We start from the raw sequence: 144179 nt of genomic DNA on the forward strand, positions 1-144179 counted from the left end.
TAAATAGCAAGGGGCAAGGCAGGAAGGGATGGGTGCCAACAGGTGTGTTGGTCCTTCCCTCCCCCTCAAGCAGGGCCCGGGCTGGAGACCCCCTCATACCCCACACAAGCAGTCTGCAGGGCAGGGAGCCCTGCCTTGTCCAGGCCGGCTGCTGTGCTGGCTTTGACCCCTGGCTCCAGGTTAGTTCTGCTGTGAACAGCAAGTTCTTCAGGTTGGCCCAAGGGATAAGAGATGGGCTCTTTCCCCTCCTCCTGAGCCTCACCCAAGACACTACCCCTTAAGCCAAGGAATGACCTTCTTCACTCTCTCAAACAGCAGCCATTCACTGGGGTGCCAAGGTCTTTGCGAAGCACCCTCCCACTGTCTTATTTAATCCTCCCAGTTACCCTGTGGGGTAGGAACGGGTTTATCCCAAGATAGGTGATGTGCACAACGCCTTGTAGCTATTTGACTCAGTCTGTGCCTTTCCCACCCTGACACTGAACCATGACTGAACTAACAGCATGAGGCCAGGGGCCTCTGGGACCAAAGCTAAGAAAGAAGCCTCAGGAGGGGAATTCAGATGACAGAGCAAGGCAATTGAGTCGATTTACGATCCTTTGAAGGTTAGCAAGGTCAAGGCTGCTCTTGTCCCTCTACCAGCTCCCCTCACCACACCAGTAATGGATGTACCTCTGTGCCAACCAGCAGAGACACTGCATGGCCCTGGAGGGAACTCGCAGGTCGTTATGAACTGGGTTCACTGGCCTGAGCAGAGGGTGCCAGGCAGACTTGACTCAGCAGGTAGCACCAAATCTGTCTACAGGATAGCTGGGCTGTAACAGAGAGGCATTTAGGAAAAGTCTGAATCAAATGGCACCAGTCCATCTGTCTGGACCTCAAAAGAACAATGCGTCCTGGGAGAGAAATGCACTCTGAGCTTGGTACTTCATTCAATAAACCTAAATGGAGTTCCCACTGTGGCTCAGCAGTAACAAATCCAACTAGTATCCATGAGACATGGGTTTGATTCCTGGCCTCGCTCAGTGGGTTAAGAATCCGGCGTTGCTGTGAGCTGTGGTGCAGGTTGAAGATGTAGTTCGGATCTTGTGTTGCTGTGGCTGTGGTGCAAACCGGCAGCTACAGCTCCAATTCAGCCCCTAGCCAGGGAACTTCCATATGCAGCCCTGAATAGCAAAAAAATAAAGCCAAACGAGCACTGTGCTAGACCTAGTGGGACTGTAAGACACACTCTTTGACTTTAATGAAGAAAACTAGTGGGTTTCAAACAAAAAGTAACTGAACAGTGGTGGGGACTGCAGTCAACTGGAGAACTGTGCTCAAAGCTGCTTCACTGCTACTTTGTTCCAGCTGGCTGCCCCTCAGTAAGAAAAAAATCTATTCATTTTTCAAGAAAGGTCCCAAATCATGTGAACTTCCCCTTTTTTTTTTTTTGTCTTTTGTTGTTGTTGTTGTTGCTATTTCTTGGGCCGCTCCCGCGGCATATGGAGGTTCCCGGGCTAGGGGTTGAATCGGAGCTGTAGCCACCGGCCTATGCCAGAGCCACAGCAACGAGGGATCCGAGCCGCGTCTGCAACCTACACCACAGCTCACGGCAACGCTGGATCCTTAACCCACTGAGCAAGGGCAGGGACCGAACCCGCAACCTCATGGTTCCTAGTTGGATTCGTTAACCACTGCGCCACGACGGGAACTCCACTTTCCCACTTTTAAAACAAAATGTTGGCCAGTACCCGTGGTCACTAGCTTGCTCTGCTCCCCAATGACCAAGCCTTTTCTTTCTGTACTTTCAGCACCTAAAAATACTTGGCAGAAAGGAAGCAATCAATATATGTCTGGCACGATGACCCAGTGAGGCTCGTCCAGAATGAATGGACCTGAAACTACCATATATAGAACAGCTGATGCAACTGGGGAGGAGTTTTAGCCTTGGAAATGAATAGTGAGAGACAAAATTGTTGCAAATATCAAGCTAGGGCACGCGGTCTGCGCAACTATTTAGGGCTGCTTTTAGGTAAAATACACATTTGGCAATTGACCTTGGTCCCCACTAATCCTGTTCATCCCTCTACCTTCCATTTCTTTACTTGCCCAGCCCCTAAAGGCATTTAGCTTTCATTTTTGTAAGAGAAATTTGGGCTTTGCCCAAATGGAAGTCCCAAATGTCAGCTTATTAGTTAAGAATATTAGCCAACTCAGGGTTTTTCCAGGGATTAAAATGAAACAGAATATGTCATGAAAGTGCTTGCCAAAACATCTGGCAATGGGTTCAAGAAAGACACCATTATCATGGAGGTTTCGATGCTTTCTATAAAGCACTAGAATATTACTTCACATTGTGACCCTAAATTTTATACTCACTATATTCCCTAAAGAATACCTTAATAAATATTTTACGACCAGGAAAAAAATGCAGTTACAAGGAGTCTGATTTTGGCCTAATAAACCATACTTCTATAACATTCCTAACAGGAATGAGATTATAAACCTGAATGTTCAAATAAAACATTCCTCAGGGGACATCCAAGAGGCTTTATGGTCTCTGCTCTTCAGACTCTACAACTGCACACACATGGAAAACTACACGTGTGATGTACATTAGAATGTGGCCATCTCCATGGATATGGAAAGATACACTAAATAGAGTAAGTGAGAAAAAATTGTACAAATATACAATGGGAGTTTTTTTCCTTTTTAGGGCCACTCCTATAGCATATGAAAGTTCCCAGGCTAGGGGTCAAATTGGAGCTGGATCTGCAGCTGCCAGCCTATGCCACAGTCACAGCAATGCCAGATCAAAGCTGCCTCTTCGACCTATACCACAGCTCATGGCAATGCCAGGTTCTTAACCCCCTGAGAAAGGCCAAGGATGGAACCCGCATCTTCATGGATCCTAGTTGGGTTCATTTCCGCTGAGCCACAATGGGAACTCCTGAGTTTTTTCCTTTTTTGAAAAAGGATATAGATACGTGCTTAGAACATTTCCAGAAGGGCATATACAACCTTGGGACTGAGCTATTTACAACGCCCACCCCCCTTATTTTGGCCACATGCATGGCATGTGGAAGTTCCTGGGCCAGGGATCAAACCCGTGACAGCAATGACCCAAGCCACAGAAGTGATAACAGATCTTTTAAGCTGCTGAGCCACCCCCACATACCATTCTATTTTGATTTTTCCCCCTTACTAGCAGCGTTATTACCCTTAAAAAAAGGACCGAATAATTTGGTTTGGCCAAAACCTTCTGGTCTGAGCTTTGCTTTGCAAACACCGCCCAAGATAAAGCTTTATATATTTCCTCATAACTTCAACATCAAGGTCCAAGAACTTTAATTAGACTACTCAACTTTCCAGCCTACCTTCCCATCACCAAACGCACCTAAACGTGGTAGCTGTTTCAAGTCACCGTCTCCTTGTCCCTCATTTCCTGAGCCCTAGCCTGTTTTTCTCCATTTGTACTCACTCCATGGGCAATCTCATCCAGCCCCGTGGCTCTTATTACCCCAACACTGACTCCCAAATTTCTAATAGCCTAGACCCCCTTCCTGAACTCCAAACTGTACACTGCAATTGCCTACTCAACATCTCCACTTGCACGTCAAGTAGACATCTAAATTTAACACATCCAAAGCTCAACTAATCTTCCTCCATAAACTTGTTTTACCTATAGCCCTCCAAATCTCAGATGGCCCTTCCAGACTTCCAGTCATCCAAGTCCATAACTTTAGATTAAAAGAATGAATGAGGAGTTTCCGTTGTGGTTCAGCGGTTAGCAAACCTGACTAGCATACATGACAACGCAGGTTCCCGATCCCTGGCCTTGCTCAGTAGGTTAAGGATCTGGCGTTGCCACGAACTGTGATGTGGGTTGTGATTCCGAGTTGCTGTGGCCCTGGCGTAGGCTGGCAGCTATAGCTCTGATTACCTCTAGTCTGGAACCTCCATATATCATGAGTGCAGCCCCAAAAAGACAAAAAAAAAAAACCCCACACCCCTCCCCAAATGAATGAAAAGCATTCTAACATACAATGCCAGTCGTCAAAAAATGAGGAGGGAGTCCTAGGTACTGGGGGGATCAGTGATATAATATAATCATTAACATGTTTTCTGAAGTATGTTAAAAGTCTAGGATTTAGATTTCGACATTTTAATTTCTTCTGAATATTAGTCACTTTTTGCAAGCTAGGAAACCAATCAAACTAAGGCAGTCTAATCCTCTAGAGATCCAGGCCAATGCTTACAATCTTCAGCACAATGTCATCATAACACAAGATGCTAACGTCAGGTTATAAACTCTAAATAATAACCACTTATCTATATTTTCCCTTAGGAAACAGCCAAAAATCCAGTCCTTAAAGGTATGATATACAGAACATCTTTATCTACAAAGGACAGAATGATCCGAACTATACACTGGCCAAGCTATCAGTGAACCACATCAGAGATGGGGCCAAGGATTGGTGAACAAAGTGTTTACATTTTGAAACTTTGGTCTGAGGTTTTAAAAATTCCTAGTTGCTGTTAATAAGAAAGCAAGTAAAGTGATAAATTCATTGAGTTAAAAAAAAAATGCATTGAGTTAAAAAAAAAAATCAAGTAAAAAAATTACAGATGCACCCACACTGATATTTGATTTGACATGATGAGTATGGGGATAAGACACTTAGATCTATTTTCAAAAGAAATTACTTAGTAACAAGAAATCTGACATACTGCATTCTTCCATTTGCCACAAGAACATACTGACATTGAGGACTAGTTGAAAGAAATGCTTAACTCTAAAAATGATGGTGGCAGCAAAAGCTGAAGAATAACCTCCCGCTTTCTCATGCAATTAACACTGCTACTCTTCGTGATACATATGCATATGGAAAAATTTGTCTCAGGGCCAGGAGATGAAAATTAGAGACTATCCTAATGAGCTAGTTGTAAATTCAATTAACATCTTTAGGACAGACCCATTAAAATCTGGCCACTGTTTTGTTAAACATCTGCCAGTTGCAGAAATCCTTAGTTCCTAGACATAGTTTCTGCTCAATGTCATAAAGTCAGGCTCAGTCTCATCTGTGACTCTTCTCCTCAGGGCTGAGGTGGATGTCAGTCATCAAAGTCTGGAATGTCATCATAAGAGTAACCCCGGTAGCCTTTGGATGCATAGTAGGCAATGCGCAGGTGGTAGAATCCTGGCAGGAACACCAGGATGCCAATGATCAGGACAGGAACAGCCCGGTCTGCCCCCTGGTGGCAGAAGGAGGCAAACACATTAGTACCATGCAAGTTATAAAGGCAAAAATAAAGCTATAGGCTCAATCCACAGACCAGTGATCTTATACCTTTCAGAGCACTTTCTTTGGGTAGTACACTACCAAGGGAAAAGGTTTACATCTTTTTTTCCTCCTTATAAACTTCAGAAAAACTGCGAAGTACTAAAAATTATAAAGAAATTATCCATGTTCATCCATAGTTACTTTGGCTTATTTCCCTCTACTCTTCCTTAAAGTTTTTAGTTGTAAATACATACTCTGCACCTTGTTTTTCTCTCTTATTATAACAAAGAATTGCCAAAATATTATTAACAGCTCTTAACTGGGAGAATGGGAGGTAGGTGAAATGGCTGGTCAAAAGGTCCAAACTTCCAGTTATAAAATAAGTTCTAGGGACAATGTACAGAGTGGTGACATAGTAATTCTGTACTGCATATTTGAAAGTTGCTGAGAGAGTAGATCTTAAACGTTTCATCACCAGAAAAAAAAATTATAGCTATTTGTAGTGATGGAGGACAACTAGACTTATTGTGGTGATCATTTCCCAATGCACAGAAATATCAAGTCATTAGGTGTACACCTATAATAGTATACATGTCAGCTAATGATGTGTAACATTCCACTATAATGGATATACCACAATTTTACATATCCAGCCCCCAGAAAGCTGGATACTTTGGTTGTGTCTCACTTTTTATAACTGTACAGAATACCACAATAAAGTTCAGGGTTCTGCTTGGCCTTCCAGATTATTTCCTTAGTATATATTCCCAAGAGCACAATTCACAGGTCAAAGAGGGAGGAAAGGTGTTTAGTCTCTTTATCAGTAGGGCTTCAACTTTGGAGGGAGTTCTACAAGGGCAAGGACTTTGTTCATCCTTGTTATCCCCAGCTGTGTCCAACATACAATAGAGGCTCAATAAGTGCTCTTAATGAATAGATCCACCTTCATGAAATTGCTTTGTCAGTCTTGCTTTTTTGGAGTGTAGTTTTTTTTGGGTTTTTTTGCTTTTTAAGGCCACACCTGCAGAAGTTCCCACAACTAGGGGTCGAAATGGAGCTGCAGTTGTTGGCCTACACCACAACCACAGCAATGCCAGATCCCCAACCCACTGAGCAAGGCCAGGGATCGAACCCGTGTCCTCGTGGATATTAGCCGGGCTCATTACGTTGAGCCACGAAGGGAACTCCCTTTTTGGGTGCAGTTTTAAATGTTTATAGTTAAATTTACCCTTCTTTTCCTTCTGATTTTTCCCATTGTTTTAAGCTAAGGAAGATTTCCCTAAAGACTTACACCCAATCTAAAAATCTTCTAGCAGGACTATCTGCACAATGTATAGGCTATCTAATCAATGTAATTTTGGCTGCTTCATTCACAAACAGAAATAGGATTACTGGGAGTTCTCTTGTAGTGCAGTGGGTTAAGGATCTGACATGGTCACTGTAGCTGCCTGGGTCCTGCTTAAGGCACAGGTTCAATCTCTAGCTCTGGAAGTTCTATATGCTGTGGGTACAGGCAAAAAAAACCAAAAAAAAAAACAAAAAACAAAAAAAAATTATTTACCTCATATGGTTACAGTGAAAACTAAATGAGGTGAGACATGTAAAGCAAGCAGCCCCAGATAGCACACAATGACTCCAGAAACACAAGCTTAAAGCCAAGGAAGAGAACTTGGCCTATTTGAACATTAAAAAGAATAAAGTCTAAAACTTTAAGAATTGACATATTTGGTGCTATTTCTTTTCTTTTTTCTTTTTAAAGCCCCATCCACAGCATACAGAAGTTCCGAGGCCAGGGAGCAAATCTGAGCCGCAGCTGCAATGTAAGCTATGGCAATGCCGGATCCTTAACCCACTGTGTGTGTATTTCTTTTTTTTTTTTTTTTTTTTTTTGTCTTTTTGCCATTTCTTGGGCCGCTCCTGCAGCTTACGGAGGTTCCCAGGCTAGGGGTCTAACTGGAGCTGTAGCTGCCAGCCTACGCCAGAGCCACAGCAACGTGGGATCCGAGCCACCTCTGCAACCTACACCACAGCTCATGGCAATGCCAGATCGTTAACCCACTGAGCAAGGCCAGGGATCAAACCCGCAACCTCATGGTTCCTAGTCAGATTCATTAACCACTGCGCCACGATGGGAACTCCTGTATTTCTATTATATTATTTTGCTTTTGTTGGGGGGAGGTGGTGCCTACAGAATGTATAAGTTTTTTGATCAAACCCACGCCACAGAAGCAACCCAAGCCACTGCAGTGACAACACTGGATTCTAAATCGGTTGCACCATAAAAGAATTTCTTACATTTTCTACTTTTCTGCTTCTTTTACTTTTTGCAGGATTTCAATGTATACCCCTAATGGGATACATGATAAGGATTAAAACAACTGCAAAGAAAACTTACAGTGCATCCAGCCTTCTTTTACCTAACATTAATACTGTTATTTTGAAACTACTATATGTATAATGTTATAACATAGAATAAGGCATATAAGTAATTACGTCAATATCATTAGGATAGATATACACAGAGTTCCCGTCGTGGCGCAATGGTTAACGAATCCGACTAGGAACCATGAGGTTGCGGGTTCGGTCCCTGCCCTTGCTCAAGTGGGTTAACGATTCGGCGTTGCTGTGAGCTGTGGTGTAGGTTGCAGACACGGCTCGGATCCCGCATTGCTGTGGCTCTGGCATAGGCCGGTGGCTACAGCTCCGATTCGACCCCTAGCCTGGGAACCTCCATATGCCGCAGGAGTGGCCCAAGAAATAGCTAAAAAAAAAAGACAAAAAAAAAAAAAAAAGGATAGATATACACACCTAAAAATCAAAGAAATTAAGTTCAAACTCTAATCTTAAATCTGCCTTGGAAATATCTATATATTCAACTATCTTCCCTTGTTTTCTAAAAGATACTTATGTTCCTAAATCTGTCTCTGAAAAAGTCTAGAAACAGTGAAAACCAATGGCAGTGATCACCATTAATGCCCAGTTTGTGATCTCTAAATCTCCTTTTCATAAAGAAACCAGGGCTCCTTAGAGAAGTGGCCATTTACAAGTTGGGGAGCAGGAAATGTATAGATGGGCCTGGGATAACTTGGTAAGTCAGAAAGTGAGAAAGCTATCAAAGGCTACTTGGGTCAGCTTTAAAAAATACAGGAGTGGAGTTCTTGTTGTGGCACAGCAGAAATGAATCACACTAGTATCCATGAGGATGCAGGTTTGATTCCTGGCCTTGCTCAGTGAGTCAGGGATCCGGTGTTGCTGTGAGCTGTGGTGTAGGTCGCAGATGAGGTTCAGATCCCATGTTGCTGTGCCTGTGGCATAAGCTAACAGCTATAACTCCAATTCGAGCCCTAGCCTGGGAACCACCATATGCTGTGGATATGGCCCTAAAAAGCAAAAAAACAAAAACAAGCGAAAAAACTCCAATCTATTAAATGATTTTCTTAATACCTTCATTCTTAAAGTAGTCTTTCATAAACTACACAAGATGAAGTAATATGTGTTGCACGTGATTCTCACATCCACTCAATCTGTGTAACATTAATAGACTCCTATTCAGAATGGATAAGCAATGAGTTCCTACTGCATAGCACAGGGAGCTACATCCAGCCTTTTGGGATAGACCATGGTGGAAAATAATAATAAAGTATAACTGGGTCACTTCACTGTACAGCAGAAACTGACACAACATTGTAAATCAAGTATAAGAAAAAATGTTTTTTAAAAATAGACTCCTGTACAACTATAAATGTAATTAATTTAAAAAAATAGACTCCTGATTATATCCCTGAGATTAACAATGCTACAGTGAAAGTTAACTGAAAGCATAGTCCTAAAGTTAGATGTTCAAACTTAAGACTACAACAAGTAAGCCTTTGGTAGTCACATAATAGTTTTAAATAGCAAATCAGATACACTTCTCAAAAGCCATGCAGCCGTTTATTGTCTCAATGCTACTATTCCCAATTCTAAGGATAATGCCACAGTTTTAGCTCTTGGCTGTATTCCTTCTGCAGAGCAATATGACCACTGTCCTCCGGCCTGGTGCATCTTGAAGAACGGATGCAAACTACAATCAATATTAGTTCAGAACAACTTAGATGCTATGTATAAGCATCTGTATACAATCCCCCCAACTTTAGGTTTCTACGGTATCATATTGAAGCTCAGCAGGAACTCCAATCAAATGCAATTTAAGATCTATTCCATGAGCCAAAAGTCCTGCTTTGGTCAGTGGCCCCAAACCTATACAAGCCTCATTGCTTCTCTCCCAAACACTACAGCAGCATGTCAGTGGCACTGCAAAGTTACAATAATAGCATTCTATCCCAGTTATAGCCTTTACCAGTCAGGAATTCTGAACGCCAGGCTCGGCTTTGCTGTTCCAAATTGATGGTGGGAAAACTTCCTAACATCTCAGAGGGAAAATCTGTCTACCTGTCACACCCACCTCAAAAACTGCATTAATTCATAAACTGCAGAAGTTTGTTGTGGCTCAAAGGAAGAAACGTCTTATCAGAAAACAAAATCTAAAAGAAAACTCTTTTCTGTTAGAATCTGCTATACTAGATGTGAATATAAAACAAGAGAGTCCTGGCTCACATTTTAAACATCTCATGGCATTCACACAAACCCTTCAGCTTACCCCTTTGCTGATATAGCCTGCCAGCAGGAGGGAGCCTATGATAATGAGAAAGGCGCCAATCAAAAACAGCACTGTAGCAAGCGCAATGGCCTTATATGGGATCTTAGGAGGGCTTTTCTTAAACTGGAAGAGAAACAAAAAGACAAAGAAGAGTATTATGAATATACCAAGGCTGGGAGGATAAGAAGAACCAATGTAGATGCTTGGTGTGTCCTGAAGTAAGTTCTACCACAAGTCCCCCAGTGCAGCTCTGGGAAAGGAAGGAAATAGATAGGCAAGAGATGAGGCTCTAATTATTGCTCTAACAGTAAATGAAGGGAGGGAAGCCCAGCAATATGTTATACTTTCTAGCTCTGGTCTCATTCCACAGACCATTCGCTGTACCATAAAAAATTATTTTCTTGGAGTTCCTGCTATGCCACAGTGGGTTAAGGATCTAGCATTGTCTCTGTAGCAGTGTGGGTCTGATCCCCAGCCCAGTGCAGTGGGTTAAGGATCCTGAGTTGCCCCAACTGTTGCATAGGTTGCAGCTTCAGTGAGGATTCAATCCCTGGCCCAGCAACTTCCATATGCAGTGGGTGCAGCCAAAAAGGAAAAAAAATTATTTTCTTACAAAAAGAAAAGACACTTTATCGTCATTCATTGATTAGACATATCTATTAAGTGCTTGGCACATGAAAGGCTGTGCTAATCTATAAGGATTAACAGTGAATATCATGCTCTGGAAAAGTAGGAAAGAAAATAAATGATTTCTGGTATTCAAAATTAAGTCAACATATGGTCAAAGGTTTTAGAAACAACTTTTTCTAAGGCATTAGTTGCTTTCCCCACAGGCAAGAAATCTGCCTTATTAACAAGTTCAATTCAAGGTTAAGATTCAAAGACAAACTTCTAAGGTTTGGCTCATGGCTGTCTGGCCTAGCCAGCTAGAAGCTTCCCAGACATACTTAAAAAAAACTCTCGGAGTTCCGTCGTGGGCGTGGTAAAATCGATAGGACATGAGGTGCGGGTTGATCCTGCCTGCTCAGTGGGTTACGATCGGCGTGCGGAGCTGGGGAGGCGCAGATGCGGCTCGGATCCGCGGCTGTGGCTCTGCATAGGCTGGTGTACAGCTTATCCCCACTGGAACTCATATGCAGAGGAAAAATGAAAAAAAAAACAAAAAACAAAAACAAAAAAAACTCTCCTGGAGTTCCCGTCGTGGCGCAGTGGTTAACAAATCCGACTAGGAACCATGAGGTTGCGGGTTCATTCCCTGGCCTTGCTCAGTGGGTTCAGGATCCGGTGTTGCCATGAGCTATGGTGTAGGTTGTAGACGCAGCTCGGATCTGGCATTGCTGGCTGTGGTGTAGGCCAGCAGCTGAACTCTGATTAGACCCCTAGCCTGGGATATGCCACGGGGTGCAGCCCTGAAAAGACCAAAAAAAAATTTAAAAATTAAAAAAAATAAATATAAGGATGGGTTCTTACTACTTCCTCCTTGGTCCCGGTTCCAAAATAGAATATTCTATTCTAAGGAGAAGTGGGCAGACTATGCTACATTATTAAGTATTTTATAAACAGTGATCAGGGTAAAACATAAACTTAATAAATACTATTTGTTTTACTTACTGTTTGCCACAAAGAATACCTTTAATAAATTGGATCTCATGACATCAGGAAAGAAGGAAGAGTCCCACAATCTGCTGGCTTTAGCAGTTAGTTTCTCCCTTAAAAGATGAACTGGTTTTGACTAAAGTGTAAATAAACTAATGACATAATCCTTAAAAAAATTCTACTTAACAACAATCAATCTGATTACTTCCAGACAAACTAAGTAAAATTTGTCCCTCCTGGTCTCTGGCGTTACAACTAAAATTTCTTAGAATAGACAATATTTATATTGGTTGGAAACTGCTCTGCTATGGTCCCTCCTTCTGCAGGATATGGCTGAAAGAGTCTCAGAGCTGAGTTCCTTTCTTGCTAGGAATGCTTAGCAAAAGCTCCACCTGGAAGGTCTTTCTGCTAATTCAGCAGAAAAAGAGCAAGCCAATCTCATCAGCTCCCTTCTGCATTTACCTGAAGGTCAATGTAGCCATCGTCTGTACTGGAGAGCCTTGAGTATTTCACTTTACTACTGGGGATTCCAGTAGTCAGGTTGGTACGAGACGGCATCATAACACGTTGACACAGCTACACTCTGAAAACAAAGAAAAGCATTACTATCTGCAGGTGATAACAATGTTTGCTATGTGTACTGCAGTTTGGGCTGCAGTGTCATACTAACAACTGGCTATTTAGGCTTCATTGCTCTTAGAACCTGATATTCCTCTGACAAAGTGAAAAGATACTCTTACACATCTACTCTGCTGTGTCCTAGTAGAGAAAGAGTCAAGACATATGCCAAGGACCGGACCTCATGTTTACTTTGCCACCAATGTTTTTCTGCCTCCTAAATTTTTCAAAGTCACACAGAGAATAGGTGAAAGAGTGGTGACTTAAGTCCAAGTCCATCTGACATCAAAGGCCACATTTTCAACCATTCTGCTATAGTAGAGTATTGCCTGTCCCTGTCCCTGCTTCTAGAAAAAGCAAGGGGAGCATATACTTAAGGGATCCTCTTATTCGTCAAGGAGAGAGGGGAGAGGGTGGGGAATAGAATACATTCACATCAACATTTTGCCTGTTCCCTCTGATAGATAATACCCTATTAACGCAAAAGATTGGTAAGGATTCTTGTTGTAAATTGGGATAAGCTATTGACTACCAGTATGCTACCAGTGCCCTCTGATTTGCCTGCCTCTCTGTTCTATCCCAAGCACTGAAAATCATTTTCACTTTCCAGGTTACTTCTACAGCTTCATTAAAAAAAAATAAACAAACCAAAAAACAAACAAACAAAAAACCCTGAATAAATATCTGGATTTTGTTCAAAGCTGACCATAGTAATGAAATCATGATTACTATGTCACCAGTTTAAAAAATAAGACTAGGGAGTTCCCGTTGGGGCTCAGCAGATTATGAACCTGACTGGTATCCATGAAGGCAGGGTTCAATCCCTGACCTCTCTCAGTAGGTTAAGGATCTGGCATTGCTGTGAGCTGTGGTATAGGCCAGCAGGAGTAGCTCCAATTTGACCCCTAGCCTGGAAACTTCCATAGGTTACAGGTACAGCCCTGAAAAGCAAATAAAAAAAAATAAAAGACTAAAAAACACTGACATTTACCTTGAAAAACATTTGGGAGTTCTCTTGTAGTGCAGTGGGTTGTCACTGCAGTGGCTTGGGTCGATGCTGTGGCCCAGGAACTTCCAAATGCTGAAGGAGAGTCCAAAAAAAGAAAAAAAAGAAAAAAGGTAGTTTCCATTGTAGCTCAGTGGGATAAGAACCCAACACAGTGTCTGTGAGGATGCAGGTTCGATCCCTGGCCTCAATCAATGGGTTAAGGATCTGGCATTGCCACAGGCTTCGGCATAGGTTGCAGATACGGCTCTAATCCCTTGTAGGCCGGCAGCTGCAACTCCAATTCGATCCTTAGCCTGGGAACTTCCATATGCTGCAGGTGTGGCCCTAAAAAGAAAAACACATTTGTGTACTTTTCCTCTACAAAAATCACAATGTTAATGAAACAAGTAAATCTACTTTGATCATGAAGCTATTTGATTTCTAAAAGTGAAACATATCTTTAAAAAAGAAAACTATTTCAAAAAGGGCAACACTTAAAAAAAAAAAAAAAACCCATAAAACATAAAAGACCACCCTTCCTTTGGTATGACATATTGCAAACAATCGTCATTATAATAGCAGCTAACAACTACCTGGTGTTAGCTTGACAGGTGCTTTTTTAAGTGCCTTATATATACTTAATACCGGATATTAATGAGCTGGGATTTTTTTATTTTATGTTTTTTAATGAGCTGTTTTAAGTGACCTGCAGTCAACCTAAACTAGCATTATAAAGGAATTGGTGCTAAATGCTCACGTTCCTTTTTAATAATTACATGCTGTCGAAGAAATCAAGTATTGAAAAAGAAAGTATGCTAACCTATTGGCTTTTCTAAAACGGCTGGATCAAACTGCGTCAATCACTAGGTTTTTAAATGTTGAGAACCCAATTACAAGATGATCTAAATTTAATTCCATAAAACTTAAAAGTCCAGACTACCAGTATGTGGGGGTTTTGAGGGCATTTATCACGTTTGATTTGTATTAGTGTTTAAAAAAAGAAATTCACATACACTTCCATTAACTATTCATACACCTCATCAAAACATAAAGAAATGCAGGACGTGAAGGACAGGGGAGACGAATTCTCATTGGTGGCAAAGAAGCGAAAGGCAAACGTAAATAAATCAACGTTTTCCAAGTACTAGGTCAAGTTCCCAGCAAGCTTTTTTTACCAGTCCCACCGCAAGCCCAACACTTCCTCAGCACTTGAATGTAGTAGCAAGAAATGTTAAGAGCAACAGCAAAGCACTCAACACAGTGCCTGCTCGCCTCCACACACGCTACTTCCCTGCCCGCCCAGACCGAGCCAGCAAGAGACAGAACCGAGGCGAATTTAGACGGAAAACAAAAACCGGTTTTTGGAAAGAAGCCAGCCCTGCCTCAGGCGGGCGAACGCTCCACAGCAAGGACTCAGGGCTGGATGTCAGCGGGGAGCGCAGTCTCCACCACGCCGCGAGCCTCAAGCGGGCACTTCCGCTCCCTGCCAGCCGTACGCACGCCTTACCGCAGGCCTTACCGGAGCCCCGCGCCAAAAGCTCGCTCACGGTTGGCAGAAAGCGCGCCCGAAGCCTCATGGCACACTTCCCCCAACTGCCGCCCCGCCTCCGACAAGCGGGGCGCCGGAAACGGCATACGGGAAGTTGGCGTGCCAGGCGTGGCGTCACCAGGAGCGACGCCGTCTCGTTCCGGCTTCCGGCCTACGGTCGAGTGATTGGCCCGCAGAAAGCAACGAGTTGCGGAGGTGGAGCGCGCCACGTTGGGTTTCAGGAGGCGCCGCAACCTGAGCTGGCTGCTGACTACCTCCACCCGGTGGGAACCTAGGCAGTCGGGCCGCCTGGGTCACAGTCAGGCCCAGGGCTAGCCGACTACGTGTTTCTTTCGCGCCCCTCTGGCGCCGTCAGTGTCGCCCTCGGGAGGCGGAAGCCTAGCCGGCAAAGGTGCCAAAAGCCCGGAACTGTCAGCACACCGTTAAGCCCAGGGCTGGCCGCCTTCCCCCTGGGGCCGTTTCTGCCCTTCTATACCGCACCCCACTTCTTGTGTTTCTCTCTCCTCCAGGCCTTACTTGGGTAAGAGGCCAGCCCATGGGGGACATTGGCAACACATCGTTTTTTAAAATGTCAAGGTTTATTAAAGTATAACTTACATATAATAAAGTACAATTGGATTAGTTTTGACAAATGCATATAGTTTTGGAACTATCACCATAGTGCAGATAAAAATATTTCCATCACTCCAAAAACATTTATCTGGGCCCTTTGCAGCCAATCTCCTTCCCTATGCCCCAGACAAACTGCAGAGGGCACAGGAAGTTTGAGGATCCAGAAACTAGAACTCAGCGCAGATATAACAAAAACCAGTCATATAATACGCCAAACCACAAAATACACTAGAAAAAGAACAATAAAGCAATTCTCATTATGCAGCATGCCAATTTGTGACCTTGTAGCACAATTACTGCCAGGCCTTCTCACTTTCTTGGTTGAATTCAACACCTATGGAATTTAAGCCATCTTCATCCTTTAAAAGGAGTTAAGTCCTCCAAAAGGAGGCTTACACTAGAGAAATTATTTTTGCACAAACACACTCCTTGGGCCCTATCACACATCTACAAAAACTTCCAATACTCCTGTACAAGGCGCCCTAGGCTAAAGAAACACACTGCTCTATAACAATGCTAGTCTTACAAAGCCCATAGAACTTTTTAGGTACATTAAGCTTCTGTAAAGTGTTAGTAACAAAAATGACAACAAAATATATAAGATTTGTTCTACTCTCCCCTTTGCACTTCTTGAGCTCAAGTCAAAATACCAAAATAAGATTGGCAAGTGTTTTGTCACCTACTGTATTTTAAATACTTTCTATTGCTATATCTAATTCATAACAAGCTGACTGGAAAAAAAAAAAAAAAAAACACATTTACATGAAAAAGTTGCTTGAATTGTGACTTCCCTAGGATACTTGCAACCATTGTGGTCCAAATGAAGGCACTGTCCTGGGATGCTTGAAATTCAAATGACTTTTATTTAAAGTGAAAACAATACTTAAAACTGTATTTAGAGTCAAAACCCTTTTGTTTATAAAAATCATTAATGAGTATTTCTAGGCTAACAAGACCAGATTTGACTTTGGACTTAAATTGTAGAGAATGGAGGAAAAAAAAAAAACAGGTTATTTACAGAAAACAGTATCTACATATGTACTCAGAGGTACAAAGAAGAGACTTAATTAAGTATGTGCTGGCATCACCGAAGCAGTTCTCAAAGAGCTTAGTTTAATTTTCTTGGAATTTGAGAATGTCTAAGACCCTTCTTCATCTTCGATCTTGGGAGCCAAATAGTACTTTAAATGTCCCATATCAGCAATTTTATACTCTACAACTGAAAGAAAATAGGAACATAGTTAATTACTGAGAAGTACCACATACACTACCTACAAAACAAGACTCAACAAATACATTATCTTACCAAGGGGTACATCTGCAGACATACTGAGTGTGACTGTAGGAGAGAGTGGAGTGGCTTTTGTAAAGAAGTTCAGGTACCTCAGTGCAAAAGTTAGCTGAACTGGTTCATTCATCTCTATGGTAACCTAAGGGAGAAAACAAACTTCATCAAATTGAAAAATATCAAGAAAGCTGCAACCCATCCATTTATAATTACATTTTAAAACAAAATAGGAGTTCCCTTGTGGCTCAGCGGGCGAGCACCTGTGTTTGTCACTGTGTGGCTCCAGTCACTGCTGTGGCGTGGGTCCAAGCCCTGGGCCTAGGAACTTCCACATGCCTCAGTCATGGCCAAAAAGTAAATAAAAACAACCACCCTTCCTTATTGGCTACTTTAGAGGGTGCTATGAAACTAATTTTGAAGACTGGTAAATAAAGCAAAAGAAAGTGTTTAGCCTTCCTTTCCTATTTACACTGTAGCTCAGGTAGCCAAATTATCTGATAAGAGAAAGCTTCTCTTTATGGAAATATTTCTAATACATAAACCAGCTAAAACATAAGAAGATATCTAGGAATCTCCTGACTCCTGCCAGAGATACACACTACCATCTATAAATATTCTTGCTCTCCCACCCCCAACAGATAATGCCTTGAATATCATCAAGCATCCAGAGCTGTTACCTACCAGAAAATATGGGGTAGGGAAACATTGACATAAGGGATGCATAGGCAAAATTCATGCTTTGAATTGTAATATACAGCCCTATTAAAATCTTGATTCAAACAAATTGAAGTAACCAAGGAAATAGGAACACTGAAAAGTCCCTTAAATCATAATTTTTAAGATGTTATAAAATGTTTATACTACAAAATAATACCAAAATAGTTACAGGTGAACTAATGTCTGCAAGAACAAAAATGAAGATTGGCAAGACTGAAATGTAATTTAGAAGAAAAAGAATTAGCCTCTGCATTTTTATTACTATACTTTTTTATATTATTTTATTACTATTTATGAGTATATTTTAAAGTCCTTACTTGGTAAAAATAGCAAATACAGATTTTTTGTTTTGGGTTTTTTTTTGGTCTTTTTAGGGCTGCACCTGTGGCACATGGAAGTTCCCAGGCTAGGGGTCGAATCAGAGCTACAGCTGCCAGCCTATGCCACAGCAACTGGGGATCAAAGTTGTGTCTGTGACCTACACCACAGCTCATGGCAACGTTGAATCCTTAACCCACTGAGCAAGGCCAGGGATCGAACTTGCATCCTCATGAATACTAGTTGGGTTCATTAACCACTGAACCACAATGGAAACTCCCCAGTTTGTTTGTTTTAAATCAAATTTTCCACAATATTCGGATATATATAGCTTCCCAATCCTATTCTATGTTTGGGTTTGATACACAAACCCATTGTTCTATAGTTTATAAAGGTTGCACTGAATTTGCATTGCCTTCTCACAATTTAGATGGCATTTATAAACCACCTTAAGACATCAAGTCTTTCAAGTTCTCACAAATTAGTTACTTGGAAATGCAAATTTTGACTATTTTTCTTTAGAGTTTTCTTTAATTTTAGCAATTACCTTGCCACAGACGGTCATGTCCCATCCCATCCCCCCTTCCCCTGCCAAATTCACATTAAAACCAAATCCCCAATGTAATGAATGTAATGCTGTTTGAGGTGGGGCCTTTGGGAGATACTTAGGGTTAAGCAGGCAGAGCCTTCGTGAATATCCTTACAAATGACCACAAAGCTCTCTCTTGCCCCTTTTCACAGAAGGCTGCTATCTGTGAACCAAGAAGCGGTTCAGAAACCAAAATCTGCCAGTTTCCTAGTCTCCATAACTGTAAGAAATAAATTTTTGTTGTTTATAAGCCACTTAGTCTATGGAATCTTGTTACAGCAGCATAAAGTTACTTTTCAAAGTACTGTGTTTACTTAGAAATTACTTACTGCTTCCTCCTCTTTATCAACATTACTCGTTTGTGACAACTTAATATTTCCATTTCCGAGTTCTCCACTTGCAGAAAATTTCACTCCATCTTTTGCACAGGAAATTACAACAGCATCTCCAATGTGACTGAGATCTCGGCATATACGTGCAAATTCACCAGAAGGCATCTTTACTACACAGCTGTACTCTTGTTCCTATGAAACAAGGAAACTTAAGTTCAATGAATGGAAATGAAAGATTTGGCACCCTTACTGTCTGAAGACTCAGCATTTAAACAAGAGAATTTAAGGTTTTCTAATTATTTTGAAATATCACTTTGTGTAATTTCTTAACATACTCTAACCACTCAAAACGTAAACACAGTTATAGAACAAGAATGTTATAAAATAATCAAAGGAAACAAATAAGAACTTGAACTTTTATAGTAAATGCACTGTCCAGGGAACAAGAGCCTCCCCTTAAATGATCTACAGGGTTAAATCAAGAGAACATTAGGGTATAGCACACACACAATGACGGTGCTAACAGGCCGTCATTTTTTTGAAAAACAAAACAAGAAAATACAATTACTAGGCATATTAAACATCCAAACCCTCTTCTCTCATTTAATGTTGATAAACCAAAGCATAATGAATTTCTGCTAAAGTAGCTTTAAAATGTACTCAATAAAAAATTAAGCATTGTAGGAATAAAAAGAAGAGAGTCAATTAGGTTAATGCAAATATGCATGTGGCAGCAATCAATTCAAAACAATGAGCCATTGCAGAATACCATCATTTATATCAGTCTAAATACTCGGATTTGGAACATACATGAGCAGATATACAGAAAAAGCTCTTTTAGGAAGTAGGCTTTATTATATTAATATATTTTATGTAACTATCATGACTGTATGTAGTATGCTCAATCAGAAACTTTGATACTCACTGGAATTCCAAGTTGCTCAACATCTAAATCCATTAACTTCATTTCATAGTCTGAAACCTTTTCCTGATCTACCAAAAGAAAGCAAACGATGAAGAAAAACATGTAGGTTTATAATTGTGATAAATTTTACAATTACCACAAACTATCTTAAATTTCTCTCAGCTTTGGGAAATAAAGACACTGCATTCTAATCTCCTCTAGCATTAACTCAGAAGGGTGTAACTTACTTGGAGCTTCAAACACTAGTGCCAAGGTGTCTGCATTATCTTCTGCCCTTAGCGTAATGATGTCTTCATTGCCAGCACATTTTAGTATTTTGGACATGCTGGAACACAGGAGACAAGAGTTTAAAATCGACACCATCTTCTCAAGATCGTTAGCTTTCTAACTCAATTAAAACCATGAGTTACCACTTTTAACCACTGGACCACGTGTCGAATTGGCGAGTTTGGGAAACGTACTGCAGGAAGATGTAAGAGAGTCCAGCCGTTTTGGAATGCAATCTGCCAGTATTTATACTTATACGAAAAAGCCCACACCCCACAATGTGCAATTTCGCTTCGGGATATTAAAAAAAAGACCAGTATTTTAGAAAGTACAAATCCCTTTGGTGGGTGAAGTAAATTATTGGGCCGCGACGATCTTAGATTTTAATGTACCCACTGAAGCACCAGTCTATTATATTGAGTGTAGCACGGGTAAACACTTTTCACAAGCTTTAAAACTTAAACATGTGTATGTACTAGGAAAGGTAGTGATCAAAAAGTTTAAAACCACTGTCCTTCCTGGAGAAATTTTTCCTCAAATCCAGGATCTTAGGATGTTCACTGCAACTTTGCGGTAAAAAAGTAAGCTATTGTCCATATCACGGCGACAGAAGTAGGGCAAATTATAAAGCGGCTCATCTAAAGGCGCCTGCAATTAATAACCAAGGGCTCCGCAACAATCTTTTCCTGGCACCGCGAAGAAGCCCGTCGTTTTCCCGCCACCACTTGCTTTGTGACTTTGGCGCGGAAACAGCCGGTTCGCGCTGCAGTCAGCGCGGGCTTTCCGAACCGCGCGCTCTGCTACTGGTCCCGCCCCCCCGCCCCGCGCCACAGGCCAATAAGAAAGGTGCAGATATCCCACGCCAGCCAATAAGGGCCCGCCTTATGGGCGCTCCCGCCAAGAGCGGAGGTAGGGGTGTCCGCGGGCCCGACAGTCTGCGGCTTCGGGACTCACCTGGTGAGGTTCACGCCCATGGCCAAATTGCGGTCGCAGCGGTACGTGTCGAAGCCCTCGGAGCGCAGGGTGAGCTGCACCAAAGAGACATGAGACGAGTCCATGCTCTGCAGGTTCACGCCGCTGGAGCTGATGTCCCAGCAGGCCTCGTTGATGAGGTCTTTAAGCGCTTCCAGCACCTTCTTCAGGATAGAGCCCTGGACCAGGCGCGCCTCGAACATGGTGGTGGAATCACAACGACGCGGCTACAGGTGGAAGAAAGAAGGAAGGAGTAGCCGGCTTAGGCTTCAGAAGTTGAGAGAGAGCAGGAAAACACCACAACAGAGCCTGAACCGGAGGACGCACACTGCCAGCCGGCCGCGCCTGCAGCGGTTTAATACAGCCGCGTCTGCGAGCGCGCGCTACGCCCCCACGCCCTTCATGGCTACGTCACCACGCTGCCCCGCCCACTGCCTGGGCGGAGAGGCTGCGGAGCCAATCGTGTCCCTGCTCCACATGAAGCCCGTCCCACCCCGAACATCCATTGGAGAGTGTGGGCGTAGGGGCGGGGCAGGAATCTTGCGCCTAACGAGGGCCTGCTGATAGGCATCCTGCGGGGCTCCCCGCCTTTTTGTCGTGTTCCGGCGCCCGGACGTTAGACAAGTCGGGGCAAGTGTGAAGGTCAGGCCTAGGCTTGGGGGGGGGTCGTTGAGGTGGCTTTGTGGTGCCTCATCAATTTCCCGCTTGAGGGATGGGACATTTACAGCCTTGAAAGTGAAGGTGAAACGGAAATCCAGCCTTCTAGGAGGAAGAGCCACCATGCGCCTAAAGAGTATAGCTACTTTAAATATGCACTTTTTTCCCCCTGCTATTATAGAGTAGCAATTATAGAAGCGTTCCTAAAAGTGAACAATAAAGAGATGTACAGTTATGATTAAAAGAAAACAGTTATCGTGGCTCCCCACTGCCATCGCCTCCCCCACCACACACACACCAAACTATCGTTTACTGCATACAACTTTCTAAGCTTTTTTTTTTGTACAAATGTACTTTTAAAAACAAAATTCAGGAGTTCCCGTCGTGGCGCAGTGGTTAACGAATCCGACTAGGAACCATGAGGTTGCGGGTTCGAACCCTGGCCTTGCTCAGCGGGTTAAGGATCCGGCGTTGCTGTGAGCTGTGGTATAGGTTGCAGATGCGGCTGAGATTCTGAGTTGCTGTGGCTCTGGAGTAGTAGGCTGGTGGCTACAGCTCCGATTGGACCCCTAGCCTGGGAACCTCCATGTGCCGCGGGAGCTGCCCTAGAAAAGACAAAAATAAATAAATAATTAAATAAAAACAAAATTCAGGGAGTTCCCCTAGTAGCGCAGTGGAAACAATCCGATTAGGAACCCTGAGGTTGCGGCTCGATCCCTGGCCTTGCTCAGTGAGTTAAGGATCAGGCGTTGCCGTGAGCTGTGGTGTAGGTCACAGACGCGGCTTGGATCTGGAGTTGCTGTGGCATAGGCCAGCAGCTGTAGCTCGTATTCTACCCGCAGCCTGGGAACTTCCCTATGCCTCGGGCGCGGCCCTGAAAACAAAAAACAAAAAAACGGTTTATACTGTAAACACTTATGCAAAATACTTAACAAAGTATGTTTAATTTTATGCCACGTACTTCTTTTCTACATCATCATCTCTTTAAAAAAAGATTTACCAATTTCTTGTAATTCGGGCAAGTCTTTGAGGTAGTATTGCTGGATCAAAGAGCATATACATGAAAATTTTGATGAATGTGTTACTAAACTGACTTCTAAAAGATTTCAATTTATGTTATAGCCAGGACAATGAGCCTGCTCATCTCCCCTAATTTTTCTGTGGGTATTAGCAACCTCATTTTTAAAGAAATTGTGCTCATTTGTGTGAAAAAGTCAATATTTAATATGCAATTTGCACATTAAATGATTGGTACAGGTTAGATAGCTTTCATATATTTCTTTTTTTCTTTTTAGGGCCACACCTGTGGCATATGGAAGTTTCCATACTAGGGATTGAATAGGAGCTACAGCTGCTGACCTACACCACAGCCACAGCCATGCCAGATCTGAGATGCACCTGCAACCTATGCCACAGCTTGCACCAATGCAGGATCTTAACCCACTGAGACCAAGGACTGAACCCACATCCTCATGGATACTAGTCGGGTTCTTAACCCGCTGAAGCACAGTGGGAGCTCCTGTCACATATTTGACCATTACATGCTTATATTTTTCTATTAAACTGTCTTTTTCTTATTGATTAAAAGGAACACATCATGTATTAATCATTTCCCTATTGTAAATATCCCCCTTTGTTTCTTTTTTGCTCTTGTTTACAGCATTTCTCTTTAGTTGCTTCTAAAATTTTACATTGGTCTATAGAATTCTTTAGTTTTTCTACCATATATCTAGGTATGGATTTAGTTTTATTTATCCTGTTCAGGGAATTTTGTGTTCCTCAGTCAGAAGATTCATGCATATCATCATGTCTAGAATATTTTTAACCATTATGACTTTGAAAATTGCCTTTTTCTATTATCTCCCTCTAGCATTTCTATTAAATGGATCTATTTCATTGAACTTAAGATACCTTCAGTTTTAAGATACCCCATTATTTTATGTAGCACAAGAAAGAAAATAAAATGTCAAACTGTCATATGATTTATCATATAGAATTTCTATTTTGTAATTATTGGAAGAATTTTTGACTTAAAAAAATTTTTTTTTGCTTTTTTAGGGCCACACCTGTGGCATATGGCGGTTCCCAGGCTAGAAGTCGAATCGGAGCTATAGCTCCTGGCCCACACCACAGCCATAGCAATGTGGGATCCAAGCCACATCTTCGACGTACACCACAGCTTATGGCAATACAAGATCCTTAACCCACTGAGTGAGGCCAGGGATCAAACCTGCATCCTCATGGATTGCAGTCAGATTTGTTTCCGCTGCCAGGATGGGAACTCCAAGAATTTTTTACTTTTAGAAACATTTATATCATGGATTTCCTGTAGTGGCTCATCAGTAACGAATCTGACTAGTATCCATGACTTGGGTTCGATCCCTAGCCTTGCTCAGTGGGTTAAAGATCTGGCGTTGCCATGAGCTAAGGTGTAGGTCACAGACGTGGCATGTATCTGGCATTGCTGTGGCTGTGGTGTAGGCCAGCAGCTACAGCTCTCATTTAGCTCCTAGCCTGGGAACTTCCATATGCTTCAGGTGCAGCCCTAACCTAAAAAGACCCCCCCCTAAAATTGTATCATATATCATTCTTGCCCATAATATACATGTTATGTATCTATTTGTTAAAGCATTCCTAATTTTTCTTCACATTCAGTTTCCCACTCAATTGCAGATACTCCTGTTTTTCCATACATCATCTTTGCTGTCAAAGGTGGAGATGATGCAGCATTCCTAAGGGTGCTATGTTGTCTCTGGAATTTAGTCCAAGTCCCTACCACTCATTTATGTGTGATCAACTATCCTTTTGCAAACATTTTAATAGAAGAGTTGTATCCATTTGTGGGCACTTTTCTTTCTAGGTCCCTTTAGTGTCTCAGTTCCTTTGCTAAAATTGTGGAATATATTCATTCCTCCAGTGAGGAACATTTGCTTCACTAATAACAAATGTATACTCTGCTACTCTCTTTCTGTGCTTTGTGCTTGCATACTAACATTTTGGTTTAATGCCAAATCAAAGTGTTCTCCATTTAAAGGCGTTTTAAATGGCAATTAAACTTCACCCATGTGGTACCAACAATACACTTGATCAGGTGAAATGACCTAAGAGTGGCTCTGATCTGTGGTCAGAGAAGGCCTTTTCGAGAAGGTAGAAACTTTCTGTTTGAAGGGCGGAAGAAAGAGTATTCTAGGCTGAAAGTATAACATGTAAAAAGGACAGCATTCTTAGATGGTGTTCAGATAGCAGTTTCTTTTATAATTCAAAATTTTGTTGGAGTTTTACATTTTTTAATTTATTTTTTATTTTATTAACTTTTTTGCCATGCCCATGGCATGCAGAAATTCCTAAGCCAGGAAGCAAGTCAGCACCACACCAGTGACCTGAGCAGCAGCAGTGCCAATACCAGATCCTTAATCCACTGCACCACAAAGGAACTCCTCAAAGTTTTTTTATAAATATTTTCCCCAATTTTATCGATGTAATAGAACTCAAAGATTGATGAATCTGAAACACACTAAACGATGGAAAGAGTGGTATAAGTTGAAGTTGCAAAGAGAGACAAGAATGAAATCTTAAAGCACTTTACAAACCCTCCATAAGTGAAAGGAAAGTTATCAAAATAAGGCATTTGACATGAGACAATTTCTATTTTAAGAGGATCAATTTAGCATCTGGTAAAGCATTTGCTATTTTGATCAGTGAGAAAAAGAATGAAGGCATTCCCATTGTGGCTCAGTGGTTAACAAACCCGACTAGTAACCATAAGGTTTTGGGTTCAATCCTTGGCCTAGCTCAGTGAGTCAGGGATTCCGCATTGCTATGAGCTGTGGTGTAGGTCACAGACACAGCTCATCTCCCGAATTGCTGTGGCTGTGGCATAGGCCAGCAGCTACAGCTCCTATTTGACCCCTAGCCTGGGAACCTCCATGTGCTGTGGGTGTGGCCCTAAAAGACAGAAAAAAAAAAAAGAATAAATTAAATTATGATGAAACAATTGGTTAACCTTCTAGAAAGGAATAAACTCTTCCTAATAACTATTCACCAAAATAGATTCAAGATAGATTCAATAATTAAAATTCAAATAAATGTAAATCCAATAAGATATTGAATAGTATTTTGCTAAATATTTAAGAGATCTTGCTGTGGGTTTCTTAACACAAAAGTAAAATAAATAAATAAAACCTAAGGGAGTTCCTTTTGTGGCTCAGCAGGTTAAGAACATGACACTGTCTCTCTGAGGATGTGTTTGATCCCTGGTCTTGCTCAGTGGGATAAGGATCTGGCATTGCTGCAAGCTACAGTGTAGGCTGCAGATGTACCTCAGATCTGGTGTTGCTGTGCTGCAGGTCTCAGCTGCAGCTCAGATTCAACCCCTAGTCCGGGAACTTCCAGCCATAAAAAGAAAACAAAAAACAAACAAAAAACCCGTAAGGATCAACTACAATAATAATAATAAAAAAAAAATCTTAAAAAAAACCAAAACCATGAGGAATGACTACAAAAGTTTTTAAGACTTTGGTGTGCCTCAAAACTTGGGTTAGGGAGTTCCTGTCTTGGCTCAGTGGTTAACGAATCCGACTAGGAACTGTGAGGTTGCGGGTTCCCTCCCTGGTCTTGCTCAGTGGGTTAAGGATCCAGCGTTGCCGTGAGCTGTGGTGTAGGTTGCAGACCCGCGTTGCTGTGGCTCTGGCGTAGGCTGGTGGCTACAGCTCCGATTGGACCCCTAGCCTGGGAACCTCCATATGCTGCAGGAGCAACTCAAGAAAAGGCAAAAACACAAAAAACAAACAAACAAACTTGTGTTAGTATACTTTGTCTCCATGACAGAGAACTCATTTCAAACTGATTAAAAGGGAACTCTGTGCATCTAAACAGAAAGCCAGAGGTCTCTGGCTTCCAGTGCTGAAGGTCCAGTCTTAGTAAATGTATGAAAAATGGTTAGGAATATTAATAAGCAAAGGAATATAAAGGGAGATAGAATTTTAACCTACTAAATAAATTAAAATGGTATTAACACCTACTTCTTAGGAAGGATGTAAGCAGTAGGCACTTTCATGAACTGAAGATTCATGAACTAATTTTTCATGAACTAATTTTTTTGGTGGGAATTTGGAAATGTGTATGCAAAGCCTAGAATTTTATTCTTTGACAAAAAAATTCAACACATTTTTTTTTTTTTTGTCTTTTTAGGGCTGCACCCACTGCATATGGAGGTTCCCAGGCTGGGGGTCAAATAGGAGCTGTAGCTGCTGGCCCATGCCACAGTCACAGCTACGTGGGATCTGAGCCGCGTCTACAACCTACACCACAGCTCAAGGCAACACTGGATCCTTAACCCACCTAGCAAGGCCAGGTGTGAATCCGTGTTTTCATGGGTACTAGTTGGATTCGTTTCCAGTGAGCCACTATGGGAACTCTGGATTTTTTTCCTAGAGAAATAATCAGAGGTATTTACCAAGATAAGTCTTGTTTAAGAATGTTTCTTATAGAATTATTAACAATTCCTCTGAAATTGGAAATAATCTTGAGGTCTAGCAATACGGTCTTTGTTAGGTAAATTGTGGTAAAAAATCTATAAGACGAAATGTTATACAGCCTTTCAAGTACCATTCTCAAAGGGCATTTAATGTTAAAAAGTTGGGTTATGAAGTAGTATAAACAAGAATCCCAATTTTCTAAAATTATTATATCTGAGTGTATGGTACACATAAAATAGAATAAAAGGCAATGATATACATATTAACAGTATATTCTGCATTTCCAACACTTTCTTTATCAAGCATATATTGTTGATCAGAAAATGTTGGAGTTCCCGTCGTGGCGCAGTGGTTAACAAATCCGACTAGGAACCATGAGGTTGCGGGTTCGATCCCTGCCCTTGCTCAGTGGGTTAACGATCCGGCGTTGCCGTGAGCTGTGGTGTAGGTTGCAGACGCGGCTCGGATCCCGCGTTGCTGTGGCTGTGGCGTAGGCTAGTGGCTACAGCTCCAATTCGACCCCTAGCCTGGGAACCTCCATATGCCGCGGGAGCGGCCCAAGAAATAGCAAAAAGACAAAAAAAAAAAAAAAAAAAAAGAAAATGTTACTGCGTGTTGGGAAACATAAATGCTATAAACTCTTTAATATATTTTTTGGAAAATTTCTTTGCAAGGAGATATATTAAAGTGAGTCTCAATCCTAGCTGCACATGACTATCCTGGGGAGCTTAAACCAAAACAAAAAAACCTGTTTCCTCTAATGGCCATCTTTAGAGGTTCTTATTTAGTTGGTCTAGGATGGGTCCTCCATTGGAAGTTTTAGAAGCTTCCCAGTGAATTCTAATAAATAGTCAGGACAGAAAAGCACTGTTTTGGCATGTGTGATCAATTGATGAATATTTTTTCTTAAAGCCACCTGCGCCTCCATGTAGATTATTAGTTTGAAAAAGTAAGCCCTGTGGTTTGCCAGAGAAAAGACTGAAATTTTAGTTTAGATGGTCTGTGTGTATAACAGGTCTACAAGTGTGTGGGAGTGCAGGTTTTGCAATTTATTTTTTCTTTTTTGGTCACACCTGCAGCATGTGAAATTTCTTGTGTTAGGGATTGAATCTGAGCAGTACCTGTAACCCACGCAGCTGTGGCAACTCGAGATCAGGCTGGAGATAGAACTCGCTGTTGCAGAGACAACACTGGATCCTTAACACCACTGCATCACTGTGGGAACTCCTACATTTTTTAAACTTTAAGAAATGAGACAATTCTGCATAGCCCATTCTCAATTCCATTTTGCATGTCATCTCATTAAACTGAATTAGAAGTTTTAGCTATCTGAGAACACTTAGACTAAGCACTAGAAAGGCAATATGTAGGATGAGAAAAAGCAGATCAAGAAAATTTTAAAAAGAATGTATTGTTCCAAGAATTCTTCCCCTCTAAGAGAGGAAAAACACTATTCAGGGAACCAAAGAAATTTCTGGTCACTTGTACCAATGCAGTTTTCAAATAAAGAAGAAGGTGGGAGGTTTTTAAATTATTATTATAGAATGATAATAATTACGGCAATATTTGCCCACATGCTGAGCTTGCAGTCAGCCTGCACGCTCCAGGGACTAAAATTCTTATGTCTATTACCTGCACTAATTTAAAAATAGTGGAAGGAATGCAAGGAAAGCACCATATACAAGACATGTCACAAGCCTGGGAGAAATGACCCTAGAGGGAAGAGCTATTATGAGGAATAGAAGACAAAAATCAGGGGTAGAGGAGGAGGTGTAAGATAATGTAAAAGAACAAAATCCTCTTTCTGGCTGGAGGCATGTGTGGGGGATATTTTACTTTTAATTTCTGTCTGTATTTGAGGGAGAGGCTCTAAAGCTTTTACTTCCAGAAGTCTGAACACCTGATCCCTGTTTACTACAGTAGTGACTTCAGAATTGTACCTGGCCTGAGCTCCATTAGCTCGTGAGGGCTGAGTGCAATGGATAAAAGGTTTGGGCCAAACTGTAGGGAGTTATAAACCCTGGTAGTTAAACTGTGCTTTCTGAATATACTTTCATAGAAGACAAGAAAATACAATGCCCTTGTCAGAATTCTCACTAATTTCCCAAACCCCACGGCGCACGTCAAAATTGTCAATACAAAATTGCAGCTCCCGTGTGTGCATATTTCTCTCTTCAACAACAATATGCTTAAGGGAAGAGACCCCATTTTAAAGTTGTTTTATATCATTTACAAGGCAGTAAACAGAAACCGCTGAAGGCAATGCTTGAGTAACAGATATTAACAATGAATTTAGGAAGGGCAGGAATCAGTACAGTGGTTAGAGTAGGCGCAAACAAATCTGTGTTCTGATTCTCAGTGGACACTTTTTAGCCATGAGACCTTGGCTAAATCATTTTCCTTTAGGAGAAACTTTAAATCTATTGAACAGGTATGTCAGGTACATAGGGGATCAGGATGTGAACAAAGTAGTCAGTATTCCTGTCCAAAAAAGGTCTTTCAATAGTACAGATGACAGAAAAGAAATCTGAATAATTGTGAAGTCTTATCTATAAAATGGAAATCATATCCACTTCCAAGTGTTGTGCAGATTAAATGGGATAAATTAAAAAGATCACATAGTATAATGCCCAGCATATAATTAACGCTCAGTAAGTGGTAGAAGATAATTTGGCAAGGCGAGGCAGGTTAAAGTTTGGCTTGAGCTCCTTCTCTAACACAGGTGGATTTCCCAGGCTTTTCCCCTCAGGTCCTAACTACTTAACTGTGCAAGGGAAGAGCCCCGGCTACAGAGGACAGGGAGCCGAGGTGAGCAAGCACAAGACAGGCTGGAGCCTGGGAGCTGCCACCCACGGCCCCTAGCTATCTGTTACCTCTAGGACCTAGGGTACCAGCTCTTGAGCTCCCATTGGCTAGTCTCTCTCGGACGCGCACGCCTTTCCACGCCCCGTCATGTTGCTATCCAGGGCACGCCCCCTCCATCCCGCTCTGCTTGCCCCGCCCCCAGCGCCCCTCCTCTCTGACGGGTTCGCGCCATTGGTGGATCTCTGTGGCCATGATGGCGGCGGTGCGCCTGCGCGCTGGTTCCGGGGCCCTCCCGAGAGAAGGAGCTAGCGGGCCAGGGCTGAGGAGGCTGATTGCGCTCAGCCCGGGTGAAAGGGCGGCTGCAGCACCGGGCGGGGCCGAGTTCCAGGACTGCAGGCCGGGCTGCCGTGGGGCCTGGGAGCCGCTGCGGAGCCGCGCGCTGCTCAGCCGAGGCGGGGCTGGAGCGCTGAGCTGCCGGCCCCAGCGGCTGCGGTACTCGCTCGCGGCGACCTAGCACCGGTGTCTCCAGCATGACGGAACTAAGGCAGAGGGTGGTCCACGACCCGGACGCACCGCCCGAGGACAAGGTAGCGGCAGCTTGGGCATCGGGTGGGCGCGGCTGGGCAGCGGCGTCCCCCGGAGGTCCGTGAGGGGAGCGCGCAGAGGGGTCATCTCTCCATCTGACTCTTTGGAGCGGCCGCCGGCGCCCCCTGGCCTGGTCGGCGCGGAGGGTCCTCGGTTGCGGAGCCCCGCTGTGCGCGCGCCAGGGTTCAGCAGGTCGGGGTCCCGGGGACCTGGCTCTGGAGTCCGGTTGGGGGTAGTATCTCTGGGGCGCGGGAAGGAGCGCGCGAGGGGTTGCGCACGTCCACCTGCCTCCCAGGGCTGGTGAGGGTACCCCACCAGCCCTCCACCTCCCCAAGGCCTTCCTGGGTGTGAAGACGTGGAGACCCCGCAAAGACTCCTCTGAGCGTGACCTCTGCTCTCCATTAAAATGTTTCTTGGATGTGGGGGGGGGTGTATCAAGACAAGGCCATGGGATTTGCTTGTTCGGAAGTTTGGATCCCTTCTGTTAGCTTTAGGTTAAATCTCTTGATTTTAAGCAGAGACGTTTCTTTAACTCGTGTGTATTTTCCCAATAGAAGGCTTGTATCTTGCTTCAAATGTGGGCGTTGATGGGGTAGAAGAGGAGGGTAGAAAAGAGGCCATCTTGGCAGGGACATAGCTGGGTGAGGGATGAGGGGCTAGACTCCTTTGATTGAAGTAAAAGGTAGGGGACTTGAGAAAGGTGAGTGGTTGTTACTTTGGACGTTGAATGACAGTATAAACTTCGTGGTAGTATTTCCAGCCTGGAGTTAGCAGTGATCAGGAGCAGTGCTTTTGGTAAATTGATCTGACAGTGATGTGTAGAGTGGACTGAGGGAGCGTGGACCAGAATGAGAGAGACTGGTTAACTCACAGGTTGCCAACTGGTGACCTACAGATGTTTTCTTTGGTCCCTATGTTGCATTAAACACCAGAGCGTTTCTCCCAACAATCCGAATTTATTCCTTGTCTTGGATAATTGGAAGATCTGCCATCACATTTCCACCTGAATTATTTGGCTGGGACAGCTGTTCCCACCCATCCTTGTTGCCCTACACCCGGCGTATAGTACCATTCCTGAGCTTTTTGTTTTTGATAACTGGAGGAAAGGAACACTAGGGAGATGGCAGGAAGGAAGAAAAGCACAAGATTTAGTGTCGGGGTGTCAAGAGAGCAATTACACTGGAAGGACTGTTTTGGGTGAAAGAAAAGGGATTTTAAACAGTTTTGTTTAAAACTCTCCATAATGATTTTTAGAATATGTTTTGGAGAAAATTTAGGGCTTGGGTGCAAGTTTAGGAGTCACTTAACGAATCCGACTAGGAACCATGAGGTTGCGGGTTCGGTCCCTGCCCTTCCTCAGTGGGTTAACGATCCGGCGTTGCCGTGAGCTGTGGTGTAGGTTGCAGACGCGGCTCGGATCCTGTGTTGCTGTGGCTCTGGCGTAGGCCGGTGGCTACAGCTCCGATTCGACCCCTAGCCTGGGAACCTCCATATGCCGCGGGAGCGGCCCAAGAAATAGCAAAAAGACCAAAAAAAAAAAAAAAAAAAAAGGAGTCACTTACAGAGACAATGTACTTGAAAGTCTCTAATATTCCTATTAAATGTCCTTGTTTGGCCTGGAAGAGCTCTGTCCCTAGCCTGTATATGCCTGTTGGGGGGTTTCCAGATATTCTGGAGACTGTGTAGCCCTGTTTAAGAGCTTACATGAATAACTGAATCACTTTGCTGTAGAGCAGAAATTATCACAACATTGTAAATCAACTGTACTTCAATAAAACTTTAAAAAGTGAAAAAGCAAGAACTTTTCAGAGAGATCAGACTTGATGTTGACTGAGACTTCATGGTTTTTAGAAGGTATGAGAAGAGGGAGAAAAAAGAAAGCATGGTTAACTAGTGGGCCATATTTTTGAAAAGCTATTTGTAAAAATTAGACATACTTCATGGTAAAAACAAGCAAACCTACACACCCAAAACTCATGAGGTTATGAGGTGAAACATAAATTTTCTACCCTCCCCACCCAACTACTTGGATCCATCTCCCGAAGACAAAACTGCCAATTCATCCTTAAATACTTCCCTGTTCCTTGTTTTAGGTAGGGAGGGTAAGAGGAGCTATCCAACTAAAGGTACCTTATTATTTATTTATTTATTTACAACTGTGCTTACACTGTTTATGTGATGACAGAATGCCTGGGGCTCTGAGGTGCACTAAGTGCTTGTTGTTCCCTAAACACAGTAGCTACTGCATTCTGTTAAAAGCCTGATGTAGTCCATTAGCCCAGAACAAGGCAGTTGGCCTCTCACTGACTATTTCTGAATTATCACGCATGGGATTTTTAATAATAAAGATACATTTTAAGAACTGCAGAATGTTTTATTTGTCTTTGATGAATGTGTTTAAAGTTTTAAAATTAGGCTTTTCTACAGTATGAAAAACTTCCTGTCAGAAATCTTTGCTGGTATTCTTGGGTTACGATTTAAGAAAATTAGAAATAATAAAATGGATATCTTTTAGGGAAATACATGGTGAAATGGGAACTTTCTTATTTCATAATAGAAGAATTCAGAAAACAATGTCAGATCAATTCATTAAAAGAACTGGAACAAATTTGAAAGATTTAAAAAAAAAGTTACAGTTGCTTAACTTGTTGCAAAATGTCCTGTAAATAAACAGACAATGGTTAGTTTCAAAGTAATCTGGGGAATGTGTTTATTGTAAAAGTCAGAAGGTATTTTGTTATATTTAGCATCCTAGAATGGAATTGTCAAAGCCAATTGCTAATAAAGGAAATGTTTTCCTCTGGGAACCATGCTTATAATTTTTTTTTTTAATTTTCCCACTGTACATGTTTATAATTTTAAAGTCCCAAAGCACAATATTGTTGCCAAACAAGAAACTTGGAATTTAAGCTTCCCACCCATCCATGTTTTCCTAATGGAGTTTAGGAAAGAAAAGAATGGAATGTGGGCCAAAAGATCAAGATCTTAAAATTTATGTTTGGGTTGGCACTTCATGAGACTTCGTTTTGGAGGTTAGAATGAAGGATTTTTCTGGTCTACCTAGATGCTGGAGTGTTATTTAAACTAGAGCTTTACTCATTTCAAGGCTTCCTTTCTAGATTGATGACACCAGTATGGAGAGGAAATAGTGACATCATTTAGAAAGGGGAGTTTAAAGTTGAACTGAAGACTATGGTTTTAAGAGTAGATCTGTTTTGAGCCTGGACTCTGCCAAGGAGAAGCTATGTACCTTTGAGCAGCAAATCGCTTAACTTGTGTAAAACCCTCTGTCCATCTCTAAAACAGCTGCGGTGATTAAAAAATAGCATGTGCTCAGAGGATATTCATGTGGATTAAATGAGTATGCATGTTACAAATGTAGGGCAGGCATTGTCACATTGTAACAATATGTTAGCTAGTGTTGTTTCTGGTTGAAATATAGTTTCATAGAAAAAAAGACTTTAATATTCACCTTCCACTCTTGGAAGATGAGTAAATATTGAAGTTAATAAGTTTGGAGTAGGCTTTTCCTATTTATTACCTTTTAAGGAAAGTTTTATAGACAGGGCTTAACCTTCTATGACCTATCTTTTCAGTTCATTTTGTTGCTGAATTTTTCAGTGCTTGGAATAACAGTCAAATGTTAACTGTAGAAGGAATGTTGCTACATGCAGTTATCTTCTCTTTATACACTAGCTGTATTTTAGAACAATGGTGAGTCATTAAATATGGTTTTCTAATAGACTTTAAGAGTGAACTACTGAAATAATAAAATCTTATTTTCAGAGCTGTAACTACTTCAGATGTAGGAGAAATGTTGTATTTTTAAAAACTTTTTTCTTTTGCATTGAAAAATGGTTTGGGTGTTGAAAAAAATCAGTAAACCTCAACATTGGTTCTTAGACTTAAATAGGAAGAGGAGACGAAAGGTTTTTTTGTTTTTGCCTTTTTTTTTTTTTTTTTAAGGGCCGCAGCAGTGACATATGGAGATTTCTGGGCTAGGGGTCTAATTGGAGCTGTAGCTGCTGGCCCATGCCATAGCCACTTGGGATCTGAGCTGCATCTGCGACCTATACCACAGCTCATGGCAGTGCCAGATCCTTAACCCATTGAACGAGGCCAGGGATCAAACCTGGATCCTCATGGATGCTAGTCAGATTCATTAACTGCTGAGCCACGACAAGAACGCCAAACAGTATAATTTTATTTTAAAAACTCAGAGCTGTTTTACTTCCCATTTTATGACATAATTAGTTTTTTTCAGAAAGCTAATTTTGTTTAAAATGTTTTGTGTTTGCATAAATTTGTGATATTTCATTAGCATTTAACATCTTTTAAACTATTGTTATTCTCTTCAGATGTTAGAACAGAAGGGATTATAAGAGTCCTTATTTTTTATTTTTTGACCATCCCAAAGCATATGGAATTCCCAGGCCAGGGATCAGATCTGAACACAGTTTCAGGATTTTTTTTTTTTTTTTTTTTTTTTTTTTTTTAGGGCTGCACATGTGGCATATGGAAGGAAGTTTCAGGCTAAGTGTCAAATTAGAACTGTAACTTCTGGCCTATGCCACAGCCACAGCAATGCTGAATCTAAGCTGAGTCTTTGACCTACACATAGCTCAGGACAATGCTGATCTTTAACCCACTGAGCAAGGTCAGGGATCAAACCCACCTCTTCATGGATACCAGTTGGGTTTGTTACTGCTGAGCCACAATGAAAATTTCAACAGGGGTCTTTTAATGAGCTCTGCCAGTCTGGGGTGGAACCTGCGTCCTAGAGCTGTGGAGACTCCAAGGGGTCCTTTTTTATAGCAGAGGATGCCCGAAGCCCAGAGTTTTCTTGCTCAAGGTAACACAGCTGGTTAGATGCAGAGTGGTTAATAGTATGAAGGTTTTCTAATTTGTTTTCACTAATGAATATTGTCTTCGAGGACACAGATTTAATTTACAGATAGTGAAAGCTTCTGCAATGATTGACTTTGTTAGGAAAAAATGCCCAAATATCACATGTTTTTCTTATATGACTACAAAATCAAAAAAAAAAATAGCAAAATTTTTAAGCGTATGTGTATGTATATATATATGTGTGTGTGTGTATGTGTGTGTATATGTATTCACATAAAATCCCTTCTCAGTGAATGTGGAAAGCTGAGAAAATTTTTTTTTTTGGTAGAAAATTTGGTTAGGTCAAGTTTTCCCGGTTATTGGGAAAGTGAGGATTTATATATTTCAAGTCCACTTCTGGGAGCAGCCACTTGGGTATCCTTGAAAGGAATTCCCAGTAAGGTGTAGGTTCTTCACTCTAGACTGCATGTAAGGCTGCTCAGAATAAATACTTTCTGGTCAATGACTCAGTATTAGAACTTTGTTTTAGCAAGAATCAGTCATTCAGTATTCAACACACTTTAGGACATTCATTGAATCCAAGGTCTGCTGTATACAGTCTTGGTAGTTCTGAGAGGAGGGCAGGGGTCTCTGCTCATGAGGAAAATGTTCAGGGTTCATGTCAATTTTGGCTCCAGATAATCCATTCTTTCTTCCACTGATTTGAAGAAATAATTTTCTTTTGTCAGAGCCAGTTTTTTTTTTTTTTTTTTTTTTTTTTAAATAGCTGCACTTGAGGCATATGGAAGTTCCCAGGCCAGGGTCTAATTGGAGCTGCAGGCCAACACCACAGCAACACTGGGTCCGAGCTGCATCTGTGACCTGTGTTGCAGCTTCTGAATCCTTAAACCACTGAGCAAGGCATGGGATCGAACTCACATCCTCATGGACATTATGTTGGGTTCTTAACCGGCTGACCCACAGCAGGAACTCTGTAGAAATCATATATTCTTGAATGTGTCTGGGAAGCTTTTGAAATAACTCTTGTAATTAATTTCACAGTGCAGATAATTGCCTTTTATGCTGTTTGAAAAAATACTGGGCATCAGTATTTCTGATTTGGGCACTCTGCTGTCTTTTCTAGGATCCACATAGGTGGATCCAGAGGTCTTGCAGAGTACTCTTCTGCATACAGTTCCTTAACCTGCTGCCTGTGGTGTGACAGCCTCCCCTGCCTTCCTGTTGGGTTGCTGGGGGTAATAGAGTACAGCTTTCACTTACAGACTATCTCTGGTTTGGAATAAAGATCCTGACTCTTTTTTTTTTTTTTTTGCTTTTTAGGGCCACACCCAGGGCATATGGAGGTTCCCAGGCTAGGGGTCGAATTGCAGCAATAGCTGCCAGCCTGCACCATAGCCACAGCAATGCAGGATCCGGCTGCATCTGCATCACAGCTCATGGCAAGGCCAGATCCTTAAGCCACTGAGCGAGGCCAGGGATCAAACCTGAAACCTCATTGTTCCTAGTCGGATTTATTTCTGCTGTGCCATGACGAGAACTCCCAGCGACCCTGACTCTTGACTGTCATTTTACCAGGCTCTCCTTGAAGGAATACTGATTTGTCCCTGGCCTGGGTGGGGTTCTTGCCTTCCAAGGCTTGCTGGCCTTGGCAGGGGGTGGAGGCGGGGACGGGGAAGTGCAGCGCCAGCCAGGGCAGACCTGGTCCCTACTGGGCAGCTCACCCTGCTAGTCCCTGATCTTTGTTCTTATGCTGTTTGCCTCAAACATGGGCATGGCATAGGGCCCACTCAGTTGAGTGACCTTTTAAAGAAAGTTAAACTTTATTATTATTATTATTTTTTTTTTTTTTTGGTCTTTTTGCTATTTCTTGGGCTGCTCCTGCAGCATACGGAAGTTCCCAGGCTAGGGGTCGAATGGGACCTGTAGCCACTGGCCTATGCCAGAGCCACAGCAACGCAGGATCCGAGCCGCGTCTGCAACCTACACCACAGCTCACGGCAACGCCGGATCGTTAACCCACTGAGCAAGGGCAGGGACCGAACCTGCAACCTCATGGTTCCTAGTCGGATTCGTTAACCACTGCGCCACGACGGGAACTCCTATTATGTTATTTTGCCTGGATGTTTGGGGTATGTGCATGGTTGAGAATTTGAAAGGTGTAAAGTGTACGCTACAAAAGCCTTCCTCATTTTCCTCTGCCAGGTTATAGTGTTCAGGAGCACCACTGTTGGTACAGAAGGACTTGAACTGTCCTTTTTGACTTCTTGCCCTTTGGGAGCAAGCCTTTCCTATCAGAGTCCCCATAGAGCCAGCCTGGGCTTCTCTGTGAAGACTTTGCTGGGCTTTTGAAAGGGCCCTTGATACCGAGGATTTACTGGCAACATTCTTGAGAGGACATCTATCACTGACCTGGATCCCTCAGTGGGTGACTCTCAGAGCCTGGTCCCCATAGTCTGTGTCCTGCTAGTCCTGTGGTTTCAGTGATGTGCTCGAAATTCCTAGGTGTGTGTCCCTCAGTCAACACAAGCTTACTTTGTCTCAAGTCTGACTTTTCTCATTTTATTTATTTACTTAATTTTTTTATTACTCAATGAATTTATTCCATTTATAGTTGTACAATGATCATCACAATCCAATTTTATAGGATTTCCATCCCACACCCCTGGTGCATCCCCTCACCCCACAAACTGTCTCCTTTGGAAGCCATAAGTTTTTCAAAGTCTGTGAGTCAGTATCTGTTCGGCAAAGAAGTTCATTGTGTCCTTTTTTTTTCGGATTCCACATGTCAGTGATAGCAGTTGATGTTGGTGTCTCACTGTCTGACTGAATTCACTTAGCATGATAATTTCTAAGTCCATCCATGTTGCTAAAAATGCTGGTATTTCATTCCTTTTAATGGTTGAGTAATATTCCATTGTTTATATGTACCACATCTTCCTTATCCAACCTCTGTTGATGGACATTTAGGTTGTTTTCATGTCTTGGCTATTGCAAATAGTGCTGCAGTGAACATCAGAGTACATGTGTCTTTTGAGTCATAGTTTTCTCTGGATAGATGCCCAGGAGTGGGATTGCTGGATCAAATGGGAGTTCTATTTTTAGTTTTCTGAGGAATCTCCATACTGTGGGAATTTACATTCCCACCAACAGTGTAACAGGGTTCCTTTTTCTTCACACCCTCTCCAGCACTTACGTTTGTAGACTTTTTGATGATGGCCATTCTGGCTGGTGTAAGGTGGTACCTCATAGTTGTTTTGATTTGCATTTCTCTAATAATGAGTAATGTTGAACATCTTTTCATGTGTTTTTTGGCCATGTGTATGTCGTCTTTGGAGAATTGTCTGTTTAGATCTTCTGCCCATTTTTTGATGGGGTTGTTTGTTTTTTTTGGTATTAAGCTACAGAAGGTGTTTATAGATTTTGGAGATGAATCCCTTGTCAGTTGATTCATTTGCAAAGATTTTCCCCCATTCTGTGGATTGTCTTTTTGTTTTGTTTAGGGTTTCCTTTGCTGTGCAGAAACTTTTAAGTTTAATTAGGTCCCATTTGTTAATTTTCGTTTTTCCTGTCATTACTGTAAGAAGTGGATCTGAGAAGATGTTGCTTTTGTTTATGTCGGAGAGTGTTTGGCCTATGTTTTCCTCTAAGATTTGATAGTGTCTGGTCTTATATCTAGGTCTTTAATCCATTTTGAGTTGATGTTTGTGTATGGTTAGGGAGTGTTCTAATTTCATTCTTTTCCATGTGGCTGTCCAGTTTTCCCAGCGCCACTGATGGAAGAGGCTGTCTTTTCTCCCTTGTATATTCTTGCCTCCTTTGTCATAGATTAGTTGGCTGTAGGTGTGTGGGTTTAATTCTGGGCTTCTATCCTGTTCCACTGATTTATATTTCTGTTTTGTGCCAGTGCCATATGGTTTTGATGACTGTTGCTTTGCAGTATAGTCTGAAGTCCGGGAGCCTGATTCCTCCAGCTCCATTTTTCTTGTTCAGGATGTCTTTGGCTATTCTGGGTCTTTTGTGCTTCCAAACAAACTTGAAAATATTTTGCTCGAGTTCTGTGAAAAATGTCCTTGGTAATTTGATAGTGTCAAGTGGGATTTATCCCAGGGATGCAAGCATTCTTCAATACCCACAAATCCATCAGTGTGACACACCACATTAACAAACTCAAGAATAAAAACCATATGATCATCTCAATAGACACAGAAAAAGCCTTTGACAAAATCCAACACCCATTTCTGATAAAAACCCTTCAGAAAGTGGGCATAGAGGGAACCTACCTCAACATAATAAAGGCTATATGTGACAAAACCCACAGCTAACATCATTCTCAAAGGTAAAAAGTTGAAAGAATTCCCGCTGAGATCAGGAATAAGACAAGGATGTCTGCTCTTGCCACTACTGTTCAACATAGTTTTGGAAGTCCTAGCCACAACAGTCAGAGAAGAAATAGAAATAAAAGGAATCCAAATTGGAAAGGAAGGAGTAAAACTATCACTATTTGTAGATGACATGATACTATATCTAGAGAACCCTAAAGACTTTATCAGAAAACTGTTAGAGCTCATCCACGAATTTGGCAAAGTTGCAGGATACAAAATAATATGCAGAAATTGACTGCATTTCTATATACTAACAATGAAAGATCAGAAAGAGAAATTGGGGAAGCAATCCCGTTTCCCATCGCATCCAAAAGAATAAAATACCTAGGAGTACACCTTCCTAAAGAGACAAAAGACCTGTACTCTGAAAACTATAAGACACTGATGAAAGAAATCAAAGATGACACAAATAGATGGAAAGACATACCATGCTCTTGGATTGGAGGAGCCAATATGATCAAAATGACTTTTCTCATTTTAGGTGGTGATTTTCCTCCTGCCTGCTCTGCTCCAGCTTAAAATCCGTTAGTCCCCATGTCTCTGCTCCCACATCCAGTCCAAGCCACAGATTCTCACCAGGTATTACCTGGATTCCTTATCTGTTGCTTTTGCATATTTTAGATAGTTCAGGGCTTGATGCCTGAACTGTTGTGAACTCTTCTAATTGAGCAACTCAGGATCTAAGCTGCATGTTTGACCTATACTATAGTTCACACCAACACTGCATCCTTTAACCCACTGAGCAAGGCCAAGGATTGAAGCAGCGTCCTTATGGATACTAGTTGGGTTCATTACCGCTGAGTCACAACAGTGACTGGAACTCTGGCCTGGCCTTTCTTCATGTAGCTTTGAATCTTCCCCATGAGTTGCCAAAGGGAAAAAAAAAATTCTGACCTGTTTTTCAGATCTCTTAAATTTGGCCCTTTAATGGCCTTGTCTCTCTCTTGCTTTCTTTTTTTTTTTTTTTCTTTTCCTTTGCCTCATCCAGAGCACATGGAAATTTTTCCTGGGCCAGGGATTGAGCCTGTGCTACAGCTGTGGCAATGCCAGATCCTTAACCTGCTGTACCACAAGGGAACCTCTGGCCTTGTTTCTTAACTAGTCCCTCTTCCTGCTTGGTGCCTCTGTGACATGGATCTTGGCTCTTACCATTTCTAATCCTAGGAAATGTGCTCATTTTCTGTCACCCCTCTTGCCACCTCTCCCTATTTAAATTCTGTTTTCTCAGAATCCATTTTAGATCTTCCCCATCTCAGTACTTCATCAGGCATGTTTGTATTGTGGAAATCACAGAAATGGGTGCATATGAGGATAAAATCCATTTATAGTATCATTCAGAAATGAACATTGTTGGAGTTCCCGTCGTGGCGCAGTGGTTAACGAATCCGACTAGGAACCATGAGGTTGCGGGTTCGGTCCCTGCCCTTGCTCAGTGGGTTAAGGATACGGCGTTGCCGTGAGCTGTGGTGTAGGTTGCAGACGCGGCTCGGATCCTGCGTTGCTGTGCCTCTGGTATAGGCCGGTGGCTACAGCTCCGATTCAACCCCTAGCCTGGGAACCTCCATATGCCGAGGGAGCGGCCCAAGAAATAGCAACAACAACAACAAAAGACAAAAAGACAAAAGACAAAAAAAAGAAATAAACATTGTTCAATTGCATATCCCTCCCGTGCATGTTGCTACGCATGGTTGTAATAGCTACTTTGCATGATCAGATAGCTTGCCTTTTTAAAAATTGAAGTATGGTTGATTTACAATGTTGTGTTACTTTTAGGTATACAGAAGAGTTATTCACTTCTTTTTTTCAGATTCTTTTCTATTATAGGTCGTTATAAGATATTGGATATAGTTCCCAGTTCTATTCAGTAGGTTCTTGTTGTTTATCTATTTTGTATATAATAGCGTGTATCTGTTAGTCCCAAACTTTGTTTTTATCCCTCCCCTCCTGCCTTCCCTGTTGGCAACTGTAGTTTGTTTTCTGTCAGTCTGTTTCTGTTTTGTAAATAAGTTCATTTGTATCATTTATTTATTATTATTTTTTTTTTGTCTTTTTAGGGCTGCACCCATGGCATGTGGAGGTTCCCAGGCTAGGGGTCTAAATGGAGCTGTAGCCGCCGGCCTACACCAGAGCCACAGCAACGCCAGATCTGCACCGTGTCTGTGACCTACACCACAGCTCACGGCAATGCCAGATCCTTAACCCACTAAGTGAGGCCAGGGATAGAACCTGAAACCTCATGGTTCCTGGTCAGATTCTTTAACCAATGAGCCATAATAGGAACTCCTGTGTCATTTTTTAAGATTTCACATGTAAGTGATATTTTTCTTTCTCTGACTTACTTCATTTAGTATGATAATGTCTAGTTCCATCCATGTTGCTGCAAATGGCATTTTATCATTTTGAATGGCTGAGTAATATTCCATTTATAGATATACCACCTTTTCTTTATCCATTCATCTGTCAGTGGGTACTTAGATTGCTTCTATGTCTTGGCTATTGTAAATAGTGCTGCAGCGAACACTGGGGTACCTATATCTTTTTGAATTAGAGCTTTTGTCTTTTCCAGAGATACATTGAAGAGTGGGATTGCTGGATCGTATGGTAGTTCTATTTTTAGTTTTTTAAGGAAGCACCATACTGTCCTCCATAGTGGTTGCACCAATTTACATTCCTACTAACAATGTAGGAGTGTTCCTTTTTTCTCCACATACTCTTCAGCATTTATTGTTTGTAGACTTTTTTTTTTTTTTTTTTTTTTTTAATTTCCCTTTTTCAGACCACACCTGTGGCATATGGAAGTTCCCAGTCTAGGGGTCAAATTGGAACTGCAGCTGGGGTTTGTGTCATGGCCACAGCAATGTGGGATCTGAGCCAGATCTCTGAACTTTGCTGCGTCTTGTAGCAATGCTGAACCCTTAACCAACTGAGTGAGGCCAGGGATCGAACCCACATCCTTAGAGATGCATTGGGTCCTTAACCACTGAGCCACAATGGGAACTCCTGCCCATTTTTTGATTGGGTTGTTTGCTTTTTTGGTATTGAGCTGTTTGAGTATTTTGGAGATTAAACCCTAGTTTCTTGCATCCTTTGCAACTATTTTCTCCCATTCATAGGTAATCTTTTCATTTTGCTTATGGTTTGTTTTGCTATGAAAAAGCTTATAAGTTTGATTAGGTCCCATTTGTTTATTTTTACTTTTATTTCGGTTGCCTGGGGAGACTGACCTAAGAATGTATTGCTACAATTTGTGTCAGAGAATGTTTTGCCTATGTTCTCTATTAAATTACCCATGACATTTTCCACAGAACTAGAATAAATAATCCTAAAATTTATATGGAACCACACAAGACCAGAACTGCCAAAGGAAACCTGGGCAAAAAGAAGGAAGCTGGAGGTATAACCCTTCCAGACATCAGATAGTACTACAACGTTACTATAATCAAATCAGCATGGTACTGAGTTCCTCCCATGGCACAGTGGGTTAAGAACCTAACTAACTACAGCGGCTTGGGTTGCTGCAGAAGCAGGGGTTTGCTCCCTAGCCAAGTACAATGGGTTAAAAGATCCAGTGTTGCTGCACCTATGGCATAGTTTGCAGCTGCGGCTCAGATTCAATCCCTGGCCCAGGAACTTCCATGTGTCTTGGGTGGTGCCATAAACAAACAAAAAAACCCAGTGTGGTACTGGCACCAAAAACAGACATATGGATCAATGGAATAGAATAAAGAACCCAGAAAAAACCCCACACCCCTACAGTCAGTTAATCTTCAACAAAAAACAAGAATGTACAATAGAGAAAAGACAGTCCTTCATCTTCAGCAAGTGGTGCTGGGAAAGGTGGACAGCTCCATGTAAGTCAGTGAAGTCAAAACACTCCACACAAAAATAAACCCAAAATGGCAAAGACTTTAATATAAGACATGACACCGTAAAACTCCTAGGTGATAGCTTACCTTTTTATGCTGTCAGGAGCATTTTCCCACATTGTTAAGGTTCATAAAGATTCTTTGCAAACCAGTATTTCAAACTTTTTTTTTTTTTTATTATGGAAGAAATAGAAAAAAAAAAAAAAGATATTCATTATAAAAGCACCGAAGAAGTTACCACCATAATTCTGTCACTCAGATAACCACACTGTTAACTTTTCTTTTTATACACACTGCATATTTCTGTACTATGTGTACTGTTAACTGCCCCCCCACTCCCTTTTTTTGTTTTTTAAAATGCCACATTTGTGGCATATGGAAGTTCCCGGGTTAGGGCTGGGATTGGAGCTGCAGCTGCTGGCCTACACCACAGCCACAGTGATGTGGGATCTGAGCTGAACCTGTAACTTACACAGCAGCTTGTGGCAATGCCAGATCCTTAACCCACTGAGTGAGGTCAGGGATCAAACCTGATCCTCATGGATACTAGTTGGGTTCATGGATACTAGTTGGGTTCATAACCCGCTGAGCCACAATGGGAACTCCCTAAAACCCTTTTTTTTTTTTTTTTTTTGTCTTTTTGTCTTTTGTCTTTTGTCTTTTGTTGTTGTTGCTATTTCTTGGGCCGCTCCCTCGGCATATGGAGGTTCCCAGGCTAGGGGTTGAATCGGAGCTGTAGCTGCTGGCCTACACCAAAGCCACAGCAACGTGGGATCCGAGCCGCGTCTGAAACCTACACCACCGCTCACGGCAACGCCGGATCGTTAACCCACTGAGCAAGGGCAGGGACCAAACCTGCAACCTCATGGTTCCTAGTCGGATTCGTTAACCACTGCGCCATGACGGGAACTCCAAAACCCTTTTTTTTTTTTCTTTTCTTTTTTTGGCTGTCCTGTGGCACATGGAATTTCTGGGCCAGGGATTAGATCCAGGCCACAGTTGCAGCTTACACCACAGCTATGGTAACACAGGATCCTTAACCCACTGTGCCAGGTCGGGGATCAAACCTTCATCCCAGCTTTCCAGAGACCAATCCTGTTGTGCCACAGCAGGAACTTTGCATTTTTTTAACTTAAGAATATGCCTCAAACATTGTTCAGATCTTTAAACATTTTAACCCATTATCATTTTTAATGATTGTATGTTGTTTCATTTCATTAACTTATTGAACCAGTCAGGCATTTAAATTGTTTTTAAGTTTTTTGCTGTTGAAAGCAAGTTGTAGGAAACACCCCTGTTTTAAAAAATGGGAAAACGAAATCTTTCTGCACATGCATATCCTTAGATTTATGTTTAGAACTGCCACCTCAAAAGGGGATGTACATTGTTTAAGCTTTTGATACAGATAATATATTTTATTCCTGCAATAAATTTGTAGTCACCACAACTGCATGAAAGTATTTGACCTTGGGGTCTCTCCCCAGAAAGGAATACTGTTTCTTGGTCTTTTTTTTTTCTCTTTTTTTGGCCACACCTGCAGCATATGGAAGTTCCCAGGCTAGGGGTCGAATCGGAGCTGCCGCTGCCAGCTCCACCACAGCCACGGCAACTTGGGATCCAAGCTTCATCTGTGACCTACATCACAGCTTACAGCAGCTCTGGATCTCCAACCCACTGAATGAGGCCAGGGATTGAACCCATATCCTCATGGATACTAGTCAGATTCGTTTCCACTGTGCCACAATGGGAACTCCCAATATCTTTCTTGATATTAAGAGAGACGTTTTGGCCCAGTGGTTATAAGCACAGAGTCTGGAGTTGGACCGATTAGTTTATAACATGGCTCTACCATTAATTTGCTTGAGTTTTCTCATTTGAACAATGGGCTTAGAATGGAGTTGTTCTGAGGCATTATTATGCCTTTCCTCTATAAACTTTACCGAGTAGTTGATTAGACGTTTCTTTTAATAGAATAATTGGAAAAGGGATGCTAGAGTATTAATATTTTCACACCTTTTTTGGATTAATTAGAATGAGGCAATAACCAGAATTCCCTTGTGGCTCAGTGGGTTAAGGCTCTGATGTTGTCACTACTGTGGCTGTGGTTACAGGTGTGGTGCAGGTTTGATCCTTGGCCTGGGAACTTCCACATGCTGTGACCACAGCTTAAAAAAAAAAAAGAGAAAGAAAGAAAAGAAAAACAATGAGACAGTAACCATAAATGCTACTACCATCACAGACAACCAGATATTGTGTATTTTTTTTTCTTTTTTTTCTTTTTTTGTCTTTCTGCCTTTTCTAGGGCCGCTTCCGTGGCATGTGGAGGTTCCCGGGCTAGGGGTCTAATCGGAGCTGTAGCTGCCAGCCTACACCAGAGCCACAGCAACTCGGGATCTGAGCCTCGTCTGCGACCTACACCACAGCTTACAGCAACGCTGGATCTTTAATCCACTGAGCAAGGCCAGGGATCAAACCTGCAACCTCATGGTTCCTAGTCGGATTTGTTTCCGCTGTGCCATGACAGGAACTCCAGAGACCTTACAACCTTGTTGTTCCACTCCTAGGTGAAATCTGTACATAGGGTCACTAAAAGACAAGGTCTAGAATATTAAAAGCAGTGTCCTTTGTTGTAGCCCCACACTGCAAACAACCCAAACTGTGAATTATGCTGCTATAAACATGGGTGTACAGGACTTCTCTAATGGCACAGTGGGTTAAGGTTCTGGTGTTGTTACTGCGGAAGCTTGGGTCAGTTCCTGGCTTGGGAACTTCCACATGCTGTGGGTGCGGCCAAAATACCCCAAAAAACATGGGTTTACGAGTACCTGTTGGAGTTTCTGCTTTCAATTCTCAGGCAATATATTCTGAAGTGGAATTGCTGGGTCATAGGTATATCTGTGTTTAATTTTTTGAGGATCCTCCATATTTGTGTATTCTTATATTTTAGAAATCTCAGTTTTAATTTCTAATAATGGCAAATGTTGGTAGATAGGACCTACCTAAACAACTATTGAAGTCCTCAATAATTAAGAATGTGTGCAGCAACATGGATGGAACTAGAGACTCTCATACTGAGTGAAGTCAGTCAGAAAGAGAAAGACAAATACCATATGATGTCACTTATATCTGGAATCTGATATGTGGCACAAATGAACCTTTCTGCAGAAAAGAAAATCATGGACTTGGAGAATAGATTTGTGGTTGCCAAGGGGGAGGGGGAGGGATTGGGATGGACTGGGAGCTTGGGGTTGATAGATGCAGACTATTGCCTTTGGAATGGATTAGCAATGAGATGCTGCCGTGTAGCACTGGGAACTATGTCTAGTCACTTATGATGGAAGCTGATAATGTGAGAAAAAAGAATGTGTACATGTATGTGTAACTGGGTCACCATGCTGTATAGTAGAAAAAGAAAATTGTATTGGGGAAATAACAAAAATTTTTTAAAATGTGAAGAAGTTCTAAGATAAAAAATTTTAAGAACTGCTCTTTAATGAATGAATTACTCACCAGGGAAGGGAATGGCTGAAACAGTCATTGTTGATGGGTGTGGATGAATTGGGTGATGACTAGGGTGACACACTCTTTTGCCCTTAAGAGTCTTAGTTTGGAGGATACCTTATAGGTCACTCACTTGATGAGGTTCACATCAGGTGGGTCATCAGACTGGGCAATCAGGTTATCTTTGTTTTGGTCCTGCTGTAGGTCTTCCTGAACTGGCAAGCTTTCACCTTCCTATGGACCATGGTGGGCCGTGCTTTGGGATGAAAAACTGCGGGGTGAAGCTTTGTTTTATTCTTGGCTGCTGCATTAAATTGTTCTTCATGTGATGCTATATGATCTCTGTTAGGCCATTTTTTAAAAGGAAAGCTTTTTATCCTGACAAGGCGTGTGCTGCCAGTATGACTCTCAAAATATCAGTACCTTTGGAGACCACACATCTCTTTTGGAACCCAATGTACTATTCAAAATGTGTAGTGATTCTGATGTTCTCCCAGTGTTGTTTGAAATGTAACTCAAAAATTTCCCCAGTGCATTGTTCTGTTAAAAATGCTGAATGGGGAGTTCTCTTATGCAGCAGTGAGTTCAGGATCCAGCGTTGTCACTGTAGCTGCTGCTGAAGCTTAGCTTTGATCCTTGGCCTGGGAACTTCCACAGGCTGTGAGTACAACCAAAAATAATAATAATAAAAAAAAAGAAATTCCCTTCCGACTAGGATCCATGACAATGCGGGTTTGATTGATCCCTGGCCTCGCTCAGTTGGTTAAGGATCCTGTGTTGCCGTCAACTGTGGTGTAGGTTGCAAATGCAGCATTGGATCTCAGGTTGCTGTGGCTGTGGTGTAGGCCCACAGCTGCAGCTCCGATCCGACCCCTCCCCTGGGAACTTCCATATGCTGTGGGTGTGGCCCTAAAAAAAAAAAAAAAAATTCTGAATGGATCTTTGGGGCTAAATACACATGTTTCCCCCCTCTATAAACATTGACTGAAAATATCATGAGGAGGATCATGTGCATTCTGTGAAGCATGTGTATTAATCCATCTATGTATTTCCAGGAAAACATGAGCTGGGGAGGGTTTGCAGGGTTTTCTTGCTTGATCCAGCCTCCTCTTCCGGCTTGCAGAGCTCATCACTTCCTCCCATGGCAGGCAGCACAGAGCTCTGTCCAGTCACCAGGCGTTGTGTGTGGCTCATCGTTCGCATGGCCTTTTGATGTCCAGTAGTCTTCTCCTTGGGTCTGGCAACTATGCATGAGAGGGTTATTATCTTTTTGTCCTCCCTTGCCCCTTCAAGTATAGTTGTAGAAGAGGGTCAGGATGAAGGTGAGTATAAGAAGCTTCCCTATTCAGACGAGGAGAGACTGTGGGGAGTCACAGGAATCTTGGCTCACATCTCCTGAGTGGAAATTGGCCTGACCTCTGCGCTTGGATTTCATTAAATGCTGCCTGATAGGCCTCACTTAAAATTGAGTGGCGGAGAGCAGAACCCCCCATGTCTTATCCACCCCCTCATGTCAGACCTCAGTCCAGAGCTCCTCCATGGTCGCAGAGGGCAGAGGACTCCTGTTTTGCCTGGAGCCTTTCTTCTTCTTCTCCTTCTCCTCCTCCTCCTCTTCCCTTTCCTCCTCTCCCTTCCTCTTCCTCCCAACCCCTCCTCCTCCATTTATTTATGTATTTTTATTTGGGGCCATACCCATAGCATGCAGCAGGTCCCAGGACAGGCTTCCAACCTGAGCCATAGAAGTGACAATGCCAAATCTTTAACCATTAGGCCACCACAGAACTCCCTTTTCATCTAAATATTCTTTTTTTCTTTTTTTTTCTTTTGTCTTTTCTAAGGCTGAACCCACAGCATACGGAGGTTCCCAGGCTAGGGGTCCAATTGGAGCTGTAGCCGCTGGCCTGTGCCAGAGTCACAGCAATGCAGGATCGAGCTGCGTCTTCGCCGGATCCTTAACCCACTGAGCAAGGCCAGGGTTGGAACCCGCAACCTCATGGTTCCTAGTCGGATGCGTTAACCACTGCACCACAACGGGAACTCCCCTAAATATACTCTTGACTGCATTTTTTCCCCTCCTATTTTATTCCATCTGTCTTAGCTCTTTAGTCTCTTTTGTCATCTAGAAATTTTGTTGAAAACCCATGCACTGATGATCTCTGTCCTCTAGTATTTCTGTCCAAAGCCGTGGTTTTATTCCTTACCATACTCATTGACATTCATTTCAGTGGGATATTGAGGTCAAAAGGCAATGGCTCAGTCCATCCTCCTGAACAGAAGTTTGGAGGGACGGAGCTGATCTTACAGCATTAGAAGCAGGTAGTTGCAACACTGTTGTTGTTTTCTGTGTGTGGCGAGAGATATAAATGGTTCCTCTTGGTTAATGAAAACCGTGAATTCTGGGCTTTTGCTCTTGGTAAGCAAGAGGTGCCTGTGATGGGTCGGAGCCGGTTAATGGAGGAGAGGAGGCAGGGAAGGAGGCCAGTTAAGGAGAGTGTCGTATGCTACTGAAGTCTGAGAGAACAAGTTTTTGGCTAGAAAGAAAAGGTCTGTGTCGAGTACCATGGAGATGTCAAGTAGAGTAGGAAGTAAACATGGTTTATCCTCTGCCCCTATGTTTCCCCACAATGACTCAAACATCATTTTATGAAAGACGGTGTCTCAGAAAGTGATGGGACCTAAGGGTTTTTTTTGAACAGTAAACCTTTATACATATTTGTTAATTTATGGACTTGCTAAGCTCTTTCTTATGCTATTTTTTTTTTTTTTTTTTTTTTTTTTTTTTTAATCTCTATATATTATTTCCTTGAACATTATTGCAAAATCTCAGGCTTCTGTGCCAAGACTTATCCCTTGCCCTGTTTAACTTCAGGTGACCAAAAAACCAAAAATGGTTAAATAAGATGGAGATACATTACCCTCACATAAGAGAAGGCTAGAGGTCAGCATTCCAGCAGCTTCATAGTGCCAAGGACTCAGGTTCCTTCTCTTGCTGTTCCACCATCCTGAGTCTGTGACTTTTACCTCTAGTACAAGATGGTTGCTGGAATTCTAGCTGTCATAGCCTATTTCAGAAATCAGGAAGAAGGGCAGGAGAAGAGGCCTGCTCCTTTCCTGTAAGGACATTTCCTAGAAAATGCACTGTTTCTGCTTACAGCTCTTTGATCAGACTCTGTCACATGTCCTTGCCCGGTTGCATCTTAAGTTGGGAAATGACCATGTTCTTGGCTAAGCACTAGGATTCCTATTATAATAGTTAAAAAAAAAAAAAAAGAATAGATGTTGGTGCAACCAGTGATCTCCAAGCATTTCCAGAGGCCTGAAGATGCCTATTGAAAATTGGCAGGAGATCTGGAAGGCAGTGAGAAAGAAAAGGTGGGGGAAAATGAGGGCAGAGAGTAGAGGAGACCAGTGGTGGCCAAGAGTCTCCTGCAGTGATGGCAGGCAGCTGATTGATTAACAGTGAGGCAGCAAGGAAAGGGAGGCTGTTTTACAGGTTTGGGATGAGGAAGAAGGGGCTGAGGGTTCAGTGCAGGCAGTGAGAGAACCTTGAGGCACAGGCCTTCAGCATCTTTGGATGGTGTTGTACACAAATGTTTGGCGAACAAAGGAATAATATGTAGAAAAGTCCCTGCATCCTTAGTATTTCCCAGGAGTCATATCCAGTACCACTTTTCTAATGATAGAGGAACAACCAGGCCCAGTTCCCCCATCCCTCATCATCTAATTTATATCTTTTAATCTCTCAGTAGAATGGCACAGTGATGACCTCCAATTCTTACAGAATTGTGTGGTAATAGCCAGAAATGGTGCAGCTTTAACAAGACGACTTTGGAGAAGAGTTATTGTTCATGTGCCCCCTTCCTGCTATTGTAGCAGAAATGTGTGTTTCTTAGATGCTGGACCAGTAGCTTGCTGGGGGTGGCATGGCTACTGGCAGGTCTGGCATGGAAACCCAAGTGTCCTGCTCAAAGGGCCTAAAGAGGATGTGCAATGAGGCAGTTATCTTTGAGAAACAAATCAGTAATTAGTAAATGCATTCTTCAAATAAGAGGTCCTTGGGGGAAAAATAACTAACAGATAAAGTTGAGAAATAGTGTCGTCATGTTACCTGTGGAGACTGGCTGGATCGCCTTCTCATTGCCTCTGGTCATTTTTTGCCATGGGTTAAACTCCCAGGATATAAACCTTCTCTATTCCTTCTATTGCAGGTTTGTGGTGCCTCTCACATTAAGTGTGAGGGTGTTTGTAGAAGCCCAGGGACCTCCTTCATTGCTGGCTTTTGGCTACTTTGAATGGAATCTTCCACCACTGTCCTGTCTGCGCTGTGTTTGGGCTGATGTCTGTCCCCTCCTATATGGTTTTGGGAGAGGGAAGCAATGGCCGCGTAAGCTTTGTTCTTTTACAGGAGTGTCAGCCAAATACCCAGTTTTCTCTTGAACAGTTGCCATTTCTGTCTCCTGACTGTTCCACAGAATTCTCTGTGCAGAGACTTTTCAATTTGCACATAGCAGTCTGTTGAAAAGGTGCCCCTGGGAGTAGCTGTTTTGAGAACTGACAAAAGAGCCATTTCCTCCACAGCTATAGCCTCTCCTGGGGACTTTTCATCAGAGACAGTGACATCTTATCATTCTGGAGAGTCTTGCTTGAGTCTGGGGAGCTGTGGTTAGACTCGTTTCCTAATCTCACGGCACAGCTATGCGGATGATGGGGTTTGGCGTCCCAACATCATCTTCTATTTCTCATTAGTCTTAAGGTATCCAAAACACTGCAGGGATTCACCATCTGAAGTTGAAGAAACAACGATTTTTGTGCCCTGGGGATCAAAAAGGGGATAGAAAACCAGGATGGTTTGAGATTTTTTTTTTTTTTTTTTTCAGGGCCTTTCCTTTTCAGGGAAATTGGCTTAGGACTCCAGCTTTTGTCCTCCACTAATCTCTGTTGGCTTTGATGGGTTCAGCACAGGTGACGTGGTTGTGGAAGCTGATCTTAGGGCTGGTTCTTCCAGTTGCTTTGAAGACTCATTGCCTGGTGTGTTCATCTGTGTGTGACTCCAGGGCGCACTCATCATTCTGAGGTGTCTAGCACTGCCTGGGTGGGGCAGAGGAAAGGCCATGGTACAGGGGTGGTGACATTTGAGCAGGAGGATCAGGAATGTGCCTGGAAGGATGGATGGAGAATGTGTCAGGGATCTCAGAGTGCAATAGGGAGGCCCTAAGGCCCTGCCAGAGAGTTTGGGAGAAGCCAGTGATGGTGTTTTTTTTTTAGCACAGAGGAGTGAGAGGCTTAGGTATATCCATTTTGTACTTTTAAAATTATGGGAACCAATACTCATTTTGTGGAAGATGTGGAGATGATAGTAAAGGTATAAAAAATGTAAATTGCCGGAATTCCCGTCGTGGCGCAGTGGTTAGTAAATCCGACTAGGAACCATGAGGTTGCGGGTTCCAACCCTGGCCTTGCTCAGTGAGTTAAGGATCCGGTGTTGCCGTGAGCTGTGGTGTAGGTCACAGATGCTGCTCAGATCCCGAGTTGCTGTGGCTCTGGTGTAGGCCGGTGGCAACAACTCCAATTAGACCCCTAACCTGGGAACCTCCATATGCCTCGTTGAGCAGCCCAAGAAATGGCAAAAAGACCAAAAAAAAAAAAAAAAAAAAGAAAGTAAATTGCCTCAATTTTACTACCCAGCATATAACTGCTGTTAACATTTTCATCATGTCCTGCTGATCTTTTTCTTATGGTTTTTATTAAAAAAGGCTCTGCCTGGCATCTCTCCCTGTCTTTGTTAAATAGATCATGGCAGAATCTTCTGTTGCTGGACGGATAGCTTGTTTCTTCCTATAACTAATGCTGTGGTAAGCATCCTTATAAATTATGTGTTTCTCTAGATATTCACTTAGGGTAGTGGCTCAATATGGAATGACTGTTAGAGAAGATGTGAACCATTTAAAGGCTTTTTGTACATATTTCCAAATTGCCTCTCAGAATAATTTTCATTCCTTGAGTACCATATGAGTACTGGTTTTTGACAACTGTGGTCCACAGAGACTGTTCTTTTAATCTATTCATTCAGTCTGATGTGAGAAAAATTGTTTGTCATGGCCATTTTATTTTTTGTGTCATTGATGACTAATGAAGTTAAATAAGTATACCGGTTATTTGTATTGGGCACATTGCTTTCTCTTTTGCTGATTTTTCTATTGGCATGTTTACATTTTTAATACTGATTATAAGAGGTTTTTTAAAATTATTATTATTAAAGAAGTTGAAAGAGCTAAACTGTGGTATTCCTAAAGGATTTTTAGAAATGGTTATGCATTTTTCACAGACCTGCACTGTGATAGCCTGGTGGGGGTTTGAGGTAGTGGGACTGCTCAGTAGGCTGTGATTAAAGGCCTGACCATGCAGTGACCAGCTGGCTACTTGTATACATTTCTGGAAGTGGGCTTTCTGGATTATCAGAAGCTTTAGCTCCTGTTTCACCAGGATAAACAAAAAGGCCTGAAATTCAGATTAGACTTTGAACCTTATTGGATTGGATCTGAGTTCCATGCTCTTTGCCTTAGTCTTCTGCCTCCCTGACTTCCTGGTACCCCTGGTCACTTTTCTTCCCCAGTGTGGCCAAATTGTCCCCAATGCAGGAAGACTGTGTGTGTCTCAGGGTGGGCTGACAGGGCCGTGGGGAGCAGTGGGGGAGCTTTTGCCTCACTCTGCACAAGTCTCAGAGGAGGTGAGAGAGGACCTGGTGACAGTGGTCCCTGAGTTCCTGGGAGCATCTCTGGTGGCATGGGTCCTGCAGGCTGCAACCAGCCTGGAGGCTGGCTACATTGGTATGAGGCCTGGGGGCACAGCACTCTTGTCCCCTGAGGCCCAGCTTAGCCCCAGCCTCCTCTGTGGGACCCTCTTGACTCTTTACTCCATTTCTTCATCTCCCTCCCTTCTCTAGGCTTCTGTGGAAATTGTCCAAATCCTGGCTGGGTGCTCTCTCCTCAGCAGATGAAGTCTCTGGAGCTGGGCTCCTTGTCTTGGATTTCTGTAGTTCCCATGAGATGCAGTAAAGTCATGTTAATCCATTATGGGGGTTCCTGGCAGTCTGGCAAAATGGACTGCCCCAGCGGTAATAAAGAAAGCAGAGCCCGAAGGCACAACTTTCCTGTGTGACTTGGTTATAAACTCCTGGTAGCTGTCAGACTTAGCTGTTCCTAGACATCAAGGGGTCAGGAGGTCGAGTGGTGCTAAGTCAGCTATAGAGATTAGCAACTGGCCCAGCAGTCTGATCCAGGCCTGTGGTTTCAGGAGGAATTTGTTGAGCTTAGTGACTATAGTTGTGGAACAAAAAGAAAACATTGGCAGGTCAGTGTTTCTTTTTAGTATTCAAAGACCATGCTGCATTAACATATAATGTGCCTAGTTGAAAAACATTTAGAATTTATGAAAGGAAAAAGACAGTAGAACTAAGTGGTTCTGATGCACAAAGTTTGGACATGCTGCAGAATATCAACTAAAAATGCAAACGCATAAGAAGGCTAAACTAAAAATTACTATTGTGAGGGAGGAGGAAAATTTCCCCCTCTATTCCTCTTGAGTTCTTGTGGCTGGACTGATAATGAAGACAGATTCATAGAAAAAGAAACACATTTTAATTCATGAGCATGGAGGTCCCATAGAAAGAGGACCTAAAAGGTGGCCAACATAGGCAGCTCTTACACTTTTTAGACAAACAGTCTGGAAAGAATTGATATGTCAGAGCACCTTAGGTTTTGGGTGCCCAATTAGTGAAGAATCTCAATAGAGTTTGGGCTTGGGGTCGTAAATTAAAAAAGTAATGAGGTGTTTTTATACAGGCTTCACAGCCTGAATTCCCCATCTCTGGCTCTGAGGGTGTCCTCCCTCCAGATGCAGGAGTGCACCTTTCACATGAGAGGTTTATTTCCTGCCTTTTAAAAAATAACCTTTTATTTAATTTTTTTGTTTTGTCTTTTTAGGGCTGCACCTATGGTATGTGGCATTTCCCAGGCCAGGGGTCGAATTGGAGCTGCAGCTGCTGGCCTACACCACAGCCACAGCAACACCAGATGCGAGCTGTGTCTGTGACCTACACCAGAGCTCACAGCAGTACCAGATCCTTAACCCACTGAATGAGGCTGGGGATCAAACCCTCATTGTCATGGATACCAGTCAGGTTTGTTACTGCTGAGCCACGATGGGAACTCCACATTGGTGGTTTCTTAAGTAACTTTAATTCAAAATAATCAATGTCCTTGTGGCATATTTTGGGGTAGTCTGCCCTGAGCCCCAACAGTAGCATGCAGATGTCACCAGTAGCTTGGGCTGTGTGAACACAGCTCCCACTCTCCATATATCAAAGCACTGTGGTAACTTGGATTTCCTACCCTACCTGTGGAAGCCTCTGGGTAGATTTCTTCCCGCCTCACCTCTTTCTCAGGCTTCAGAATACCTACTCGGAGGGCCTTAGTACTGAGCTGTCCTATTGTCTTCCTGGAGTCAGTGCTCTGAGAACAGCTGGGGCAGATGTTTACAGCCTGTGCCCCGACATCCTTGAGCGGGCACTGAGCCTGAGGACCCTCTCGGGCTGTGCACAGTTCACTGGCTCTGTCTATTCTTGGCTCAGGCTTCCTTCAACCTTCTGAGTTGTCAACACCTGATAGAGTTCTCTGGGGGAGAGGCAGCCTGGAAATGCATTGAGGGCAGCTACACCAGCAGTCTGATAGGATACACTCTAGAATTCATATCTGAGTGCTAAAGCATGGTTATAAAGTCTGTATTATTGGGGAAGACAGCCTCCTCATTCATTAGGTCTGCACAGGCCAAAGAGCAATGGAGATTCAGGGTGTTAAAAACAAGACAGTAGGCCCAAAATGGAGTCGCTTAAGCTCCACATCATCAAACCAAGATTTAATTACAGTTTGGCTCTCCCGGAAATGGAATCTTTTTTTGGGGGGAGGGGGGGTCCACATTCGTGGCATATGGAAGTTCCCAGGCAATGCAGGATCCTTAACTGGCGCTGCCACAGAGACAAGGCTGGATCCCTAACCTGCTGCACCACAGAAATGGAATCCTTAACCAGTCAGGAGTCACCTCATCAGCACTATTTATAAGCCGCCTGATGGACCCCTGCTATCCTTTGAAGCAAAGTAATTTTGCAATAACAAGTCTACTTTTTTGCTAGTGTAACTTCCTGTTTCTACTCCTTTCTGTCTATAAAAGTCTTTCATTTTGTGCAGCTCCTGGGAGCTCATTTCTGTCTGCTAGATTGGATGCTACCTGATTCATGATCATTGAATAAAGCTAGTAAGATCTTTAAAATGTATTTAGTTTTGAATTTTGTTTTTTAACAAATGAAACAGGGGTTCCCGTCGTGGCGCAGTGGTTAACGAATCCGACTAGGAACGGTGAGGTTGCGGGTTCGGTCCCTACCCTTGCTCAGTGGGTTAACGATCCGGCGTTGCCGTGAGCTGTGGTGTAGGTTGCAGATTCAGCTCAGATCTCATGTGGCTGTGGCTGTGGCTGTGGCATAGGCTGTTGGCTACAGCTTCGATTCATCCCCTAGCCTGGGAACTTCCATATGCTGCGGGTTCAGCCCTAAAAAAAGACAAAACAAGCAAACAAATAAACAAAACACCTTGAGCTTTTACCATATTCTAGGCAAGGAGCTCACAAGCAAACAGAGATGAATAGGGCAGTCCTTACTGTTAATGAGCTTGGTACCCAAGACACTTCTTGTATCTATCAGCCTAAGTGCTTCTGCCTTCCCCTATAAGTGAACCAGAAGGAAGGAGGCCTCAGAGAGAGCTTTTTTTTCCCCTTTTAAAGCAATGCTCTCATTTCCTGTTTACACCAGCACCACAACCCACTTGGGAAATGGCTGCAGGGACTGTGGGAGGATGGGCGGTCATTGAGATAGAATATGAGAGATAGGATGTGATCTACTCAGCCTCTGGCCACCCTTGGATTGAAAAGAAAAAAAGAATGGAGGAGGGGGATGCCTGGGAGCTGGGCGGATCCTTGTCTGCCCAGGCTGTGGTCTTGCACAGGGGTTTGCCCTTCTGCTTTCTTGGCCCTGTTTTCAGCTTGTGAGAGAATGGTTGTCTGTGTAGATGTTTATCACGTGCTCTGAGGATGCTTATCGAATTGGGTGGCTTGGGGTGAGGCCCAGGACCCTGGAATTGCTTAAAGAAAGGTAACACCTGATGATAATCTTCAGGCTTGTTTCTTCGAGGTGTTTACTTAGTTTTTTAATCCCAGGCCCCCTGATGTCTTAACAGTAACATCAGTCACAGTATCTTTGCAATACTTCTCTATCTCCTTTTACCACTTCTTGCCTCAAGGATACCTCTCTTCACGGCCTCTCTTTCTAGCAAGGAAGAAGATGGCAGTGCCTGGGCTAATGTTCATAAAAGGATCTGCAAGGTTTAGAGAGAGTAGAGCTGGAGCTCCCTACCCCCACCCCGCCTGTAGGGGCTCTGCCTGGGTTCTGTCCTGCCCTCCCTAGCCTGGGGAAGCAGCACCCTTTGTGAGTTTCCTTGACAACCGGATGGCTAAGTTAAAAATAACCTGTGCTGGGGCTTCTGTTAGTGCGCGCGCGAGCGCCCTCTTGCCTGCTGTGCTCAGCTCAGTTCCTTTGGCTTTGATGGGGCCCTGGTACTTGTGTTCCAAAGCCCCTTAGGGGTCAGATCTAGATAATCCTACGGCATTGGAATCGTTAGCTGTATTCCTAATGGTAGCAAATGGGGTGTGGGTGACAATGTTAACATAAAGACTGGAAAGCTAGTGGCCCAGCTGTTCACAGAGGGTTCCAGAAAGAGAGAAGGGAGAAAGGTGGGGGAGAGAACCCCCCCAGTAAGCTCCCTTTATGGGCCACCAAAATGTGGTGGTTCGTGCACAGGTTGGAAGGAGAATTTCCAGACTCAGAGCAGAGTGAAAAGAAAAATAAGTTTATTGAGATAAGAAGAAATGCTGCTAGTGCATCAGGACAACTTCCTGATGATCAGGGACCGCTGACTCCACACGCTTGCTTGGTTGTGTCTGTTTTTATAGCCCAGGGACAAAGGAGAGAGGAGAGGTCTTTATGCTTGCTGGTTGGTTGTGACATATAATGTCCCTGTAGGGTCTGGGTCAGGAGTGGGCCAAATACCTTTCCTAGTAGGGACAGGAAGGAGTAGGCCAGATTGCTCAGGAGGGGCTTGAGAACTCTGTAACAATTGCAGTGGGACAGAAGGGGTGATGAGGGTTTGATAATTTTTATCCTGGCCAGAGGTGGAGTTTTAACTTGTTGGAGAGGCCTTGAAGTCCCACATTCCCTCCTCTTTTTCTCAAGGGTCAAGTCTTTGGCCCCTCATGTCTAACTACCTGCCTATTTTCCTCTTTGGTGTTTGGGAACCCAGAGTTTAAGAGAAAAGGACTGACAACTCCTCTGGCTGCTTCCTGCTGCACAGGGGCATTGTAGGGCCCTGGGTTCCATCTGCCTGCTCCCTGTCAGGGTATGAAGAGGGAGGTGTGGCTCCAGGAACAATATTGGCTGCTTGTTCCAACATTGTTAGGTGTGGCATTATGGGCTAGAATCCCTGTTGAATTACCATTTGGAGACAACTTTGCTGTATTCTGGAAGAAACTAACTTAACAAGCAGATTAAAAAGTCGAGGTCAGGAGTTCCTGTCGTGGAGCAGTGGTTAACGAATCCGACTAGGAACCATGAGGTTGAGGGTTCGGTCCCTGCCCTTGCTCAGTGGGTTAACGATCCGGCATTGCCGTGAGCTGTGGTGTAGGTTGCAGACGCGGCTTGGATCCTGTGTTGCTGTGGCTCTGGCGTAGGCCAGTGGCTACAGCTTCGATTAGACCCCTAGCCTGGGAACCTCCATATGCCGCGGGAGCGGCCCAAGAAATAGCAACAACAACAACAACAACAAAAAAGACAAAAGACAAAAAAAAAAAAAAAAAAAAAAGTCGAGGTCAGGAGTTCCTGTTGCGGCTCAGTGGTAACAAACTTGACTAGTATCTGTGAGGACACTGGTTCCATCCCTGGCCTTGCTCAGTGGGTTAAGGATCTGGCATTGCCACTAGCTGTGATGTGGGTTACAGACTTGGCTTGGATCCAGCAATGCTGTGGCTGGGACATAGGCCAGCAGCTGTAGCTCCGATATAACCCCTAGCCTGGGAACTTGCATATGCCGAGGTATGATCCTAAAAAAGGCAAAAAAAATAAATAAATAAATAAAATAAAGTCAAGGGCAAAGATCAGTAAAAGAATTATTGTTAACTGGGGGCCCAAGCAGGGTAAGAACCAAGTTATGCTTGGTAACAATTTTTTAATTTTTTGTCTCTTTTTAGGGCCACACCTGTGGCATATGGAGATTCTCAGGCTAGGGTCGAATCAGAGCTGTAGCCGCCGGCCTACTCTATAGCCACAGCAACTCAGGATCTGAGCTGTGCCTTCAACCTACACCACAGCTCACGGCAACGCCAGATCCTTAACCCACTGAGCAAGGCCAGGGATTGAACCTGTGTCCTCATGGTTACTAGTCAGATTCATTTCCTCTGAGCCATGATATGGGAACTCCAACAGTTTTTATTATAGTCCAGACAGAATCAGTGCTTGGGTTATTCTGTCTGAAGGAACAGAACCAGCTGGCATGGTCATATCCTCTGTTAGCCCACTATTATTGATGTAGATGTAATGACCCCAGTTGGAGGAGTGACAACCTCAACATTTATAGACAAAATCGATTTCATTTCTTTTCAGGAGAATAAATGTGAAGCCCAGTCTGGACCTGGAATTTCCAGGAGACTTGTAGTCAGGTAGCCAGTTGAGTAGTTTTTTCTACTTAGAGAAACGTTGTAACATTTGTTGTGGTATTAACACATAATTAACACGAGCTATTGGTTATTATACATGTGTCCCCTCTTTCTGTTAATGTATAATCTAAAACAAAAAAAAATTTTTTATTAATAGTTACAAGAGGAGACCTTGAAAATGTAAGGTTGCAGTTCCCAGCTGCCAGCTGATGCTGCTTTGAGAATGAATGGTGGTATCAAGTCTGACCAGGTTTAAGTACATAAACCTTAAGTTCCTGACAATACAAGGACTTGCCTAAAATTACTCCCACAATATTACCTAGTATTACCTTGGATGTCTGAACCATAGCTACTCCATTCTTCCTTTCTATTTCGCTTCTCTCCTTAATGGCTGAAGCAGATGCCACTGTTAATGATTTTAGTGCTTTTCTAGGTATAAGAAGATGCAAGAATTTGGGCTCAAATCCTTTACCTGAAAACATCTAACTATCTGAAGGCTGGTTTTGCCAGTTTTTCCCAGAACAGAGTGCCTTATTCCTGATTTCCATCCTGAACTCCTTTCAGGGAGTGTTGAAGTTCAGCAGCTGTAGCTGTTCAAAATTTAATCCTTGTAGAGGCAGATGACAAGTGCCAATTTCCAGTTGTCATGGCCTCCTCATGGTTATAAATTTGACCATAGTTTGGGAGGCATTTGATGTCCATTTTGTCCCATGGCGCTAGGAATGCTCATTACCAGTTCTGGTGAAGATTTCGTTGACAGGCCACTCAGTGTGCTACTACTGGACTTGGCCTTATAAACAGTAGCCAAAAATTTCTGGACCACCTGTTTTACTAGTCTCCTATGGTCTAGCAAAATATTCCCACTTGTTTCTTCTCATATCTAGACCTATGCTGTTACAATTATTATCTCATATGTGACTACGTTATTTTATCAGAGACTCAGTTATACATTTGACAATACAAGAAATAGTTTAGTAAAACAGTTAATAAAAATAATATAGTTAGCAGTATTAGTAGTCATAAATAAGAATTTAAGTCAGGAGCTTTCACCAAGTGGAGCCCAGTATATCCCCAGATCATCTGGCTTAGTCTGTTCTTTAAGGGAAATTACATACTGGATTTGTTCATAAAGCATTCACCCCAATTTCCTAGTGTTACTAGGCTGGTTATCCCTAGATGGTTTAATTGTTCCCAACATAAGGGAGTCTTTGAATTTAAATTACTGTAGTCTGTTGTTAACCACATAAATCTATCCCATAGTTGTGGAAAGTTAATTATCTCTTGGCTGAAGTCTTGCTTGTCACTCTGATTGAGCTTGAGTCACTTTAGAAGAAAGTATGTTTATGGCCAGGGTCAGAGCAGATATTATTAATTGACCAGGTGAGGGGAATCCCACCTAGTTATATCAACAGTGGCTTGAACAGAATTATTTTTTCCAATAAATTTCCAAAGGGCCCGCTCCTAAGAGCCTTGGACGGAAGACCCCACCAAGGTAAATCAGCAGTACTAGTTGCAAGTAATTGACTACAACCCAACAATTTGGATTGATTTCTAAAATTCACATAGGATCATGGCAATAATAGGAAAACATTTGATTAAACAATTTTTTTCTTTCCAATTACCCTCATTTTTACCAGATATAGACAAATTAGGATTGTAAAATGTATATTTCAAATGGAAAACACATTTTCTAACCATTTCTTTTTCATTATTGGATTTGCCATGGAGCTGGGAAGAACCTATCGGCCATCTTGGATTTCCTATAGCCCTGACTGTTTAATTCACAGCTATTGTTTACCTGTCTTAATTCTCTGATTTAGGAGCAGACGGTTGCTATGCTGCTGGAGCATCAGGATGGCAACAATGAGGGGTTAATTTTTTTTTTTGGTAGAATTAAAATGCACTTTATATGTGCCATAATCCTGGCACATATGAAGATTTTGTTGTTTTTACCTTTCATTTGACTGTGTTTCCCCTGTAATTTGTGTGTGCGTGTGTGTCTTTTTTTTTTTTTTTTTTTTTTTTTTCAGGGCTGCACCCACCGTACACGGAAGTTCCCAGGCTAGGGGTTGAATTGGAGCTGTAGCCACTGGCCTGTACCACAGCCTCAATGCTAGATCCAAGCCCTGTCTGTGACCTACACCACAGCTCACGGCAATCCGGATCCTTAATTCACTGAGCAAGGCCAGGGATCAAACCTATGTCCTTATGGATGCTAGTCAGATTTGTTTCTGCTGAGCCACGACAGGAACTCCTGTAATTTTTTTTTTTTTTTTTTTTTTTTTGCTTTTTAGGGCTGTACCCATGGCATATGGAAGTTCCCAGGCTAGGAGTCAAATTAGAGCTGCAGCTGCTGGCCTACACCACAGCCACAGCAAAGTGGGATCCGAGCCGCATCTGCGACCCACACCACAGCTCACGGCAACGCCAGATCGTTAACCCACTGAGCAAGGCCAGGGATTGAACCTGTGTCCTCATGGTTACTAGTCGAATTCATTTCTGCTGTGCCAAAACGGGAACTCCCTCCCCTGTAATTTAATCTACCAAATAATCAACAGATCTTATCTAGTGTAACCTAGGTACAATAAAGGTTATTATGCTTAATGCTGATGACTCTAAAATAAAGTCTGTATTACTTAGATCTGAAAACTTTAATACCAGGTATTAATTTAATACTGAATACTTCCCAGTTCACATGAACCTAAAATTATTTCTGGCCGATTACCTTCTGTATTTTTGAGAATTTATGTAAGCACTTAATTTCCTTTAAGCTAATTAAGTAGAGCTCTTTTACGAATTAATTTGGCAATGCCATACACCCATAACACATACAGATACGTACAAACACATAAAGCAGAGACCTCATGATTCCCATTCAAAAGTTTCAGCCAAGAATTAGGTACAGCTGTATAAAACCCATTTTTGTTTGTTCATTTGTCCTCCCACGCCCTACCCCCATTAAGGAGGTAGGGGTTGGGGAGCAGAGGGTTGAGGAGGAGACTGGTGAGATGAGGACAGGAAAGGTCAAACGGAATATCTGGTAGACAGAGGGAAGGAGGGGGATGAAGCAGTAGAGCAGCAACAGAGAGACACATGCGGCAGGAGTCCCTTAAGCCCAGATTTTGGCTGAGGGTCATGAAGGCCTGGATATAAGTTACCTTGGAGTCCTTTCCTTGTCACATTCCTTCCAATTCTTTTTTTTTTTTTTGCCTTTTCTAGGGCCGCTCCCGAGGCATATTGAGGTTCCTAGGCAGGGGTCTAATTGGAGCTGCAGCCCCTGGCCTACGCCAGAGCCACAGCAACGCGGGACCCGAGCCGCATCTGCGACCCACACCACAGCTCACGGCAATGCCAGATCCTTAACCCACTGAGCAAGGGCAGGGATCGAACCCGCAACCCCATGGTTCCCAGTCGGATTTGTTAACCACTACGCCACGACGGGAACTCCTTCCAATTCTTGAGGACACAGCCAAGGGGAGCATCTGTGGGAGGCTCCCGGGATGTACCAGAACACATTCTTAGGCTATATGCCATAGAATAGGGGTGCTGAGAGTCACTGGCTGGCAAAAAAAGCATCCCTTTTTGTCTCAGTGACGTCTCCATGTGACGAAGGCACAAAGTCCACCCGTCTCCATGGTTGCATCTGACCAGCATAGGTGGCCAGAGAAATGACCCTTGGACAGGGCGGGGGAATTCCTGGGAGCCAGCCAGGCATTAACTCACCATTAGGAGATCTGCTGGGACGTAGAAGGACTTCTCAGGATGACACAGGAGCGGTGGTGTCCTTCAAAGCCTTTCTGGGCAGAGGAAGACAGAGTGAAAGTAACAGGAAGAGAGTAGGCTGGGGATTCTACCTTGTAGTCCTATCAGGGAGGTGGTGGCCAAGGAACAGTGGGCTCTGTGTTTTGCTTTAACCACTATGTGCCTCACATTGCACGGAAGTTGTCTTAATGCGGAGCAGATGCTCTGATAGCCTGGTCCGTTCCATGACCCCCTTATCCTTGCATGGGAGTCTTCAAGCGGCAGACTGCCCTGATGGCTTTATTGCCTGACCCGTGCCCATGCATTTTAGTTGGCTTGGTCCTCAGCCGAGAGGAAATAGAAAAGAGGAACTTTCACCTGTTTGGGTGGCAGTTACTAAGGCATAGTGAGCATTCAGAACACACCAGAGTGTAACCCTGGCCAGAGTTCTTCAGTTGCTTCTATAGCTACTCACCTGTTCACAGAGGGTTCCAGAAAGAGAGAAGGGAGAAAGGTGGGGGAGAGAACCCCCCCAGTAAGCTCCCTTTATGGGCCACCAAAATGTGGTGGTTCGTGCACAGGTTGGAAGGAGAATTTCCAGACTCAGAGCAGAGTGAAAAGAAAAATAAGTTTATTGAGATAAGAAGAAATGCTGCTAGTGCATCAGGACAACTTCCTGATGATCAGGGACCGCTGACTCCACACGCTTGCTTGGTTGTGTCTGTTTTTATAGCTCAGGGACAAAAGAGAGAGGAGAGGTCTCTATGCTTGCTGGTTGGTTGGGATCATATAATTCCCCTATAGGGGTGGGGTGAGGCATGGGCCAAATACCTTTCCTAGTAGGGACAGGAAGGAGTAGGCCAGATTGCTCAGGAGGGGCTTGAGAACTCTGAAACACTTGTAGTGGGACAGAAGGGGTGATGAGGGTTTGATAATTTTTATCCTGGCCAGAGGCTTTTTGAGTTTATCTCGTTGGAGAGACCTTGAAGTTCCACAGAGGGGAAAGTGCATGCAACCAAGCACAGAATTTTGCCTCCAGTCTTGAGAGGCAGATGTCACCATGAAGGATTTTACTGCTTTTCTAGATATGAGGAGATAAAAGAATTGGGCTCATAAAATCTCCTGAAATTATCTAACTATTTGAAGGCCTGTTCTGCCACTTTTCCAGCGCACAAAACACCTTGCTCCCAGTCTCCTTTTGGGGGCTCCTTTTGGGGGCATTGAGAGTCGGCAGCTGCAGTGGCTCATAATTCAGTCCGTGTAGAGGCAGATGGCAAGGGCTAATTCTCCATTTTACAGGGCTCCCCCATAGTCATAAATTTGACCATAGTTTTGGGAGGCATTTCATGACCAATTCGTCCTGTGGTGCTAGAGAAGCTCATCCAAGGTCTGGCGAAGATTTCACTGATAGTCCACACGATGTGCTATTACTGGACTAGGCCTTATTAACAGTAAGTAGCCAAAAGTCTCTGGACCACCTGTCTTACTAGTCTGTTATGGTTGAGGAAAATATTCTCTCTTGTTGCATCTTCCCGTATCTAGAGTTACACTATTACAGTCATTAATCTGGTAAAGAATTAGTATTTGATCAATTTCTTCAAGTCCCCTGGTCATCATTTTTTTTTTTTTTTTTTTTTGCCATTTCTTGGGCCGCTCCCGCGGCATATGGAGGTTCCCAGGCTAGGGGTCTAATAGGAGCTGTAGCTGCCAGCCTACGCCACAGCCACAGCAACGTGCGATCTGAGCCGCGTCTGTGACCTACACCACAGCTCACGGCAACACCAGATCCTTAACCCACTGAGCAAGGGCAGGGATCGAACCCACAACCTCATGGTTCTTAGTCGGATTCATTAACCACTGCGCCACGACGGGAACTAGTCATCATTTTTGTTGGAGGCTCAGTTACACATTTGGAAATACAAGAAACAATTTTGTAAAACAGGCAAAATATAAACAATATAGCTAATAACATTAACAGAGTTATAAGTAAATATTTAAGCCAAGCACTTCCTATGCCAAACCAGTTTTAGAAGGTGTCAAGAATAGGGAGCCAGGGGAGTTCCCTTTGTGGTGCAACGGAAACGAATCAGACTAGTATCTATGAGGATTCGGGATTGATCCCTGGCCTCGCTCAGTGAGCTGTGGTGTGGGTTGCAGATGCGGCTCATATCTCATGTTGCTATGACTGTGGTGTAGGCTGGCAGCTGCAGCTCTGATTCGACCCCCAGCCTGGGAGCTTCCATATGCCATGAGTGAGGCCCTAAAAAGCAAAAAAAAAAAAAAAAGAAAACCTGTCACTTTTAAAGCAGCATAGAGACCTCACAATTCAGTAGGCTAATAACCTGGTTACTATCATTTAAAGTCTTTTGTTCAGTGAATTTCATTAAGGCCTGGTATGGCTTATTACACCCTCTAATCCTATTGAAGGTACAAAAATAGCCGCTAAATTAAGTACTAGCAAAATGCATATCTCTTGACCCATCAGGTTCATATGGTAGATTGGTTGGGATCTTTCCTTTTTTTTTCCCCTCCTTTTTACAGCCTCACTTGCAGCATATGGAAGTTCCTGGGCTAGAGGTTGAATCAGAGCTGCAGCTGCCAGCCTCTGCTACAGCCACAGCAACTCTGGATCTGAGCTGCATTTGCAAACTATGCTGCAGCTTGTGGCAATGCCGGATCCTTAAGCCACTGAGGCCAGGGATTGAACCTGCATCCTCACAGAGACTATTGCGGGTTCTTAATCACAATGGGAACTCTGGGGTCATCTTTAAATTGTTACATATATTCCTTGAACCAAGGGAATCCTAGAGTACATCCTCCTATCCATATTGGTAGAAGCCAAAGCCATAAATCAGTACCGCAAACCCAGTGAGTTCCATTAGGTGCAACCCAGTGATTCTCCTGTTGTCTGACCCAGTCTATTCCATACCAATCACTATTTCTAAGGGTAATAAAATGTAGGCATTGTTCATAAGGCACCCAGTCTAGTTTCCTAATGTTGCTAGGCTGATCATTATTAGTATGATTTAATTGTTCCCAACATAGGGGAGCCTTTAAACTTAAATGGCTATAGCCTAGTGTTAATCATATAAATTCATCCCACAGTTGTGGAAGGTTCCCCTCTAATAAGATGGAGGTTATGTATGATTTTTGATTAAAACTTAGCTCATTGTTCTGACTGAATTTGACCCTAAAAGAAATTCATATTTATGATCAGAATCATAGCAGGTATTATTAATTGGCCAGATGAGAAAATCCCACCTAGTAATGAAATGAATTTCCTACAGGCTATCCAATCAGAGCTTTGGAAGGAAGAAACCCACCAAGGTAACCCAGAAGTACTAGACCCAGAAGTACTGTGAATCCATTGTCACAGGCCCAACAATTGGATTTTAAAAAAAATTAGTATAGGATCATGCCCACGATAGAAAAACATTTGCTTTGTATGCAGAAGTTCAGGAAATCAAGAAAACACTGTAAATCATCATACGAACCAGGTCCAGCACCTTGGGCCAGCTGTCTTCTGATGTGTTCTTTTCCTGGTGCAGTTTCTCTATGTGAGCATTGTTTTAAGATGATTTTGAGGTCAGCAGCCCTCTCTATAGACAAGTCTGGTACAGGTTCTTTTTTAAAGTGGGAAATATGAATCCAAGAGTCAGTTTCCTTTAGTTTTGCTGCACATGAGCTAGTTAAGAGTACTGGGTGAGGGCCTTTTCATCTGGCTTGGAAATAGTCCTTTATGTCTTTTCCCAGTATGTATAATGCCCTGGTTGCAGGTCCTGGGGCATATGATCATCCAAAGGTATATTACTGAGATAAGCTTTAGAAACAAGCTTAAAATGTCCTTGTAGAAGCTCAGTTAAACCTGGCACCTGTATAACATAATAGCAAAGAACTTTCTGGGAATTGAGTCTCAGTGTAATTCTAATCTCTACAGAATTAGATTAACAGATTAAAGGTGTCCATTGAAACATCTCTTTCTCTTTAAAATTATTCTTATCTGTATCAAATATAGCCAAACTAAGACTAATTTGTTTGCAAATTAAGTCTAATCTCAGTATACTTGGCTTCATGATAAATATGATTGGTTATATAGACTTTTCTAAAAAAAATGGCTTTGCTAGAACTTTTTTAAAATTTAATTTTATATTTATTAGAGTATATTTGATTAACAGTGTTGTCAATTTCTGCTGTATAGCATAGTGACCGAGTCATACGTCTCTCTATATATACTTTCTTTTTCTCGTACTATCTTCCATCATGTTCTGCCCCAAGAGATTGGATATAGATCCCTGTGCTATACAGTAGGACCTCATTACTTAGCCATTCTAAATGTAAGAGTTTGCATCTATTAACCCCAAACTCCCAAGTCCATCCTACTTCCTCCTCCCTTCCCCTTGGCAACCACAGGTCTGTTCTTCAAGTCCATGAGTTTCTTTTCTGTGGAAAGGTTCATTTGTGCCATGTATTAGATTCCAGATATAAGTGATATCATATGGTATTTGTCTTTCTCTTTCTATTTCACTTGTATGAGAATCTCTAATTCCATCCACGTTTCCGCAAATGGCATTATTATTATTATTTTTTTTTTTTTTGGTCTTTTTTCCTTTTCTAGGCCCACTCCCACGGCATAAGGAGATTCCCAGGCTGGGGGTCTAATCGGAGCCTTAGCCGTCGGCCTACGCCAGAGCCACAGCAATGCGGGATCCGAGCCGCGTCACAACCTACACCACAGCTCGCGGCAATGCCGGATCCTTAACCCACTGAGCAAGGCCAGGGATTGAACCCACAACCTCATGGTTCCTAGTTGGATTTGTTAACCACTGTGCCACAACGGGAACTCCAAAATTTTTTTTTGGCTGCATCCATGGCATGTGGAAGTTCCTGGGCCAGGGATCGAACCTGCACCACAGCAGAGACCCAAGCCACTGCAGTGACTACTTAACCCTCTACGCCACAGGAGAACTCCTAATTTTGTTTTTTTTCATGGCTGAAAGTATTCCATTGTGCATAAGTACCACATCTTCTTAATCCATTCATCTGTCAGTGGACATTTGGGTTGTTTCTATGTCTTGGCTATTGTGAATAGTGAGTGCTGCAATGAACATAGGGGTGCATGTATCTTTTTGAATCATAGTTTTGTCCAGATATGTGCCCAGGAGTGGGATTGCTGGATCATATGGTAGTTCTGTATTTAGTTTTCTGAGGAACCTCCATACTGTTTTCCATAGTGGTTATACCAGTGTACACTCCCACCAGCAGTGTAGGAGGGTTCCCTTTTCTCTACACCCTCTCCAGCATTTGTTATTTGTATGCTTATTAATGATGGCCATTCTGACCAGTATGAGGTGGTACCTCATTGTAGTTTTGATTTGCATTTGTCTAATAATTAGTGAGGTTGAGCATTTTTTCATGTGCCTACTGGCTATCTCATGTCTTCTTTGGAGAAATATCTATTTAGGTCTTCTGCCCATTTTTTGATTGAGTTTTTGTTGTTGTTGTTTAGTTGTGTGAGTTGTTTGTATATTTGGGAGATTAGGCCCTTGTAGGTCGCATCTTTTGCCAAGATTTTCTCCCATTCTGTGGGTTATCTTTTCATGTTTTTAATGGTTTCTTTTGCTGTGCAAAAGCGTTTGTGTTTAATTAGGTCCCATTAATTTATTTTTGTTTTTATTGTCATTCTAGGAGGTGGATCAAACAAGATGTTGCTGTGATTTATGTCAAAGAGTATTCTTTTTTTTTTGGTCTTTTCTAGGGCCACTTCTGCAGCATATGGAGGTTCCCAGGCTAGGGGTTGAATTGGAGCTGTAGCTGCTGGCCTATGCCAGAGCCACAGCAAAGCAGGATCCGAGCCGCATCTGCAACCTACACCGCAGCTCACGGCAACGCCAGATCCTTAACCCACTGAGTGAGGCCAGGGATCGAACCCACAACCTCATGGTTCCTGGTCGGATTCGTTAACCACTGAGCCACAATGGAAACTCCTTAAAGAGTATTCTTGTCTATGTTTTCCTCTAAGAGCTTATATATCTGGCCTTACTTTTAGGTGTTTAATCCATTTTGAGTTTACTTTTGTGTATGGTGTTAGTGTTCTAATTTTTACATGTAGGTGTCTAGTTTTCCTAGCACCACTTATTGAAGAGTATCTTTCCTCCATTGTGTATTCTTGCTTCGTCATAGATTAGTTGACCATAGGTGCTTGGATTTATTTCTGGGCTTTCATATAAATGCAGAAAAAGCTCCTGACAAAATTCAACTCCCATTTCTGATAAAAGTTCTTCAGAAAGTAGTGGGCATAGAGGGAACCTACCTCAACATCATGAAATCCATATATGCCAAACTCACAGCTAACATCATTCTCAATGGTGAAAAATTGAAAGTATTCTTCTCTAAGATCAGGAACAAGACAAGGATGTCTACTTTCACCACTGTTACTCAACATAGTTTTGGAAGTCCTAGCTACAGCAATCAGAGAAGAAAGAAATAAAAGGAATTCAAATTGGAAAAGAAGTGAACTATCACTGTTTGCAGATAACATGATACTATATCTGGAAAAATCCTAAAGATACTACCAGAAAACTGTTTTTAGTTTTTTTATCTTTTCTAGGGTCGCACCCATGGCATATGGAGGTTCCCAGGCTAGGGGTCTAATCGGAACTGTTGCTGCCAGCATACGCCAGTCAGCAATGCCAGATCCGAGCTGCATCTGTCGCCTACACCACAGCTCACAGCAATCCTTAACCCACTGAGCGAGGCCAGGGATCGAACCCACAACCTCATGGTTTCTGGTCAGATTCGTTAACCACTGTGCCACGACAGGAACTCCAACCAAAAAACTGTTAGAGCTCATCAACGAGTTTGGTAAAGTTGCTAGAACTTTTATAAGAAATTTCTTATAAAAGTTTGAGTTTTTAAAGGCCTCTTGTGGCTAGGAAAGACATGCCAAGGGCATGTCAGATTTTGTATTACATATTTAGGTGAATTCCTCCAAAGTTACCCAGTTCTTTCAGAGTCCCCCAAATACCTTGAGATTCCTGTAGGAAATTTATCTGACAAAGCTGCTGGCAAGCTAAGAGTTTCCAATCTCTGGAGGGATTAGGTAGAAAGAAAAGATAAATATTTCAATGTTGCTTCCAAAGGTATAATTTACCAGTTGCTGTTAAGTCATAATTAGCTTGAGGGGAAGAATTTCTTTGTGTCTGGGAAATGCAGATTAAAAGCCAGTACTATGTCAGATAGAAACCATGAAAATTATAACCATATTTGCCAGTTCACTCAGTCCAATGTAAGTAATCCTTTTTGACCATCCAGGAGTCCTGTGAACTAGAGATGGGCACTTGCCATCTACCCCTGCAAGAATTGAACTATGAGATGCTGTAGCTGCTGACCCTCAAGACCCCCTGAAAGGAGCTCAGGGTGGAGATCAGGAGGGAGACCCTCTGTGCTCTGGGAAAACTGAGAGCAGGTCATCAGATAGATGTTTTCAGGAGATTTCATGAGCCCAATTCTTGCATCTCCTCATATCTAGAAAAGCAGTAAAATTGTTCATGGTGACTTTTCGTGACTAACAGTAACCTTCATGAGACTACTTCTGCAAAATATGTGCTTCGTTCCATGGACCTCCCCCTTCACTGAAATCGCATATATACTGACATTTCCCCCTACCTCTTTGGAGCAGTATTTCAGAGCTGTCTGAATTACTGTCTCCCGGGCTGTAGTCCTCATTTTGCCCCAAGTAAAACTTAACCCTCAATGTTTAAGTTGTGCATATTTTTTAAGTTGACACCCGAGTGTGTTGACTTAAAATCCCAGAGGTGTTGCTGTGTTTCAGAGTTTGTGTGGCTCCGGGTGAGGGTTTGGTTCTCTTTCTAGGGAACCCCTACCAGGTAAAGAGGGTCCTTTCTTGGTCCCTTTTATTCGGTGAAGACACTGGAGTGTAGCACTTGGGTGACCTGTCCAGAGCCACAGGTTCAGCAGTGGCAGAGGCAGGAGCAGGGACTCCGTCTTGGAAGCTGGGGCTCTTTTCTCAGATCTGACTGCCAAGGCCACCTCTAGAAGTTCTTTACCAAGTGCGCCCTGTATCAGCAACCTTGTAACATCTAAGGCCTCTGTTGAATGATGTTATCACTGTTGTTAGTTAATTTAGAAACAGCTGTCTCCATGAGGGCACGAGCTGGGTATCTTTACCACACTTGGAATTAATTCTTTTCTTCCCGCTATCCTTCCAGATATTAGTATTTTGTGTAGGTATCTGTGTGCCAGGCATTAGGATATCAGGAGAAAAGGTTGTCATACTCCTGTCTTTAGGGAGCTTAGGGTCAATGGGGGCAATAGACAATTACAAATGCTCCCATCAAGATCCCTCTGGTCAGTGCTGAGAGGGAGGGAGAAGGTTTGATTGTAGGAGAGGGAATGACTGAGGTGGCAGTGAGGCTTAGAGAAGGCTGAGGGAACATATTAGGGACAAAAAGTGCTTAAATCTGGAATGTGTAAAAAACGCCTACAAATTAATGAAAAGGAAGGCAAGAAAACTCGGTAGGAAACTGGCCAGTGACTTTTTTTTTTTTTTCTTTTGTCTTTTTAGGGCCACACCCACAGCATATGGAAGTTCCCAGGCTAAGGGTCGAATCTGAGCTCCTGCTGCCAGCCTACACCACAGCCACAGCAACTCCAGATCTGAGCCTCATCTGCGACCTACACCACAGCTCATGGCAATGCTAGATCCTTAACCCACTGAGCAAGGCCAGGGATTGAACCCACATCCTCGTGGATACTAGTCGTGTTTGTTAACCACTGAGCCACAACGGGAACTCCTGGCCAGTAACTTGACAGATACTTCACAAAAGGTGATATCCAAATGATCAAGAAACATGTGACATGGTACTCAGTTTCATATATTTATTAACCACCAGGAAGATTCAAATTGTTAGTTCAGTTTGAAAAAAGCACGTTTTGTGTTTGCGCATGTATGTACTGAAATATTTGAAGATTTGGTGAAATATCCTTTTGCAAAATTTCCAGTTTACTTTGTTCTGAATTTCTTCCTAAAGAATAAAATGGATTCCAAGATGCTTAAATAAAAGGAAATCCAGTGGGATGAACACATTGAAGTCAGAAATCTGGTTAATAGGAGATGGGGGGGCGAGCCATTGCATTTCTCAGAGTGCCTGTTTCTTCATTTGTAAATTGGGATCTTTCTGTCTTCCCTTCCTCCCAGAACTGCTCAGGTATTCACAGGCGTGGGAAATGCTCTCAAAACTATGACGGGCTATTCAAATACTAGGTAGTATTTTTACTCTAATCCATGAGGTTTGATTTCTCCTCCACCTTTTCTCACAGAAGCTATTCTAAACTCTTCTAAGAAATTAAAGCTCTGAGTAGGAGGATGTGGAGCAGCTTGCTCCTTGGTGCTTTGAATGGAGAGCCTGTTGCTGGCATGGCCCTGATCCCTCCACACAGGCTGGGGAGCAGGGTGAGTTCCTGCGGCATTTCGTTCTGTGGCTGGGGCCTGGTGGCCACTCTGTGAGTGACGTCTATGTGTTTACTGACACCTGGGCCTGGTGGCAGGGAGAAGGCAGTGCCCTTCACCAGTCCTGGTGAAGCATGGACTTGAGTTAGTGGTCCTGTACGGCTTCCATGCTGGCGAAGTCTGGAGATAGTGCTTTGGGGAGCCTTGTTGCAGGGGGCAATAGCTGGCATACCCAGCTCCCCTGAGAGAGCCTGGCCAGAGCCGCTGGTGGTCCCGGTGGCTCTGAGAGGCCACCATTTGCTGTGGCAGAGCAGGAGCTGCTCACAGTATGGAGAGGGATTTTCAAAGGTGGATGGGTCTTTTTGGGTGTCTCTACCCAGGATCCTACTCAGCGTTTTTTACCTTTTCCTCATCTGTTTTTCTGCTCTGCAGGAGTTGGAGTCAGAAGCAAAGGTCGATGGAGAGACTGCATCCGACAGTGAGAGCCGAGTGGAAGCTGTCACCCAACCAACTTCTGCAGACGACACCCCAGAGGTCCTCAACCGGGCCCTTTCCAACTTGTCTTCAAGGTAGTCTGGCTTAATGATGCAGGTGCTCGCTGAGGGGCTTGTCCTGTCTCCAGGTGCCATGGAAGACGCGGGGAGGCCTGCCCACCTCACTGACCTCCCCTGCCTTTGCCTGGGCTCCAGTGAATGTCCTCTGGTGCTTAACAGTGACTTTGAGCACCTCCTGGCTGGATCTGCCCCCCGATCCGTGCTGTAGGCTGGCTGGGAGGTGCTTTCTGAGGAGAAGGAGAACGTGGACATTGGGGTGGTTGCTGACACAGCACATGACAATAAATGGTCTTTGGGCTTTGTGATGAATGGGCAGGCTGCTTTCCACCAAGGAGCCCGAGTTTCTAGTTCAGAGTTCAGCTTTCCCTCTCCCACACACATCCATTGTGGACATTCCTTAAATTCTCCTATGAGAATTGAGAAACATCTCAACTTGGGTGAATCCAAGGTTAAAATTTTGGTCTCTTGAGACTCTGGGCTTTCTGACACCAGCTCTGCAGGCAGATTAAAAAGACAAACTGCAAGACTTGAAAACATTATCTAAAAGTATTCCTGTGGGAGTTCTTGGCGTGGTGCAGCAGAAATGAATCTGACTAGGAACCGTGAGGTGGTGGGTTTGATCCCTGGCCTCACTCAGTGGGTTAAGGATCTGGGGTTGCCGTGAGCTGTGGTGTAGGTGGCAGACACAGCTCAGATCTGATGCTGCTTCGGCTGCGGCGTAGGCTGGCAGCTCTAGCTCCAACTGGACCCCTATCTTGGGGACCTCCATATGCCATGGGTGTGGCCCTAAAAAGCAAAATAAAAATAAAAATAATGTATTCCTGTGCATGTCCCCATTCCCCCCATCCCCATTTGTCCCATTGAAAGATCGTATGTGCAGTGGTTCTCAGGTTTCAAATCCCAGCTTAAGCACTTACAGCTGTATGAACTGTGCATCCGTTTCCTCACCTGTACAAGCTAGTAGTGTGGAGGGTTGAATTGATCAATGCATATAAAGCTCTTATAGGAGTTGCCATCATGGCTCAGTGGTTAACAAACCCAGCTAATATCCATGAGCACACAGGTTCGATCCCTGGCCTTGTTCAGTGGGTTAAGGATCCAGCGTTGCCCTGAGCTGTGGTGTCGATCCAGATGCGGATCAGGTCCTGAGTTGCTGTGGCTGTGGTGTCGGCCGGCAGCTACAGCTCTGATTTGAACCCTAGCCTGGGAACCTCCACATGCTGCAGGTGTGGCCCTAAAAAAAAAAAAAATCCTTATAAAAGTGCCAGGTGCGCATGTGTGATAGCTGATATTACTGCTGCATTTAATACTGTTGGCACCATAACAGTGCAGGGGTCGGGCAGTGTAGGATGGTGCCTCAGGAAGAATGTTCATAGTTTTTTCCTGAGACGCCCATAGAAGCCATCCAAGTAGATACAGAAGTAGTAGGCACTACATTGCCCTCAGGACTCTTGTCTGATTCCTTTGGGGTTTTTTTGTTTGTTTGTTTGTTTTTGTCTTTTGTCCTTTTAGGGCCACACCCTCGGCATGTGGAGGTTTCCAGGCTAGGGGTCTAATTGGAGCCATGGCCACTGGCCTATACCACAGCCACAGCAACTCCAGATCCAAGCCGTGTCTGCGACCTACACCACAGCTCACGGCAATGCAGGATCCTTAACCCACTGAGCGAGGCCAGGGATCAAACCTCATGGTTCCTAGTCGGATTCATTTCTGCTGCACCACGATGGGTACTCCTGATTCTTTTGTTAAAACATAAGCTGGTGTATTTTTATGTGGGCCTTGGAGCACCTGTGAGTTTAGTGTGGATGAGGTGATGTCTCTGGTGGCCCTGCTCCCGCCAGCCTATGGTTAGCGCTCATGTCAAGGTGAAGGGGGTACTCTTAGAAAGAATTGACCTCAGGACGTCTCATCCCAGGAACAACCATCCCCTTGGGTTTGTGCTTCACTTCTTTTTGGGTTCCTAACATGATTTCTCCCTCCCCTCCCCTCTAACTTAGATGGAAGAACTGGTGGGTGAGAGGCATCCTGACTTTGGCCATGATTGCATTTTTCTTCATCATCATTTACCTGGGACCAATGGTTTTAATGATGATTGTAAGTGCTTGTTTGTATGTTGTTTTGGTTTTGCCTTCAGTTTTTTTCTACAGGGCTGGTCATTTTAAGTGCCAGGTATTGGGTTGGTTCGGGGATTCACTTGGGGTCCAGGCTCCTCAGACCACATTTGCCCTGGAATAGCTGCGATTCTCACCTTCCGGGAGCCAACTGGAGGGCCATTGGCAGGGGGCCAGTTGTGTGTGGTTAAAGACGTCTCTTCACGTAAAAATGTTATCTTATTGCTTTAGCTGTTTGATTAAACTGGGACCCTTGCTATGATTCTGTGTAACTCTTGGTTTTGTTTCTTGTTTTCCTGGGGCCTCCTTCACAGGCTTAGGACTTTTTGTTAAGAAATCCCAGTCCACAGTGCTTTTCTCTTAGTCTCCCCACTGTCATGGACAGGGTCAGATGTCAAACAGCTGACTGCTGAACGGAGCAGTTGAGACATTTCAAGTATGTATTTCTATACAGAGTCAAAAGTTAATGAGATTTAGTCCTGGGAGGTTCTGCAATAAAATGTTAATTGAAGTTTCAGAAGCATGTACGTCTTGTGAGAAATTGGATCCACTCCATGTGACGTAAAGGGCTTCATTGCCCTGTGGGCTGGTGCGAGGGGAGGAGGAGAGCAGAATCACTGTAGGACTGACATTCTTCCTAAACATGATGGTTTGTCTTAAAGGCCCATGACCTGCTGGTTTCTGTTTCCAAAGATCTTAAGAACTGGGTAGAAGTATTCTAATTCTTTTGTGTCCTGCAGGTGATGTGTGTTCAGATTAAGTGTTTCCATGAGATTATCACCATCGGCTACAATGTCTACCACTCCTATGACCTGCCCTGGTTCAGAACGCTCAGCTGGTAAGCTCTCAAGCCCCACAGGGACCCTTAACAGATTTGGACTGGTGCTTTGTTGTAGGTATTTATAGTCATAGTGGTAGTAAGGGGGTGATGGCCATGGACCTACACAGCACCTCTGAGATCCAAGTATTGCATAGGCCTGGCTGTGTGGCTGGCCTATGAGGAGTGGTTTGGTACCACCCAGAGTCTGGATTCTTTCTCAGAAGACACCAGACTGGCTGCATCTGTGACCGTGTTTATCTTGGTATTTAGATTCCTTAGACTCTGCACAATCCACCCCTCCCCCCTTTTCTAGATCTGTGTGTGTGTGTGTACAGCCAGAGCTGTAGCTGCGGGCCTACACCACAGCCACAGCAACACAGGATCGTTAACACACTGAGTGAGGCCAGGGGTGGAACCCATATCCTCATGGACTCTAGTTGGGTTCGTTACCACTGAGCCAGGATGGGAGCTCTGATCTATATATTTTGGTCCTTTAGCATCCTAGCATCCCATAGGAGTTATCTGGGAGTTGTCAGTGTTGATGTTGCTATCCCTGGGACTTGGCTTCCTCATCCTTAAAACAGGTGGTTGAGGGAGTCTCTGCTGTGGCTCCATGGGTTAAGAACCTGACAGTGTCCATGAGGATGCAGGTTCAATCTCTGGCCTTGCCCAGTGGGTTAAGGATCCGGTGTTGCTGCAAGCTGCAGCTCTGATTCGACCCTTGTACCAGGGATGTCCATATGCCACAGGTGTGGTTGCAAAAAGAAAAACAAACAAATAAATGGATGGTTCAAAGGATTCCTACCCAGTCAGGTCAGTCGTCGGAGGCTCCTGGGGTGCTGGTGGCCAGGAGAGACTGAATGCAGGGCATCTGGGCTCCAGAGAAGCTCTGCTTTCTCTTCCTTAGACTAGGAAAGGGCTTGACTGTCTTGAAGCAAAAACAGAAGCACAGCCTGGGGGGAACAAAAACCCCTCCCAAGAAAACAACAAAAAAATCCAGAAGGAAGGCCTGTAACACAGGGGATGACTGAGGCCCCTTTCTGATCAGAAGCTCTCTGCTGTATGGGTCACACTCTTCTGTTGGTGACACATGGGCAGAACACTCGTAGTCCTGAGAAGCCTTGGGGCAAATGCAGGCCACTTTCACCCTGCTGTGCTGGGACTTGGGCATTGATTCTACCACTTAGCTAGCTGGAGAGTAGTGTTTGGGGCCCCAGCAACTGGGTCATGGCCAAGGGAGCTGACATGCCTGGACTTAGGCTGGACACATCCTTCTCAGAGATGCTTCCTCATCACACAGCCACACAAGCTGTCTTGCAGTCTTCACCAGGCCTTTGGGGGTTAAGATGTAGGTCTCTCTGTGGCTCCTCTATAGCTAGGAAGCAGTATTTTGAATTTTGTTAATATACTCAGGATGTCTGATCCCTGACTGTGGTAATGTTTTTCATGTAACAGAAGATAAACCCAGCATGGGAGTTCTTGAACTTCCACAATTTACTTTTTTTTTTTTTTGTCTTTTTGCCTTTTCTAGAGCCGTTCCTGCGGCATATGGAAGTTCTTAGGCTAGGGGTCCAATGCCAGAGCCACAGCAACACGGTATCCGAGCCGCGTCTGTGACCTACACCACAGCTCACGGCAACGCCAAATCCCTAACCTACTGAGCAAGGCCAGGGATTGAACCCGAATCCTCATGGTTCCTAGTCAGATTTGTTAATTACTGAGCCACAAGGGGAACTCTGAACTTCCACAATTTAAAGAAAAAAAAAAGGGAGATAAAAGCTCTTTGTCCTCTTTTCTGTCTAGATCCTTGTTGCGTGTTTTGAGTGTTTTTTTTTTGTGTGTGTGTGTGTGTGTGTGTTTTTTTTGTCTTTTTAAGGGCACACCTGAGGCATATGGAAGTTCCTAGGCTAGGGATCAAATCAGAGCTGCAGCTGCTGGCCTATGCAACAGCCATAGCAATGCCAGATCCAAGGCACATCTGTGACCTACATCACAGCTGATGGCAGTGCCGGATCCTTAACCCACTGAGCGGGGTCAGGGAATGAACCGGCATCCTCGTGGATACTAGTTGGATTTGTTACTGCTGAGCCACAACGGGAACTCCTCATTGAGTATTTAAAGTGGGCCACTTGTCCCCATATGTGGACACAACAGTGTGGCTGCAAGGTATACGAGCCATGGCTGCTCCTCCCTAAAGCTCCAGTTGAGGAGAAAGTTCATAAAACATGAAAGTTATTGCTAGTGGAAGATTCTGTGTCAGAGGTAGGTATCAGAGAGGGAGACAGTCTGAGATGAAGCCCAATTCATTGTTTAGTGAAAAGAGCAAATATTTTGTACTGTAGAAATAAATGCAAAGGCGGCAGACATCATGTTAGGTTGTGCAAGTTTATGGGAAGAAAATGGTATTTGGGCAACGAGTGAAAAACTGGGTAAGAGGATGTTGCAGGCAGGGAGAAGAAGGGAGCTGCACAGGTAGGCTGCAAAGCCAGAGAGATTTTGATGAGTGTGCAGGGTTCCTGTCAGGAAGCATATGGAAGTAAGGCTGGGGAGGCAGGATAAGGTGTGTTCCAGGGGTTGTCTTATGGTTTGAGTGTCTAGTTAGTTCTAGGAAACAAAGGGGCAGAATCTGAGTCCCAAGTTTGTGATAAATGGAGAGTAAATGAAAACCATGCATTTCTGTTCTTTTTTTTTTTTTTTTTTTTTTTTTGCTTTTTAGAGTCACACATGTGGCACATGGAAGTTCCCAGGCTAAGGGTCGAATCAGAGCTTTAGATGCTGGCCTATACCACAGCCACGGCAACTCGGGATCTGAGCTGCGTCTGCAACCTACACCACAGCTCACAGCAACTCCAGATCCTTAACCCACTGAGCAAGGCCAGGGATTGAACCCACAACCTCATGGATACTAGTTGAGTTTGTTACTGCTGAGCCACAATGGAACTCCCAAGCCACACATTTCTAGATAAACGTCTCACCTTCAGTGTCACCAGGGAATAGGGGACTGTGGTCTGCTTGCCCCTCTCTGCGAGCTGCCCCAGGGATCTCAGGGTCGGGTGGTCTGCTCCTCTGGTGCCCAGGGCTTTTTGCCAGTCTCACTCTAAAGGAGGGGCCCTTGGCAGTGACCAGTCTTCTTTTACAGGTACTTTCTACTGTGTGTAAATTATTTCTTCTATGGTGAAACAGTGACAGATTACTTCTTCACCCTAGTCCAGAGAGAGGAGCCTTTGCGGATTCTCAGTAAATACCACCGATTCATCTCCTTTACCCTTTATCTAACAGGTATGCATTAAGTGGCTCACCACTTCTTGTCCCTGTCTTGTTTTTGCAAGTCTGCTGAATTGAAGTTGGGGCATTTCTTGGTTGGTGTAAGGTTTTGATGACATGAACTCTGACCACACAGGGGAGCAGAGAGAGCCGAGGGCTTTGCCTTCCACGAGCCATAGCAATTCTTTACTAAGAGAAATGAAATAAGGGGCTCATGTAGTTGTAGGGCTGGAGTTTGCTGACCTTCCTTGCTGGCAGAGATTCTGATCGAAATAAAAACCACCCAGGAACTCGGGCATAAAAAGGGGCTTTGCAGTTTAGTGGAAATTTTACTGATTTGGGCTAAAAAGACCTGTGACTTCAGAGGAGCTAGGAGCTTACTCTTTGAGTCTCAGTTAGCTCTCCTGTAATGTAGAGCCAAAACAGCAGAGTTACCGTGAGGATTTGATCTTGACAAACAGTTTAAGTGCTCTGTCAATCTAAAACTCAAGACTGTGCAAGAGGTCTAGTAATGTGAGTGTTCTTCATGGTTGCCCGCAAAGCCCTTTTGAGGCATATGAGAAGTTTATTCTGACCTAAATTTCAGCCTGACCTATTTTTCATCAGCTTGCTAGCAACCCTTGGCTCTGTGAATGGCACCTGGCTATTAAAATAGGCTGCAGGGTTGGGGAAAGTCAGAGAGCCCGCCTCAGAGCTTAGGAGCAGCCCCACATAGGGAGGCCAGGGTCTCCAACAGGAATGTGCTCTTTTTTTGAGGGACACTTAGGGGTAAACGTCTCTTTTTTACCCGGGATTTTGGTCATACGGCCCAGTGGGAGAGAGATGCAAGGATGGCCTTGGCCCCATACCAGGTAGGTCCCTCTGCCAGACCTCTATGTTTGAGGACAGAGGTCAGCAAACTTTTTCTTAAAGGTCCAGATAATAAATATTATAGGTTTTTTTTTGCAGGGGGGTGGTCAGAGGGTCTCTGTTGCAGCACCTCAGTTCTGCTGCAAAGAAGCAGCCCTAGACAATATGTACACAAATAGGTGTGGCTGTGTTCCAATAAAATTTGTTTATAAAAACAGACAGCTGGCCTGACCATTGTTTGCCCCTACTCTAAGATCAAAAGCATTTCTATTGGGTGAACTGTGTCCTAAGTTCTGTGTAGTCTTCAAGATTTTAAAATACTGCCTTCCTCTGATTGTCTCGAAGGTTTTATTCCCTGGGGCTGTGGATTTGTGCCCTGGTTAACGGCTGCCAGGAAATTAGCAAAGGACCGCTTAACACAGCTAAAGACTAGGACAAAGATAAATGCGGAATGTGATTTATTTTTGCTCTTTGTCCTCAATCTAGGATTCTGCATGTTTGTGCTGAGTCTGGTCAAGAAGCATTATCGACTGCAATTTTACATGGTAAGGGAAATCTGTGCGTCATTGTCACAATTCCTGGCATATATGAAATTATGCAGAAATTCCACAGGCCCCTTATCCTTTCTGTGATAAATCAGCCCTGGAATGTAGTCTGTTCTTGTGCATCTAGAACCTAGAGGATGAAGGAGGCATCCTCACTGAGCCAATCACTGTTACATCATTTACACCCTAAGCAATCTCTCTACTGGACCTCAGGGTGGCCTGAGGTCAGTAAGACTCAAGGTGAAGCTTCAGGCGTTGCCCACAGATATCCTACCTGCTATGTACTCCCTCAACTTGAGAACATACCCTCTCTGAGTGTCCCAAGCAAAAGCAAAAAACAAAAAACTTACTAAGAAAACACAAGTACCTGGGCTTTTGGAGCATAGAAGGACCAACTAGTGAGCCATGTGGGCTCTGCTTTTGATGGGACCTATAGCTAGGAAACATGGTCAATCCTAGAGGCCTGTTCTATACCTTTTCTTTTTTTTTTTTAACTCAATAAATTTTATTATATTTATAATTGAACAATGATCATCATAACCCAGTTTTATAGAATTTCCATCCCAAACCCCCAGCACATTCCCCCCACCCCCAATCTATCTCCTTTGGTAACCATAAGTTTTTCAAAGTCTGCGAGTTAGTATCTATTCTACAAAGAAGTTCATTGTATCCTTTTCTAAATTTCCACATATAAGGGAGAACATATGACATTTGTGTCTGTCTAACTTCGCTTAGCATGATAATTTCTAGGTCCATCTGTGTTGCTGTAATGCCATTATTTCGTTCCTTTTTATGGATGAGTAGTAGTCCATTGCGTATATGTACCATATCTTCTTTTTCCACTCCTCTGTCCATAGGCATTTAGGTTGCTTCCATGTCTTGGCTATTGTGTATAGTGCTGCAACGAACATTGGGGTGTATGTAACTTTTCGAGTCATGGTTTACTCTGGATAGATGCCCAGGAGTAGGTATACCTTTTCACTTCCAGTAAGATAGGTACGGAAACAAGTCTCTCTCCTACCTGTTTCTCAGCAATTTCCTATTTGGTATTAACTGTTCCAGGGTAAACTGATACACTTTATTCCTCATCTTCTTTTTGCAGTTTGGCTGGACCCATGTAACATTACTGATTGTTGTAACCCAGTCGCATCTCGTTATCCACAACCTGTTTGAAGGCATGATCTGGTGAGTGATGTCAGTGAGGGGTGGTCTTCCTTTTATTTTGCGGGTGTTCTTTTGAATAGGTGGGCTCAGAAATCCTGATTACTGTCCAAGCCAGGGGCTCTCACCTGAGCTACATCGGCATACCCCACAGGCCTGGTTACTGCACAGATTGCTGACCCCCCACTCCTGAGTTTCTGCTTCAGTAGATGTCAGGTGGGGCCTGATAACTTGAGTTTCTAGTACTTTCCCAATTGATGCTTATGCTGCTGGTGAGGACCTACACTTTGAGAACCACCATTATAGACTAAGGTATATAGGGATATTTAAAGAATCAAAGACAGTGCAACTGTATGGCAACAAATTTGAAAATCTAGAAGGAAAAGAATCATGATTTCCTGGCAAGAGGTCAGTGACTAAAAGTCATAAAGAAGAAAACTTGACTAGATCAAAAACAGAAAGAACTTTGAAAATTGCATAAGGATCCACACCTGGAAAAAATGACCTGTGACATCAGTTGAGTTTTCTCTAAAACTGTTAAAGCTGAAAAAAGCATAGGGAAGGAGAAAGAGGAATGATAAACTGAATTTTTTTATGAATATAGAGAAATCATTCTTTTTTTTTTTTTTTTGTCTTTTTGCCTTTTCTAGGGCCGCTCCTGCGGCATATGGAGGTTCCCAGGCTAGGGGTTGAATTGGAGCTGTAGCCACCAGCCTACGCCAGAGCCACAGCAACCCAGCATCTGAGCCGTGCCTGCAACCTACACCACAGCTCACGGCAACTCCAGATCCTCGACCTGCTGAGCAAGGCCAGGGATCGAACCTGCAACCTCATGATTCCTAGTTGGATTTGTTAACCACTGCGCCACGATGGGAACTCCACAATTTTTTTTTTCGTGCCTTTTTAGGGACACAGGTATGACATATGGAAGTTCCCAGGCTAGGGTTTGAATTGGAGCTATAGCCACAGGCCTATGCCATAACCACCACAGCAACACAGGATCCAAACCCATCTGCGACCTACATCATAGCTCACAGCAATGCCAGATCCTTAACCCACTGAGTGAGGCCAGGGATCAAACCTGCATCCTCATGGATACTAGTTGGGCTTGTTACCATTGAACCACAACGGGAACTCCCATAGATAAATCATTCTAAATATGTTATTTAGAATAGCAAGTTGTCAAAAGAATGATGGCAATGTGTCAAAAGAATGATATAGTTAGTAGATTTTATTCCAGAAATGCCATGGTTTCAGCAGGAAATCTATCACCATTGATAGAAGTCAGTGGGCTGACAAAGAAGCTGTGATTTTAGTGAAGCAGTGAAGGTATCTCCTAGCATATATGAAATACTAAAGTATTGGGTAAGATATTAGACTATGCCTCTTTTTCCAGATCTTGGAATGAAGATAAGGTAATGGCCACTGCCTGAGAAATAAATTAATGAAAAACATGTAAAATAGTTAGAACAGAGATTAGCTATCTAAATGTTAGCCTTGGGCATTGTTATGTTTAAACAGTGCTGATGGCCCAGGCAGACACACTCTCCTGCTCTTTCAGAGTTCTTGTTAGGTAATTTTTTTTCCTTTGGTCTTTTTAGGGCCTTGCCCATGGCATATGGAAGATCCCAGGCTAGGGGTCGAATTAGAGCTGCAGCTGCTGGCCTACACCACAGCCACAGCCTCTGGGGACCTAAGACACCTCTGCGGCTTTTACCACAGCAATGCTGGATCCTTAACCCACTGAGTGAGGCCAGGGATCGAACCTGCGTTCTCATGGATGCTAGTCAGTTTTGTTACTATTGCACCACCGCAGGAACTCCCTCTTGTTAGGTAATTCTAAACAGGGGCTCAGGCTAAGTCCTTGTCTTTAGGGCCAGATACACCACTTGGTTCTAGAGGGAATCTGATCCAAGCCTCTGGTTACTGGTTTTCAAACTCAACCTATAAGAGTTAACTATAGCTGTAGAGCAAAGAGTATGTGCTAGAAGCCTCAACAAAGTAAATGAGGTGGTTGGGTGGATATAGGCAGATACTCTAAACCTCTCTCTTAACAAACAGGAAGTCAGAAAGTATTGCCTAGAGTCGAAGGGCTACTCTAATATAAAAAAATCAAGATTTTTGTATATTATGTTAAACTGTAATAGAGACTTAAAAAAAAAGTGTCAGAGAGTGGAGAGTGAAGAAAGGAGACATGTGGAAACTGTCCCCTTTTTCTTTTTTTTTTCTTTTTTTTTTTATTTTCCCACTGTACAGCAAGGGGGTCAGGTTATCCTTACATGTATACATTGCAATTACAGTTTTTCCCCCCACCCTTTCTTCTGTTCCCCTTTTTCTTGATGGGGATGACCAGACCACCAGCAGAAGGAGGCAGAGAAGAAATCTGGCTGTATGTACTTAGGTGCTGTGGTCTTGCCCTCACTGTTGTCCTGGGGAAATGCAGGGCTTACTAGAGCCTAGTAATAAACAGTTTAAAAAAAGTGTGGTAGGAGTTCCCGTCGTGGCACAGTGGTTAACAGATCCGACTAGGAACCATGAGGTTGTGGGTTCGTTCCCTGGCCTTGCTCAGTGGGTTCAGGATCCGGCGTTGCTGTGAGCTGTGGTGTGGGTCACAGATGTGGCTCGGATCCCGTGTTGCCGTGGCTCTGGCGTAGGCCTGTGGCTACAGCTCCGATTCGACCCCTAGCCTGGGAACCTCCATATGCCACAGGAGCAGCTCAAGAAAAAAGAAGACATGGGAGTTCCCGTCGTGGCGCAGTGGTTAATGAATCCGACTAGGAACCATGAGGTCGCGGGTTCGGTCCCTGCCCTTGCTCAGTGGGTTAACGATCCGGCGTTGCCGTGAGCTGTGGTGTAGGTTGCAGACGCGGCTCGGATCCCGAGTTGCTGTGGCTCTGGCGTAGGCCGGTGGCTACAGCTCCGATTCAACCCCTAGCCTGGGAACCTCCATATGCCGCGGAAGCGGCCCAAGAGAGATAGCAACAACAACAACAACAAAAGACAAAAAGACAAAAAAAAAAAAAAAAAGAAAAAAGAAGACAAAAAAAGTGTGGTAAATTATGAAATAGAGAGATGTATTACTTAGGACATGGAGGTAACTACTAGAAGAAGAGAAGTCAGAAGCGAGTAGAAGTGGTTACATTGGAGAATAGAGATAGGAGTGGGGCAAACAGCCCTATCAAGGAACGTTTTATTTTTTCTTTCTTTTACAGTTTAAAATTTTATATTACTTTATAATGAAAAAAGAACAAATGACACTTTATAGAATACCACCTCCATTTAGTCAGTAAGTCATTTAGTATACATTTGAAGGCACTATGTGCCGGGTACTAGTTATGGCTCATGTAATATTTTATTTCTTTTAAACTTACTTCTGCATGGGCAATAAGTACTTATGCATTATTTTGGTCCTGAAATTTATGAATGGCACTGTCTGGTGGACTCCTGAGGTATTATCATCTTGGTAGTGTTGATTCTTCGGTTTATTTCTTAGGTTCATCGTCCCCATCTCTTGTGTGATCTGTAATGACATCATGGCCTATATGTTTGGCTTCTTTTTTGGTCGGACCCCACTCATCAAGGTAAATGGATCCGCCTTATATGGACCACCGCTGTGAGGGAAGGGTGGTGCCTTTACATGAGTAGATCAGCTTGGGAGGCAGAGACGAGATGTAGGTGGTGTATACATCTTCACATCGTCCTGGAGAAACACCAGTAATAAATTCAATTCAAGCAGAAAGCCACAGGAAGACATGATAACCAATCATAGGAAAAACAAAAGAGCTAATAGAGAAATTGTTTTTATAGACTGTGTAGTCACACTTTTGAGGCTTTGATCTGACTGTGAGTGGTGTCATTTATTTAGTATACTCTTTTATAATATAATTATTTGATTGATTGAAACAGAATGAAAACAAAGTGCTCTCAGGCAGGAAACAGGGAAACCAATCATGGGCATATTTTAGAAGGCGAAGCAGTTAGTTGAATGAGATTTTTAAAAGGAGAAAGATTTTTTAGCAATCATTATTCCCAAAGCCAGAGTTATGAAAACACCTTTTGTTAAGAACTTGCTCTTTGTCCACAGCTGTCCCCGAAGAAGACCTGGGAAGGCTTCATTGGGGGTTGCTTTGCTACTGTGGTCTTTGGCCTTCTGGTAGGTGGTGGCTCCCAGCTGGGTGGGAGATGGGCGGAGGCCTCCCACCCACCTTCAAAGCCCACCCAGGGCTAGAGAGCGGGTTTTCCCAAGGCCAAGGACTCTGTCCTGCTGAATGGTAACCTGCCCTGTAGTGAGGCATGAACACAGCATGGGCAGTGCCAGCTGTCCCTTATCTGCCAGTTTTAAGCAGGGTCTGGGCAGTAGAGGGGCAGGGGTCAGGCACACCTTGTATTCCTCTCATCCTGAGGCCTGGTGACACACAGGAAGTGGCATTCTTTTTTTTTTTTTTTTTTTTTTTTGGGTCATTTTGCTATTTCTTGGGCCGCTCCCGCGGCATATGGAGGTTCCCAGGCTAGGGGTCGAATCGGAGCTGTAGCCACTGGCCTACGTCAGGGCCACAGCAACGCGGGATCCGAGCCGCGTCTGCAACCTACACCACAGCTCACGGCAACGCCGGATCGTTAACCCACTGAGCAAGGGCAGGGATCGAACCCGCAACCTCATGGTTCCCAGTCGGATTCGTTAACCACTGCGCCACGACGGGAACTCCTTTTTTTTTTTTTTTTTATGGTTGCATCTGCAGCATATGGAAGTTCCCAGGGTAGGGGTCACATTGGATCTGTAGCTGCCGGCCACAGTTACAGCCACAGCAATGCAGGATCCGAGCCGTGTCTGTGACCTGCACCACAGCTCACAGCAATGCTGGATCCTTAACCCACTGAGTGGGGCTAGAGATCAAACCTGCATCCTCACGGATACTAGTGGGTTCATTACCACTGAGCCACAACAGGAACTCCAGGAGGTGGCATTCTTGTCCATGCATTGAAATTTTACCTGAGAGTAGGGTGAGGCTGGAATGTCTTTCCAACTCAGATTGATTTTCCTGCAAGTGCGCCTTGCCTGGAGGTGCGGGATCTTCCGGCCTTTCTGGAGCTCCGTTCCCTGCTTCTGACCCTCAGGTCAGGCTCTGCCTTTTTCAGAATTGACCAGCTGCCTCAGTGCTGACTCCCATACTTACTGCTCTGCAGTCTTCTTCCCTCCTGGTGTCTCTCTCTCACTGTGCCCCCCCCTGCCCCACCCCTGCCATTTTGAATGAAGAGATCCTGAGAAAAATGGACTCCAAATGGGGTGAAACTTCTGTGGTTCTTTGCCCAAATTCCTTCAGGTCTTGACTAGATTTATTCAAGACCTGGTTGGTTGAGCACATGTGGGAGCCTCAGTGGGCCGTGAGCCTCTTTTTCAATTTTTTCTTCCAAATTCAGCTAAAATGCACCTGTGGTAAAACATGGACATCTGATTTAGTGCAAAGCTTGTAGTTTGTGCACGGCGAGGGGCCTGGCCAGCTGGGTGTCTGCTGCCCAGGCAGGATGGCTAGAACTTGGCTCCTCTGTCTCTCTGTTCTCCTCTGCAGCTGTCCTACGTGATGTCCGGGTACAGATGCTTTGTCTGCCCTGTGGAGTACAACAATGATACCAACAGCTTCACCGTGGACTGTGAGCCCTCGGATCTGTTTCGCCTGCAGGAGTACAACATTCCTGGGGTCATCCAGTCGCTCATTGGCTGGGTATGTGCTGCTCACATGGGGCAAATGATCTGCAGTTGGGAGTGGCTACGAAGAGAGAGCCCTCTCTCCACCACTGCCTTCCCTCACAAAATCTAGCTTCTTGGAGCTCCCACTGTGGCGCAACAGGGTTGGTGGTGTCTCTGGAGCGCTGGGATGCAGGTTTGATCCCCAGCCTGGCAAAGTAGCTTAAGGATCTGGCCTTGCCTGCAGCATAGGTCACAGTTGCCACTGGAATCTGATCCCTGCCCGGGGAACTCCATATGCCCCGGGGTGGCCAAAAGGGAAAACAAAAACAAACCAGCTTCTTCCCTCCCCAAAGCCCAGGATGGAGATTCATTCAAGTCAGTTCAGGGGGAGGGCAGGAGGAGGCATTCGCTCCCCCTTGAGGTCCTTGAGACCAGGGATCTGAAGTGTGCTTCTGGATCCTTGGGGCATCCTGCAACCCTCAAGGGGCCTATGAGAGCACGGTGATTTTCTTCATAATGTATTGACATCATCTGCCTTTTTCACTTTGTCAGCATTGTGTGATGGTGCACAAGCAGTGGTGCGTACACCTGCTGGCATGAGTGAAGGGGTGGCACCAAACTGGCCTGTCCCTAGAGTCATCATGCCATACACTAGCAGGAAAACCAAGCCAGCTCATCTTAAGACTGTCTTCAATGAGACAGTAAAATTATTAGTTTTATTAAATCTTGACCCTTGAAGACACACTTTGTAATGCTCTGTGTACCCAAATGGAAAGTGTACATAAAAGGCTTCTGCTAAATCCTGAAGGACAGTGCTTACTTACAGGAAGAGTGTGCGCACCGGTTTTGAGCTATGAGCTGAACTCACTTTTTTTTTTTTTTTTGTCGTTTTGCCTTTTCCAGGGCCGCTCCCGAGGCATATGGAGGTTCCCAGGCTAGGGGTGGAGTTGGAGCTGTAGCCACCAGCCTACACCACAGCCACAGCAATGCCAGATCCGAGCCATGTCCGCAACCTACACCACAGCTCACAGCAGTGCCTTATCCTTAACCCACTGAGCAAGGCCAGGGAACGAACCTGCAACCTCATGGTTCCTAGTCAGATTCGTTAACCACTGTGCCACGATGGGAACTCCTGAACTCACTTTTTAATGGGGACATAATTTTACTTGAAAAGAGCCAACACACTATAGTCTTTCAGATTTGTGGTTTTGGCAGACATTTTTCTTGAAGAGGAATGAAACGAGTCTGTCACATAAAAAACAACTGACAGTAATTGTTACCAGTGATAGAATTTGGCTTTCAAGTAAAAATTAGAATTTTAGAAAGTGTGTACCTGCCACTGTGAGTTTGACAGCTTCTTAATACTTAAAGGCGTTCCTGATGAGCTCTGCAGTGATTTTTTTTTTTTTTTATGGTTTTTATTTCTTCTTTTTTTTTCTGCGGTGATTTTAACATAAGTCGTTTTGACATTGTATGGCGAAATGTGTCTATGTTTGGAAGATTTACATAACTCAGTGAGCCAGTATTTTTGAAATGGTCAGTGCATGGTATCACATAGTCATGCAGGGGTAAAAGATCCATTCAAAGTGCAAGATAGACCAATGGCTTTTAATGTAAGAGTACAGAACAGTCCTTGATAGGATTTCAGGTTCCACATTGTACCAAGTTTTTAGAAATCTACCACTAGTCAAGTTCTGGTGTATCAAAGAATACCTATAATTATCTGAAAAGATAGTATGTAAAATACTCTTCCTTTTTTTTAAACCATATATCCCTGTAAGGGGATTTTCCTCATACACTTCAACTAAAACATCATATTTTAGTAGATGAATACATAGTATCTTAATGTTTTCTATTAAGCCAGATATTAGAGATTTACCAAGAACAAACAAAAATCCCCAAACCAGTCTTCTTACTAAATTTTTTTTGGGGGGGGAGGGGAAATAGAGTTTCATTAAAGTTGTTTTTTTTTTGTTTTTTTGTTTTTTCCTGCCGCGTGTGGAAGTTACTGGGCCAAGGATCAAACTCGTGCCACAGCAGTGACCTGAGCCATAGCAGTGACAATGCCAGATCCTTAACCACTAAGCCACCAAGAAACTCCAGAGTCTTTTGTTTTTTTTATTGTTTTTTTAAAAATGTTAACAGGAAATAAGCCTGGGCTTGCAGGCATCTTGACTGACCTCACTTATTCTTTTTCAGAAAACAGTCCGGATGTACCCCTTCCAGATTCACAGCATCGCCCTCTCCACTTTTGCCTCACTCATCGGGCCCTTTGGAGGGTTCTTCGCTAGTGGATTCAAGCGAGCCTTTAAAATCAAAGTAGGAAAACCCTTTTCTCTGTTCCTCTCATTGTTTCCCAGCCAGACCCCTTTTTACCGACTTCTGCCTTCCCACCCCATCAACCATTACCCCCTTCAAAATACCAGGCTATGAACCCTGCTTTCCATGTGTGCGCTTCTTTACCCCTGCATGGAACTTAGGTAGATTAAAGGGGGAATACAGTGTTTCCAAGAAAATTCAGTATTTGGATTTTCAGTTTATTGGTTCATATATCTTGTATGTTTCTTTTTAAACATTTTTAAATGTTTTTTATTTTTTCCATTGTCATTGGTTTACAGTGTTCTGTCAGTTTTCTACTGTACAGCAAAGTGACCCAGTCACACAGACATATATACATTCTTTTCCTCACATTATCTTCCATCATAAGTAACTAGACATAGTTCCCAGAGATATACAGCAGGATCTCATTTCTTATCCATTCCAAAGGCAATAGTTTATATCTTTTAACCCCAGATTCCCAGTCCACCCCTCTTTCCCCCCCCCTTCCTTGGCAACCACAAGTCTGTTCTCCAAGTTCGTGAGTTTCTTTTCTGTGGAAAGGTTTATTTGTGCCATATATTAGATTCCAGATATAAGTGATATCACATGCTATTTGTCTTTCTCTTTCTGACTTAACTTCACTTCGTACAAGAATCTCTAGTTCCATCCATGTTGCTGCCAATGCCATTCTTTTGTTCTTTTTTATGGCTGAGTAGTATTCATTGTGTATATATACCACATCTTAATCTATTCACCTGTAGGTGGACATTTTCTTGTAGGTTTCCTAAAAAGAAACACTTCGTAATTTAATAAGATTGTATACCATTATAGCTTTAACCACTAATACTTTTCATTTTCTGTTGCCCTCAGCTACTCAGGCCAGTATCTGGGAACTGAGGTGGGACCATGGGCCAGGCTTTGATCTTGGCCGAGGCCAGGCTCACCAGTCCTTCCCTTCTTCTAACAGGACTTTGCCAATACCATTCCTGGACACGGAGGCATCATGGATCGCTTTGACTGCCAGTATCTGATGGCCACCTTTGTCAATGTGTATATCGCCAGTTTTATCAGGTGCAGTACCTTTCCACCTGAACCAAGTTGGTGGATTTTTAAGTGTGGTAAAATTCTAGAATTCTAGCTCCTCAGTTTGAGTGAAAAGCATCCTAAATATGAGTGCAGTTTTCAGGTGCTGATTGTATTTTAATTTAATTTAATTTAATTGAAGTTTAATTTTGGCTGTACCTGTGGCATGTGGAAGTTCCCAAACCAGGGATCTAACCCTTGCCACAGCAGTGATCCAGGCTGCTGCAGGGAACTCCCTAAGGTGCTATTTTTTATGGATTCGCTCAGACCTCCTAACCCTCCATTAGTAGAGAACCCAGAGGGGGAACAGCGACTTGCATAATCAGGCCCTCAGAACTGCTGGGCCTCACTCAGTGCTGTTTCTTCACATCTTCCTCCAGGGGCCCGAACCCAAGCAAGCTGGTTCAGCAGTTCCTGACCTTGCGGCCTGATCAGCAGCTCCACATCTTCAACACACTCAGGTCTCACCTGATGGACAAGGGGATGCTGACAGCTGCCACGGAGGATGAGTAGGGCCACCCAGGGCTGGGAGAGCAGGGACAGGACTGAGGGCAGGGCTCCAAGGCAGGTCCCACTGGTATAACTCAGATGAAGACAAGGCTTCAACTCACTGACTTTTTTTTTTAAATAGTGTTTTTTATTTGTGGATTTAAAAAAAAAAATCTGTATACAGTCTATGTGCTTACAGTGTGGGTTGTGAGTAAACTACAACTTTGGGATTGGAAAGAAGTCATTGGGGTAAAACCATTTGGGTTTTTTTAACCAGGAATTTATAGCAACCTGGAAGACAGTGTTGCCCAGCTCTGGTGAGCCTGCCTGGTGCTCCAGCTCCCAAGCTGAAGTTTCCGTTTCTGGACTTGATCAGAGTGGAGGTTTGTCCAGTTTGGCCCCCTGCTCCCTCTCGCCCCCCAGCTGTCTTCATAGCTGAGCCCCAGCAGGGAAGAGGTGCACGGCTTGGATGTCTTCACTACCGGAAGCGCTTTCCCTGGGCTTCTGGATAATCCCCCCCCCCCCCCCCCCCCGCCCGGAGCTTCAGGAGGTTTGCCTTCTGTAGGCTAGAGGAGTGAAAGCTTATTAATCAGATAAGAGTTCTGTCCATGAAATCCTGTGGTGTATGAGCGCTGCTTTATGACATGGGTTCACCTTAATTCATCACGGACTGAAAGAAGGTTTCAGTTTTTATTTTTTTCAGAAAGCATGAAAAATAGTAATAGTCTGGGGAGAAAGTAACACTGTACTATTGCAAGTATATGCAGTAGAATGTACTGTACCTGGGCCCTTTCCCACAGGTTTTCGGTTCAGGTGGCTCCTGGAGGGCGGTCTGGCTAACTGGGTCTTTTCAGGGATGATGCTGTTCACATTTGTGCTGTAGACTCATTGCTGCCGAATCCTTTCTGGGGGCCTCCCCGTTAGGCAGGGAACAGGGGGCTCCTCGTTCACTCACCCACACCCTTGGCCTGGCTTGACCATCCATGTAGCTGCTGTGTTGTATTTATATGACTCTTGAGGCAAGTGTGGATCTGTGTGTGTGTGTTTTAAAAATCACTTATTTCTTAGTGATTTCAATTGTACCATGACTTCCTCACTGAAGCCACAAAGCCCTGCTTACGACTCTGGGTCTCCCAACCGGATGAGAGGTTTTGAATCTTCTGAGGAGCCGATGTATACTTGTTATGTAATGTGATCAGTTTCAATGTCATTTGTATGTTACAGGGGGACCTTCTTTCTTTTAAACTGTGATTTATTTATTTTTTTTTCCTTTGAGTTAGAGAAGCGAGGTGGAATGTTGGAGTATCTGTTCTTTGTCAGGACAATGAGCCAGAGAGTAGAGGAGGGCATGCTTCGTGCCCAAACATGTTCCCTTATTCTGTGCCACGGTGGTCCTCGTTGCCAAATGGCAGTCACAGCTTGCTCCACAGCACTGTGGTCTGGTGCTGCTCTGCTTTGTTGGCCAGCCCCACTGCCTCCTTGGAAGCACACAGTCGGCCCAGATCCCTAGAGTGTACAGCACAGCCAGACCCCTCTTGACTGTCAGCTCACAGTTGTGACCTTCCATGTGTGGCTGCTTCTTTCTTCTGCACTTTCATGTCTATTGTAGTTCATGGCGTCTCTTTTCCAGCCCAAAGCCCCCTTGTGTGTTTTTACGCGGGGTTTTGACCCTGGTTGTGTGACTGGGCAGGACGTGTCACCCCGTGGGTCCTCTTTTCTGAGCTGTCTTCTAATCCCAGTGTTCTGTGGTTCTGGCTGAGCGAGCACATGTACCAGAGGCTGCTGTGGGTGTTGGGCTGTGTCCCCGGCGTTGAAAAATCAAGTGTTTTCAGGCCTTTTCTAAATGCTTGTCCTTAGCAGTCAGTCATAAACCGTGCAGGTGATTAGTAACAAATCTAGTTTTCTGATTGAAGAATGAACCTGGTTCCTCAAGTCAGAGATAGAATGGCACCTCTCCTGTTGCCCCACTGTGGGCAGATGAGGGGGTCCTGGGGAGCAAGTAGTCTCGGCTGGGACGTAGCAGCAGAGAGCCACCTTGAATAGTCCGCCTGGGGGTTCAGGGAGCTGAGGGGGGGCAGTGGAGCTACCTGCAAGAAGGCCAGAGGGTCAGCTGGGGTTTTGTTTTCTTCTGACTTCCTCACATGCTTGCTGGTGAAGTAAGGGGGATTTCATAGTGGAGAAGCCAGGAGACGGATGCTCCTTGTGTCTTTGCCACACATTGTTTTTCACACATTGTTTTTCTTACTCCCATTTATTGAAGATCTTGCACGGTACAGACAAGTTTCCAGAGACTGTTGTAACACACACCTGTGCAAGTCTTGATGAGTGGCATAACAATTTGCTTCGAATCTTTTTTTTTTTGGCCAGAAATAAAATATGACAAGTTGTGTGTCCTCCCTTTCTGTGGATTCAGTGCCTCACTTCCATGCATGGTTCTATGTTTCTCACTTTTTTTGGTAATCATATGTATTGTGCAGTCCTGATTTAGAGGTTTTGTTTTCTTTGCCAATTTAAATCCTATACATTTTCATGGCAGCCTTCTGAGGTCCTTGGGGTGAGAGGCACCTTACAGGTGAGGAAACCAAGGGCCAGAGGGGACAGCATCTCCCCGCCCCCCACCCCAGGTCACCAGGTGGAGTCCAGACTTTCCCCATCTCAGGCTCTCTGCCAGCTGGGACGAGGCCACATCACCATGGCCCCGTCACCTTTGGGAAAGCGCAGCCTCCTTCCAGCAAGCTTAGGAGGCCTGACATGCGTGCCAGGTTTGGAGCTTAAGTTGCTGTTGGCTCCTGCTCGGTGACATAAGCAGCTGATGAACAAGGGTGTCACAGAACCAGGGAGCATCTGCAGGGGCTGGGCCTGGGTGCCCCCCCTGCTGAGGTCTTGCTTGTAGAACACCCGAGCCTTTTCCCTTTGCAGCCACATGCTACACTCATAACTGCTCTCAGCATCGAAAAAATACATGTTTATGTTTTGCTCCTGAAAGTGAAACCCTGGAAGGCAGCCTGGGTCTTATTATGTTTATTACGTTCTGCCTGTTTCATACTCTGAGCATTTTAGGAGCTGTAGTTGAACTGTATTTAAGGTGTATTTCCAGTTAGTGGTGTACAATTCTATAATGTATGTTTGAAACTAGTGTCTCTTTCAGAAGGGGCAGAATTTAACTTTTAACCTTCCGCAGGTGGACTTGGAAACCATTTTATGGGATTTATTTTTCCCCACTGGACTTTTTATCCTGTAACTTATATTATGCAAGATGATTTCAAAAATATATTTTAAGGGAGACTGAACAGACTCTTTGATTTGAGTGAGCTAGTTGCTGAGCTGGCTGGAGGCTGATTTGAATGGATCTGTGAGTTCAGATCTTCAAACTGTCAGTGAGCCGCCAGCAGGCTTGGGAGCATCCCTGATGCCACCAGGTTTGGGGTGTGTGACAGATTCGGCCAAGAACGTCATCGCTTGAGAAACTGGACGGCAGTGGCCTTGTTGCATAAGAAGCCCTCCCGAGGTCAGTTTCCAAGGAAGCCGATCTATGTCACTCTACTAAAGGTGGCACCGCTTCTGTGTCACTGGTATCTTAGGCACCATGACTTTTTGTCTTTGTACCTAGGAGAGGGGGGAGGGGAGGGGCAGTTTCCCTCAGGCCCAGGGTTCCTGGCCTTCCACAGTCTGGGCAGGGAGACTGCCCAGGGGACTGTCGTACACACCGCGCATGACAACTAACCATGGGCCGACTCACTGTGCTTGTCCATAGCAGGGCCTCTGAACAAGTGGCTGGAACAAACCAGCAGCTCCCTGAAGAGGGTCTGATTCCTGGGCAGAGCCCCAGTATTCCGTCTTTGTCTCGGTCAAAACAAACTTCCTTTCCGCTTGATTACCCTTCACGAAGTTGCCCACCTTGCACTTTTTGAAGAGATCACCCGCTCCCACTTCCTGACTTGGTTTCCCGTGTTGGCTGGGGGCCTCCATAGGGTGCTGGGCCTGGGCCAAGTGGTGATGACTGAGCATAACTGAAGGGCCCTTCTAGGCCCACATCCTCTTGGTGCGGGCTCTGCTCACCCATGTTCTCTGCAGAAGGTGGGGCCCATTCTCAGCCAGGAATTGGAGTCCCTGCTGCTGACTGCCTGCTTCTATTTGAAGGAGGCCCCATCTTTCTCTTCCTCCCAGCACCGTCCCCCCTTTCAGGTTGACCAGCAGTGACCTTACTCACCTGGGCTCTCAGGTGCATAGAGGCTCTTCTTCCTCAGGGCCGCCTCTTGATAGAGTAAGGCTTTCAACCTGTCATATGTGCACCATGTTTTCAAAGGCAGGGATTTTGGCTGGGAGGGTAGCTGGGGAGAGGCGTACTTTGGGTGTGGAAGTGTTGAGGTTTTAGAACCTGTGGATGGTTTATGAAAATAGAGGCCCAGACTTTGTAAAATCTAGGGTTTTATGGCCAGTGGCTTTCAAATCCATGGGCTCTTTGAAAACCCTGTCCTCCTCCTCCCCGCTTCTACCAAATGCTCATCTGTTGAATCTCCTATTTATTTTTTGATTTTTTTGTCTTTGTCTTTTTTTTTTTTTTTAGGGTCACATCTGTGGGATATGGAGGTTCCCAGGCTAGGTGTCAAATCGGAGCTATAGCCACTGGCCTACAACACAGCCGCAGCAATTCAGGATCTGAGCTGTGTCTGTGACCTACACCGCAGCTCCTGGCAATGCTGGATCCTTAACCCACTGAGCGAGGCCAGGGATCGAACGTGCACCATCATGGTTACTAGTCGGATTCATTTCCACTGCGCCACAACAGGAACTCCTCTTTTTTATTTTTGAGTCATTAAGTTACCAGCAGTTTATTAGTAATAATTGAAATAATAGTAATAGTGCTTAATATGTGCCAGGCACAGTGCTAAGGATTTCCATACATTATCCCTTTTAATCCCAAAAAACCAACCTTTGATTAGGTATTATCCCCATTTTATATGTGAGGAAAAGGAAGCACTGTGACACGCTGAGGGCACTGAATGGTTAAGAAGACAGACTTTGAGATCCAAGAGCCCTAGGTTTGGACAGGGTACTAGATGCAGTTCCAACCCTGTTGGCTCTGATAATAGCACCTCCCTTGTGGGGTAGTTGTGAGGGTTTTATGAAATAATATGCCGTAAACATTTGGCACAGTGCCTGGCGTGTAGTAAGCACTCAGTAAATGGTAGCTGTTTTTATGGAACTCACTGGTAATTGGAACCCAAGTTAGTATAATGCCAGAGACTGGGTCTTGGCCACTGTGCTGCCCTTGCCCTTCACACAGCCTGGGTGTACGAAGTCTAGAAAGCAAGTGCACCCTCCTTCTGAGAGAAGCAGTGCAACTTTAGCCCCTACCTGTAGCATCTGGGTACTTCCTTCTTTGTTCAGAGAGCCAGCCTGACAAAAGGGAAGAGGGTATGGAGGTTTCAGTAGGAACGGTTTGCCTGCACCCTGCTGGCCCTCGTCGAGACTTTCCAAAGGAAGGAGCCCCTTTCCTTTTGCCCCATTGTTGCCCCCACTCCACTCCTTGAGCAGCGAGGGCCTATCTGTGCCTTGGTCTGGACCCCTTGTCCCCCTCTGCCAAGAACTGTGCTCTGTGCACACAGCTTAGGAAGCTGCAGCTGTTCTCTGAATGAGCAGGCACCACAGGGCCCAAGAAGAGTGGGAGAGAGAAAGCGTCTCTGTAGTGGCTGGTAACACAGAAGGAGAGCCCGGACACTCTCGCTCATGTCCGTACCCGCCAGGCTTTGTGTTTCTTGCTTTCCTACAAGTGTTAACAGGATAGATGCAGGGGACCCGGTGAGGATAGGTGATACGGGGGAGTTTCTGTTGGATTCTAGGATAGCGAAGGGCCACATGTGATTCGTGAATGGAGACTAGGCACTGGATTGAGTGACAAATATTTCTTTTCATTTTTCAAATGGAAACCGGATTTGGGGAAAGTGTGTGTGAGGTGTGGAGCGTTCTTCGCTTTGAAGGAATGGCATTGACGGGATCCATGGAGTTCTAAAGCCAAGAGAATAGTAATGATTAGAACCACTGGCTTGACTGTGGCCTGTTTCCTGAGTGTTGGTGGGGAATGAAGATCCGGCCCAAAGGCCCCCTGTGTTTAACTGATGGTCTCTTCCTTTGGTTAGTTGATGAATAAGTAGGATGGGAACCAGGAACATGGTTGTGGGGGTGGAGTAAGCTGCTGCCATGGCTGAGCCTGGGCTTGCCCTCTCGCCCTTCAGGACTGGTGCTTGCCAGGCTAGCACCTCCCTCATCGTTTCATCTGATGGACCAGCTGCTTTTTAACTGTAGTGAAAATGGCTCTGAGCTGGAGGCAGGGATCCTCTGGGCCTTGGTCTTGAAGATGCCTCTGCAGAGCTCTCCTGAGCTCTCTGCAGTCTCCCGGGGCTCCCTTTATGTGGCACTCAGAGCTTTAGTTGGGTGGAGCCGCCTGGTGACCCTGTCCCGGGTGACAGGTTTGCTGACATCCTCCACAGCGCAGTCTGGGTCCTCGGCTGCTGGAGCTCTCTTTTGTCACCTCTGTCAGGATCAGGCGCTGGTTTTGCTGGCTTTGTGCCAGGAATCACCAGCATAGAAAAAGGGTTAAGAAGATACGTACATATTCTATTATATAAGGTGTTTTGCGAGTGCTGTTTTCACTTAAATCTTTCACACACAGCACTGTGTGGCTGCCTTATGTCACACTGGCTGGGTATCTGGGAGCCGATAACAAGGGAAGAGAGCTTAGCAGACGTCAGGGCCAATAAAACCAAAGGCTTGGAGTCAGGGGCAGGATGCAGGCAGTATGGTCCAGGCAGAGCACTGTCGAGAAGCCTTGGGGATGGCAGCAGGAGGAGCACAGGCAGAGGATAGGCGAGTCCTGTCACTGGCGGAGGCCAGCCCCCTGCATCTCTCTCCGTGGGGACCAGAAACGGGGCTCAGAAGCCCATCCAGGGAGATTCAGCGCTCCTGGATTGTGGATTATCTTCTGGAGTTGATGCTGATACCAAGTTTTAATTTTTTTCAGATGTTTCATACTTCCCAAGACAGGAGTGGGAGGCCAAAGTGTTAGAGACGAGGCCCCTCTGTTGAAGATTCTGGGGAAGGAACCCCGGGGGTGTTGGGTGAGTGAGGCGCCTCCTCACTTCTGTTCACTCTGAAGATCCGCTTAGTGAGACATTTTCCCGAAACCTAGATATGGCCTCCCCGGCCCCACTGGGGAGTACCAGGTAGTCAAAAGCAGCCCCTGCAGTGTCTGTGCCGCCCTCAGGTTGCCCTGTCCCTGCCTTTGGCATTTCGCTAAAACCATGTGTTTTTGCCAGCGCTGACCTTTTCTCTGTGCACTGCCTGATCAGTATTGAACAATACCTGTAGATTCTTTTTCAATGCAACGTCAGAACATGATATACTGTACGCTGGGAAATAGTCACCTTATTTATACACCTGAATCCTCCTATTCCACAAATAAACATCTACTCAATTCTAGATCGTCTGTGGTTTTTTGATGGGGGGAGAGCTGACTTGGTGTGAGACGTGTGGGGTTGATGGTATGGAACCAGCATCACTTCCCAGGATGCTGCCAACCACTCTCTGCTTCTAGAGACTTCCTCTGCCCTTGGCCATCGCCAAGCTCACCAGGCTTTCCTCCTGCTGCCTTTCTGGGTCTCCTCTGGCCGGCCCTTAGTCTTCTGCCTCCACTCTCTGCCCCACCGCGTGCTCTCCTGGGTGTCCTCGGCCACTCTCAACACCTCGGTCACTGCACTATCCCCGTGATTCCCACATCCACACCTGTAACCATGTGGGTCTGCGGAGCCTCTTTGTGTGGACTTTGCATGGCCAGATCCAGACCAGGCCCTCCTCCTGCACCTGCTCCATCCAGTGTTCTTTCACCACAAGCCGGTGACTAGGAGTGATCTCATCAGTAACCAGAACTGCCGGGTCTCCCTTCTCAGTGTCCTTCAGATTCATGCTGAGTGCCAGCCGCTCCCTGCAGCCTGGTTGCCCCTGCTCATTCATTCCTCACACCATCGCTGGGGTGAGCTTTCTCTGCCTGGCACCTTCCTGTGGCCTCAGGTCCAGGTCGAGCTTGTTACTGAGGTCCCCCAGGCCGTCCCCTCTGACCCCATGCTGAGGCCCTGCCCTCTCGTAGCCCCCCCCCCCCATGACAAACTAAACCAAACCCATCACCTTCCCATATTTACCAAAGGAAAATTCCAAAAGCAGCCAACCCCCAGGAGCCCTCAAATGCAGCAAAACTGGGCCTCCATTTCCCTTTATGTGTCTTCTCGATTTTAACAAGAAAGCACATTTTTAGGGTCAAAAGCTCTTCCATCAGGAATTCCCTGATGGCCTGGAGGTTAAAGATATGGCGTTGTCACCTTTTTTTTTTTTGCTTTTTAGGGGTGTATCCACGGCATATGGAAGTTCCCATGCTAGGGGTCGAATCAGAGCTGTAGCCACCGGCCTACACCACAGCCACAGCAACGCCAGATCTGAGCCACATCTGCGACTCATGCCACAGCTCATAGCAATGCCAGATCCTTAACCCACTGAGTGAGACCAGGGATCGAACTCATGTCCTCATCAATACTAGTTGGGTTCATTACTGATGAGCCACAATGAGAACTCCCAGCATTGTCACCGTTGTGGTGCATGCAGATTTGATCCCTGGCCCAGGAACTTCTTCATGCTGCCGGATAGCATGAAGAAAAAAAAAAAAAAAAGTCCATCAGACTGAAACTAGGTGCATGGTAAATAATTCTTTTTTTTTAATTTTATTTATTTTTTATTTTTTGTCTTTTGTTGTTGTTGTTGTTGTTGTTGTTGTTGTTGCTGTTTCTTGGGCCGCTCCCGCGGCATATGGAGGTTCCCAGGCTAGGGGTCCAATCGGAGCTGTAGCCACCGGCCTACGCCAGAGCCACAGCAACGCGGGATCCGAGCCGCGTCTGCAACCTACACCACAGCTCATGGCAACGCCGGATCGTTAACCCACTGAGCAAGGGCAGGGACCGAACCCGCAACCTCATGGTTCCTAGTCGGATTCGTTAACCACTGCGCCACGACGGGAACTCCGGTAAATAATTCTGATATCCATTTGACTGGAGTAATTGAAGCCATTCATTTCTTTCTTTTTTCTTTTTCTTTCTTTCTTTCTTTTTTTTTTTTTTCTTTTTGTTGTTGTTGTTGTTGTTGCTATTTATTGGGCCGCTCCCGCAGCATATGGATGTTCCCAGGCTAGGGGTCGAATCGGAGCTGTAGCCACCGGCCTACGCCAGAGCCACAGCAACGCGGGATCTGAGCCGCGTCTGCAACCTACACCACAGCTCACAGCAACACCGGATCGTTAACCCACTGAGCAAGGGCAGGGATCGAACCCGCAACCTCATGGTTCCTAGTCGGATTCGTTAACCACTGCGCCACAACAGGAACTCCCTTTTTTTTTTTTTTTTTTTGCTTTTTAGGGCCGCACCCGTGGCATATGGAGCTACACCTGCCAGCCTACACCACAGCCACTGCAACCAGATTTGAGCTCTGTCTGCAACCTACACCACAGCTCATGCAACGCTGGATCCTTAACCCACTGAGTGAGGCCAGGGATCAAACCTGCAGCCTCATGGTTCTCAGTTGGATTTGTTTCTGCTGTACTATGACAGGAACTCCAAAGCCATTCATTTCTGTAACAGAGATGGGCCCTCTGATCTTGCCCATGTGTCCCAATTTCTCTGAGGTCAAAGAGCCTTAGAGGCAGTACATTCCAAGCCATTGGTTCTCAGACTTAGCCATACACTAGACTCGCTTGAGGGACTCTGAAAAATCTCAATGCCCAGGCAGCACCCCAGGCCAAATACATCAGAATCTCTGATGTGGGCCTCTTAAAAACATTTCCTGGGAGACTTTCAGCAAACAGCTCAGGTGGAGAAGCAGTGGTTGAAACTCCCCTCACTGAGTCCACCCCTCTCGGACTCCTCCTCCGCACGCACACTCGAATGTCCCCAGGGGAGAGGCTCAGGGTGTCCTGAGGTGAGCCTTCTGGTGAAATCACTGGAGTGTCATTCCACACCACAAGCCACGGTATAGAAAGGTGTGTGCCTCCTGGTACCTCCACTCAGTATTCATCCTGTCTGGCTTCTCGGACTGAGTCCGCATCCCTTTTGCTTTGACAAATGTCTATACATTTCTTTTTTCTTCTTCCTTTTTTTTTTTTTTTTTTTTTTGCTTTTTATGGCCACTCCCACAGCATGTGGAAGTTCCCAGGCTAGGGGTTGAATCAGAGCTGCAGCTGCCCACCTATACTACAGCCACAGAAATGCAGGATCTGAGCCACATCTGCGACCTACACCATAGCTCAAGGCAATGACAGATCCTTAACCCACTGAGTGAGACCAGGGTTCGAACCTGCATCCTCATGGATACTAGTTGAGTTTGTAACCCGCTGAGCCACAAGGGAAACTGCCTGTAATTCTTCTCATGTGCCCCCAGCTAGCTCCTCCCCTCACAACCCAGCCTTCTCTTCCCAAGCTCCTCATTCTGTTCTCCTCAATCCTTCCTCACAAGAGATGCCTTTCACCCCTTCGCTATGCTGACCAGTGTCTGGACACACACAAGCCTATCCTTTTTGAAATCCTCTATCATTGCCTCTGGTTGTGAATATGTGTGTATACTGGGGGAGGGGTGCCCAGGAAGGAGTCCTGTGAACTGAAGACCCTGAAGCTGCTCAAAGGGAGCTTTTTCCTCCTGTCATCTCAAGGGTCCCTATACTCCCTACCTACCAGGGTTGTCATGATTGTCGTCCTGAAGAGGAGCCAGGGAGGGACCCACATGGTGGATAAATTTGCAATCTCCCATGGATCTTTTGGTTACCAGAGTCCCAGGGACCTGGGGCACTTCCTGAAGGTGTAATTGTTTACCTTTTTATTTGAAATAATTTCAGACTTACCAGAAAATTTATAAGATAGTATAAAGAGGAGTTCCCACTGTGGCTCAGTGGTTAATGAACCCAACTAGGATCCATGAGGATGCAGGTTCAAACCCTGACTTGGCTCAGCGGGTTAAGGATCTGGTGTTGCTGTGAGCTGTGATGTATGTTGTAGACACGGCTGGCTCGGATCCTGTGTTGCTGTGGCTGTGGCGTAGGCCAGCAGCTACAGCTCTGATTCAACCTCTGGTCTGGGAACCTCCATATGCCTCGGGTGTGGCCCTAAAAATACAAAAGAAAAAAAAGGGTAGTATAAATAATTCTCTACTTTACCCCAACTCCCCAAATATTAACATTTTACTACATTTATTTAGTATCTCTACATGTGTGCACGTGTGCGCACACACACACACACTTTTTTTTGGTGGTACCCATGGTACACAGCAGTTCCTGGGCCAGGGATCAAACCCACCCCACAGCAGTGTCCTGAGTCACAGCAGTGTTCTGAGTCAAGGTAGTGACAGCACTGGATCTTTAACCACTAGGCTACCAGGGAACTCCCATACACACACTTTTAAAAATTGTTTGAATTGTTTGAAAGTTGTACACATCATGCCCCTTTACTATTACGTAAACTTATTCAGATTTCACCAATTATCCCAATCGTATTCTTCGTAGCAAAAGAATACATATAGTTTTGGCTGAGGCAATTTGAGGGGCTCTGCAGTGGCTTTGAGAACCAGAACTTCTCTTTCTGCCTCCCTACCTCATCAGATGAAACCTCTTGGGGTTTAGCTGAGTGCTGTGCCCTAGGTAAAACTTGGTACCCAGCACAATAGGGCAGTGCTGCCACATGTCCAGCAGAGGGCAGCAGGGGGACACTAGTGAGGCACAAGGCTTTGGAATGAGACACATCTGGGTGGAATCCTGGCCCAGCAGTCACTAGCTTTTTTTCTTTTTTTCCCTGTCTTTTTAGGGCCACACCCACATCATATGGAAGTTCCCAGGCTAGGGGTAGAATTGGAGCTGCAGCTGCTGGCCTACACCACAGCCACAGCAATGCTGGATCCTTAATCCACTGAGCAAGGCCAAGGATCGAACCCACATCCTCATGGATATTGGTTGGGTTCATTACTGCTGGAGCCATGACGGGAACTCCCAGCAATCACTAGCTTTGTGACCTTGAACAAAACACTCAACCTCTTGCTCAGCTTCCTCCTCTATAAAATGGAGATAAGTGAGAAAAATAGGCAAAACGCTTGCTCAGTAACAAACACCTACTGTCACTCATCAGAAATTTATTTGTTGGCGTTTCCTGATGGCCTAGCAGTTAAGGACTCAGTGTTGTCACTGCTGTAGCTTGAGTTACTCCTGTGGCTTGGGTTCAATCCTTGGCCTGGGAACTTCTGCATGCCATGGGCGCAGCCAAAAAAACATTTTTTGGCTTTTTTTTTTTTTTCCTATTTTAAGATTTTTATTTTTTCTGTTATAGTTGACTTTTGTATTTGTAATATTATTATCTGAGAAGTGAATTTCTAGGGAAGGCAGGGGGAGGAACTGGCGCCAAGAATCCATTGAAGACAGGGGCAGGCGGGCTGCTGAAGCTGGGGCACAGGGAAGGGTGCACCCTTGGGAAGGAAGGAGATGGGGGCTGAAGTTATATAATTGTTCCTGAGTCTTCTTACCTCAGGGACTAGGAACTAAATTTCATCCCGGGAGAGTATGCATTGAGGTGCAGCAGAAATGAATCTGACTAGTAACCGTGAGGATGCGGGTTCCATCCCTGGACTCGCTCGGGGGGTTAAGGATCCAGTGTCGCCATGAGCTGTGTTGTTGGTTGAAGATGTGGCTCAGATCCAACGTGGCTGTGGCTGTGGCTATGGACGGCAGCTGCAGCTCCGATTCGACCCCTAGCCTGGGAACATCCATATGCCACGGGTGCAGCCTTAAAAAGCAAAAAAAAAAAAAAGAAAAAAAAAAGAAAAAAGAAAATTGTCCTGAAAGGGGCTGAATCTGGTGCTGGAATCCCCTTCCACCGCCACTTTATCAAACCCAAGAAGGAGAGATGGTTTGTCATCTTTGACATTTTAATTGGGAGAGCCCCTGAGTTTGACTCCTGACTCTTATCATTTACTGGCTGTGTGACTTTGTGGCTTTGGGCAAGTTCCTTAACCTTTCTGTGCTTCAGTTGCCTCATCCATGAAGTGGGGGTAGTAATAGTGCCCACCCCACAGTATTGCGAGGATAAAATGAGTTAGTACTTGTAAAGAACTTAGATTATTAGCTTCTGGCACATAGTACATTTTCACAAGTATTGGCTGTTATTTCAGTATTCCTTCCCTCTTTTCTTCCTGGTCAGTGGGCCTGGCCTTTTGATAGCATCCCCAAGATGGCTCACTGTGGGGGGCGGGTAGGTTACTCTTGGGTCTGGACCTGCCTGCTCTGAGCACATCTGTTGTACATAAGCAGCTGCTCATGACAGCGAAGAAAGTAAAGAGCCAAAGTACATGACTAAATAGGTTGATCCCACTAGGGCATTATAAGTAGGGGAAAAAGAAGTATGGGAGACCCCTGTAAGTTAATGATCACTCAACAAAGCAGGTTTGCTCGGCCACAAAACCATACAACCGAAGCATTGGGACATGCCCCCAAACCAACAAAATAATGTTGGAATGAGACCCACATCCTGCCCAGTAAGGCCAGTAAGTTAATGATTCCTAGGATATGTTTTTCTGCACACACTACACACAAAACTATAGTGAATACAGTGACATTATACTGAAACTTCAGATGATTTTTGCTCATTTCCATTGCATCATGACAGTCCAAGCTGATCATGTAGGGACAAGAAGACCTCCTGGCCCGACATGGAGGAGGGGCTGATGATGGAAGTTTGACATCTACTCACGAATGAGGAAGAAGGTGGCCTTCTCCCAATCCCTGCTTTTCCTTTGCTTATAAAGCTGTAGCCTGCTGAGTTCTCCAGGGAGCACACCCTGACACATCTGCTTATATTGCTCACAAGCATCCTATGTGAATAAGTCCTTTCCTGCCACTGACTTTCACTGAATTCTTTCTGCACCAAGACAGAAGAACCTATGCGGACTAAGTCCCAAAAAATCCTGCAGTTTCACTCTCACTGAACTCTCCATAACCATCACTCAACTTTGCAGAATTTTCACCCAACCAAGGGCCCTCTACCTGTCTGTTACCTTTTGTTGCAAACATACCAGGGAGCAAGAGAGATATAAAAAAACCCAACTGGGTCTGGAGTTCCCTGTGGTTAAGGATCTGGCATTGTCACTGCTGTTGCTTGGGTCACTACTGTGGTGCCCTAATCTTAGCACTAACGATATGAATTCCATTACCAATACCAAACCCTCTAATCGACATAAACTTAGGAGTATTATTCATACTAGCTATATCAAGTCTAGCAGTGTATTCCATCCTATGATCAGAATGAGCATCCAATTCAAAATATGCACTCATCGGAGCCCTACGAGCGGTAGCCCAAACAATTTCATATGAAGTAACACTAGCAATTATCTTATTATCAGTACTTCTAACAAATGGATCCTACACTCTATCCACCCTAATCACAACACAAGAACGAATCTGAATAATCTTCACATCCTGACCCCTAGCCATGATATGATTTACCTCGACCCTAGCAGAAACCAACTGAAGCCCCATTTGACCTTACAGAAGGAGAATCCAAACTCGTTATCTGGCTTCAACGTAGAATACACAGCTGGACCTTTTGCCATATTCTATAGCAGAGTAACTCCAACATCGTTATAATAAATGCATTCACAGCAATCCTATTCTTAGGAGCATTCCACAACCTAACACATCAGAACTATGTACAATCAACTTCGTCCTAAAAACACTCGTGCTGGAGTTCCCGTCGTGGCGCAGTGGTTAAGGAATCCGACTAGGATCCATGAGGTTGCGGGTTCGGTCCCTGGCCTTGCTCAGTGGGTTAAGGATCCGGCGTTGCCGTGAGCTGTGGTGTAGGTTGCAGACGCGGCAACCGAGTTGCTGTGGCTCTGGCGTAGGCCGGCGGCTACAGCTCCGATTGGACCCCTAGCCTGGGAACCTCCATATGCTGTGGGAGTGGCCCAAGAAATAGCAAAAAAAAAAAAAAAAAAAAAAAAAAAGATGATCATCCCAACAATAATAGTATTACCCCTCACATGAAGATCAAAACACAACATGATCTGAATCAACCTAACAACATACAGCCTCCTAACTAGCCTAATCAGCCCATCCCTACTCAATCAGTTAAACAACAATATTTTCAACCTCTCCCTGACATTTTTCTCCGACTGGCTGTCAGCACCCCTACTAGTCCTAACTGCATGGCTACTTCCTCTTACGCCTCTTAGCCAGCCAATCACACCTAGCAAAAGAGACATCAACCCGAAAAAAACTATAATACTAGTGCTACTGCCACTATTCTTAGTAATAACCTTTCCTGCCACCAAACTAATCTTATTTACACCCTATTTGAAGCAACATTAGTACCCACACTAATTATCATCACACGCTGAGGAAGCCAAACAGAATGACTTAACGCAGGATTATACTTTCTGTTCTACATGCTAGCAGGATCCCTCCCACTTCTAGTAACGTTAGTTTATATCCAAAACACCATGGGCTCACTAAACTTCTTAATCATACATTAACTGAATTCACGCACTGCCTAACACCTGATCAAATATCTTCATATGATTAGCATGTATTATAGCCTTCATAGTAAAAATACCACTATACGGACTTCATCTTTGATTACCCAAAGCCCATGTGGAAGCCCGTATCGCAGGCTCAATAGTACTTGCAGCCGTCCTATTAAAACTTGGAGGCTACGGCATACTGCAGGTGACTGCCATTCTCAACCCACTAACAAGCTTCATAGCCTACCCATTTTTAACACTCTCCCTGTGGGGCATAATCATAACCAGCTCAATCTTCTTAGGCCAAATCAACCTGAAATCCCCAATCACTCACTCATCAGTAAGTCATATAGCACTTGTAATTGTAGCAAGCCTAATCCAAACCCCATGAAGCTTTATAGAGGCAACAGCCCTAATAATTGCCCACGGCTTAACATTGTCTATACCATTCTGCTTCGCAAACACCAACTACGAGCACGTACATAGTCGAACCATGATCCTAGCCCGGGGCCTACAGACATTTCTACCACTTACGGCAACATGATGATTAATAGCAAGCAAGCCTCGCAAACCTAGCTCTACCCCCAACCATTAACCTAATTGGAGAACTCTTCATCATCACAGCATCATTCTCCTGATCTAATATCACCATCATCCTCATAGGACTCAGTATGCTAATCACAGTTCTATACTCTCTGTATATGCTAATTACAACCCAACGAGGAAAGTATACACACTTTCAATATACAATAACATCAATATATCAATAACATCAAACCATCCTTCACACGAGAAAATGCTCTTATAGCCCTCCACCTCCTATCACTATTGCTACTAACCCTGAACCCTAAGACGATTTTAGGGCCCCTATATTGTAGATAGTTTAAGACAATCCAATGATTGTGAATCTAGTAACAGAAAACGAAATATTCTTATATACTGAAAAAGTATGCAAGAACTGCTAACTCAGGCCTCCACATCTAACAATGCGGCTTTTTCAACTTCTAAAGGATAGCAGTTATCCGTTGGTCTTAGGAGCCAAAGAAGTGGTGCAACTCCAAATAAAAGTAATAAACCTATATGCCTCACTCACACTAACCACACTAGCTATTCCCACAATACCAATCATAATATACATCTCTAACATCTACAAAACCAACCAATATCCCCATTATGTAAAAACCAACATATCCTACGCCTTCACTATTAGCCTAATCCCAATATTAATATTCATCCACACAGGTCAAGAAATAATCATCTCAAACTGACACTGAATGACCCTCCAGACTGTAGAACTGTCACTTTGCTTCAAGATAGATGACTTCTCAATAATATGCATTCCAGTAGCATTATTTGTCACATGGTCGATCATAGAATTCTCCATATGATATATACACTCAGACCCTTTTATTAACCGATTCTTCAAGTACCTACTATTATTCGTCATTACTATAATAATCCTCGTCACCGCTAACAATTTATTCCAACTTTTCATTGGCTGGAAGCGGGTAGGAATTATATCCTTCCTACTAATCGGATGGTGGCACGGACCAACAGATGCCAACACAGCCGCACTACAGGCAATCCTCTATAACCGTATCAGAGACATCGGATTTGTCCTATCAATAGCATGATTTCTGTCCCACTCAAATGCATGAGACGTCCAACAAATCTTCATACTAAACAGTAACTGCCCAGACATACCACTAATAGGGTTACTCCTAGCTGCAGCAGGAAAATCAGCCCAATTTGGACTACACCCATGACTGCCTTCAGCAACAGAGGGTCCCACCCCAGTATCAGCATTACTCCACCCAAACACAATAGTGGTAGCAGGTGTATTCCTACTAATTTGCTTTTACCCCCTACTAGAAAACAGCAAACTTATCCAAACAATGACACTATGCCTAGGGGCCACTACTACCCTTTTCATAGCACTATGCGCCCTTACCCAAAACGATATAAAAAAAATTGTAGCTTTCTCAACTTCAAGCCAACTGGGCCTAATAATAGTAACAATTGGCATCAACCAGCCCTATCTAGCATTCTTCCATATCTGCACACATGCATTCTCTAAAGCCAAATTGTTCATGTGCTCCGGATCCATTATCCACAGCCTCAACGATGAGCAAGACATCCGAGAGATGGGCAGACTGTACAAAGCAATGCCATTTACTACAATAGCACTAATTGTTGGAAACCTAGCATTAACAGGAATACCCTATCTCACAGGATTTTACTCAAAAGACCTAATTATTGAAACAGCAAATACATCGTATACAAACGCCTGAGCCCTACTAATGACACTCGTTGCCACATCCCTAACAGCTGTCTATAGCACCCAAATCATTTTCTTCGCACTTCTAGGACAACCACGTTTCTCACCCTTAGTCCTAATTAACGAAAATAACCCCTATTAATTAACTCCATTAAATACCTCCTAGTTGGAAGCGTCCTGGCCGGCTTCCTTATCTCCAACAATATCCCACCGATAACAGTACCACACATAACAATACCCTATTACCTAAAACTAACAGCCTTAATTGTAACTATTATGGGCTTTATGCTGGCACTCGAACTAAACAACACTACACGTACTCAAAATTCAAGTATTCATCACAGTCATAGAAATTCTCCAATATACTGGGCTATTACCCCTCTGTCATACACCACCTACCAACATACTTAAACCTCTCAGCAAGCCAAAAATCTGCATCATCACTCCTAGACTTAATTTGATTAGAAACCATTCTACCAGGGAGTTCCTGTCGTGGCGCAGTGGTTAACGAATCCCACTAGGAACCATGAGGTTGTGGGTTCGGTCCCTGCCCTTGCTCAGTGGGTTAACGATCCGGCGTTGCCGTGAGCTGTGGTGTAGGTTGCAGACGCAGCTCGGATCCCGCGTTGCTGTGGCTCTGGCATAGGCCGGTGCCCCGATTCAACCCCTAGCCTGGGAACCTCCATATGCCGCGGGAGCGGCCCAAGGAATAGCAACAACAACAACAAAAAGACAAAAGACAAAAAAAAAAAAAAAAAACCATTCTACCAAAAACAACCTCCCACGTTCAAATAAAAATATCAACTATAGTATCCGACCAAAAAGGTCTAATCAAACTATGCTTTCTCTCATTCCTCATCACCATTATAACTGGTACAACACTATTTAATTACCACGAGTAATCTCCATAATAACAACAACCCCAATGAGTAATGATCGCCCAGTAACAATAACTAATCAAGTACCGTAACTATATAAAGCAGCAGTCCCCAAAGCTTCCTCACTAAAAAACCCAGAATCACCAGTATCATAAATCACCCAATCCCCAAGTCCATTAAACTTGAAAACAATCTCCACTTCCTCTTCCTTTAAAGCATAACAAACCATACAAAATTCTATCATCAAGACAGAAACAAACACCCCCAAAACAGTTTTGTCAGAAAGTCAAACCTCAAGGTACATCTCAGTAGCCATAGCAGTTGCATACCCAAATACCACTAACATACCTCCCAGATAAATTAAAAAGACCATTAAACCCAAGAAAGACCCATCAAAATTCAAAACAATACCGCAACCAACTCCACCCCTCACAATTAATCCAAGACCCCCATAAATAGAAGGTTTTGAGGAAAATCCAACAAAACTAAAACAAAAGTAGTGCTTAAAATAAATGCAATGTATATTGTCATTATTCTCACATGGAATCTAACCACGACCAACGACATGAAAAATCCTCGTTGTACTTCAACTGCAAGAACACTAATGACCAACATCCGAAAATCACGCCCACTAATAAAAATGATCAACAATGCATTCATTGACCTTCCAGCCCCATCAAACGTCTCATCATGATGAAACTTCGGCTCCCACCTAGGCAGCTGCCTAATCTTAACAAATCCTAACAGGCCTATTCCCAGCAATACACTACACATCAGATACAACAGCTGCCTTTTCATCAGTAACACATATCTGCCGAGACGTGAATTACGGATGAATCATCCGCTACCTACACGCAAACGGAGCATCAATATTCTTCATCTGCCTATTCATTCATGTAGGGCGAGGCCTATACTATGGATCCTACATGTTTGTAGAGAGACGAAATGTCAGAGTCATCCTACTATTTACAGTCATAGCAACAGCTTTTATAGGCTATGTACTACCCTGAGGACAAATACCATTTGGAGGAGCAACAGTCATCACAAACTTACTCTCAGCAATCCCATACATCCGAACAGACCTTGTGGAATGAATCTGAGGAGGCTTCTCCATTGACAAAGTAACCCTCACATGATTCTTTGCCTTCCACTTTATTCTACCCTTCATCATCACTGCCCTTGCAGCCGTACCCTTACTATTCCTCCATGAGACCGGATCTAACAATCCCACAGGAATCTCGTCCGATACAGATAAAATCCCATTCCATCCATACCACATCATTAAAGACATCCTAGGAGCTTTATTCCTAAGTCTAGTCCTACAGATTCTAGTACTATTCTCACCAGATTTACTAGGAGACCCTGACAACTATACCCCAGCAAGCCCACTAAATACACCATCCCATATTAAACCAGAATGATACTTCCTGGTTGCCTCTGCAATCCTATGCTCAATTTCTAATAAACTAGGAGGCGTACTAGCTCCAGTATCCTCAATCCTCATCCTAGTACTCGTGCCCATACTACACACACCCAAACAACGAAGCATAACATTCCGACCACTGAGCCAATGTCCATTCTGAATACTAGTAGGGGACCTCCTCACAGTAACGTGAATTGGAGACAACCTGTAGAACACCCCTTCATCATTATCCGACAACTAGCACCAATTCTATACTTTCTAATTATTCTAGTACGCACGCCAGCAACCAGCATCATTGAAAACAACCTCCTAAAATGAAGAGTCTTTGTAGTACATCAAATACTCCGGTCTTGTAAACCAGAAAAGGAGGACACCACCTCCCTAAGACGCAAGGAAGGAGACTAACTCCACCATCAGCACCCAAAGCTGAAATTCCAATTAAACTATTCCCTGGTCAAGCCATGCCACTATCAATTATAACAACCTAATATTGTATATCAACCAAAACACCAAGTACCTTCCTACTATCTCCAAAACAAGTTTATAAAAACTTTCCACGCCAAACATGCAGACATCCGACCCCAAAAGCACGGCTCACCAAAATGAAACCATCCACACAATAATGTACTTATCACTCCCACACACCATGTGCAACTACACAATCTTATGCCCACCCACACCCCCATATATTTAATACACCCTCTGTATGTCGTGCATTAATTGCATGGGGACCTTCTGAAACAAGCTGTCATGGGGGTAGGTGTGTAGATGGCCCAGTGTGAAGACCTTAGCCTGGGGACCAGGAGACGTGGGTTCTAGAGCACAGTCCACCACCAACCATTCTATGACTTTGCACAGGAGAGTTTGCCTTTCTGGACCCAATTTCCCTATGAAGAAATTCAAATATCACACGTGGATTTAGTTTCAGCATGCAATCAGGGCAGAAGTATTTGGCATTTATCCAATCTGTACCCAGGTAGGGGTATGTGTGTGTGTGTGTGTGCGCGTGTGTGTGTGTGTGTGTGTGTGTGTGTGTGTGTGTGTGTTTGGCCATGTCCACACCATGTGGATGTTTCCGCCAGGGATCAAACCTGCCCCACAGCAGCGATCTGAGCCACTGCAGTCACACCGATGGATCCTTAACCTGCCGAGCCACATGGGAACTCCTGTGTGTGCATGTTTTGAGGAACAGATGAGAGATTCCCAAACTGCCCCAGATAATGCTCTTTAATAGGCCATGCTTTTTTGATTTTGTAGTTTGGAAATGACCCCAGTACGGACAGAGACAGTGGAAGGATGAGGAGCAGATAGAGGCCCTGCTCCATTTCTGTCTCAGTTTACCTCTTTCAGAATAACCCCATCCCCATCCCTCCTGGTTCCCTGGAGAAAACAGAAGTTCTTTCTTATGTTCTTAGAATAGAGCAGGTTGGCAACAAAATAAAACAAAACGAAATAAAAAAACAAAGGCACCATGGCTGACTGTTGGGTTGAGTTTGAAAAGGTCTGGCCAGGGGAGCCTAGTGCCCACTGAGCCTGGGGCTCAAGTTGCCCCATCAGGAAGGCTGCTTCCAACAGCTCTGGCTATTCATTCATTCAGTCTTGTTCTGAAGCATAAGGCAAAGATGAGGGGCAGATCTATACAGAATCCACAGGGAAGCTGGAGAAAGGACAGAAATCAGAGGAGAGGAAAGTGCTTCCTTTCAACTGTTGCTTTTATCCCTCCCTCTCATGTCACAGACATTCGGCAGGACGGACAGAGAACTGAGAGGAGCTGGAGGAAGCCTGTGCCAGGGCTGGAAAACCAACCAGCTCATCCTCAGAACTGCCTGGGGGACCAAGCAACAGCATCAGGAGGGTCGGGATGTCTGTCGCCCTTAAGTGGAGCAGTAATGGCTCTTGGTTCCAGGAGAGAAGCCAGGGTATGGTGTGGACATTGCTGTACTGCCCAGACCCTGAGACCCCTCTGCCCAGTTCCCATGAGCACCCTTAGCTGCTATGGGGTTTGCTGCCAACACTGGCACCTATGCCCTTTGAAGATTGTCTTGGGTGGTGGAGTTGCCTTGTCCAAAAGAGATCTAGAGGGGCCTGGGTTTTTTTTTTTGCCCTTTCCCCAAACTCTTCCCTTCCTTGCCAAGGACAGGTGTGGGAGGACAGAGGCTCAGCTCCCAGCGTGGACAGAGTCTGAGGGTGTTATCACCCATGGGATCAGGCTGAGCCTGGGGCTCCACCTGACATGTCCCCTTACTTGGCCTCTTCCTCTTCCATATCCTGCTTCCCTCACTCTTACTTGTTTCCCCTTAATTAATTATGTAATTTATTAAGGAACTCAAGACCACCAGAGAACTCCAAGGAAATCCCTATTTTTTTTTCTTTTTAGGGCTGCACCTGTGGTATATATGCATATTCCCTGGGCCAGGAGTCAAATTAGAGCTGCAGTTTCCAGCCTACGATACAGCCAGGGCAACACCGGATCTGAGCTGAGTTGGTGAACTACGCCGCAGCTTGCAGCAAAGCCAGATCCTTAACCCACTGAGCAAGGCCAGGGATTGATCCTGTTGGTTTTTTTTTGTGTCTTTAGGGCTGAATCTTGCCTATATGGAAGTTCCCAGGACAGGGGTCTAATTGGTGCTACAGCTGCTGGCCACAGCCACAGCCACATTCACAGCAATGCCAGATGGGAGCCGCATCTGAGACCCACACCACAGCTTATGGCAATGCCAGATTCTTAATCTAGTCTGCAAGGCCAGGGATTGAACCTACATCCTCTTGGATACTAGTTGGGTTCATTTCCACTGAGCCACAACAGGAACTCCAGAACTCACTATTTTTTTTTTTTTTTTGTCTTTTTGTCTTTCGTCTTTTTTGTTGTTGTTGTTGCTATTTCTTGGGCCGCTGCCGCGGCATATGGAAGTTCCCAGGCTAGGGGTTGAATCGGAGCTGTAGCCACCAGCCTACGCCAGAGCCACAGCAACGCAGGATCCGAGCCGCGTCTGCAACCTACACCACAGTTCACGGCAACGCCGGATCGTTAACCCACTGAGCAAGGGCAGGGACTGAACCCACAACCTCATGGTTCCTAGTCGGATTCGTTAACCACTGCGCCACGACGGGAACTCCAAGAACTCACTGTTTTTTAATCAACTACTTACACCGGAACTCTGGTCTTGGGGTCGGATTCTGATCTGATTACAATAATGGGGCAACTCAGAGTTTGAAGCCCAAGAGGACATTCTAGTTAACACTTCAGGTTCTCGGGAAGGAAGATAATCAGAGGCACATCAGCTTCAACCAGCCATGACCCCTAAAGAGAATTATCATTTAGTAAAGACCCCAGACCTCTCATGGAGGAAGAGGGGCAGATGCCAGGAGCAGGGTCTCCTAGCAGTCTGCATCACAATCTCTCATAGTTGTGTCTTCACTGGGGGTGGGTCTTTGAAGTAATTTATATGGGAGACTTTTGATTTCCTGCTTAATAGCATGTGCTTTATACCCAGACAGATCTGAGTTCCTGCCCCATTTCTGAATCCTCACTAGCAGTACGACCTGGGGCAAGTTATTCAACCTCTCTGAGCCTTAGTTACCTCATCTATGAAACAGGACTAATAGCGATTCATCCCTCAGAGTGTAGGTGAAGGGTTAAATGAGCTAATGTGTGTGCCTGCCTGCTGGGGGTGAGTGTGTTAGTTCCGGACCCTGAGTCTCAGCGTTAACATAAGATAGAAGACCTCGCCTTCCGTCTTATCAGGATGTTGTTTCAAGGTAGGTTATGCCAACTGCTAAATAATTCAGCCAGCCATGAGTTTTAGAAGAGTTGTTATGGCAACCACATTTTTAAAGTCACTAAAAGCTGGCAAAGAACATGAAATTGGGACTAGGTGACAACAAAAAGGGATGGATGACATAAATAAACCTAGAAAGAAAGGAGAGGAAGGCACTAAAAATACGAGATGCAGGGAGGGAAACACGTTCGTACTCAGGGCAGGATAGTTTTTTGTTTTTGTTTTTGTTTTTTGTCTTTTTGCCATTTCTAGAGCCGTTCCCATGGCATATGGAGCTTCCCAGGCTAGGGGTCTAATCGGAGCTGTAGCTGCCAGCCTATGCCAGAGCCACAGCAGCGCAGGATCCGAGCCGCGTCTGCAACCTACACCACAGCTCACGGCAACACTGGATCCTTAACCCCCTGAGCAAGGCCAGGGATCGAACCTGGTCCTCATGGATACTAGCCAGATTTACTTCCACTGAGACACAATGGGAACTCCCTGGCTTGAACTTTTTAGTCCTGTGGCCTTCCTCCCTTTTGCTTCTGTCCCACCTGCCCGCGTCTCCAAGGGCAGCTTCCTGAGGGGACACGTGCCTCCCTTGTTCTCTGTCCATAAGTTCCCAGTAACTCCTAGCATCAGAGAAGTGCCAGGTTTCCATCACCCAGGAGTGGGTCTCACTCACAGCTGAGTAGTTGGAACAGCACTGTGGGAACTGTGCCGCCTTGGCTATTGTCAAGTGGACATCTCGCGAAGGACTAAAGAGAAACCCCCTGTAAGGAGGCAAGGAGAGCCCAAGTCTGAAGCTGTCATGGTTGCAGAAGAAATGAAGGGTCTGCTTGTACTCTTTGCCCACTCCGATTCTCTTTCTGGCCTTCTCTGCCCTTCTCTGACCTGCTCTGTGCTTGGAGACTGACCCTATGGATGGCAATTTTGGGATCATAGGCAGCTGGATTCTGTTTTTCATGGACAGCCTCTTTTCTATATAGTATCAATCGTCATTATTCTCAGATTTTCATTTGTGAATTATCCTAAATGCTAAATTTGTGTGTGTGTGTGTGTGTGTGTGTGTGTGTGTGTGTGTGTGTGTCTTTTTAGGGCTGCACCCGCAGCATATGGAGGTTTCAAGGCTAGGGGTCCAATTCAGTCTAAGGTAGGATTTTCTCATAACCTTTGACCTCTTTCTGTGGCAACAACCCCACACTGTTGATGTACAAATCAGGGACAGAGATCGAGCCTTGACTGATTGAGGAGCTGAGCACATCAGTGCTGTTTGCGGTCTGACCCCTTGGACTCTGCCTTGGTCCCTCTGCTTTTATTGCTCTCCCTAAACTTGACCTCTATCCTGCCTTAAGTGGCAGTATTTTCTGTCCTTTTCTGGACAGCCTGTTACACACCTTTCAGATGCTGTCCTCACCATGTGTACTGGAGTATAAATATCCAGCCAGAGTCATGTAATTTGGGGAGGACCAAAGTTCTCTTGATTATTCAGGCTCAAAGAAAGTAGTGGAATTGGTATCTTGGTGTACTAGTTTCCTGTTATTGTTATAAAAAATCAACACAAACTTAGTAGCTTAAAACAGCACAAATGTATTCTCTTCGAATTTTGGAGATCAGAAGTCTGAAAAGAATTTGTGAGGCTAAAATCAAGGGGTCAGCAGGATTGCATTCCTTCTGGAGACTCTAGGGGAGCATTTGTTTTGCTGTCTTTTTCCAACTTTTGGAAGATGTCTGCATTCCTTGGCTTGTAGCTCCTTCATCTTCAAAGCACATCTTGCCAACCTCTGCTTTCGTCATCACATCTCCTTTTTCTGACTTTGTCCTCCTTGTCTTCCTCTTATAAGGATGCTTGTGATTATTTTGGGCCCACCCCCCAAAATATGAAATTAGCTCCTCATCTCAAAATGTTTAACGTAATCACTCCAAGTTCCTTCTGCCATAAGATTACACATTGACAGGTGCTGGGGATTAGGATGTGGACATATTTAGGGGGGTCATTATTCAGCGTGCCACGCTGGGGGAATAGAAGGTTCATTCAGAGCTACTTCACTGGGTTTCTAAACCCAATGTTAGGAGATATTTTTAGATAAACTCCTGCTTGGAGCCTTTACCCAATGTTAGGAGATATTTTTAGCTAAACTCCTGCTTGGAGCAAAGGCTCAGGTGGAGTAATCTGAGAACCAGCAATATCAACACCATGTGTTTCTATGACGCTATAATAACCATGGGCAGAAGCTGGGGTCACCCCTTAATTAAGAGATGCTCAGAGATCTGGAAAGCAGTGGCAAACAAAAATGCTATTGTGAAAATAGTATAGCTGTGCATGGCAGCGCTTTCCTGGGTCCGCTATGGACCTCCCAATTTTCTGCTTTTTTCCTTTTTTTTTTTTTTTTTTTTGTCTTTTTGCTATTTCTTGGGCCGCTCCTGCGGCATATGGAGGTTCCCAGGCTAAGGGTCGAATCGGAGCCATAGCCTCCGGCCTATGCCAGAGCCACAGCAACACGGGGTCCGAGCCGCGTCTGCAACCTACACCACAGCTCACGGCAACGCCGGATCGTTAACCCACTGAGCAAGGGCAGGGACCGAACCCGCAACCTCATGGTTCCTAGTCGGATTCGTTAACCACTGCGCCACGACGGGAACTCCTGCTTTTTTCCCTTGACACAGCCACAACTCTCCACAGACGGTAGATGGCGGTGATGGTAATGAGGAGGAAGAGAAAGTGGAGAACTAATTTCCAGAGTTCACAGCTGCCTCTACATGATACAATAACCATTTGCTGACATAACATTAAAGTGCGGGACTTCAGGCGTACAATCTGAGTACATCACAACAGGCTTGAAGCCTTTTGTGAACTTCTCTTAGCTAATGTAGCTCAAACAATGAGCTTGAAGGAAAAGAGATTCATCCAAGAGTGTCCTGTACACTCCATCTTCCATTCAGTGGTCCAGCCTGTAACAATGTTGCCTTCTCTAGTTTCAGTCAAGTAAAGGATAAAACCTTTAGCTTAACACAGATACTTTAATCAATATTCTTCCAACCAGGTATCAATCTACTTCATCAAAATATCAAAGTATTGAAAGTTTAACCGAGACACAGAAAAGATAGAGCCTTGACATTCATGAAGGATTCATCCTCGACTTTTGGAAATAACCAATTATATAATCAACGCTGCAGCATATAATTTCTTGCATGAAATGCATTTTTTCCCACGGGCTGGAGCATTTGCTGAAAGCATTGGGAATCACTTTTTCTGTCTCGATAAAACTTCTATTCAATTCATTCATGGGTTGGAATAAGCAAGCATGTCATTATATTCTTTAAATTTATCCAAACTTCTACTCTCTGGTTAAGAACTATCATTTTCTTAAAGGATCCTTAACTTCTCACCTAATAATATTTTTGTTTCTTTCTTCACTTTTAACACTAGCACCAGCTTCCACCACCAAAAAACCATTGGTTTTCTTTTTTTCTTTTTGCCTTTTCTTGAGCCGCTCCCACGGCATATGGAGGTTCCCAGGCTAGGGGTCTAATCGGAGCTGTAGCTGCCGGTCTACACAATGTGCGATCCGAGCCATGTCTGTGACCTACGCCACAGCTCATGGCAACTCAGGATCCTAAACTCACTGAGCAGGCCAGGGATTGAACCCGCAACCTCCTGGTTCCTAGTCGGATTCGTTAACCACTGAGCCAGGACAGGAACTCCTACCATTGGTTTTCTTTTAGGGGCTATATATAAGTTTTTAAGGGGTACATACATTTTTAAACTGAGAGATAATAGTCTCTCATTATTTGAGAGCAACTAGTGATGCAATGTTGAGTAAAGAACAAGAAAGTCCATTGAGATGCAGCTGCCATGTGATTGGCTAGGCCTCGTCACTAGTGTCCAAGATGGGAAATTGGACCTCGAAAATAACAAACGATCTCATCATGAGTCTTTGCGATTGTTCATAAAGTCGCAAGTATCAAAGCTGCCAATATTAAGGGCTACATATTCTATATCAACTGTATTTTCCTGCAGTATCCATGTCAAAGACATACTGGTTTCTCCTTATTGTTTTGAGCCCTATTGCAGAATATCTGGATCTGGCTCCTGTATGACAATGCCAATTTTTTGTTTTTGTCTTGTTTTTTAAAGGCCGCACCTGCAGCATATGGAGGTTTCCAAGCCAGGGGCCAAATAGGAGCTGCAGCTGCCCGCCTATGCCACAGCCATAGCAATGCCAGATCTGAGCTGAGTCTGCGACCTACACTGTAGCTCACGACAACACAGGATCCCTAACCCCACTGAGCGAGACCAGGGATTGAACCTATGTCCTCATGGATACTAGTCTGATTTGTTTCTGCTGAGCCACTACCGGAACTCCCGACAACGCCCATCTTTAATCACACGTTTCAAGTGCGACAATTTCTTTTCCTCTTTTCTCCCCATCCCAGCCCCCAATCTTCTCTTTCTTCATTGTGGTTATATGTGCAGTGTTGGCTGACGCTACACTTGGGTGTACAGGGAGAATGTAACTTCTTGATGATTATCATTGATCAAAGCTTCGTGGGCCCCTGGAGCATTGGAAGATGGAGAAGCAAACTTAAACATAGCTTTTTTTTTTTTTTTTTTTTTTTTTTTTTGGTCTTTTTGCCTTTTCTTGAGCCACTCCCTCAGCATATGGAGGAGGTTCCCAGGCTAGGGGTCTAATTGACGCTGTAGTCACCGGCCTACACCAGAGCCACAGCAACGTGGGATCTGAGCTGCGTCTGCGACCTGCACCACAGCTCACGGCAACGCCGGATCCTTAACCCACTGAGCAAGCCAGGGATCGAACCCACAATCTCGTGGTTCCTATTCGGACTCATTAACCACTGAGCCACGACGAGAACTCCTCAATACATAATAGTATATATAAATGTTTATATATCTCAGCACGTTAAAAGTATTTTAAGCTTAGCATTAATTAGTTTTAAAAAAATGGTAGGGAGTTCCCATTGTGGCTCAGCGGTAATGAACCTGACCAGTATGTATGTATTGATCCCTGGCCTCACTCAGTGGGTTAAGGATCCAGCATTGCCATGAGTTGTGGTTTAGGTTACAGACACAGGCAGCTCAGATCCCACATTGCTGTGGCTGTGGCATAATTTGGCAGCTGTAGCTCCAATTCAGCACCTAGACTGGGAACTTCCATATGCTGAGGGTGCAGCCCCGAAAACAAAAAACAAAAAACAAAAAAAAAAGGGTAAACACAGAGCAATTAATTTATTACTTTAACACTAGTTAGGTGAATTAACAATTTCCATGCAAACAGTAGTTTTCATTAAACAAGCAAGATGATTTTAAAATGAAGGGGTATGGTACTGGCACAAAAACAGAAATATAGATCAGTGGAACAGCATAGAAAGCCTAAAAATAAATCCACATGCATACGGTCAATTAATCTATGACAAAGGGGACAAGAATATACAATGGAGAAGTCATTCTCTTCAATAAGGGGTTCTGGGAAAACTGTACAGCTACATGTAAAAGGATGAAATTGGAACACTCTAAAGTCATACACAAAAATAGACTCAAAATGGATTAAAGACCTGAACATAAGATCAGATACTATAAAACTCTTAGAAGAGAACATAGGCAGAACACTCTTTGACATAAATTGCAGCAATATCTTTTTTGATCCATCTCCTTATGAAAATAAACAAAAATAAACATATGGGACCTAATTAAACTTAAAGGCTTTTGCACAGCAAAGGAAACCATAAAAAAGGAAAAGAAAATCCATAGAATGGCAGAAAATCTTGCAAATGAAGCTACTGACAAAGGACTAATCTCCACAAAATACAAACATCTCATACAGCTTTGTACCAGAAAAAAAAAAAAGCCCAAACAATTAAAAAATGGTCAGACGATCTAAAGACATTTCGCCAAAGAAGACAGACAGATGGCCAAAAAGTATATGAAAAGATGGTCAACATCACTAATTATTAGAGAAATGCAAATCAAAACTACAATGAGGTATCACCCCACATGATTCAGAATGGCCATCATCAAAAAAGTCTACAAACAATAAATGCTGGAGAGGTTGTGGAGATAAGGGAACCCTCCTACACTGTTGGTGGGAATGTAAATTGGTACAGCCACTGTGGAGAACAGTATAGAGGCTCCTTAAAAAACTAAATATAGAACTACCATATGATCCAGCAATCCCACTCCTGGGCCTATAACTGGAGAAAACCATAATTTGAAAAGATACATGCATTCCTATGTTCACTGCAGCACTATTTACAAAAGCCAAGACATGGAAGCATCCTAAATGTCCATCCACGGAGGACTGGATAAAGATGATGTGACACACATATACAATGTAATATTACTCAGCCATAAAAAGAACGAAATAATGCCATCTGCAGCAACCTGGATGGACCTAGAAATTATCATACTAAGTGAAATAAGTCATATAGAGAAAGACAAATACCGTGAGATCACTAGTATATGGAATCTAATAAAAATGATACAAAAGAACTTACAAAACAAACAGATTCAAAGATTTTGAAACCAAACTTGTGGTTACCAAAGGGGAAATGGGTGGGAAGGTGTCAATTTGGAGGTGGGGATTGGCATATACACAGCACTATATATAAAATAGATGGAAACAAGGACCTACTGGATAGCACGGAGAAATCTCCTCAGTACTGCGTAATAGCCTATATGGGAACAGACTCTGAAAAGGAATGGATATATGTATATGTGTAATTGATTTACTTTGCTGTACACCTGAAACTAACATACCTTGAAGGTCAACTATACTCCGATAAAAAAAGTAAAATGAAGGAGCAACACGAGCATGGATTTGTGACTCTGATTTGCATGCATGAGTATATGCCTCCTGGGCTATCAGCTTGAGGGATGTAACCAAGATGAGGCTGGTTGCTGGTACAGGCTGCCACTGTTCTAAAAATGCCTTCAAGAACCTCCTTTTTTATTTCATGGTTGAACTAGACAGCTATTACTTCATTTATATCTAAATATACTAACAGGTAGAAGATTTGCGGGGAAAATGCTTGAACAGTGTGGTTAAGATTCCAAATGTTAATTGTTTCATTTGACAACAACATAATGATTTAATTCACTGGAAAGTCACACATCACACTGATATTTACAAAAGTGTTTCAGTTAAATATAAATGAAAGGAGGATGGTACATTTTAGTATAAAGGAAAAAGGGGCTAAATTCCTGTGATGGATACACTTGGTAACTGTCCACTCTTAAGAATCATTAGGAAGAGAATCAGGACAGGGGTAATAAATAAAAATGCAGTTACCAGGAGTTCCTGCTGTGGTGTAGTGGATTAAGGATCCGACTGCAGCTCAGGTCTCCATAGAGGAACAGGTCCAATCCCCTGCCCTATGCAGTGGGTTAGAGGATCCAGCAGCTGTGGCTTGGACTCAATTTCTGGCCTGGGAACATCCATATGCCATGGGTACGGCCATAAAAAAATGCAGTTATTATATTTGTGAAAATTCAGATAACCCCAAATATTTGCTTGTTTGGCTTTAGGATGCTTTGTGGTAATTTTGTAAAATCAGAATTTATAAATAATTTTGCTTAGGCTAATGTTAAAGTGAGTTTGTATTTTCTGAGAGTACTACAATGACTGGGCTGAAGGTGAGTCTGTTGAGTGGTGATAGAGGAAAACGTTGTTTGAAATTTCACTGTTGGATTAAAAACGCCAACGATTAAGCACACACACACTCACACACAAGCAAACAACTAAATAATGTCTTCTCTACAGAAAAGCAGGAATTGTCCAAATGTGGGCCATTTGGGTCAATCCCAAATCAGTTACTCTGTGCATTGTCTCTTTCAACAAGAATCAGGAAGAAATAAGGACAAGTATACACAGTTACCAGAGATATGTGATAACACAAACAGATTGAGGCAGCCTTGGGGTGTGCTGTTTGGGGTGTGTATATTTAATTGTTGGTGTTTTTGTCCAACAGTGAAATTTCAACATGCAGGGAAGATTGTCAATACGGTTATGACTAGAGGGATACTAAAAGTCTTGACAGCATGTGTGTGTGTGTGTGTGTGTGTGTGTGTGTGTGTCATTGAGACGCTGAGGTTGAATCTTCCTGATTATAACCCAGGACTAGGGTTTCTTTTTTGCCCTGATGTAGATGGGCCACCCTGTGAAGAGTTCAGGGATCACTGGTCTAAAGAATAAGGGTGAATAAGTGGGAGTATTTCTCTACAATAAGTCACAGTGGAGGGGGTCCAAACAAATTGTTCAATATCCCTTATCCAGTCTTATCACTTGTATAGTTGAAAAGCACTATCACAAACTTTGACCTCAGTGGGCTTTCCCGACAGTACTGTAAGGAGGCAGAGAAGATATTTTCATCGTCCCTGTTTCACAGAACAAAACTGAGATGAGTAAACTAAGAGAGTAAACATCTAGGTCATATGAGTTAGGACTTGAACCCAGGTCTTTGGGTTCCAAGTAGACCTCATCTTTGCACAAGAGGGTGTGTTCCAGAAAAGTGGTTCAGCTCTTAGCAAATGGCCACAGAGATTATGCTCACTAACAGTGGCAAACTCCACTGTTGCTTTGTCCACTTCCTTCCTGACCTAGAGCTCCTGAAATCCTTTACACTGAGGTATCAGGAATTGGATGTGTTTCTCATTTCGGGATCCTCTGTCTTCACCCAAAAGGATGATGAGCTTTCAAGCATCAGTGGAAAAGAGACTTTTTTGGTTCTTTCCTTTGAAATCACACCATTATAGATAACCAATGACTTGGTTATGAGCAAATTATTTTCTGGCAGTCAGAATCCTAGAGAACGTTCTAGGGATGTGACAAGAGTTGGGTGGGAAAGCTCAATGCGATGGCATGAACTTATCCTTCGACTTCCATTGTGTCTAAGTGCTGTATTCTGCAGCCTTTTGACTTTCCTAAACTGACAAGATACACAACGAGAAAAGAGGAATAATGAGGCCGCTATAACCATCTGTGGCCTCTGTCTGACCACCTAGATATCTGGATATAGCTTGGTGACTCCAATGGCTTCTGCTTTTTCATTTTGCTATTTAAATATTTTTGCACACAGTAGGTAACCAGTAAATGTCAGGTTTTGTTGTCCTTGTCCATTCTCAATGGTGTGGTTGTGCACACAGTAGGTGTTGAATAGATATAAGTAAATGCCACCTGCTGTGGTTTGTGTCTGGGTTCACTGTATCTTAAGGACTCCAGAAGCATCTAGCTCCTCGAGAGCAGTGAAGTGCGAACACAGTTGCCCTTTCCCCATGAAGCCTGTGAACTTGATCATTGCTGAACTACGCTCCAAGTACTGGCTTCTGGATCTTCCATCATCACTTCAGTCTGATACAATCCACTTCTTCGGTGGCTGGCAGACTGCTGGTTTTGAGGTCATGGTCCATGCTGGACTTGCTCCCGCGGTGGGAGGGCCGCCAGTGGAGCAGCAGCATCTTCTTGAAGCAGTTGACGGTGTTGTTCTTGACCGTCACGAAGCACACGGTGTTGATCATGCTGTTGCTCATGGCGATGCACTCGACCACGTAGAAGGCTGTGAGGTAGTGCTTCTCCTTCACGAACACGGTGGGGAAGAAGTCACGGACGATGGCGAAGCCGTAGAAGGGCGCCCAGCACAGCACGTAGGCCAAGAGGATGCCCATGAGCACCAGGACCGTCTTCCGGCGTCGCCGCAGTCGCTTCCGGATCTGCTCCGTCTGGAAGCCAGGCACCGCCTTGAACCAGAGTTCGCGGGAGATCCTGGCGTAGCACAGGGTCATGGCGACCACGGGGCCCAGGAACTCGATGCCGAAGATGAAGAGGAAGTAGGATTTATAGTAGAGCTGCTGGTCCACTGGCCAGATCTGGCCGCAGAAGATCTTTTCCTGGCTTTTGACGATAAAGAGGACAGTTTCTGTCGCGAAGTAGGCTGATGGGATGGCGATGAGAATGGACACCATCCAGACCAAAGCGATCAGGAGGGAGGCTGTTTGATAATTCATCCGTGGTTTTAAGGGGTGAACGATAGCAAGGTATCTGGTGGGGGAGGGAAGTCGTCAATAACAACGATGTGTGCTTGGAATCATTACTAGTTTTTAACTAACCCAAAGACCCACAATAGCAGACAAAAATGGCACAATGAGTCCTCCAGCCCCAACATGCTTCACCTCATTTTAGCAACATCATTTGGCATTTGGAATAGAGAAGTGGTTTAGTGGAAACAGCAGAGGCTTTCTGTCAAAAATGATAAATCCTGGCTTTTCGCTTGATTGGCCTTGGGGTCTTGAGTGAATCACTCAGTCTCCCTGAAATTCATTTCCTCAAATGCAACATAGAGTAAAAATGACCCTGCCTTGGAGGGCTGCTATGATAATGTTTGTGCAATGCTTGGAATGTACTAAGTGTTCAATAAAACCATGTGGCCTGTCATGATTATGAGTCCTATTGGGACCACCTTGGCTTTGGAGCTTGCCGTTCCATCTAAGAACATAATTCTTTCAAAACTCTTCAATCAAAATGTCTCCTGGTGTTAGGGGAAACCATGGTGGGAAGGGATAAGTTAGGAGGATGGAAATAACATATATACACTACTGTATATAAAATAAAGAATTAACAAGGACCTACTGTATAGCACAGAGAAATCTAGTCAATAGTCTATATGGGAAAGAAAAAAAATATATATCTGAATCACTTTGCTGTACACCTGAAACTAATACAACACTGTAAGTCAACTCCAATAAAATTTAAAAAACAAAACAAAACAAATATCTCATGGTGCAGAGGTGAAAGAAGGGCTGTGGACTAGGTCTTTCTCTCTCTACCTCCAGGTGTCATCCCTCATTACAGAGCAGGAGGGTAGTGGTGGGCTCAAGGTTGAGTCCGGGGAATCTAGTGAAATCATTTTGTGCAGGGAATAGAACCCCAGCTCCTGATGCAAAATTTTCCTACTCATGTCCCTGGGCTGTCTCATGTTCTGATGAGAAGGTGTGTAAAGTTGTCCGGACACCATAAAGCAGCACATAGCCTAATGCCTTTATCCTGCTCTTTCCATGAGCCACACTGCCTAGGAAAGAGGTTGGAGCCATTAGAGGGGAATGAGCTCATCTGTGTGGGTCGAATACCTTCTTTCCAGAGAAACTTATCAGCGCCTATTTAGGCCTTAGTGTCCTGGAATTATTCCTGTGCATTTTTTTTTTTTTTTAGGGCTGCACATGCAGCGTATGTAAGTTCCCAGGCTAGGGGTCAAATCGGAGCTGTAGCTGCTGGCCTGTACCGCAGCCACAGCAATGCCAGATCCAATCCACGTCTGAAACCTACAGCACACGCATGGCAATGCCTGATTCTTCATCCAGTAAGCGAGGCCAGGGATCAAAGCCAAGTCCTCTTGGATACTAGTCAGGTTTATTACCACTGAGCTGCCATGGGAACTCCCATTCCTGTGCATTTTATGGGGTGGAGGAAGGTATAGGAAGAGAAGAGGCATAGGAGCAGGGAAGAAACAATTCAACCTTGAAAATGAACATGTACCTCATACCTGGAGCTTAAATCAGGTTGTAATCAAAAGCAGGAATCCACCTAAAAAAATTCTATCCAACTAACCCTCCTTTTGTAACTAGACCCTTTGGTCAAGTTTTTGACTTGACCAAGAAGGCCTTCTGCCATATTATTTCTCTCTGGTCCTGGCAATATTTCTGTCACAAGCCTGCTTTATCTACTCTTCCCTGCCCCTTGCCTGCTGGCAGCTCAGACACATAGAATTCAATTAGGATATCCCATGCAGCATGGCTCTTGCCAGCTTGCAGCTTTCTGAAGGCCTGAGATAAAGTTGGATCCCATCCCAACCACTGGCTTCAACCTTGCTGGATAGTAATGATTAGGAGTTCCTGGAATTCTTCACCCATCCACGGGACCCAGCTTTTCCAAATTAACCTGCATGACTTGCTTGGGTGGCACAAGGCTCACAGGCTGGAGGCTGAAACAAATGGGCTGGCCCATCTTTCACTGGGGCAGGGACATCTCACAATCACCATCACTCGGTGATGCCTGAGTGTATCAGCTTCCTGCTGCTGCTGTAACAAATAACTACAAATTCAATCAGTTAACACAAATTTATTATCTTACAGTTTTGGAGGTCAGAAGTCTGATGTGTCTCACTGGGCTAAACTCAAGGTGTAGGCAGGGGTATGTTCCTTTCTGGAGGCTCAGAGGGGAGAATCTGGTTTGCTTGTTTCTTGTCTAGGGGTGTCTGCATTCCTTGGCTTATGGCCACCTTCCGTGTTCAAAGCCACCAATAACCAGCCAAGCTCCTCCCATATCACATCACTCTGACACCCTGACACTGACACTTCTGCCTCCCTCTTGCACATTTAAGGACCTTTGTGATTACATTAGGCCCACCCAAATAATCCAGTATAATATCCTTATTTTATGATCAGCTAATTAGCAACCTGAAATCCACTTGCTATCTTAATTCCCTTTAGGCACAACATATTCCAGGGATTAGGATGTGGATATCTTGGGGGGTGGGTGTCATTATTCTGCCTACCATACTGAATCCAAAGTTTTTATAAAATGCAGAACCAAGTCAAGGCTGAGTAGTGCTCTCTCAATCAGGTTCTGGCATGAAAAGTATCCCAGTAACCAATACCAAAGAGAAATTCCACACCCCTGCTTATTCTGCTGTCAACTCTTAAATTTTAATTCCTTTTCATGCAGTAACCTCTTCCTCATCCTATAGGATGCTCCAAAATTCAGAGTGGTCATCAAATCATAAAAGAGGGAACACTGGCCTAGGAGTAACTCAGAGGCCCTGGATTTCAGCTGTGCACCTGAATCCTTGGATAAGTCATTTATGCTCCTGGGACTTAGTTTCTTCATCTGTGAAATGGAGATAAAATAACCTTACAGACAACCTCCCAGGCTTTCTGAAATATTCTTTCTGAGAAGGTAGATATCCATAAAGCAGGGTGGAACTTATACCACTCTGTTTAAACCCATCTTTTCCCAGGACTCCTTCACTGGCAAGAGGGACACCTGCAAGGTCTTTGTTGCCATCTATCTGCTTGGATGTGTGTTTCTTGAGGTCAACACTCTCCTTCTGGGGTCTATGTGACTTCAAATAGCATCCCTTTCAGGCCCTTTGCACATGAGCCTTGCTCTCCTTCTTGCTGCGGCATCTGGAAACGGCAGTAGAAAGCCCTTTTGATATTTCTACATAGCAGGACAGGAGTATTTTACCCAGGAGGAAACAAAGTGCACAGGGAGGTCTATGCTTCTCCCATGCTGGTCAGGGTTTGCAGGTTTATATAATTCTGAGTATGATATGATCCCCATGCCCACAGATACAAGCATGCTATTTCATTTTATTTTATTTTGGCCACCCCTCAGCATATGGAGTTCCTGGGCCAGGGATCAGATCTGAGCGAAACTGTGACCTAGCTGCAGCTATGGCGATGCCAGGTCCTTTAACCCACTGTGCCCTCCCGGACCTGTGTCCTGGCGCTGCAGAGACACTGCTGATTCTGTTGTGGCACAGCAGGAACTCCTAAGCCCATTATTTAATATTAGTGTCATCTCAACAAAAGTAAGGGTTTAGCCATCCAGCTTTCTTATCATTTTCCCCTATTTTTCAATTGGTTTGAAATTGAGGAAGAGGGATGCTATTTATTAGGGTCTCGATTGTAAGGGCTGAAATTCCATATCCTGCTTTGACATCTTTGAGTCCTACAGGGTCCCCAAAGCCTAGCCGTGAGTTCCACTGTTCTCACCAGACACACCCCTCCACCCAGTGGGAAAGGCTGCTGTCCTGCCAGCTCCTCTATCAGTGGAAACAGCTGCCTCCCTAATGGGTTTCACCTCCCTGCCAGTTGGCAAAATTACTCACACAAGCCAATCATATCCTTCCATAGAAGCCAAGGGTCACCGCATCCTCTCGTCACCATTGCTTCCCACAGCCCCTCCTGGCTCACTGTACTTTTGAGTGCAGCCCCCCACGTGGCGCTGCTGGATGTGCAGTGTTCTCCTCCCCTGGGCTGGGAGTATATGAGACCAACCAACTGCTGTCAGTCTCATCATCCTAGTTTTGGGTGCTGTGTGTGCATCTACTACTCTTAGGGCCAGAGCATCCTGCCTCCATCAGTGGGTGAATAGGAGGTGATCAGAAGTAGCGCACTCAAATCTTAACACCTTCCTCATGAAGCATTCCCAGACTGTATCACTAACATAGTGATCACGTTTTCCTCCGAGTTACTCTTGACTTATCTCTTGATTATTCTAGCTTCTGTGTGGAAGAAAAGCTCCTTGAGGTCAAAGGCTATGCCTCCTATTGCTTTGTTTCCAAACACAGGAGTTGGGCACACAGTAGGACCAGTAATATGTGGATCTATGAGATTGGAGCAGATGCTGTCGGTGCCCTGCTCTTGACCCTTTGCTCTCATCACTTCAGAGTGCATACCTCTCGACTCCCATCTGCTAACACCTGCATTTCTTTGGCTCCCAGAGTCCTCTTGGTAACCTGCATAGAAATCCCAGAGTGGCCCTCACAAATGACTAAGGAGAGTCAGTGTATAAATATCCGAGCTCCCTCCCCTCCCACTCCTGGGAAAACTCTGAGGCGTGATCTACACCAGCTGCCAGAGGTCCGCAGCAGGAATAAGCCTCAATTGCCCACAGAGGGACCTTGTTCAATCTTCCCAGCCTGTACTGACAATCTTCCCAGCCTGCCTCACTTCCTATCTCCCATAGGAGCTTCCTGGATGCTGCCTGCACATGAATCCTAGTCTCAGAGTCTATTCGGAGAGTAAACCAAACTAAGACACAGGTGTAAGGCTCCATGCTAAGCACTATGGAAACAGAAAGATAGAAGACATGGTTGTTGTACTTAAAATACAATGACCTTTGGAAAAACTCATATACAGTCTTCATACACAGCCTTGGATTGGAAGACAGGTTGGCATAAGACGATAAAGGCTCTGCAGTGCTAGACTTGGGATTTGGTGTGTGTTCTATAGGCACCAGAACTTTTGGAGTTTTTGTAAGGAATGAAACATGCTAGAAAGACTCTACAATGGTGATATTCTGATGCTTAATATGGATGACAATGGATTTCAGGGGACAGTCAGGCGGTCCTGAGGGGGCGAAGAGACAGGTGAGAAGAGCATTATGATGGTCCAGCCATGACTTGCCAAGGGATGAGGCTGGAGGGACAATTGCTGGAACTTGATAAAGGACTGCACACAAGGGGTGCGGGAGCGGAAGAGAGGGCAAGAATAAGGATGATGGTAGTTTTTCCTGCTTGGGTGACTGGGAGATGGTGGAACTGGTGACTGAGTTGGAAGGTGACAGAGGCAGAGCTGGTTTGGGGTAGAAAAGGAACCACTTGTTGTGTTGTAACAGGGTGATTGCTTTGTAAGAACCTCTTGTGCTACCAAAAAAAAAAAAAAAAAGAAGAAGAAGAAAGAAAAAGAAAAAAACCCACAACTACATTACAAAGACAAAAGTTTCAATGGAACAAAAGGGATGAGAACAGTGATAAGTTTCACTTGCATAAACATCAGAATCACTCAGGAACTGGGTAAAATGCAGATGCCTCCTTCAAGTAGAGCTGGGGTGGGGCCCAGGAATCTGACTTTGTCCATTGCATCAAAGACACTTTGTATCATTTTTTCCTGGGGAATTTTGTGCAGTTGGCTGGTAGAAGCACCTTACAGTTGGGGTAACAGACTTGTTCTTCCTACAGGAATTAGATTATAAAAAGGAAAATGTCTCTTACATCTGGATGTGTATTATATTATCAAAAGTGAAAAATGATCAACTGGTTGATTAAGCAGAACAATAAACTGGCAGCACTGAGAATGAGGGAAAAACTGGAGTTGAAAGGAGGAAGATAAAAGAGGAAAAAAATATGATTAAAAATATATCATTGAAAAGGGTTTCAGGAGTTCCCGTTGTGGCACAGTGGAAATGAATCCAACTAGGAATCATGAGGTTGCAGGTTCTATCCCTGGCCACGCTCAGTGAGTTAGGGATCCAGCGTTGCCGTGAGCTGTGGTGTAGGTCGCAGATGCAGCTGGGATCTGGCGTTGCTGTGGCTGTGGCATAGGACAGTGACTGTAGCTCCAATTAGACCCCTAGCCTGGGAACCTCCATATACCTCGGGTGCAGTCCTAAAAGGACAAAAGACAAAAAAAAGGAAAAAGAGAGCATTTCAGGAGTTTCTGCTGTGGCTCAGTGGGTTAAGAACCCAACTGTAGCCATGAGGATTCGGGTTTGATCCCTGGCCTCGATCAGTGGGTTAAGGATCTGGTGTTGCCGTGAGCTGCAGTGTAGGTTACAGATGCAGCTCAGATCTGGCGTTGCTGTGGCTGTGGCTTAGGCTGGCAGCTTCAGCTCTGATTCAATCCCTAGCCCAGGAACTTCCATATGCCAGGGATGTGGCCCTAAAAAGAAAAAAAAAAAAAAGAAAGAAGAAAGAAAAGCATTTCAGCATAACCCACAATGATGGACCAAGAAGATGTGACACCAATCACCCCCTCACACAGAGCTGCTGGTGGTCCAATGCTGGCCTACAACTGTTTACATAAATAAAACGTGTCAGATTTGTCTGAAGCTGTTATTAGAAATTTTACTTTACATGTTTACAATAGATCAAGGACTTCTAGAGCATCGCATGTAAATATATGCAAATGAGCACATGGATATATACAAAAAAGAAAGGTAAGAATGTCCTTTCCTTTTTTTGCAACCAAACCCTGCAATCTTATTTTAAAATCAGCTCTGCAACAAAGTCACCAGAAACAAAGAGTACATACTGCGATTTTTATGAAGTTAAAGAACAGGCAATGTTAAACTATGATGATAGAAATCAGATCAATGTTTGCCTGAGGTGGGTGGGTTGACTGGCAAGGGGCACGAGGAAGCTTTCTAGGGGATGTATCTGTCCTGTGTCTTGATCTGGAGAGCGGTTACCGGAAGAACTTCACATGTGCCATCTTGACTGGAAGCTGCCTTAGTTAACCTGTGTAACATGGCTTCTGAGTAGTAACCTGCCTGAACGTGCTGCTTTTGTTTCTGTGTTTGGTGCCACTCACGGTTATGTGACATGCTTGTGTCTGAAGCAGACACGGTGTGTGTGGGGGGGCATGACTCAGGAGCGTCACTTGTGCCCACATTTGGGAGAACATGAGCCACAGCTGGAGAAACCAGGTCACCTCTTGTCTGACAGATCAGCAAGCATCTGAATCTGGAGTTATGCCAGCTGCCAGAGCTGAAATGAGGGAAGGGGCAGCCTGGCCCACCCCCATCTCACCCCTGCCCAGCATCCTTACCTGTCAATGGCGATGGCCAGCAGGGCATTGGTGGAGACATAGAGCGAGACGGTACGCAGGTAGTTGACAGAGGCACAGAGCACGTGGCCATGCTCCCAGGAGAGCTGGCGCACCACGTAGTAGTCCATCTCGAAGGGGCAGCAGACGATGGCCACCAGGAAGTCAGAGATGGCCAGGTTAGCGATGAGCAGGTTGGTGAGGTTGCGCAGCTTCTTGTAGCGGGCAAGAGCAACAATAAAGACGAAGTTGCCAATGCCACAAATCAGCATGATGCCCACCAGTGCCACTCCAATTACGATCTTGGCTGCGAAGAAGGTCTGAGTCGTGGTCATATCCTCATCCTCATCCAGAGGGAGCTCGTAATCGCCGTAACTGAAGTTGAAGGAGAGGGAGGAGGCGTGGTCTTGGGGTGGATTGAAGTTGCTGGCAAAACTAGCATTTCCATTTTGGGCTGCCATGGCAGAGCTTGTTGGTGAGTGGTGTCTGGGGGTCTCCAGGGCTTGAGCACTCTGAGCTGGGGCTCCAGACCTTCTGCTCTCTTGAGGTCAGAGATCCCAGCACCATGCCCACATCCTTGGGGATTCAACACGACATCCTGGATCCTGGAGGGAGATACAGCCAGCGGACAAAATACAGCTGAAGGCCCAGTAGCATCCTCCCATGGTCCCCCCAGATATAGGCCAACCAGACTCAGGGCCTAGGGCCTACCCACAGATAGAACTGCTCAGGGTGCAGCAGGGAGGACTTATGAGATCTGGAAATTGAGAAATCTTCAATTGGTTGTTGGGAGGGACTGGGTATAGGATGGAATGGACGACCCAGAGACACCCAAGAAGAATACGTATCTTTGCCCTTTTCCCAGGAGCCAGGGCCAGTTTGACTGTCCAGTCACCCCGCTTCCCCATCAGCCCCCACAGAGGTCTTCTGGAAGATTCCCTACACTGCTCCATGCAGCTGGCCCAGTCCTTCATGACAGGCACAATGTTGGGCCATCTGCTGGCCAGGGACAATGAAGCCAGAGGACTGGAAGATAGCAGGGTCTTTCCCCCAAAGCACTGCACTGCTCCCTCTGTCCCGGCCGGTCCACAGACTTGGACAGCACCATTTTTCACATGCACAGGCTGAGTCAGCCTGGGCCAGTGATTTCTGCTTTCTGAATCCCAGTTTTCCTGTAAACCAAATTCCTGTTGTTGCGCTCAGGGCCTAGCACAGAATGGAGTCTGGATAAGAATCTGTCGAATGAATGAATGAGGATCCTGGCCAGAATTCTGCAGGTGGCTGGGCCTGTGGGTAGGAGGGAATTCTGCTGCTTCCCATGCTTTAAGAACCAGCTCCAGAAAAAAGCCCTCTATGCCCTTCTAGAATTAGCCTTGATTGGGAGGTCCCACAACTTGTCATTAAAGTCTGGGTGGCTCCTCTGAAAGTGGTGGCTGCTTGGAGACCTGGCTGAACTGGAAAAAGCCACCCAAGGGAGGGTGCAAGGAGAGTGTCAGTGAGGACCCTGGAGATGCTGAGGGCTGAACTGCCCCTTCTAGCCCAAGTCTTTTGCATATTCCTCGTGCTTCCAGATGCCCATTGGAGAGGAAATATGGTTTCTGAAGTTCTGAGCACTCAGGAGATAGGGCATAGTTGGTTGGAGGAATCTGAGGGGCTGGAAAAAGAATCCAGACACCAACACCCTTGGAATGGGGGCCTTAGTCGTCCAGACACTAACCACCCACCCCCTTAGCACACCTGGAAAGGACTCCAAGTGTCGGGACAGCGGGATGCTGGTGGCAAGAAGCAGACCAAACTGGACAGTAGGTGTGGCCCAGCCCTGTGAGAAGAGAGGGGGAATGAAGGGCAGAGACTGCCGTCCCAGTCTCAGGGTGGTGGGGACACTCCAATCTGCGGTGCGCCCGCCGTCTGTGTACCCCAGGGGAGGTTCAAGACCGCAGCTGGGGTGTCCTCTTTTTGGGTCGCCTCTCTTACGCGAGGCCCGAATCTCCGCAGACATTGCTCAGCCCGAGACGGAGAAGCCCTTTCGGTTTCTGCGCTTGGCTGCTCTTCAGTCCCGGGACCGCGAGGAGAGGGCGTGTGCCCGGGCTGGGGCAGGTCCTGGCCCCATCATGTGGGACACTTCCTGCCCTCGACCAAACCTCTCCAGGAACCTCGTCCCTCATCTAAACCTTATTAACCACCCGGTGCGGCCGCCTGGTCCCTGGAGGCGCTGCCCTGGCAGCGGCGGGAATCAGAAATTCAGGCTCGAGAAGCAAAGCATGTGGAGCCTCCAGACGAGAAGAAAACTGGGTGGAGGGAGGAGACGGTGGGCGGGAATTTTCCCAAAGACATCTCCCCTTTTCTGCTCACCTTTTCAGAAGGCGCCCTCCGCCGCAGTTTGGCGCCCGCCCGCGGGCTCCCTCCGTCCGTGGCCGCACTGCCCAGTGCCAGGCTACGGTCCCCGGCCTGATCTCCCGGCACGCACTCCACTACTCCGAGCCAGCCCGGGCTCATCCAGAGAGTGGCGGGAGGAAAAGTGGCTCTAATGCTCCCGAGAAAAGAGCGGCCCCCCGAACCCCACCACTGGTGCCCAGGAGATCTGCACTTACCGGCTTCCGCACTTCCTCCCAGGCGCGCTCGGCTGCCCGGCGACCTTGGGGACCTGGACTAGCGCTACATAGGAGGCTTCCCTCTTCCTCGCCCGGCGCGCTTCGCTTCCCGGGCGCGTCGCTGTCTCCCGGTTCCTGCTAGAGTTGGCGCTCTGCCCGCGCAGCTCCTCCCAGCGTCTGGGGCCCTGCCGGGTGCGCCCACCCCGCACTGGGCTCCGCCCCCAGGGTCTCCGCCAGCCTCTGAGCAGAGGCGGAGGGTGGGCGCTCAGCTCCCGCACCTGGTGCTCCCAGGGCGCCGGGCGCACCGAACTCTAGCTGCGTTGGTGCGGGTCCCCAGGCCGTGGAGTTGACACTTCTAGAGGATTTCTAAGCCCTGGTACCCTTGTGTGAATGGGACCCCAGTAGCCGAGTTTAGATGTTGCGATTCCGAGGAACCCGCAGAGCCCTCTGCACCCCTACGTGGGGCCCCACGGGGTTCGGCAGAGAGAGAGCGCCAAGCATTCTGTCTTCCAGGGAGTTCAGTGACAGAATCCGCTCCTGCTACACCCTGACTCCTTCAGGAGGAGCCCGGGGTGCATCATTCCAGGAGCTGGTGCTGGGGATGGATGACTAGTTCAGAGGGAGCCTTTGGAGTTGAGGGGAGGAGTCCCCCCGCCCCCCCCGCCCCCGCCTCGGAAGAAGTTGGAACCCGGGAGCAGCTTGCTCCGCTCAAAACTCCGACCCTGAAGTCCTGACTAAAACCTGCGATGCTCGAGTCCTTGGCCATTCAAAGGCGATGCCTGTTGAGTCCCCCACCCCCCATCTGCAGGGAGACTCTGGAGCTCCCCACTTTGTTTACAACGGACTCTGATTTTAGGCAATTTCTTTTGCCTCTCCGATCCTTGTTTTCCTTATAGTTGAAAAGGGGATTAAACTCTCAGGATCTGTTAATTTTGATGACTGGTAGCTGTGAAACACAGGGGAAACTTTGGCTCTGCGGAATTGGAACCGGAAGCTGTGGCAGGAGATGAAGGTCTAAAGAGGTCCCCTGCTGTTAAATCCCTGTCGCCAATTGGTAGCTTGGAATATGGATTCTGCTTTGTCAAATCTTCCCATCTTTCCAGCCAGCCTGGGATTTCAGAACTTTATAAATATTCTGTTGGGTTAGTTAAAACAAAACAAAAACCACGTGTTGGCCAAAGAAAACATATTGGAGAATGAACATAGTGCACTGGGATGCCAACTTAAAATTCCTGAATAGATCAAGAAAACGCTTCCAGTGGTGACACTATGTGATTCTGCCTTTCACCTTATGTAGAAGTAACCTCACCTTCCTTCTCCCCTTTAAATTTTTGTACTTATTTTTCTCCAAGATTTACTGACTATAATTGACTTATAACATTGTGTATGTTTAAGATATATAGCGTGGTGATTTAATATGTGTGTGTGTTGTAAAATGATCACCACAGTCATGTTAGTTAAGAAATTCATCACATCACATAATTAAAACAATTTTGTGTGTGTGTGGTGTGGTGAAAACATTTAAGATACTCTCTTGTCCACGTTCAAATTTATAATACAGTATTGGTATAATACAGTATAGTCACTATGCTGTACATTAAATACACAGAACTTATTCATCTTATAACTGCAAGTTTGTACCCTTTGACCAATATCTCCTTGTTATCCCTATACTTCAGCCCCTGGCAACCACGATTCTACAATATCCCTTTATATATATGTGTATATATGTATATAGTGGAATATGATAGAATGGTACACACACACATATCATCCACTCATCCATCCATCTTAGGTTGTTTCCACGTCCAGACTATTTGTGAATGAACATGGGGGTGGGGATATCTCTTCAAGATAGTGGTTTTGTCCAACTAGCTTGTTGAAATAGTTTCAATGAAATAGAACTGCCAGGACTAAGGCTATCCAAAATTATATTTTGAGATCAATCTACAGATTTCCCCCAAATGTGTAGATAGGTCCTCATCAGTCTTGTTCCCCAGTGTTTGTTTATGAGGGTCTAGTTCCTATAGAAATATTAGATTTTCAATATTTGGCAATATGAGATAATGAAGAAATTGCTTTTCACTGTTATTGTTCAACTCAGTCATCCTCATGTATGCTTAATCTTTATTGGTCACCTGTATTATTTCATTCCCCTCATTTCCCTTGGAATATCAGTGTCTGTGTTAACTGGTTTCTAAGAATTCACTTATGACTGAGGATGTTAACCAGTTGTTATGCATTGCAAATGAAACATCATGTGTTTACGCCATCAGTTTACTATGGTGTTTTGTTTGGGTTGTGTATTAAAATAAAATATAATTATGTTGTGTTTTTTTTTTTTTAAGATAGTTTTGCTTCCTCCTGGTGTATACATATGTAATCCCAGAAGTGGGATTGCAGGATTATATGGTAGTTCTATTTTTAATTTTTTGAGGGATTTTCACACCTTTTCCTACAGTGGATGCACCAATTTACATTACAACCAACAGCACATAGGGTTCTCTTTTCTCTACAACCTCACCCACACATTTGTTATCTCTCATTTTTTTTTCTTTTTTTTTTTTTTTTTTTTTTTTGGCTTTTTTTGCTATTTCTTGGGCCGCTCCCGCGGCATATGGAGGTTCCCAGGCTAGGGGTCTAATCAGAGCTGTAGCCGCCAGCCTACGCCAGAGCCACAGCAACGCGGGATCCGAGCCGCGTCTGCGACCTACACCACAGCTCACGGCAATGCCGGAACCTTAACCCACTGAGCAAGGGCAGGGACCGAACCCGCAACCTCATGGTTCCTAGTCGGATTCGTTAACCACTGCGCCACGACGGGAACTCCTGTTATCTCTCATTTTGATGATAGCCATTCTAACAGATGTGAGGTCATATCTCTTCATGGTTTTCATTTCCTTGATGATTAGTGATATTGAATATCTTTTCATGTACTTGTTGGCCACCTGTCTGTCTTTTTTTTTTTTTTTTTTTTTTTTTTTTTTGTCCTTTTAGGGCCACACCTGTGGCATATGAAGGTTCCCAGGCTAGGGGTCTAATCAGAGCTGTAGCCACTGGCCTACACCAGAGCCACAGCAACTCAGGATCCAAGCCACATCTGCGACCTACACCACAGCTCACAGCAATGCTGGATCCTTAACCCACTGAGCAAGGCCAGGGATCAAACCCACAGCCTCATGGTTCCTCGTTGGATTTGTTAACCACTGAGCCACGACAGGAACTCTGGTATTTTTTAATATTGTTTTTTAACTTTTATTCTTGAGATAAAAGTGATTTACACATCACCATTACAGTATAGAGTATTCTGAATTTGATTATATATTTACCTTTACCAGTGAATTTTATATATTTATATGTTTTCATGTTGTTGGTTAGCATCCTTTCTTATCAATGCGAAGAAGTTCCTTTAGAATTTCTTGTAAGGTAGGTCTAGTGGTGGTGAACTTGAAAATGTGATCCAGTTTAAAAAAAAAAAGAAATCATATAACATCTACATTTAGACCACAATGGAATTGAACTAAAAATCAATAACAGAAAGATAGCTGGAAACCTCAAAATATTTAGAGACACACATCTAAAAAAGAAAAAATGTATGAGTCAAAGGAGAAAACCTCAAAAGAAATCTTAAAATAGGTTGAACTAAATGAAAGTGAAACACTCCATCAACAGATGATTGGATTAGGAAGATGTGGTATATATACACAATGGAATAATACTTAGCCATGAAAAAGAACAACCTAATGCCATTTGCAACAACATGGATGGAACTAGAGACTCTCATCCTGAATGAAGTAAGTCATAAAGAGAAAGACAGATACCCTATGATATCACTTTTAACTGGACTCTAATACACACCATAAATGAATGTTTCCACAGAAAAGAAAATCATAGACTTGGAGAATAGACTTGGGGCTGCCTGGGGGGAGAGGGAGGGAATGGGAGGGATCAGGAACTTGGGGTTAATGGATGCAAACTATTGATCTTGGAATGGATTTATAATGAGATCCTGCTGTGTAGCATTAGGAACTATGTCTAGATACTTATATTGCAACACAACAATGGGAGGAAAAAATATGTATACATGTATGTGTAACTTGGTCCCCATGCTGTACATGGAAAAAAAAAATGAAAACACAACTTATAAAATTTGTAGTAATGATGAAAACAGAGGTTTGATCTAAAATAAATCATTTAAGCTTCCACCTTGCAAAAGAAGAGTGAATTAAATCCAAAGTAAGCAGAAGAAAAGAAATAACGGAAATTAGAGCAGAAATCAATGAAATTGAAAACAGGAAGTTACTAAAGAAAAATCAATGAAAGTGAAAACTGATTCTTTGAAAAGATCAATAAAAGTGATGAACTTGTCAGGCTTAGAAAAAATGATAGAGGACACCAACACCAGGAATGAGAGCGGGGATGTCATTACCAAGTGTAATAATCTTTGATTATCCTTTTAATGAATATGAAAAGGGTAATCAAGGAATACTTTGAACAACTCTATGCTCACAAATTTGATAACTTAGATAAAATGGACTGATTTTTTGAAAGACACAATCTGCCAAAACTCACATAAGAAATAATCTAAATAGATCTGCATATATTAAAGAAATTGAATCAATAATTAATAACTTTCCAACACTGAAAATATCATGTCCAGATGAATTCACTAATGAATTCCACCAAACATTTAAGGCAGAAATTATACCAGTTCTCTATAATCTCTTTCAGAAGATAAAAGCAGAGGGAATACCTCCTAACTCATTCTATGGGTCCAGCATTATCCTAATACCAAAACCAGGTAATGGCATTATAAGAAAAGAAAACTACAGACCAATATCTCTCGCAGTATAGGTACAAAAATATTCAATAGAATATTACTAAATTGAATCCAACAATGCATAAAAAGAATTATACACCACAACAATGTGTATATTGTATATATTATTCCAGGTATGCAAGGCTGGTTCAACATTTGAAAATCAATTAACATAGTCTATCACATCAGCAGGATAAAGAAGAAAAATCACATGATTATATCAATAGATGTAGAAAAAGCATTTGACAAAATCCAACACATATTCAGGAGGAAAAAAAAAACAACCTCAGTAAACTAGGCATAGGGATGAACTTCCTCAACCTGATAAAGACTATTGACAGAAACACCTGTAGACATCACACTTAGCGGTGAGAAACTGAAAGCTTTCTCACTAATATCAGGAACAAAGCAAGGATGTTCCCTTTCATCACTGCTTTCAACATTGTACTGGAAGTCCTAGCTAATGCTGTAATATAAGAAAAGGAAATAAAAGTGATACAGATTGAAAAGAAAAACATAAAACAATATGTGTTGCAGATGGCATGATTATCTATGTAGAAAATTGAAAAAGTTGACAAAAATCTTCCTGGAACTAATAAGTGATTATAGAAAGGTTGCATGATACAAGGTTAATATATAAAAGTCAAATGCTTTCCTACATGCCAGCAAGAAACAAGTGGAATTTGAAATTAAAAGTACAATACCATTTACATTTGCTCCCTTCCAAAATGAAGTATTAATAAAGCAGGTAGGAGGTCTACATGAGGAAAAGTACAGAACTCCAATGACAGAAATCAAAGAACTAAATAAATGAACTATTCCTTGTTCACAGATAAGAAGACTCAATATTGTCAAGACGTCATTTTTTTCCCCCAGTGAAATCTCTAGATTCAACATAATCCCAATCAAAATCCAGCAAGTTACATTGTGGCTTTTGATAAACTGATTCTAAAGTTTATATGCAGAGGCAAAAAGACTCAGAATAGCCAAAACAAAATTAAAGGAGAAGAATAAATTAGAGTGCTGACACTACCTACTTCAAGACTTACTGTAAAGTTACAGTATTCAATACAGTGCTGTACTGGTGAAGGAACAGACAACTACATCAATGGAATGGAATAGAGATCCCACAAATAGATCCACATCAATATAGCCAATTGATATCTGACAAAAGAGAAAAGGCAAAACAATGGAGAAAAATAGTCTTTTCAACAGATGGTGCTGGAAAAATGACATCCACATGTTAAAAAAAAAAAAAAAGAATCTCGACAGAGGCCTTACAGCTTTCACAAAAATTAACTCAAAATGGATCACATACCCTTATAGAGAACAAACTAGAGTTACCAGTGGGGAGAGGGAAGGGAGGAGTGGCAAGATAGGGATAGGGAACCAAGAGGTACAAACCATTATGTATAAAGTAAGCTACAAGGATGTATTATAAAGCATAGGGAATATAGCCAATATTTTATAACTATAAATGGTTATATTATATTATATGCCTGCTAACTTATATAATATAGAAACTATATTTCAGTAAATAATACATTAAAATAAATTAAATAAAAATTAAGGAGTTCCCATTGTGGCACAGCAGAAACAAATCCAACCAGTATCCAGGAGGATACGGGATTGATTCCCGGCCACGTTCAGTGGGTTAAGGATCCAGCATTTCCGTGAACTGTAGTGTAGGTTGCAAACGTGGCTTGGATCCTGTGTTGCTGTGGCTGTGGTGCAGGCCAGCAGCTGTAGCCCCGATTTAACCTCTAACCTGGTAACTTCCATATGCCATGGGTGCGGCCCTAAACAAATAAAAAATAAAAAACAACAAAAAAGTGGATCAGACACCCAAATGTAAAACGCAAACTGTAAAATTCCTAGAAGATAGCACAGGAAAAAATTTAAATGACCTTGGATTTGGTAATGACTTTTTAGATACAACACCAAAGGCATGATCAATGAAAGAAAGAATTAATAGGCTGAGTTTCATTAATATTAAAAATGAAAATTCCCACAACTGTGGCTCAGCAGTAAGGAGCCTGACTAGTATCCATGAGGATGCAGATTTGATCCCTGGCTTCACTCACTGGGTTAAGGATCTGGCGTTACTGTGAGCTGTGGTGTAGTTTGCAGATGCTACTCAGATACTGTGTTGCTATGGCAATGGCATAGGCCAGCAGCTGTAGCTCCAATTTGACCGCTAGGCTGGGAACTTCCATATGTCACAGGTGCAGCTCTAAAAAGTAAAAAAAAAAAAGTCTTTAATGAAATACTATGTTGTCATTAACATTTTTTGAACAAATAGTAAATTCATGATTCAAAAATCAAAACAACACAGTCATACATGGAGAAGTATCTCTTGCCCTTGCCCCATTTTTCTTCTTTTTGCAGATTCATGATATATCTTATTTATCCGCCTTTAAGAAGTTTTCACATCAAAATACAGAGTGCTTCTTCACTCTTCCTTTTACAATTGTATAAATGTCTGTTGTGTGGATATACGACAGTGTTTTTTTAAGTTCCCTATTGCTGGACATTTGTTTAATGCTTCCAAAGTATGTCTGTCAAATTACAATTTTTAGCTATTTCGTGCTATGCATAGTGCTATAATATGAAATCAATAGTGCTTCAATGAATAGCTTTGTACATATCTTTTTGTATATGTGTAAATACAAGTTGGATGATACATTTCTAGTAGTAGTATTTCTGAGTTAAAGCATCAAATCATCTGTAATTTTGCTAGATATTGATATTGTCACCTCAAACTCCATAGAGTTCTCATCATTTTGCACTTTTGTGGTAAACAGTCTTTGGTGGAGGTAGGGGTGGAGGGTTGCATCTGAACCAGTAAGCAAATGTTTGTTGAGGCTGAAAAAGGCAATATTGAAAAGCATGATTTCTGAGCGGTGTCCATTCTGTCACACCTGTCCTCGGTTCTGCATGCAGGGCATCCTCTCAGTCATTCAAAGTATGGTAGGAGGAGCACTCTTGCCAAGCATATTACCTGAGGTTATTTTTATATGAGTTTATGTGCCTCTCATAAAGTAACTAATAATCAAATTACGAATGTGCCCTTGTTATTGACTGTAGACATATTGCTATGTAAACTCTTTAATTACTTTGAAAGTAAATGTAATTAAGACCTATGAATTACAGTTGGAAACAGTAGAGCATAATTAATGGTTCAAGGTGCATTGGCACAGGCTTCCACATTTTGTTCAATCCACTTGGCTCTCACAGGGTTCTGGAAGGAGTGGCTGCTAAGGCACCGGACACGGGTGGAATATGGTTCCCACTCTGATTTCCATCTGCTTCTGGGTCCGTACCAGGAAGATGAGAGTCAGGAGGAAGGTGAGGCATCAGGATCTGTGCCTGCCAGGCACACGCCCTGTCTATGGTAGCTTACAGATTTTCAGTCAGAAATTTGTGTTTTTAAACTATTTCTGAAGGTTTTCAGATCTCTCAGAGGGAGGCAGTGGTAGGGAGAGAGTGGGTTGCATGAGCAAAGTCTTTGCAAGAAGCATGTCATCAATAGCCTGAAAGCTGAACTCACAGAGAGTTCAGTTAATGAAATCTTCTTGGTGGTAAAAGGATCTTCTCTGAAAGTTCAGATGAATGAGAGGATGAGGCTGTACCTTATCAAGAGCTATGTCTGGTTGAGTTCGGAAAGGATTTAGTTTTATAAGAAGGTACTTGAACACTGATTTATATTGACCCTCAGCTTCTTTGATGCTTCCTCCTCCAGGTGAAGCCCCTGTACCCAGCTGCTCATATACATCTCTACCCGAGCTCAGGAAGCCATGGAAAACTTCC

General features: G+C 44.1%; 4 protein-coding genes across 11 annotated transcripts; 1 reads left to right on the forward strand and 3 right to left on the reverse strand.

The window, feature by feature from the left end:
- TMEM230 (transmembrane protein 230) lies at positions 4065-14780 on the reverse strand. 7 transcript variants are annotated; one of them, XM_005657664.3, is made up of 5 exons: positions 14628-14780; positions 11965-12085; positions 11537-11615; positions 9907-10029; positions 4065-5238 (listed from the first exon to the last, which is right to left on the reverse strand). In XM_005657664.3, the coding sequence occupies exons 2-5, from the start codon at positions 11982-11984 to the stop codon at positions 5098-5100; spliced, it is 363 nt and encodes a 120-aa protein (XP_005657721.1). In that variant the 5' UTR covers positions 11985-12085; positions 14628-14780; the 3' UTR covers positions 4065-5097.
- On the reverse strand, positions 16083-20921 carry PCNA (proliferating cell nuclear antigen). Its single transcript, NM_001291925.1, has 6 exons — positions 20660-20921; positions 19666-19763; positions 19439-19506; positions 18511-18705; positions 16576-16699; positions 16083-16488 (listed from the first exon to the last, which is right to left on the reverse strand). Exons 1-6 carry the CDS (start codon positions 20878-20880, stop codon positions 16409-16411), a joined length of 786 nt encoding a protein of 261 aa, NP_001278854.1. The 5' UTR covers positions 20881-20921; the 3' UTR covers positions 16083-16408.
- On the forward strand, positions 30147-99178 carry CDS2 (CDP-diacylglycerol synthase 2). 2 transcript variants are annotated; one of them, NM_001166673.1, is given in 13 exon segments: positions 30147-30203; positions 73251-73387; positions 75370-75466; positions 76224-76321; positions 79443-79582; positions 80903-80961; positions 82064-82146; positions 85616-85703; positions 86207-86275; positions 87690-87842; positions 90008-90127; positions 91095-91198; positions 91591-91723. In NM_001166673.1, coding segments are annotated over 13 exon segments (1338 nt in total).
- Positions 122075-135683, reverse strand: PROKR2 (prokineticin receptor 2). Its single transcript, XM_003359888.4, has 3 exons — positions 135551-135683; positions 132963-133564; positions 122075-125673 (listed from the first exon to the last, which is right to left on the reverse strand). Exons 2-3 carry the CDS (start codon positions 133418-133420, stop codon positions 124977-124979), a joined length of 1155 nt encoding a protein of 384 aa, XP_003359936.1. The 5' UTR covers positions 133421-133564; positions 135551-135683; the 3' UTR covers positions 122075-124976.

This window comes from Sus scrofa, chromosome 17, assembly GCF_000003025.6.
Source record: "Sus scrofa isolate TJ Tabasco breed Duroc chromosome 17, Sscrofa11.1, whole genome shotgun sequence".
NCBI classification, from domain to species: domain Eukaryota; kingdom Metazoa; phylum Chordata; class Mammalia; order Artiodactyla; family Suidae; genus Sus; species Sus scrofa.

Bases quoted from the DNA above. Each gene is read 5' to 3' on its own strand.
- TMEM230 (XM_005657664.3), bottom strand. From the start codon at position 11,984: ATGGCTACATTGACCTTCAG. The intron at 11,616-11,964 runs GTAAATGCAGAA...TCATCTTTTAAG, and splicing joins ATGGCTACATTGACCTTCAG to GGAGAAACTAACTGCTAAAG. The intron at 5,239-9,906 runs GTAAGCTGAAGG...TTCTGCCACCAG, and splicing joins CAGGCTATATCAGCAAAGGG to GGGGCAGACCGGGCTGTTCC.
- PCNA (NM_001291925.1), bottom strand. From the start codon at position 20,880: ATGTTCGAGGCGCGCCTGGTCCAGGGCTCTATCCTGAAGAAGGTGCTG. The intron at 19,507-19,665 runs GTAAGTTACACC...TTCTTTTGGTAG, and splicing joins ACTAGTGTTTGAAGCTCCAA to ATCAGGAAAAGGTTTCAGAC. The intron at 16,700-18,510 runs GTAAGTAATTTC...TTTCTCCCTTAG, and splicing joins TTGATAAAGAGGAGGAAGCA to GTTACCATAGAGATGAATGA.
- CDS2 (XM_021077245.1), top strand. From the start codon at position 72,786: ATGGCCCTGATCCCTCCACACAGGCTGGGGAGCAGG. The intron at 72,822-73,250 runs GTGAGTTCCTGC...TCTGCTCTGCAG, and splicing joins CACACAGGCTGGGGAGCAGG to GAGTTGGAGTCAGAAGCAAA. The intron at 85,704-86,206 runs GTAAATGGATCC...CTTTGTCCACAG, and splicing joins GTCGGACCCCACTCATCAAG to CTGTCCCCGAAGAAGACCTG.
- PROKR2 (XM_003359888.4), bottom strand. From the start codon at position 133,420: ATGGCAGCCCAAAATGGAAATGCTAGTTTTGCCAGCAACTTCAATCCA. The intron at 125,674-132,962 runs GTAAGGATGCTG...CTCCCCCACCAG, and splicing joins CTGGCCATCGCCATTGACAG to ATACCTTGCTATCGTTCACC.